At 35.2% G+C, this 144179-nt stretch overlaps 1 pseudogene; it reads right to left on the bottom strand.

Moving 5' to 3' along the window:
* Positions 1-45661: 45661 nt before the first annotated feature.
* Positions 45662-46563, bottom strand: LOC124086580 (heterogeneous nuclear ribonucleoproteins C1/C2-like; annotated as a pseudogene).
* Positions 46564-144179: the final 97616 nt, after the last annotated feature.

Below are 144179 nucleotides of genomic sequence, written 5' to 3' on the forward strand. Positions count from 1 at the left end.
GGCCAGTGTTTCGAGAACTATGTTGAACAGAAGTGGTGAGAGAGGGCATCCCTGTCTTGTTCCAGATTTTAGAGGGAATGCCTTCAATTTTTCTCCATTCAGAATGATGCTAGCCTGAGGCTTAGCATAGATTGCTTTTACAATATTGAGGTATGTTCCTGTTATCCCTAGTTTTTCCAGAGTTTTGAACATAAAGGGATGCTGTACTTTGTCGAATGCTTTTTCCGCATCTATCGAGATGATCATATGGTTCTTATTTTTAAGTCTATTGATGTGGTGAATAACATTTATTGATTTCCGTATATTGAACCAGCCTTGCATCCCAGGGATGAATCCTACTTGATCATGGTGCACAATTTTTTTGATAAGTTTTTGTATCCAAGTGGCCAGAATTTTATTGAGGATTTTTGCATCTAGGTTCATTAGAGATATTGGTCTGTAGTTTTCTTTCTTTGAAGTGTCTTTGTCTGGTTTAGGTATCAGGGTGATGTTGGCCTCGTAGAATGAATTTGGAAGTTCTCCCTCTTTTTCTATTTCCCGAAGTAGCTTGAAAAGTATTGGTATTAGTTCCTCTTTAAAGGTTTTGTAAAACTCTGCTGTATACCCATCCGGTCCTGGGCTTTTCTTAGTTGGTAGTCTTTTGATGGTTTCTTCTATTTCCTCAATTGATATTGGTCTGTTTAGGTTGTCTATATCCTCCTGACTCAATCTGGGCAGATCATATGACTTAAGAAATTTATCTATGCCTTCACTATCTTCTAATTTATTGGAGTATAAGGATTCAAAATAATTTTTGATTATCTTCTGTATTTCTGAAGTGTCTGTTGTGATATTGCCTCTTTCATCCCGTATGTTAGTAATTTGAGTTCTCTCTCTTCTTCTCTTCGCTAGCATGGCTAAGGGTCTGTTGATTTTGTTTATTTTTTCAAAGAACCAACTTTTAGTTTTGTCAATTTTTTCAATTGTTTCTTTTGTTTCGATTTCATTAATTTCAGCTCTGATTTTAATTATTTCTTGCCTTCTACTTCTTTTGCTGTTGTTTTGCTCTTCTTTTTCTAGGATTTTGAGATGAAGTATGAGATCATTTATTTGTTGGTTTTTTCTTTTTTTAAGGAATGAACTCCAAGCAATGAATTTTCCTCTTAGAACTGCTTTCAATGTGTCCCATAGATTCCGATATGTTGTGTCTGTGTTTTCATTAATCTCTAAGAATTTTTTAATTTCTTCCTTGATATCTTCTATAACCCATTGATCGTTCAGTAACCTATTGTTCATTCTCCAAGTGATGTATTCTTTTCCCTTCCTTCTTTTATCATTGATTTTCAGTTCCATTCCATTATGATCAGATAGGATGCATGGTATTATCTCTACTCCTTTATATTGTCTAAGAGTTGTCCTGTGACATAATATATGATCTATTTTTGAGAAGGATCCATGTGCTGCTGAGAAAAAAGTGTAACTGCTTGATGTTGGGTGGTATATTCTATATATGTCAATTAAGTCTAGGTTATTAATTGTGTTAATGAGTTCTATAGTTTCCTTATTCAACTTTTGTTTGGAAGATCTGTCCAGTGGTGATAGAGGTGTGTTGAAGTCTCCCATGATTATTGTATGGTGGTCTATTAGACTCTTGAACTTGAGAAGAGTTTGTTTGATGAACATAGCTGCACCATTGTTTGGGGCATATATATTTATGATTGTTATGTCTTGTTGGTGTATGGTTCCCTTGAGCAGTATGTAGTGTCCCTCTTTATCCCTTTTGATTAAATTTGGCTTGAAATCTATTTTATTTGATATGAGTATGGATACTCCTGCTTGTTTCCGAAGTCCATGTGAGTGATATGATTTTTCCCAACCTTTCACCTTCAGCCTATGTATGTCTTTTCCTATCAAATGCGTCTCCTGTAGGCAGCATATTGTTGGGTCTTGTTTTGTGATCCATTCTACTAGCCTGTGTCTCTTGATTGGTGAGTTTAAGCCATTAACATTTAGGGTTATTATTGAGATATGGGTTGTTCTTCCAGCCATATTTGTTTATTTATGTTACTAAACATGGTTTGTTTTCCTCTTTGATTATTTTCCCCCCTTTAGTGTCCTCCCTCCCACTGTTGGTTTTCATTGTTATTTTCCATTTCCTCTTCCTGTAATGTTTTGCCAAGGATGTTTTGAAGAGATGGTTTTCTAGCTGCAAATTCTTTTAACTTTTGTTTATCGTGGAAGGTTTTAATTTCATCTTCCATCCTGAAGCTTAATTTCGCTGGAAACACAATTCTTGGTTGGAACCCATTTTCTTTCAGTGTTTGAAATATGTTATTCCAGGATCTTCTAGCTTTCAGAGTCTGTGTTGAAAGATCAGCTGTTATCCTGATTGGCTTACCCCTAAATGTGATCTGCTTCCTTTCTCTTGTAGCTTTTAAAATTCTCTCCTTATTCTGTATGTTGGGCATCTTCATTATAATGTGTCTAGGTGTGGGTCTCTTATGATTTTGCACATTCGGCGTCCTGTAGGCTTCTAGGATTTGGGGTTCTGTCTCATTCTTCAAGTCTGGGAAGTTTTCTCGTATTATTTCATTGAATAGATTGCTCATTCCTTTGGTTTGAAACTCTGTCCCTTCCTGTATCCCAATGACTCTTAAATTTGGTCTCTTGATGTTATCCCATATTTCTTGGATGTTCTGCTCATGGTTTCTTAACAGTCTTGCTGAGCTGTCTATGTTCTTTTCAAGTTGAAATACTTTATCTTCATTGTCTGATGTTCTGTCTTCTAAGTGTTCTACTCTGCTGGTAGTATTCTCAATTGAGTTTTTAATTTGGCTTATTGCTTCCTGCATTTCTAGGATTTCTGTTTGTTTGTTTTTTATAACCTCTATTTCCCTGTATAGTTGATCTTTTGCTTCTTGGATTTGTTTATGTAATTCATTGTTGAAGTGATCTTTCATTGTCTGATTTTGCTGTCTGATGTCTTCCTTGAGACTCCAGATCATCTGAAGCATGTATATCCTGAATTCTTTATCTGACATTCCATCTGCTGCAGCTATTACCTCTTCTAACGTTGAGTTGACCTGCAATGCTTGTGGTCCTTTCTTTCCTTGTCTCTTCATACTGTTCGCGTTCCTTTCTACTTGGTGAAACTGTTGTGCTATTGAATTTTCCCCCTATATATTTATATTGGTCTTGTATAGTTGCAAAGTCTCCCTCGCAGGCGCGGGCGGCGGCTCTGTCCCTCTGCGGGCCGCTAGGCTTGTTCTGTCGGTGGTCACAGTTCTGTCTACTTTGCAGGCGCAGGCAGCGGCACTGCCCCTCTGCAGGCGCCTGGGGCTGTACTGCCAGTGGGTCGCGAGTCCGCCTACCTTGCAGGCCTGGGGGGGGGCGGCTCTACCCTTCCTCAGGCCACTGGGCCTGTTCTGTCTCTCGGTTGCAGGTCTGGCCTGTTCTGATGGTGGTCACAGTTCCGTCTACCTTGCAGGCGCTGGGGGGAGGGGGCGGCTCTGCCTCTCAGCAGGCCGCTGCTCCTCTTCTGCAGGTGGGTCGCAGGCCTGCCTACCTTGCAGGAGTGATTGGAAGCTCTGCCACTCCGCGGGCCACTGGGCCTTTTCTGTCAGTGGTCACAGTTCCGCCTACCTGACAGGCGTGGGGGGGTGGGGGGCGGCTCTGCCCCTCAGCAGGCCGCTGGGCCTGCTCTGTGCGTGGTCACAGTTCCGTCTACCTTGCCGGTGCAGGGGGAGGGGGCGGCTCTGCCTCTCAGCAGTTCGCTGCTCCTCTTCTGCCGGTGGGTCGCAGGCCCACCTACCTCGCAGGAGTGATTGGAAGCTCTGTCCCGCCGCGGGCCACTGGGCCTTTTCTGTCCGTGGTCACAGTTCCACCTACCTGGCAGGCGCGGGGGGTGGGGGGTGGCTCTGCCCCTCAGCAGGCCGCTGGGCCTGCTCTGTGCGTGGTCACAGTTCCCTCTACTTTGCCGGCGCAGGGGGAGGGGGCGGCTCAGCCTCTCAGCAGGCCGCTGCTCCTCTTCTGCTGGTGGCCTGAGGAGCGTTTTTAAAAAAATTCTTTGTAATTGTTTTTGTAGCTATTCTTTTCTGTAAATTATAATTTATATCAGAATATTTCCAGAAAGGTATTGTTTGGAGAAGTTTTAGGATCCTTAAAATTTTTTTCCCCCACAATTCATAGACGAGTGGCTTATTATTCTTTTGGATTCAGTCACTTACTTCCAATTCAAATTTTACTGGTTTCTAAATGATATATTTAGTTCCATCCAAATATCCCATACATGTGATGGCATATTAACTGTGCACATGTGTATTTGTGTGTGTGTGTGTGTGTGTGTCTGTGTGTACACTATATGCCAGGCTTTCTAGTAGTGTGCTGGGTTCTGAATATAAAAGTATCCATTATTTTAACATAAAATTTTAGAAGACTGCATTTCAAAGTTTAATTGAAACATTCTTCAGGATTGAACACCTGTATTCTTTCAAATTTGGTTTTGATATCAAAATGCCAGAAAGAAATATGTTTTGAATGGATTGAGGTTATATATATAGTCCACAAACTGCAATATTAATATAGAACAAGAAGGAAGAAAAGCTGGTGACAAATACTTCAATTGCAAGTTTTACTGAGTTTCTATTTATTTTTAGACAAGAGTTCAAATCACAAAGAATCAACTCTGAGATGAACTCATGATACTGTAAATACGCAGCTCATCTGGCTGGCATGACACTCAAATTCTATCCCACACATTTTAATAGAAACTTATTTCATCTCTATTTAAAAAGGTTCTAAAATTTTAACGTCCTTATAAATCAAGATTTCATTAAAAAGAATAGACCTATCAAATTGCCTTAACTTCTAGGATACATATTGAAAATACAAAGTGTATAGAAATTATAGGACCAATATAATAACAAGAGTAGCAATAACTTCAATAAAAATAAGCTAACGTTTGTCAAGAACTCACTCACTACAGGTACTGTTTCATTTTTTTTTTTCCATATGGAGTGACTATTTAGTTTACAATCCTAGGTGGGTTACCTTTAAGAGAGAACAGTAGTAGAATTTAGAATCCAAGACTGCGCTGTGCAGGTGGGATATGCGATCTGTATGTTAGGTCTAATTGAATCCTTACACAGTCCTTATAGGTACTATCCTCTGTCCTCTTTTATGGCTGCAGAAACATATCCAGAAATAGCTGTATAACTTGTATAAGTTTCCAAAGGTTCATGGATACAACTGAGTCACTCTCTCTCTGAACATGGGCTTGCAACCTTGTGATCCTGGTTCCCGATGACCCTTATCCACAAGTTGCTCACTTGCTCCAGTTCTGTAGGAGTACTCTATGCTTTTTTCTTTTTTTTTTTTTTAATATTTAACAGATTTGTCACATCCACGGGCGCACTGTCCCTCTATTTGTTTTTTAGTTTGAATGAGCAGAGCTGAAAAGCACATAGCTGCTGTGCTTCACCTACACCACTGTATTTTCTAAAACAATGTGAGCTCTAACACTAAGCTGCTTTATGCTGTCAATCTAATTAGGTGGGTTTTCTGGTTTGGGGTTTTTGTTTTTGTTTTAACAAACAAATAAATCTGTATTGAACGTTCATGTCCTCAGTATTGAAGTTGGACCAGACGTTCAAAGATCATGGTGCTATCCATTAATCATCATAATCATCATTTCCCATTTGGCAAATGTTCACAGATAACCCTATGGTCATGTTAAAATGTGATTTTACATTTAAATGCTACTTAATTTACCTCTCTTAATTGCCATAAGCACATACAATTCTGTTCTTGCATTTTCGACTCATAGACTCTATATTTTTGTTTTCTTACAAATGTTATGAATATTTTTTATTAATTTTTATATTTTATTATATATCACATCCATAAATTTATCAAGAGACAGATTTTATATATTGAAAATGAATACGTAAATACTGTTTAGAGACTCAATATGTTCAATTATAATTTTTCAATTATTTTGAGATAGATGTTAAAAATAACGGTGGAAAGGAAGTCTTGAGAATTAGGTTCTGTTCTCTTTTATAAAGAGGCATGACTTCAGAGTCCAACTCTGCCCCTTCTTAGTTGCTGAAGCTAGAGAAAAGTCACTCAGAAGTAATCTCAGAGCCATCTTTCCATCATCTGTTTCAAACGAATAATGTGAGAAATCCACTTCACAGGATTGTAGCAAACATTAAATGAGTCTTTCTTTTAAATGGAAGGACATGCCACCTCTGCAGGGACCATGGTGCTCAGTTTGTGTCTGCTCAGCACTTGCACCCTCGTGTTAGCCAAGCTATCTTCCAGTTTCTGAGGATGTAAGGGCCTGAAAGCTAACACCCAGGGATCATCCCTAAGCCACTGACAGAAGGGAATCCCTGGGTAAATAATTGCAAAATTTCTCAGGAGGAATACCACAGAGGAATATTCCATAAGAACTAGCAGAGGTCAGTAGTGGAGCTACTGAGATCCAATTTCCCATGGAGGTCCCCTGCACATTAACACACATTCCCTTTCTTAACACCTCTATCTATTACCCTTACTCTCTTACTAGCTTCCAGAGATCGTTTAGCAAATCAATGACTGGCAATCAATATGTATTTCAGGATCTATATCTGTAGGAACACATCTTAAAATAATACTGTAGATATATAACCAAACAATGAATCTTAGACAAGCGTTCATAAGAACCAGTAAGTGGCTCTTTAGGAATCTAATGTGCAGGCACCAAAATACTCAAATGTCAGTAGTTGGTGCTCATGCATTGTTCAATCTTTATAAAAAACTCTGTGGGGACAAAATATTATTTATTCCCATTTTCAAATAAGGAGGCAAGTGCAAAAAAGGGTTGGTTAAATTGCCAGTATATATACCAAGTTAGGGTTGAAATTCAGTTTATTCCAAAGTTCATTCTCTTACACTTATGCCAGAACCTCTTCCACGGCCGCTCATGTTGCTGTTCTATGTAATTAGCACCTATCTAGCCTAAGCAACCTATTCATCAGATATCAGACATCTGTGGCAGATAGAGTTAAGGCTATCCTCACCTGTTCCTCTTATTCATGGGTAATGTGAATCTCCTCCACATAAAAATTGAAATGATGACGCAGGAGAGAAAAGGAGCCTCATTTTCATTCCTCACAACTCTAGGTAAGTCACGATCATATCTCCTATGCTTTGTTCTCCCTTTAAATCTCTCAGCATGGCTAACTCAATAATTAGAGAGCTGGCATTATAAATAAGAAAAAGAGACTGTCCATAAGAAATCAGGATGTTCTCTTAGGCAGTAAATATTTCTATATGGACTCAAATGTAATCAGTGGAGAAGGTAGGCTATATTATTATTTCCTTTATATTTCACTCCATGTAGTAAACAATAGTAATTAAGAAATCAGAAATAACTAGTAAAAAGATTCTATTTATGATATAATGAAAATAATGGCTTACAATTATTTTTCATTGTATTTCTACATATTAGTTTTAGGGCACCAAAGAATACAGCCTTTAGTATTATAAAAACTATAGATAATTGGCTACAATTCTTTAAAAGTAAGATTTTGGAACAGAGATCACACTGGAGAAATCAGTTTTAACATAATTATGAAGCTAAGTGTGTCAATGTATTTCTTAGGATGATGCATAGAGCTTATCAAACCCCTCAGACTTTCTGGAAGAGTTTACCCACCACAAAGTCAAACAGACGCAGAAAAGAAATCCTTCTGGTAAGCACAGAAGATGAAGAAAATCATAGTTTTGGAAGAGAAAAATGAAGGCACAGAGAAGTTGTATGACCTCCTCAAGGTCACCAAGGGAGTCAGTAATGGATCCAGGAACAGTGGCCAAATCTTTTGGATTCATTGTCCAATGCTCAATCCACCATACTTCACTCTCTCCATGGTGTACAATTTGCTTCTGCGATCAAGTCACTCAGATGTGCTCTTTGGCAGAGTGGACTGTTCAAGGAAGCGGGAGCCTCCTTTCCAATCAAAGTCTTCCCTGCATCGGGCCCAGCGGGGTTGCCGCGTCCTTGTCATTCTGCCACAGTCTACCCACAGAGATGCTCCACCAGGTGGGGCTCTGAGTGCCCACTGAGCATGTTAAACCTTAACTTACACAGTTTTTTGGTATGGAACATCTGTGGATTCCAAGAGTGAACAGATGGCTCTGAGCTCTGCCAGACTCAGCCCCTCTCTCCAAACTACACTCTTCCCATAGTATTGACAAATCACGGACCCCATTCATCTGCAAGGCAAGGGGGCACAACGGTGGAAAATGCCATCCTTGAAAAGGAAAATGTCTTACCTACCTCCTCTCCTCTCTGGTATTAACTTTTGCTCAACTTTTCCTGTTTTTGATTTTCTATAGTCATCTAACTGGGGGAGCATATGGGCATTTGAAGAAAGACTCATTTTATTGGACAAGTCACTTTAACCACATAGATATTCTTTTAATTATATTTTCAATACGTGCTGCTTGGAAACTTACAGGTCTATGTACCAAGAATGATTGCTAGCAGGCATGTTTAAAATGTGAATGTCATTATTTCACGCTTCTGAATCTCAGTTTGGGTAAGATAAAACTCAATCCAATATTTGTTAATGAGGTGGGAATCTTTGTCTTAGTTGATACAAAATAAAGACCAATACTTTGAGAAATATTTTATGCAGTGTCTGATATATGTCTGTGTAGGGAAAGGGGTTAACAAAAGGGACATTTTTTTTTCTCACTTTTAAAAAGCTGTTATTTCATTTTGGCTTGAAGGAAAATTAAAATATGAAACTAAATTTAATGTTTACTTTTTAGCATTAACATTGACCTCTAAAATAATGAATAAAATGCAAGTCTCACACTCTTGTTAGCTAGGAAAAATCATGGAAGAGCTTTAGGAACTTTACTTGGAGAGTTAGAAAATCATGGTTCTTCATTACTGGGCCCAAGGTAACCATCCAGCCTTCTCCCATCCCATTACCTCATTGTTTATTGAACATTCTTTCCAAACCTGGTGCTGTGTTAGGTAATGAGAATGGAGTTGAGAACAAGACAGCTGAGACTCTTGCCCCCATGGAAACTACATCTTAGTGGCAAGAGAAATAAATAATAGATAATCAGAAACCATCCAGAGAGTTGATTAAAGATAATAGTACCTACAGGATAGAGAGAAACCAAGAAAGCAATCAATTATGTAGAGTGGTAATGAAGCAATACATCCAGTGCTCTTCAATTTTAACATTCTTGTCATGAGAAAGAAAAATAGGAAGGTGGCAATAAGCTAAATGTTTTCATGGATGAGAAAGAAGTCTGGGGGGCAGGAGTGCATGAGGGAGGAAGACAGCATAGTTATTAGGAAAAGGGAGCCCTAGATAATAAGCCATCAAAATTTGAAATCATTATCATTTAAACAGGCACACACACACACACACTCACACAATGAAAACACACACACAAATGCACATGTATATGCACACACATACGTCCTGATATTAATGTGAATATGTACATATTATTCACCCATCACTTTGACACAAACATCCATACATCAAAAATACTGGTCTTGAATAACAGTCATGAATTGAATTGCATGTGTGTGTAACCAACACACAAAACTCAGATCCAGAAGCCTGGGGTTACCTTATGTTCCCTTGTGCCAAAAGGTAAGAATTCAGGTATGCTGACTTCTGTCACCATAGATAATTGGCATCTGGTCAGCTCTGTACAGGCTGTCACAACCGTGGGGCTTAAGCAGAAGGCATTTAAATCTCACAGGTCTGGAAACTAGAAGTCCACCATCAAGGTGCTACCATACTTGCTTTCTGGGGAAGGCTTTTCCTGGCTTGTATCTATTATTTATTTCTCTTGCCATTAGGATGTAGTTTCCATGGGGGCAAGAGTCTCAGCTGTCTTGTTCTCAACTCCATTCTCATTACCTAACACAGCACCAGGTTTGGAAAGAATGTTCAATAAACAATGAGGTAATGAGGTAATGGGATGGGAGAAGGTTGGATGGTTACCTTGGTCCCAGTAATGAAGGCTCCTCCTTAGTGTGTTCTCAAATGACATTTTCTTTCTGTGTAGGTAGAGAAAGAGCAAACTCGGCTGTTTCTTCTTCTAAAACTGACTCTAGTTCTATCACATTAGGGCCTCTCCTTTTGAAATCATCTAATCTAGATTATCTCCTTACAACTCTTACCTCCAAATATGGAGCGTTAGTGGTTAGATGCCTTTCCATGAATTTTGGAGGGCAAAATTCAGTCCATAACAGTATCTTAAATATTCTTTTGTCCCTGTTTCTTTCACTTAACATTATGTCCACAAATTTTTATACTGGTTTTTACTTTTTTCCTCGTAATGTAGTGCTGTATTATGTAAATGTGCTGATATATATTTCTGCATGCTTTAAAAACAATTTTAATAGTTTCTCAATTTTTGACTTTTAGAAATACTGCAATTATGAGGACTGTAGTGGATATTTTAGTAAAAAATATCAGCATATCTATTGGGGAGGATTAGAATTACTAGGTTTTAGGAATTACATATTATCAACTTTCGTAGACACTGCCAAACAATTTTCCAAAATAGTGGTTCTATTTTATATTCATAACAGCAGTGTATGAGTATTCCTTATAAACACAATATTTCCACCTTTTTCATTTTATCTGTTCTGATGAGCGTATTGTGATTTAATTTGCATTTTCCTGAAGAGAAATGAATATAATTTTAAAAGACAATTCTGTCTGTGGAGTAGATAATCAGGGTTCACTGACGGTCATTAATATAATGGGCATTCTCCCCAGGCATACCAGTACCAAGATAAACAAAGTGGTACAGAAAGAAGCAATTAGCATTTCCACTTACAATGATGTTTCTTTGAAAAAGAAAGTAAGTTTTACTATTACTTACCATCTTGATTGACACTACTGTCTACAGGTCAGACTCACAAGTATTATATTTATATATTATCCTCAACACACAAGGATGCCCTCATTGCTTCTTTATTTGCTTCAGTTTCTTGCTATTAGTACAATTTATATGCTGAAGAAAATATTTTTATATATGTCTTATATAAGGTTATATATGTCTTATATAAGGTTTCCATTATATTTAGACTTTTTGCATTATGTAATAATGAGATTAGTTGGGACATGAACATACTACACCCTCCATGAAGCTCACTTATTATTTTGTGTCCAACTATTTAAAGAGAGTTGTATAATGTGAAGATTATTTTTACAAAAGACAAGCATATCACATAATATCACTTTCATGTAACAAATGAATAATTTTTTTAAGGAAAAGGATTCACTTGGTCTTTCAAATTATGTTTTATAATGAGTAAGGAAGTAACAGTTTTAAAATATGTGTTGGAGAGATAGCATTTTGGAAATGGTTATTAAAGTTGTTTCTACTAATGGGTTTTTGTTATAGAAGCCATGTTAAATATGTCACAAAAATTTATTTACCTGTACCACTTAAAATTCTGAAGATTAGAATTTTTCAACGAGAATTACAAAGCTTCTAAAATTTGTCTGCCTTGAATTGTTGTGTTAAAATATCTTCTTATTAGTGTTGAAGGATAATTGAATTAGCAAGGAAGGTTGACATTTAACATCTAAATTTCAGTAAAATCTAATGAATATAATGGAGGCAGCTTAATATAAAATACATTTTCACAATTTGAATCATTTTTTTAAAATTAATTTTGGAAAGTGGGGTCAGGCACTAAAAATAAAATAACATTTTATATGGGCAAAGTCTCATTTGAATCTCAAATTCTAAACCAAGATTTTCAAAAGTAATGAAACCTTTTTGAATGAAATGCTGTGAGTAAAATATGAATAACCTTTTACTGTCAGCAAGAATTTTTCTACACTACTTGAATAAAAATTCTTAAAATATTTTGCAATTCCATTCACTTCATTATCGATATAAAATATTAAAAATAGTCCTAAAATTCATTTGGAAACATAAAAGACCCAGAATAGTCTAAGCAATCTTGAGCAAGAAGAGTGATGCTGGAGGCATCACAATATCAGATCTCGAATTACACTACAGAGTTATACTAACAAAACTGTATGATATTGGCATAAAAATTGACATGAAGACCAATGGAGGAGAGTAGAAGCCATAGAGACAAGTCCACATAAATTCAGTCACCTTACATTCAACAAAGGTACTAAAATATGCATTGTAGAAAAGACAGGTTTTTAAACAAATGTTGTTAAGAAAACTGGATATGCATATGTAGAAGAATGAAACTGGATCCCTGTCTCTCACCCTGCACAGAAGTAATGCAGCCTCATCAGTGTTTATAGAGCACAATTCGCAATAGTTAAACTGTAGAACCAACCTAGATGAACTGATAAAGAAACTGTGGTGCATATATACACAATGGAGTATTACTCAGCATTAAAAGAGAATAACATTATGGCATTTGCAGTTAAATGGATGAAGTCCAAGAGTATCATGATATATCATGGTATAAGCAAAGTAAGCTAATCCCAAAAAACCAAAGGCTGAACGTTTTCTTTGATAAATGGATGCTAATCCATAATGGGGGTTGGGGAGAGGAGTGGAGGAACTTTGGATTGGGCAATGGGGAGAGAGTGTCGGAAGGGAAATGGGGGTAGGAAAGATGGTGGAATGAGATGGACATCATCACCCTAGGTGTGTATGTGATTTCATGAATGATGTGACTCTACTTAGTGTACAACCAGAGAAGTGAAAAATTGTGTTCCATTTTTGAACAATGAATCAAAGAACATTCTGCTGTCATGAATAACTGATTAGAACAAATTTTTAAAAAAACAACTGAAAAAAAGAAATATGAAGTCCATATTGAAAACAGTTGTTGTAACTTATGGACTTTTCACTGACTTTATTAGTGGGGAAAAAAGAAAATTGCTTCTCAATCCCCTTCTTTTGGATATTTATCATTAAAAAATATTAATGATGTACAAAAAAAAAAAATCAAAGACGTAGGAATTAGACCAGAAACTTTGCAACTATTAGAAGAAAGCATAGGCTCAATCATTTAATGTATGGATGCAGACACTAACTTCCTTAACAAGATCCCAAAGCTAAAAAACTGAAACCAAGAATAAACAAATGGAAAGACATAAAATTAAAAAGATTTCTGCAGAGCAAAGGAAACAAAGTGTGAAGAGAGAGTTTACAGAATGGGAGTAAATCTTGCAGTTGTTCCTCTGACACAGGATTAATACTCAGAATAAAAGGAGAACTCAAAAAAGTTAACACCAAAAAAAAAAAAAACAAAACAAAACAAATAACTGTGCAAAAGAACTAAACAGACATTTCTCAAAAGAAGAAATACAAAATAAAAACAAATTCATGAAAAAATGCAATCATGGAAATGCAAATCAAAACTACTTTGAGATTTCATCCGATTCTGGCTAGAATGACAATCATGAAGAATAATGCTTATGAGAATGTGAGGAAAAAGTTACACTCACACACTGTTGGTGGGAATACAAATTAGGACAATTATTCTGGAAAGCAATTTGGAGATTTACAAAAAAAATTATGAATTGAACTATCACCTGACCCACCTATTTCACTCCTTAGTATTTATCCCAAATAAATAAAATAAGCATACTATAATGATAAGTGTATTCCAATGTTTATAACAGCACAATTTATAATAGCCAAGTTATGGAATCACCAAATGAATAAATAAAGAAATTGCTGAATAAATACACAACATAATTTTACTCAGCCATAAAGAAGAATGAAATTATGTCATTTGCTGGTAAATGGATAAAACTGAAGAACATCATGCTAAGTGAAATGACTAGTCAATGGTTGAATGTTTTCTCTCATATGTAGAAGTCAGACCAAATTAAGGGGAAAAAAGGGGTATGGGATTCCAAAAAATAGAAGATCAGTGGAGTAGAGAAAGTGAATTGAGAATTATGGAGGAGAGACAGGAAAAGAGAAGAATGATTGAATTAAATTGACCAAATTATGCTCTCTCTCTTTCTATATATATATGTGTACACACACACACACACACACACACCCCACAGTGAATTTTACCTTTATGTATATCTATAAAGCACCAATTAAAAATAGTTTTAAATAATAGCCACAAATAAATAGTTTGGAAGAATGGAAACATGGGAAGAGAGGGGTAGAGAGAATGGAAAGTACTGGGGACTAAAGTGGAACAAACTATATCCCATATGCGCGTTACTATGTCAAAATGAATCAAAATATTATGTATAGGCATATTGAACTAATAAAAACACAAAATTAAAATATTTTAACATGCTGTTCACTTCATTATCAATACATAAATATATTAATTACATGCAATTAGAAATTAATAAACATTTATGGGGTACAGAATATACTGGGATACTTGAGGTTTTCTGATGTATATATTTTTTAATAATAAAATGACTAGATTGGTAACAGTGGAGACCTTGAGAAATTGTCTGGATAATGTTAATTGATTCCAAGTAAAGTATGAAGTCAAGGGTGACTTCCAGGAATCATTCTTGACCAACTTCCGTTTACTAACACTGCTAAAATTGATATAGGAATATAGTGTTGACCGGCAAGGTAGAGGGAACTGTGACCACGCACAGAGCAGGCCCAGCAGCCTGCTGAGGGGCAGAGCCACCCCCCACCCCCCGCGCCTCCCAGGTAGGTGGAACGGTGACCACCGACAGAAAAGGCACAGTGGCCCGCGGCGGGACAGAGCTTCCAATCACTCCTGCAAGGTAGGCGGGCCTGTGACCCACTGGCAGAAGAGGAGCAGCGACCTGCTGAGAGGCAGAGCCGCCCCTTCCCCCCAGCGCCTGCAAGGTGGACGGAACTGTGACCACCATCAGAACAGGCCAGACCTGCAACCGAGAGACAGAACAGGCCCAGTGGCCTGAGGAAGGGTAGAGCCGCCCCCCCCTGCGCCTGCAAGGTAGGCGCACCTGCGACCCATTGGCAGTACAGCCCCAGAGGCCTGCAGAGGGGCAGTGCCGCTGCCTGTGCCTGCAAAGTAGACAGAACTGTGACCACCGACAGAACAAGCCTAGCGGCCCGCAGAGGAACAGAGCCGCCGCCCGCGCCTGCGAGGGAGACTTTGCAACTATACAAGACCAATATAAATATATAGGGGGAAAATTCAATAGCACAACAGTTTCACCAAGTAGAAAGGAACGCGAACAGTATGAAGAGACAAGGAAAGAAAGGACCACAAGCATTGCAGGTCAACTCAACGTTAGAAGAGGTAATAGCTGCAGCAGATGGAATGTCAGATAAAGAATTCAGGATATACATGCTTCAGATGATCTGGAGTCTCAAGGAAGACATCAGACAGCAAAATCAGACAATGAAAGATCACTTCAACAATGAATTACATAAACAAATCCAAGAAGCAAAAGATCAACTATACAGGGAAATAGAGGTTATAAAAAACAAACAAACAGAAATCCTAGAAATGCAGGAAGCAATAAGCCAAATTAAAAACTCAATTGAGAATACTACCAGCAGAGTAGAACACTTAGAAGACAGAACATCAGACAATGAAGATAAAGTATTTCAACTTGAAAAGAACATAGACAGCTCAGCAAGACTGTTAAGAAACCATGAGCAGAACATCCAAGAAATATGGGATAACATCAAGAGACCAAATTTAAGAGTCATTGGGATACAGGAAGGGACAGAGTTTCAAACCAAAGGAATGAGCAATCTATTCAATGAAATAATACGAGAAAACTTCCCAGACTTGAAGAATGAGACAGAACCCCAAATCCTAGAAGCCTACAGGACGCCGAATGTGCAAAATCATAAGAGACCCACACCTAGACACATTATAATGAAGATGCCCAACATACAGAATAAGGAGAGAATTTTAAAAGCTACAAGAGAAAGGAAGCAGATCACATTTAGGGGTAAGCCAATCAGGATAACAGCTGATCTTTCAACACAGACTCTGAAAGCTAGAAGATCCTGGAATAACATATTTCAAACACTGAAAGAAAATGGGTTCCAACCAAGAATTGTGTTTCCAGCGAAATTAAGCTTCAGGATGGAAGATGAAATTAAAACCTTCCACGATAAACAAAAGTTAAAAGAATTTGCAGCTAGAAAACCATCTCTTCAAAACATCCTTGGCAAAACATTACAGGAAGAGGAAATGGAAAATAACAATGAAAACCAACAGTGGGAGGGAGGACACTAAAGGGGGGAAAATAATCAAAGAGGAAAACAAACCATGTTTAGTAACATAAATAAACAAATATGGCTGGAAGAACAACCCATATCTCAATAATAACCCTAAATGTTAATGGCTTAAACTCACCAATCAAGAGACACAGGCTAGTAGAATGGATCACAAAACAAGACCCAACAATATGCTGCCTACAGGAGACGCATTTGATAGGAAAAGACATACATAGGCTGAAGGTGAAAGGTTGGGAAAAATCATATCACTCACATGGACTTCGGAAACAAGCAGGAGTATCCATACTCATATCAAATAAAATAGATTTCAAGCCAAAGTTAATCAAAAGGGATAAAGAGGGACACTACATACTGCTCAAGGGAACCATACACCAACAAGACATAACAATCATAAATATATATGCCCCAAACAATGGTGCAGCTATGTTCATCAAACAAACTCTTCTCAAGTTCAAGAGTCTAATAGACCACCATACAATAATCATGGGAGACTTCAACACACCTCTATCACCACTGGACAGATCTTCCAAACAAAAGTTGAATAAGGAAACTATAGAACTCATTAACACAATTAATAACCTAGACTTAATTGACATATATAGAATATACCACCCAACATCAAGCAGTTACACTTTTTTCTCAGCAGCACATGGATCCTTCTCAAAAATAGATCATATATTATGTCACAGGACAACTCTTAGACAATATAAAGGAGTAGAGATAATACCATGCATCCTATCTGATCATAATGGAATGGAACTGAAAATCAATGATAAAAGAAGGAAGGGAAAAGAATACATCACTTGGAGAATGAACAATAGGTTACTGAACGATCAATGGGTTATAGAAGATATCAAGGAAGAAATTAAAAAATTCTTAGAGATTAATGAAAACACAGACACAACATATCGGAATCTATGGGACACATTGAAAGCAGTTCTAAGAGGAAAATTCATTGCTTGGAGTTCATTCCTTAAAAAAAGAAAAAACCAACAAATAAATGATCTCATACTTCATCTCAAAATCCTAGAAAAAGAAGAGCAAAACAACAGCAAAAGAAGTAGAAGGCAAGAAATAATTAAAATCAGAGCTGAAATTAATGAAATCGAAACAAAAGAAACAATTGAAAAAATTGACAAAACTAAAAGTTGGTTCTTTGAAAAAATAAACAAAATCAACAGACCCTTAGCCATGCTAGCGAAGAGAAGAAGAGAGAGAACTCAAATTACTAACATACGGGATGAAAGAGGCAATATCACAACAGACACTTCAGAAATACAGAAGATAATCAAAAATTATTTTGAATCCTTATACTCCAATAAATTAGAAGATAGTGAAGGCATAGATAAATTTCTTAAGTCATATGATCTGCCCAGATTGAGTCAGGAGGATATAGACAACCTAAACAGACCAATATCAATTGAGGAAATAGAAGAAACCATCAAAAGACTACCAACTAAGAAAAGCCCAGGACCGGATGGGTATACAGCAGAGTTTTACAAAACCTTTAAAGAGGAACTAATACCAATACTTTTCAAGCTACTTCGGGAAATAGAAAAAGAGGGAGAACTTCCAAATTCATTCTACGAGGCCAACATCACCCTGATACCTAAACCAGACAAAGACACTTCAAAGAAAGAAAACTACAGACCAATATCTCTAATGAACCTAGATGCAAAAATCCTCAATAAAATTCTGGCCACTTGGATACAAAAACTTATCAAAAAAATTGTGCACCATGATCAAGTAGGATTCATCCCTGGGATGCAAGGCTGGTTCAATATACGGAAATCAATAAATGTTATTCACCACATCAATAGACTTAAAAATAAGAACCATATGATCATCTCGATAGATGCGGAAAAAGCATTCGACAAAGTACAGCATCCCTTTATGTTCAAAACTCTGGAAAAACTAGGGATAACAGGAACATACCTCAATATTGTAAAAGCAATCTATGCTAAGCCTCAGGCTAGCATCATTCTGAATGGAGAAAAATTGAAGGCATTCCCTCTAAAATCTGGAACAAGACAGGGATGCCCTCTCTCACCACTTCTGTTCAACATAGTTCTCGAAACACTGGCCAGAGCAATTAGACAGACGAAAGAAATTAAAGGCATCAAAATAGGAAAAGAAGAACTTAAATTATCACTATTTGCAGATGACATGATTCTATACCTAGCAGACCCAAAAGGGTCTACAAAGAAACTATTAGAGCTAATAAATGAATTCAGCAAAGTGGCAGGATATAAAATCAACACGCATAAATCAAAGGCATTCCTGTATATCAGCGACAAAGCCTCTGAAATGGAAATGAGGACAACCACTCCATTCACAATATCTTCAAAAAAAATAAAATGCTTGGGAATCAACCTAACAAAAGAGGTGAAAGACTTATACAATGAAAACTACAGAACCCTAAAGAGAGAAATAGAAGAAGATCTTAGAAGATGGAAAAATATACCCTGTTCATGGATAGGCAGAACTAACATCATCAAAATGGCGATATTACCAAAAGTTCTCTATAGGTTTAATGCAATGCCAATCAAAATCCCAACGGCATTTCTTGTAGAAATAGAGAAAGCAATCATGAAATTCATATGGAAAAACAAAAGACCCAGAATAGCAAAAACAATGCTAAGCAGGAAGTGTGAATCAGGTGGTATAGCGATACCAGACTTCAAACTATACTACAGAGCAATAGTAACAAAAACAGCATGGTACTGGTACCAAAACAGGCGGGTGGACCAATGGTACAGAATAGAGGACACAGAAACCAATCCACAAAACTACAACTATCTTATATTTGATAAAGGGGCTAAAAGCATGCAATGGAGGAAGGATAGCATCTTCAACAAATGGTGCTGGGAAAACTGGAAATCCATATGCAACAAAATGAAACTGAATCCCTTTCTCTCGCCATGCACAAAAGTTAATTCAAAATGGATCAAGGAGCTTGATATCAAATCAGAGACGCGCCGTCTGATAGAAGAAAAAGTTGGCTACGATCTACATACTGTGGGGTCGGGCTCCAAATTCCTCAATAGGACACCCGTAGCACAAAAGTTAATAACTAGAATCAACAAATGGGACTTACTCAAACTAAAAAGTTTTTTTCTCAGCAAAAGAAACAATAAGAGAGGTAAATAGAGAGCCTACATCCTGGGAACAAATCACACTTCAGATAGAGCCCTAATATCCAGAGTATACAAAGAACTCAAAAAATTAGACAATAAGAGAACAAACAACCCAATCAACAAATGGGCCAAGGACCTGAACAGACACTTCTCAGAGGAGGACATACAATCAATCAACAAGTACATGAAAAAATGCTCACCATCTCTAGCAGTCAGAGAAATGCAAATCAAAACCACCCTAAGATACCATCTCACTCCAGTTAGATTGGCAGCCATTATGAAGTCAAACAACAACAAGTGCTGGCGAGGATGTGGGGAAAAGGGTACACTTGTACATTGCTGGTGGGACTGCAGATTGGTGCAGCCAATTTGGAAAGCAGTATGGAGATTTCTTGGAAAGCTGGGAATGGAGCCACCATTTGACCCAGCTATTCCCCTTCTCGGTCTATTCCCTAAAGACCTAAAAAGAGCATGCTACAGGGACACTGCTACATCGATGTTCATAGCAGCACAATTCACAATAGCTAGACTGTGGAACCAACCTAGATGCCCTTCAATGGATGAATGGATAAAAAAAATGTGGCATTTATACACAATGGAGTATTACTCTGCATTAAAAAATGACAAAATCATAGAATTTACAGGGAAATGGATGGCATTAGAGCAGATTATGCTAAGTGAAGCTAGCCAATCCCTAAAAAACAAATGCCAAATGTCTTCTTTGATATAAGGAGAGTAACTAAGAACAGAGTAGGGTCGAAGAGCATGAGAAGAAGATTAACATTAAACAGGGATGAGAGGTGGGAGGGAAAGGGAGACAGAAGGGAAAATGCATGGAAATGGAAGGAGACCCTCAGAGTTATACAAAAGTACATACAAGAGGAAGTGAGGGGAAGGGGAAAAATAATATAAGGGGGACAAACGAATGTCAGTAGAGGGAGCAGAGAGAGAAGAGGGGAGGGGAGGGGAGGGGAGGGGGTATAGTAGAGGATAGGAAAGGCAGCAGAATACAACAGACACTAGTATGGCAATATGTAAATCAATGGATGTGTAACTGATGTGATTCTGCAATCTGTATATGGGGTAAAAATGGGAGCTCATAACCCACTTGAATCAAATTGTGAAATATGATATATCAAGAACTATGTAATGTTTTGAACAGCCAACAATAAAAAAATTAAAAAAAAAAAAAAAAAAAAAAACGCTCCTCAGAAGGAAGAAGAGGAAACTGTAAGGTAATGAAAATTGTATGTGTGAGATATAAGTTTTATGAAGACCCAGTAAAATATTGTAACAGATTCATGGGGGTTGCAAGTTCTTTGGTACTCATCCCACTGAGAGGCAGAGTGTAATACTCTTCCCCTTGAACCTAGAGTAAATGAGAACTTTGGGGATACTAAGTAATCTACAGTCATATGTCAAGGCTTTGGGTACAGTGAGTTAAGGCTGAAAGGATCTGGGAGAGACTATTTAAGATAGTTAAAAAGACAGAAAATGGTTACACAAGGACTTCTATGTTCACCCTACTTCACCTTTTGGGAACAGTGTATCTGCTGCCATTTTGCAATTATCCTACACCTACCTGACTCCATGTTGGGTATATAAAAGGCAAATTAATGACTTGTTTCTGTTTCCCAAGTCTATAAGTCTATCAAGGACATACCAAGGAAATGTACTTGAGGAGCTTTCTCAATATTTAGATAATCGCATCCTGAACTTTGTGTCTGAGCTGACACCAGAATAGGATGAACCTTTTATTTACCTTATAAGGAGGGAGCATATTTTTCAGTGGTAGAAATTTAAATAATTTGTGTATAGACAGAAGACTGAAGTGGATTAAGATAGGTACCATTTTATTTTATAACTCACTGCAGTTGCTCTTGAAACTGAGTTGTTCCTGCATCTTGCTTGACCAATACCTTATGGCACAAGAAACACTGCAGAACTTCCTAGCCTTGGTCATTGAAATGCCTACCAACTTCTCTCTAGATTTCTTAAACTATTGTTTCTAGATTACTGAGAATTTATGCTAAAGAAACTATGCAGAGGCCCTAAGATTATGTGAACTGGAGTCTAGATGAATCTAGATTCAAGTGATGACTGCCAGTTTGCAGTATGTCACAGAAATAGTCTTGGACTCTCCAGACTATCCATTTGTTTTCTTGAGTGACCCCAATTGATGCAACATGGAGATAAAGCATCACCTTCCTCATCACAAATGGATTATTGAAAATTAGATATAATATATTCCACCAAGTTTCATAGTAGTATGTTAGCTTCGACCAATAATAGGAATAATCATCCATTTTTCATTCTTCATTGCCAACTCCTTCAGGCTAATGAGGAACAGCAATTCTTTTTCTGAAGTCTCTGATATGAGAAGGAACACAATGTTGCATAGGCATAACATAGTGAGTGTCATTGAATGTTGTGGGTAGAACTGGTTTTGGACCAAATTAAAATATCTGAACTTGGTGTCAGATGAGACTGAAATAGACACAGGAATTTATTTGAACTTCTAGTTTGGAACAAAAACAAGGGGCCATGTATGCATCCAAATGGCACCTGAGCAAGCTCTCATTGTATTCTTGATTCAGATTTATTTGGATTGGACAAACAGGGAATGTAACTAAGCAACCATAGAAAAATCAAAGAAATCACATTTAGGATCTGATAAGAAGTGGAATGAATTTTAATGCTTTTTTTTACTGCTACAGCTGTAATTGTAGGTTTTAACTACTGACTGGAGAATACAAAGGTAAAAGTGTATGGAATGGGTCCAGGATGTGTCAAAAATTTATCATTGAGTGGTATGCCAGAAAATGTTTATTTAAGAAATAACCATTTGTATTAACTTTTGTCTGAACTAATTTAATAATTGATCTAAAAATACAAATAGCAAAATAATGAGTGTACTCCTGAAGGCAGACTCCCTTTAACATCTGTGGTATTCATTATCAGGAAAACATATGCATCTTAACTCATCCCTTCTATGCACTGCCTTAGAGAAAATCAGGGACCTGCAGACATTGCAAGAGAACACTGTTTGGTCAGAACAAATTTTCTGAAATTAAGCCAGCAAGATACATAGGTGAGAGTCACTTAAGGGTGGGGTGATGAGATTATAAATAAAGATTCTTAGACTTCAGTAAAGATGCAGTACATCAAAGTACCCAGAATCTTCAGTTTTAATAAGCACTCCAGATGTTTTCCTTTAGTTCAGTAACATTTGAGAATAAAACTAGTAAGATGTGTTTTTCTAAAGTCATCAAGAAATTTTTATTTCATTATAGTATTTTGAGCATAATTTGGGGTGTCAAATAGTTACATCCAATGAATCAAGATTCTTCCCTTTAAGTTAAATGGAGTGTGTCTCTGCTACAAAATAGTCTTTAAGGTTTGAGAACATAAATCTGTTTTCTCAGCACAAGAAAGGGAGTATAGACACAGGAGATTGGGACTGAAAGTACTCAAAACAAACTTGAAGATCTACTAGACATGAGCAAAGTGCTGCATCAGTCCCATTGAAGTATAAAGGTATTAGGGGTAATTGTCAATAATGATCAAGTTTACTTACCCCAGCAACTGAATCAGAGCTCTGTTTCACTCTCAATTCCTAAATCCAGATGAGAAATTAATGAGGTTCCTTAGGCATAAAAAGGAAATTTTATTTTATATTAACATGGTAGAAAATTATTATATAATTTATGTACTATACAAATAATCTCTTTTGTCTCTTTACTGGATAGGAAATCCTAGAAATTCTGGAAAGGAAAGTGTGAATAAAAGTTTATTTTCCTTTTTCCATTTGTAAGGACATTAGTTTTTTGTGTCTTGAATGGAGAGCATCATGATTATATTACTTAAGGAAGGCAACTGATGTAAGTAGCAGGATTGTATTTTAAAAATGGAGAAGGAGGAATCGGATGGGTGGACTGAAGTTACTGGAAGGTGGAATTTTTTTTACTCTATGAACAAAATAAATGTCCACAGTGTAAGATGACAAACTTTGGGAAAGACTCTCAGTTACTAATATTTATAGTTCATTAAGAAGAACCAAGGAAAAAAAGCAGATAGTGTCTGCTCCCCCAAAAGTTGAAGAAGATGACATGGCTGATTTGGTGAAAAACTAAGAGAATCCTTGTCTTTTTGTTCCTTTAACTACTTATTATCACTTATTTTGCTCTATATTTGTATGAATTCTGCATTTTTCTTGCTACATTCATTTTATTTTGGACTAACTGTTGTTTAAAGGGTAAGTTTCAGAGACACGATGAACATATTGGGACCAAAGCAAAAATAAAATATTAGCAAATGATATGCAACAACACATTAAGAAGACTGTATATCATAACCAAGTTGGTTTCAGTCCAGAGATGGGAGAATGGGCAAAAAGTTTTTTATTTTATTTCCCAAAAGGTTATGCATTGTTCACAAGCTGTTGCAGATTAATCTACCTTAATCTCCCTGCAGTGTGTCATTAGTTTCCCAAATAATTAGACTGTCCTTAAAACTAAAGGCAAACACATGTGAAATGGATGTAATTATGACAGAATGTCATACTTACATCAGTGCCAATCAAACTTATCTTGCCACAAATAAGCTGAAATAAATGCATAAAATTTACAGTTGTTTAGGACTTACATGTTATCGTTTTGGGGAAAAAAACATTAAAAACAACTTAAGTAAGGAGCTTGATTCTGTTCTAACAAGAAGAATGAAGCTGAACAAACTGAAAAAGCAACAATTCTTTGATTGCCTAATTGCTGGAGGCTTAGAATGGACAAGTCTGAGAGGTAAAAAACTCTCATGGAGTCCAATCATAAGTGGCCCCCAGAATTGCATGATTTACCACCAGGAGTCTAGCCATGTTCTTTCAGTTATTAGAGAAAAATCTCCTTGTGTTTCCTGCAGAAGGAGGGGAGAAGGGACCATTTAGAAACACACAAGGCTCTTTATTCATAACAGGGTGACAACAGTCTAACCTTCTGGGGTATTGCTAGGGCATAACTGATCTAGGGGAAGGGAAATACCCAATTCTAGCCATTCTGACTCACTTAAGTGGGGAAACAAGCCTAAGAAACACTTGCGTAGTTTATACTCTAGAGACATAGGCTCACTAAAAGATGGAAACCTAATCTTAGGAGCACTGAACACTTCTCCTTCCCTGTATCCTACCATCATATTAATAAAGGCCCAGTGATGGTGGTCACTTCCACATGACATCACCTATCTTGTTATGAAAAAAAAATACTGTGAAGCATAGTGAAGATAGAAAAACACAATTTGAAGAGACAAAGAAAGCATCAGGACCAAACATGGCAAACAATGCTATAATTATGATTTAGAATCATCTATTGTTAATATATCAGTGACATGCAAATACATGCAAATACGGATGTTCAATATAAGCAGAGAGATAGAAATTCTAAGAAAGAAGAAGATGAACAACAAGGAACTAGAAATCAAAATATTGTTAACAACTGTAAATTGCCTTTGATGGGCTTCTTAGGAAACTAGACATAAATGAGGAAAAAATTTATGAGCTTAAGGATATCTCAATGCAACCTTCTTAATTCATAAAGACAAGAGGAATAAAAAATCTGTTAAAAACGTAAGAGGGAAGCCAAGGAAGTTGGAATAATTGCAATTGCTTTAACATGCATAGTGGGAAAATTAAAAGAAAGCAGAGAAAAAGGAACAGAATATAGGCAAAAAAATGATATTTTTACATATTGGCAGACATGGAACCATAGGTCCAAGAAGCTAAAAGAACACAAAGTAGGATAAATACCATAATAATAGTAGTTTAAAAGGAAAAAGGAAAGAAAAGATATATCAAAATAATTTCTTCAGAAAGAAATAAAATAGAGCTGGGGATGTAGCTCAAGTGCTTGTTTAACATATGGAAGGCCCTTGCTTTTTAATCCCTAACACTTTTAACAGAAAAAAATAAAATAAAATAGGTGAGAAATACGAAGCTAAAGGAAAGGAAGAACACTAGGCAGTAAATAAGTAAAGGCAAAAATTTAAAACCTTTTGTTCAAATTATGAATTGATGTAACGTAACTCTTCAAACTAATGGCAGCAATTAATTTTTTAATTATATATGGTTATAGAGTGTGTGTATATACTTATGCATGTTTGAGTGCCAGTGAAATGAATGACAGTAATGACACAAGGGACAAGAGGGAGAAGTTAAGGTTATTAACTCAAGATGCTACTAAAACTGTCCATAAACAGGCATTCTGCTATTTGAAAGAGGGTTTGATTTAGTTGTAAAGGTATATTGCAAAATTAACTGCAACCATTATAACAACTAAAAACAACAAAGATTATAACTGAAATGTCACAAAAGCAAAGAAAACCATATGAAACTTTTAATTTACCTATAAGACACAGCAAAAGAGTGGAAGACAAATATAGGAACAAAAAAATGAGGGCCATGTATAAAAACAATATCAAATGTGATAGCTCTATAACTGTACCAATAATCTCTTTGAATATTAGTGATATAGATGCCCCAATTAAAAAAAGGAGATTACTGAAGTGGTTCTGAAACAAGAACCCAATAATATGTTGTTGACAATAAACTTACTTTAAACTAAAAATACATATTCATTAAAAGTGAAATCATGAAGAAGAATATACCATGTAACACTAGTTAAAAAAAAAGCAGGAGTAGCTATATTAATTTCAGACAGAACAGTCCTTAACATGTGTGCCTAACAATAGAGCATCAACCTATGTGCGCAAAAGACTGATGGAAGTGTGAAGAGAAACAGATGAATCTACTATCATATTTTGTAAATTTAACACCTATCTAACAGAAGTAATAGGCAGTAAATCAATAAGAATATAATTGATCTCAACAATCCCATCAGTCAACTGTTATAATTGACATCTACAGGTTACTTCTATGAGCAAAAGCAGAATACACATTGCTCTCAAGCTCACTTGGAACATTCACCAAAATTGAATGCACTCTGGGTCATAGTACCTGCCTGCTGTAACAAATTTAAAATAATAAATATCACATAATTTCGGCTCTCAGAATACAATGGAATTAAATTAGAAATCAATACCAAAAATAATTCAAAAATTCAAAAATACGTGGAGATTTAGCAACTCATTGTTAAATAACACATAATCGAAAAGCAATCTCAAGAAAAATTTAAAAATAAACGAATATTAAAACACAGCTTGCCAAAATTATGTGCTGCAGCAAACATAGAAAAAGTTTACAAACATTGTAGGAGTCTTATAGGTTAATTATAGCATCAAATGTATATAATACTAAGAAGAAAGATCTAAAATTAATGATCTATGTTTCTAACTTGGGGAATTAGAAAAATATGAACAAATTAGATCCAAATTAGGTTGAAATCCATGAAATTGAAAATAAGAATCAATAGTGAAAACTAAAAGAAAAATCTGATTCTTTCAAAATATCAATAAAGTCAGTAGCTCTCCAGTCAAGCTAAGTAAGAAAGAGATGACAAACATTACTAATATTTAGAAATGAAAAAAGAACATCCTTACAAAGTACAAAGAAATAAAAATAAAAATAAAAATATATTATGAACAACTCTAGGCCTGCAAATTTGATAAACTCATTTCAACAAACTAGTTCTTTGAAAGACATAAATGTGTCAAAACTCACACAAGAAGTAATAGATAATCTAAATAGTCCTATGTTTATAAGTGAATAGAATTAATAATTAACACTGTGCCAAAACAGAAACCACTAGTCCCAGATGAATTCATATTGAATTCTACCAAACCTCAATAATAAAGGAAGAAATTAATACCAGTACTCTACAGTCTCATTCAGGGGATGGCAGCAGAGGACTTCTTCCCAACTCACTCCATGAGATCATCACTAATGTAAAATCAAAACTGGAAGAAGACATTATAAGGAAAGAAAAATAAATGGCAATATCTCTCATGAACACAGATGCAAACATTCTCAAAAAATTATGAGCAGATTAAATTAAATAACACTTAAAATAGCATATAAAACAATCAAGTGGGATTTATCCCAAGTATACAAGACTATTTCAACATTTGAAAATTAGTAAATGTAATCCATCATGTCAACAGGCTAAAAATAAACATCATATAATTATATCATTATATGCAGAAAAGGCATTTGACAGAGTACAACACCCCTTCATGATGAAAACTCTGAGTAAAACCTTGGTATAAAGAAAAACTTCATTAAATTGATGAAGAACATCTACAAAAAAATTTACAGCTAACCCATACTTAATGGTGAAAATATAGAAACTTTCCCTCTGAGATCAGGAACAGGGCAAGGATGGTCTCTCTAACCGACCTTTGCAACATCATACCAGAAATCCTAGGAAATACAAAGAAAGGAACAAACAGAATCCCCCAAACAAATGAAGTTCTGATTGGGAAAGAAGAAATAAAATTATCTTTGTTCACAAGTGCCACAAATATTTATGTAGAAAATATGAACAATCCTACAAGAAAAACTCCTGGGTCTAATAAGTCATTATAATAAGGTGGTATTGTCCAGAGTTAATATACTCAGACAATTACTTTATTACATGCCAGCAATGAAAAAGTAGAATTTGAATTCAATGCCATTTACATTAGTATTCAGTAAGATGAAATACTTGGTTATAGTCTTACAAAAAATACAAAATATATATGAAGGAAATTATAAATCTCTGACAAAGAAAGTCACGGTGCTAAATAAATAGAGAGATAGCCCATGTCTGTGATAAGACCCAATATAGTGAGATGTTATTTCTTCCCAAAATAATCCATAGATTCGATTCAGTACCAATTAAAATCCTAGCAAGTTACTTTTGGGATACTTCAAAAGTTATTCTCTAATTTTTTAGGGAAGTAAAAGACTCAGAATAGCCAACTTGTACAGAAGGGAAAGAAAAATTGAATGATGCTACCCAACTTCACGACATGCCATAAAGCTACAGAAATCAGAACAGTGCAATTGTGATGAAAAAAATAGACCAATTGATCAGTAGGATAGAACAAAGATCCCAGAAACAGACCCACGTAAATATAGCCAACTGATCTTTGATCTTTGACAAAGGAGAAAATATAATATAGTCAAGATGTTCTTTTCAACAAATTGTGGTGAATTCCTTTGAAATCTACTGGTTAAAAAAAAAAAACATAAAAAGGAATCTAGATACAGACCTCATAACCTGCATGTGCATGTGCATGTGGACTTGCGTGCGCACGCACACACACACATGTACACACACTCTAAAAATTGCATGATAGACCTAAATGTAAAAGACAAAATATCAAACTCCTAAAAGATGAGAAGAGAAAACATAGAACCTAGGCAATCTTGGGTATGGTGATTACATTTTAGCTACAATAACCAAAACACTTCTGATAAAGATAAATAAATTGATAACCTGGATTTCATTAATATTAAAAGTTCTGCTTTGTAAGTGTCAGTATTGAGAGGATGAAAAGACAAGCCAAACTGGGAGAGCAAATTTGCAAAAAGCATATCTGACAAAGGACTGGCATATATAATATACAAAGAACTCCTATAACTGAAAATAAGAAAACAAGCTAATTGATTAAAACAATGTGAAAAATGCCTCAATAGTTATCTCATTAAAAATGACATACAGAAGGAAAATAATGATATGAAAATATGTTGTCAGGGACATGCATTTTAAAAAAGCAGGGATACTACTACATATCTATTAGAATGGCAAAATCCAGTACACTGAGAACACCAAAGGCTGGCGAGGGTATGGAGAAATGTGAATTCATTTTCACTGCCAGCAGTAATAAAACGAGTTAAACTACTTTCAAAGACAGTGTAGCAATTTTTAATATAATTAAATATGATCTAGCAATTGTATTCCTTTTTTATAGAAAAGTATTGAAAACTTATACTCACCCAAGAATATGCATGTGAATGTTTATATTAGTTACATCTATAATTTCACAACTTGTAAGTAACTGAGAGGTTCTTCTGTAGCTGAGGTGATAAAATGTGGCTCCTCCAGACAATGGGATATAATTCAGCCTTGAAAAGAAAGGAAGTACCCAGCTGTTAAAGACATGAAGAACCGTAAATCTGATAAAGTTACGTGCTGTATGAACGCAATTAATGGTTGCCAGGGATCTCAGTGGGAAGAGATGAACCAGCAGAACACAGAGGTTTTCAGGGAAATAATAACATTCTGTATGATACTGTAATGATGGACATATATTATCATATAATTGTCCAAATTCATAGAATTTTCAAGACCAAGAATGAACCTTAATGTAAATTAGAGATGCTATATGATACCAATGGAAGCCTTCCCAGCAGGATAGTATGAGGGGTGTTTTTTTAACAGTTGTCCTCTGGACTTTTCCTGATTGTGATGTATCATTGGAGGTTCATACATTTTCATAATAGCACCATTCTGTAAGAAATGATAATGGAGAAGTAAATACTTACGTATTAAAAAAATCAAAAATGTAATTGATGAAATTTTCCAGAAATGATTTAAATTAATTAAAGATACCTAAAATCATACTTCAAAATATAAACAGGAATTCAGAGAAATTTTATTTTTGAAAATAATTTGACGTGTAATTTGTTTACCTGGTAGTATTTAATTTTTGACTGTTAAATCAGTGCATGATATGTGTAAATATATTATTATTATAGAATAATAATGAAATACAGACCTTTAAATACCAACCTAAAATGAAGTGTTGCTTGTTTATGTTATTTCAGTAACAATTCTGTTATACATTACGGAATCAATGACCTTCCAATGGCAGCATTATATCTTCCAACTAAGCTATGGCTGAATTACTGCTTACGCCAGTCTCAGGGTCCTGAGACCTCAGACACCATTTCTTCTCATAAAAGTTGACTCACTCTAGTTTCTCCTGAATATTAAAAATGGGAATACATATATTTTGCCACATACTACATAATTTTACCAATTAATTTAAATGAATTTATCCCCATTGATGAATCCGTGTCATATTAAAGCCCCCAATCTATTTTTCCTAAGTGCATTGTGCAGTGGTCATATTTGGTTGTGTCTAGCCCACACCTGATGCTACTTCAAAGATTCATTTTGGGTGGCAATAGACTCAACTACACAATCACATTCACAAGACTGAAATAGGCCCCTTTTGGCAATGACTTCACTCGGAAAAATGTAAGGTCAGAGATGCTGTATGATAACAATGGAAGCCCTCCTGGCAGGATAGTATGAGGGGAGTTTCAACAGTGGTCCTCTGGAGTTAAAGCCATTTTCCAGGGACTATTCTCCCTGCCCCCTGCTAAGTAACAGCAGGGATCAAAAGGGACAAGTGGCATCAATGGAAGGAAGAGTTACTGGCTCAGAAGTCCCGTGTTCAAAATCAGAGACATTTTTATTGTAAGTCATTCGTGTATAGCCTTAATGGGACCATAAGAGAGAACATGCCCTGTCACAAGATTGACCTTATTCTGGGAATATTGAAGCCTCTCCCTAGGTATTTAGAGTTCATTTATAGTTTTCTAATCAAGATAATGACTCTTAGTTATTCCTTTTGCAAGGATAAAACTTTATACCCATGGAACAGCATCTCATATCTCCCCCTCCACCAGCCCCTAGTCACCACTATTCTCTGTTTCTAAGAGTTTGATGTAGTATGTACCTTGTATAAATGAAATCAAGCAGCATTCATTCTTCTGTAATTAGTTTATTTACCATAATAACTTCTGGGTCTACCCAGGTTGTCACATATGACTATCTTCTTTTATTAAGACTGAATAATATTTCATGTATATATGGACCCCTTTGTCCATCTATCAAGGAACACAAGTTGTCTCTGTATCTTTACCTATTTTGAGTAATGCTGCAATGATCAAGATAGTACAGATATGTCTTTGCCATCCTAAATCCAATTCTTTTGGATATGTATCTAGGATATATAATTATATCTAGGATATATATATATATATATATATATATATATACATCTATGTTAATGAATTTATATTTAGAATATATAGTAGGATTGATGGATCAGAAATTAGTTCTATTTTTTATTTGATAAGGGATTTTCATACTGTTTATCAAAGCAGCTGTGTCATTTTGCATTCCCATCAATAGTGGTGTGAGGTGGTATCTATAGTGATGCTGAGTTGTATTTCCCTGATTATTATTGAATATCCTCATATACCTGTTGGCTGTAGGTCTTTGGAAAACTCTATACTCTCTGCTACTATTTGCCAATTTTAAACAAGTTACTTTTTTTCCAGCTATTTAATTTTAAAAATTTCTTAACAATTTTTTACATTAACTCTTTATGAGGTATACTGTTGGAAAAGAATTTCTACAACTCCCTAGGTTGTTGTTTTACCCTATAGATTGATTATTATTTTTTTGTGCAGAAGCTTTTTAGTTTGATATAGTCACATTTGTCTGTTTTTGATTTGTTTTCCTGTTTTTCATGTCATTACAAGAATTATTTGCCCAGACCAACGTCAGGAAACTTTACTCCCATTTTATTCCAAAAGTTTTATATTTTTAGCTCTTATTTTTAAGCTTACATATCATCCACTTGGAGTTTATTTTTGTATACAGTGTGAGATAAGGTTCAAATTTAATTCTTTTGTATGCAGATATCCTGTTTTTCCAAAACTGTTTGTTAAATAAAGTATTCATCCTACATTGCGCATGATGGCACCTTTGTCCAAGAACAGTGGAGTATGAATGCAAATGTTTATCTTTGGGCTTTCTATTCTTTTCCATTGGTCTATATATCTCTTTTATGGCAGTATCCTACTATTTTTAGTTACTATAGTCTTGTAATAAATTTTGAAATCAGGAAATGTTATGCCTCTAGCTTTGTTTTACTTTGTTAAGATTGCTTCTGCTATCTAGAGTCTTTTGTAGTTTCTTTTGAATTTTAAGAAATATTTTATTCATATAAAATGATTTTGTGGTTTTGAGAGGGTATTGTACTGAATCTAGATTGCTTAGGACAGTGTGGATACCTTAACAATATTAAGTGTTCTATTCGTGAACACAAGATGTCTTTTCATTTATTGGTTTCTTTTTTGATTTTTTATCTATATTTCGTAATTTCCAATATATGACCTTTTTGCCTTCTTAACTTTATCCCCCTATATTCTGTTCTTTTGATGCCATTGTAAATAGGATATTTTCTTAATGTTTTAGGTATTTCATTGTTACTCTACACACACACACAAAAAAAAACTAATTTGTGTTAATTTTATATACTCTGATTTTAGTGAATTTGTTTATTAATTTGAACAGTTTTTTATGATGCAGTCTTCAGGTGTTTCTACATATATGATCATATCATCTGCACATAGAAAAAATAATTATTTCTTTCCTATTTTAATGACTCTTAATTTTCTTTTTAATTACTCTGGCTAGAACTTCCACTACTATGCTGAATACAAGTGGTGAAATTGGGCATTCTTGCCTTGTTTCTGATTCTAGAGAAAAGGCTTTTGATTTTTCACCATTGTGTATGATTTTAGTGGTGGGCTTTCGTATAAAGCTTTTATTATATTGAGATAAATTCCTTCTATACCTAATTTGTTGAGAAGTTATATCATAAAATGGTGTTGAACATTTTGAAATTATTTTTCTGCACCTATTGAGATGATCATGTGATTTTTAATATGTAATTCTGCTAAGGTTATGTTTCATGTTAATTGGTTGAGTATGTTGAACCATCTTTGTATCACTTGGATAAGTCCCTCTTGCTAATGTTTCATGACAATTTTAATGTGCCATTGAATTCTGTTTGCTAGTATTTTGTTGAGGTTTCTTGCCTCTGTGTTCATAAAAGACATTGAACTACAGTTTCAATTCTCACAGAATTAAGCCTGACTTTGATCTCAAGGAAAACCTTACCCCATAAAGAGTTGAGATTGTTTCTACCTGTTCAATATTTTGGAAGATATTAAGAGAAATAGTTGGTATTAATTCTTCTTTACATGGTGGGTAGAAATCACCACTGAAACCACCAGTTCATAGATATTTCTTTATGGTGACTTTGTTGTTGTTTTGTTTTATTCCCAGGGATTGCACCCAGGATACTGAGCCGCATCCCCAACCCTTTTTATTTTTTTAGTTTGAGTCAGGGTCTTGCTAAGTTTCAGAGAGGCTGGCCTTGAACTTTCAATTCTCCTGCCTCAGCTTCCCAAGTTGCTGGAATTACTTGTGCCATGGCAATTAGTTTGTTACTGTTTCTGATTCAATTCATTTACTTTTTAATTGGTCTATTCAGATGTTTTCTTTCTTCATGACTCAGTTCTGATAGATTATAAGTTTCTAAGAATTTATCAAGGGCTTCTTATAATCTGTTTTGCAGTATCACTTGTAAGTTTTCCCCTTTCATATCTAATTTTATCTATTTGAGCATTCTTTCTTTTTTCTCAATTACTTCCAGAAAGGTTTATCAATTTTATCTTTACAAAAAACAAACCTTATTAATTTCATTCATGTCTTCTATTGCTGTTTTTGTACATGTTTTGTTTAATTTTTATATAATATTTATTATTTATTTCTGCTAAATGTGGGCTTGATTTGTTCAATTTCTTTGAGGTATAATGTGTGTTCATTCATTAAAAATATTTTTTCCTTAATATAGGTGTGTATTCCTGTAAGGTTTTTTCTACTGAAATTAGCATCTCATACTTTTGGTATATTGCACTTTTAAAAGATATTTTCTATATTCCCTTTTGATTTCCTCTTTGATATACTTGTTGAAGATAATATTTTTCAATTTCCTCATATTTGAGAGTATTTCTGTTTTCTTCCTTTCTTTCTTCCTTTTTTTTACAGTGTACTTCACTGTGGCCAGAAAAGATATTTCATATAATATCTGAAATTTGTCAAGACATGGTCTCATTAAAATAGGTCTCATTATGACCTAATGAGACCTCTATGGGAGAACATTGTGTGTGTGTTGGAGAAGAATGTATGTTCTGCTGCTGTTGGCTCTCATGTTCTGTATGTGTCTGCTTGGTTCATTTTTTCTATAGTTTTATTCAAGTTCATTGTTTGCTGATCTGTCTGAATATAGGGTCATCCACTGTTAAAACTGGGGATTAAAGATTCCTTCTATCATTGTATTGTTGTCTAATACTTCCTGTATTTCTTTAATTTTTTTGTTTGTATGTTTACTCTTTTGTTGCATTAAAATTACACATATCCACTGCTATTATACATATTCACATAAATATACACTGCTGTGTATTCTTACCTGCACAATACGTATTTGTTCATTTGATGAACACCACCTTCTCTCCCTTTATCTTTTCCATCATCCCCTATCTTTAGTCTGGTCTCTCTTATATTTTCATAAGTCCCATTTTCTTTCTTTCTTTTTTTTCTCTTTAGCTTCCACATATTAGAGGAAATAAACACGTATGTGATCCTTGACTTTCTGAGTCTGACTAATCTCAGCATCATGTTCCCCAATCCCATCCATTTTCTCACCAATGACAGTTGCATTCTTCTTTATGGCTGAATAAAAATCCACTTTGTATATACACCACAACCCAAAGAACTAGTCAGCATACTCTAGTCCTACTGCATATTCATGTTTATAACAGCATAATTCACAATAGCCTAGATATGGAATCAACCTAGGTGTCTGTCAGCAAATGACTCGGTAAATTTCTGAGAATTTTTGTTTATATGATATTTAAGCATTCTGATGTTGGGTGGGTATGTATTTTTATAATTATTGAATCTTCCTCATCAGTTTACCCTTTCCTCATCTGTAATGACACTCTTTGTCTCTTTTGATAATGTTTTTTGTCCCTTCACTTTCATCTATGTGTGTCCTTAAATTTAGAGTGAGTCGCCTTTACAAAGTATATAGTTGTGTTTTTTATCTTTTCTTCTTCATCATCAATTTAGCCATGCCATGTGATTTTTTGGGGGAATCTAATCTATTTTGGAAGTAATTATTCATAAGAAAAGATTAACATTTTAGTAATTTTTTTTGTAGATCTTAGTTATTTTTTTCTCTTTTCCTCTCTTACTGCCTGTCTTCATGATTCCTTGATTTTTTTTCTTTATTTTTTTAACTGATGTACTTTGATTCATTAATTTTCTTTTCCTTGTGTGAGTATTTTATGGATATTAAATTTGTGGTTACTATGAAGCTTACATAAAACATCTTCAAGTTATAATAGTCTATTGTAAGGGGATCATTTAACTTTAATCATGTCTACAGACTCAACACTCTTACCTCCCTACACAGACACACACATGCACACACATACACATTTAATGTTGTTGGGATCACAATTTACATTCTTTTATGCTGTGCACCATCATCTTTTGGAGGGTATAACAATTTGTAATACTGTTGATTTTTATGCTAGAATTGAAGTGCTTTACAAGCATCCTTACAATTTTGCAGTATTCAGTATTTGCATGTATTTTTACTTCCACCAGTGATTTTCATGCTTTCATTGCCTTTCATATTGTTGCTAATTATTCTTTATTTAAACATCTACAACTTCAATTACAATCGTTTTGATCAGGTATGTCTCGGTGATAAGTTCCTTTGGTATTATTTCCTGGTTATGTCTTGTTTCTTCTTCAAATTTAAAAGACAGTTGTTCTGGGGATAATATTAGCAGCATTTAGCAGCATTTTCTGTTTGCTTCATTTTATGTTCTTTCTTTTTTTTCAGTATTTTGGATAAATAATCCACCTTTTTCTTACCTGTTGAATTTCTACTGAGAAACCTGCTGATTGTCTTGTAAGGGCTGTCTTGTGCATGACAAGTTCTTTCCTCTTTGACTCTCAAAATTCTTTCTTTGTCTTTGATTTGATAATATGACCCTAAAGTGTTTCAGTGTAGACAACTTTAGGTTTATTCTCTTTGGGTTCACTGGGCTTCCATAAGTCTGGATGTCCAATTCTTCAGTATGGGAGCTTTAGACATAATTTCTTTAAATATGGGTTCTTCCCTATTTTTCTCTCTCTTCTCCTGTGACTTGGATATTAAATAAAATGGTTTGCTTTAGAGGGTCTCATAAGTACCTCAGGATTATACTTTGTTTCATGACTTTGACCCCGGCCTTCATCCCTGAGTGATTTCAAGTGACCTAGCTTCAAAGTAGCTGATCTTTTCTTATGCTTTGCCAAGTCTCATATTGAACACTCCTGTTGAATTTTTTCAGTTTTATTATTGTACTCTACTTCTCAATATCTGTTTCCCATTTTTTATAGCTTGTAACTATTTGTCACTATTTTTTTTATAATTCATTTGATATTTTTCCGATTTAATTTGTCCATCAGTATTCTTTTGTAACTAACCGAAGTTTTAAGGAGATTATTTTCAATTCTTTGCTAAGTAATTTCTAGATTTTCATTCATTTATGGTAATTTATTGGATATTTATTTTTATCAGTTGAGTGGGTCATACACTCCTAATCTTTTTTTTTTTTTTTAATATCATAAAATTAACATCAGTGTGTTTGGAGAAATAGTCACTTCTCCTAGTCTTTCTAGACTGAATTTGACAGAGAAAGAACTTTACCAATCAGTCTAGCTAGAGATTCCAGAAGCTTCTCAAACCTTTTATATAGATCTGATGTCTCAGGATTTCTACCTGTATGTTCCTAATTAGAGGGTCTTTATCATCACTGGTTTTGCATTTTCAAAGCTTGTAATCTCTTGCACTTTCTGGTGTCTGACTGCTATCCTGCAGGCCAGGATGTTGAAGGAGTGCTCCACACTTCTAACCCTTCCTAGAGAGATGTCTTGAGTTATGTGTCTCCTTCCAATCTCATAGAGCCTTTCTGGATACAGGAAGCTGCTTACCCCTCTTCTTGTTTCTAACTGCCCTTGAGAATCCAAACAACTCAGGTTTCATCAGTGTTTCAAATGAGGTGAGACAGAAGGGTCCCTTGGGCAGCACACCTGATGTTCAGGGATGTTGGACACACACTCCGTTTTCTCACCCCCAAGGAATAAGTCACAGGCAAACTGATCTCTCACAGTCTTGAGATTTTCATGCTTGGCTGAGGAGTTGACAAAGGGGAAGTAAATTTGTTCTTCTTGCCCATTTCAGTGTGGTTTTATGCTCATCGGCAGTACTAAAACTTTTTAACTGGATTCTTGACTTCTCATAAAAATATTTTAGTCTGTTACTGAAGCTTCTTAACTGGATTCTTGATTTCTCAAAAAATAATATTTTAGTCTGTATTGTTATTAAATTGGTATTTCCGATGAGTAATTAGGCATGGGGCTTCCTATTCTTCCATCTTGATGGCATTACTTTTAAGTGTTTTTAATGAGATTTTTAAAATACATCATTTCATTAGAGTTCTTTATCTTCCTATGAATTTTATCCCTTGGCACTCTTATCTACTTCCATAGTTTAAATTTCCACCATTATGTTAATGGTTTTCGTTTGCATTTCTATCTTTTCCCCTATAGGACCAGGAATACACTACACAGAGAATTATATCCCTCTATAGAAATGTTCCCAAAATATACTTTCCACACAGGTCTAAAATAGAACTATGATCCTCTCTCACAAACTTTCTAATCTTCTGGTACATTCTATCACATAAATTAAGCTACCATCCACTTTCTTATTACTTTTAATCCTCATAGTGTGATTATGAATATCTTGCCCACTAATTAGGGTGCTTGCTACTTTTACGAAGAAACACTTATTCACACACTATGTATTATAATCAAAGGATGTAACCAAAAAAGTTGCATTTTAGATTAAGCGAGTATATGGTGGATTTGTATTTATTTATTAAAGACAAATTTAGTATAATCATAGTACCATATTTTTTAAATATCTCGTGAATACAGAAAAGATACACAAAGGAAATGAGATGAACTTCTTATAATAAAGAAAAGCAATATTTAAAGAAGAAAAGCTTACATTTTCCTTCTTCAAAGGAAAGAAAAACACAATTATGCTTCTATCTGTCTATAAACAATGATTTATAACTTTTCCTTCATTCTTTCCTTGTATATCTATGCTAAAATCCTGAAGTGCAAAAGAAAAAAAACTTTTATTTCACATCTTTAATTTATTATGTGATCATATAGATCATAGTCATAAGTGTAAAGAAAGCTATTTTAACTTACTAAGCTACTCAGTTCATAAAATTGAAATGAAGACAAGATATGCCACAACAAATAGAGCCTGAAAACAGACTAAATAAATGCTAAATGAAATGCCAAATTAAGAATCCAAAAAAGTTGAAGTTTTATTACATATAGCATTATTATTTAGAAAAACATCTGGTATTTTATTTTGCTGATTGATCCTTGCCTTCTTATACATAGTATTGTACTCAATAAGTTAGTTCAATTTTTTTCCAACTTTTGTAGTTCAAGGAGAAAATGTGCTTCAAGATTTTCAGATGTACCAAATCACAAGTAGTATTACTTCATATGTGGTAACAACAATAAAAGGATTAGCCTTGATTGGAAAGTTTGGTGTGTGATTTTTAAGAGAATAGTAAAATTTGAACAATATAAGATAACTAAATATTTTAGGAATGCTGTGATTTTTCTTTTGGGTCTAATACATGTGGTTTGAAAAGATTTGCCAAATCCCACCTTTTGTTTATTTGAGGATTCTCACAAACACAATTGTGACCAGTGCTAACTGTGTTTCTTCAGTAAATTTAAATAACATTTTGTGTGAACGTATTGTTGTCAGAGACAAAAAGGAAATCATAACCATATAAAAAATGCCAACTGAGTTTTTAAAACTGGGTTGTTATTTATAAAAATGACAGAAAAGAATAACAAATGTTAACTGCAAAATATAAGAAGCTATGAAGATTTTTCTCAAATCCTTTTCTCCTTTTTCTTCTCCTATAGTGTCCTCTTCTGCCATGAGTTGAATTTTTCCTCTTCAACATTGTGGTGTTGCCAGTGTGACAATGTTAAGAGGTGGGATCTATAAAAGGTGATCAGGGATTTTCCTGGTGAGTGGGATTAAGGCCTTTTAAAACAGTTTTCATAGACTTCAGTTTGTTTTCCCTTCCACTTTTCTGCCGGATAGGGACATAGCATTCCTACCCTCTGGAAATTCAGCAACAGGGCGCCATCTTGAAAGCAGAGAGGAGTTGTTACCAGAAAACTGAAACTGCTAGTGCCTTGATCTCAGACTTCCCAGTACTTAGAATTATGAAAAAATAAATAAATTTCTGTTTTTATAAATCATCCAGTCTCAGCTATTTTTATAGGGGTGTAAAAAAATAAAACTATTCTAATTTTATTTTCCTTTCTTCAAATATAAGTACACTGAGTTCTGTCTTAAAGACAACAAAAGTGTAAACAATATGATTATTATTTTTCTCTATTGTTCATACTGACCTGTTTGAGAGTAAATTTCCTGTTAAATTTTCCAATGGAATAACATCTGACACACAGCAAATTATATCTTTAGGTTTTAAAATTTCATTGAAATTAAATTAGAAGCATTCAAGATTCCTTCTTTTAGGCAGTTGGTTGTATACGCTATTATTTCATTTTTTTTTAGTGTGTAAGTTAGTTTATAACTATTAAAATATATTTTAGCTTTGTCTTCTACTATGTTATACAATTCAAACTTAGGCAGCTATTTCATTCCCACCAGACACTTCTCTGTTTTAGGGGCTTTATATTTATTACAATGATAAATTATTTTACCATTCAATTTTATTTTATAGGTTGCAAATATGAGATCCAGAGAGATATTATAACTTTCTAAAGGCCACACAATTTTATTAACAAAGCTAGTTTATAATCTTTCATTTTCCCTCACATCTCCCACACTAATTAATGTCACATTTTAATTATAATTCTTGCTTCCTAAGTATGTCAACTGATTATTAGAATGATTTGTATTTTTAAATTATTAAGAGTATTTAGCTGATCCATTATATTGTCCCAGTTATTTGTGTTGCAGTGTAATAAGGTTAATTAGTGTTCTGGTGTTTAGGAGAAAAAAGAAAATTTTCACTAGGAAGAGTGTAGTTGGAAAGAGGGCCACATTTAAGCTTAAATCCCAATTCATCATTGATGTTAATCTTGCACTTCATTTTAAAGTTCCTTTTATCCACTTCACATAAATTCTGAAATTAAATGCTGAAGTAATAATTAATATAATGAAGGCCACTGTGTTTCCTACTTATTAGTAAGTGTTCGTTGATACAATCTGTTGATTTAAAATATTTACTTTTTTTAAGCATATAATAAATGGCAGATTCCTTAATAGCTCCCACCACATAAACCACATTGTGCTGCTTGGCTTTGACCACCTGCCACTTCTTATGGGAACACTGGCAGTATCTTATAAAAAATTACTTTTAACAACATGTTAGGCTAAAAAAAATCTAATAGAGGGGATAGATTTTTGGATGTCCAAATCAGATACTATTGAAATGAAGGAAAGAAAATTCATACCATATATCAGGTTTTTTTTAACCTCTAAAAATTAAACACAAAGTTTCAATATTTTTTCCCTAACATGAAGGTGTTCTTGCAAAGAATTATTATAAGTGTTCTTCCATATTGCTTTTAAATAATCCATTGTCTCTTAAAGTGAAGAGCAAATTCCTTGTAATAACTTGAAAATGTACCTTATATAATATACAATTTTTCACCAATGTGTCAATTAGCAATTTTTCGTTTAAGAGAAACTCACCACATAAGTAATGGAATTTATTTATCAAGTACACGTGTATTTTATTTGTTGCTATGAAACTTCATATAATGGATGTTCCATAATCAAGAAATAAATAATTTTAAAAATAAATCAATGTTCCTTGGGTAAGATAGGCAAACTCTCATATTTAACCCAGAGTTTCCTGATGTCAAAGTTCATTTAGACAAATTAATTTTGTTATTAGTGAGAATGAAACATAACATTACTTTAGATTAAGCAATACCATTCTTAAAATAATACAATTACAAAGTGAAAACTGGATTTGTGGTTGGTAAACATAGGCACAGAGTGGAACGAAGAAGTTGGTAAGGAATGTGTGGTGACAAAGAGTTTCTAGAGAAACTGGTCCTCATTGTGACGAGATTGTTCACAGCTTAACTCTTCTGGTAGATACACAAAAATACCCATGTGATAAAATTTCATAGAGTTACACATACATACATGCACACACACACACACACAAATGAGTACAAGTAAATCTGGAAAAGTCTGAATACATTGATCAATTGTGTCAATGTTTGCATCAGTGTTATGATATTGTAGCATAGTTTTCAAGTTAGCACCATTTTAAGATTTTAAGGAGTCCCTTTGTGTGATTTCTCATATCTGTACACCAATGGAAAATGATCTTAAAGTTTAATTAAAAAATTCTATCTAGCTTAAAAAATAAAAGTTAAGGAGGACATGATTTACTGCACCCTAACAGTAATGCATGGAGGATAGAAGGTGAGAATCCTGATTATCAGAAATGGGAGTTCATTGTCAATAGAGAATTTTAAAATAATAATGATGATGATTTAAAAATCAGAAGAGGTATTTAGCATGGCAGTGATAAAATAGTTTTCCAAAAAATAAGGTTTTGTTGGTGCGATACTACACAAGTGTTATAGTTTCTATAGAGTTTAAGTTCATAAGACAATATAAATAAACATGCTTATCTATCTTCATACACACAGAAGCTGCCTAACTTACAATGGATTTACATCCTGATAAATGCACCATAAGTTGAAAATATAGCATTAAAATGCATTTAATGGACCTAACCTACTGAATGTGATAACTTAGCAACGAAGTGATCCCTGTAGGTTATTGGTTATTTGCCCTCATGGTCATTTAGCTAGCAGGGAATTGTAGCTCATTGCTGTTACTCTGTACCATGGAAAATATTGTTTTGCATATATCTAGCCCAGGAAAAGACCAAAGTTCAAAATTTGAAGTACACTTTTACGGGGATGCGGCTTGACTTCACTGAAGCCATGTTGTCATAACTGTCATGATTGACCTGAGTAACCCTGACCCAATTTCCCTTCATAGTTCCACAGTGTATGCTAAGTAAACAAAACAATGATCGTGGTATGTGGGGCTTTACTGCTAGACTGTGTGCTGTCAGTGCCAGGAGTGTGAGCCTGCCATCCTTGATATTAGCTTGACTTAAGCCAGGTATATTCTGACCTGGACAAAGTCACTATTGTATGCACTGTTTGTAAGCCCCCTCCTTTCAACTCAAATCACAGGGATCTACTGATTTTGCAGATGCCCAGGACCATGCTTCTGTGAGTAAGTCCCCAATACATTGTACTCTGAACTTCTAGAGCTGCTTGCTTCTTTCTTTGATCTCAGGGAGATCTTGTTGCTGGTTCTCATACACCGGGAGTACAATGTTCTGAAACGTGCTTCTTCTGGATGGCTTCTGCTTTTGCACCATTCCAAAGTCTAAAATCATTAGTAGAGCCATTGTAATCTGGGGACTACATAGATATATCATTAGAACAACCTTTGATTTCTCACTGAGTAAATGTTACATACTACAAAGACAGTATTCTAGAAAATTACCGAATATTTAGTTTTTCTAAAACACCCAGGATTCCACTACATACATTTCTTTTCAGGATGAATTTTAATGTTTCAGATTCTCAGATCTCCTTTTGTGTATAGTTCATATCTCCAACCTCCATATATGCCTGACTTCAGCATAAACTTTATCTTTTGAGTTGCCTTCTTTCTGATAAAAAGTTTTAAATGAGAATAATCAAACAAAAAGTATGTGAAAAGAGCCAGAATCAGCCTTAAATAACACATACATGATTGTACTAGAAACTTTGTAATACTTTCTTTAAGCTCAGCTTAAATTAATAATTTAAAAGGTCAATAACTGTGTAAAAATAAAACATAAGGCAAAGGACATTAACATAGCAAAAAAGAATTAAATTTTTAATAAAAAAAAAGTCAGGAGAAATGATGGAAGATGTTGGTCTTAAATTGCCAGAAGTAATCAAAAGGGCAATGTTTGAAAGACTCTGTTTTCACAGTGAACAGGCACTTTTTCCATAACAACTAATCAAATTGTGTCTGTGGTCACTAACATGTAATCATTAGCTCTGATTTTTTCTGAAGAAAAGCTTAGGAAATTCCTAACAAATGAAATTGAAATCAATGATAAATTTTTTTGGTGAAGATACTTTAGCAAAAATGTTTGACTGTGGAGAAATTTGAAAGTCACAAGAATCGATGCTAAAGGAAAAAAATCATGAACAGTATGGCAATTTTTGTAATTTATTGTAAAGTGGAAATCATTTGTATGTGTTTGCCTGTGTGTTTGTAGTGTATGAATGTGTATGCATTGCTTTATGCTAAAAGCACTTTTGGTAGAGAGAATTAAACAGTATTCTTCAGTTTATGACAAGGTAGCTTAACAAATTTGGCTTCCCCATCTATAAGAAAACAAAGAAAAAATCATAATTTGGGTTATATACTTACCGATTTGCAGAAATTAACACTTGGTGGAAAAAGAAAGTAACATCATTATAAATTTCTGCAAAAAAATACACATGCATAATTGGATCCCTTTTACAGACATGCATTAACCCTTTTTCTTTTTGTCAAAGTAACATTCATTTCTACAATTTATTTATTATACATGTGTTTTATTTGTATGCAATAATTTAAAGACAATAAGCCTCAATTTCTGTGCTTCTTTCTGGAAATTGTCATTATTCATGTCATTTCATCAGTTTTATTGTTAATAGTGGTGTCATGTAAAGAAGGGGTGATGAAAAGCAATCTCCTCCCAGTGTTGAATGTCCTAGGAGTACAGGCAGTTTCATAACTTTCCATACATAGACCTACGTGCGGGCAGAATCCACATAACAATGTTACTGTGTCCACTGATCCTTTTGTGAATTTGCACCACATAACGTCATTTTCACAAATGGACTCCTCCTACTCCTACTTTTGCCCAGGTTTCCATGCAGCTTTGCACAGTGACTGTATATCTCATGCCATCTTCAGCAAAGCTATAGTTTTCTGGAAATGACAGGATGCTTTCAGCCTTGGACGAAGGGAAAGCAAACTATCGGTTTTATACACACACACACACACACACACACAAAATAGCACAATTACACTATGATCAACTAAAACAGATCAAGCACAAGTCACCAGAAGATGGGCTAGCAAAGAGGTCATGTATGAAGACATGTGGACACAGGAACAAACTGCTGGGGAATTATATTCCCAGTTTAGCTTTTTTACTCTCTACCATGGCTGCTTCTACTGACCTACATGATCTGTGGGAGCAAAGACTATGCCTGTCTTTCAGGATATATAATCTTCAGCAAGTGTCCCTTTCCTAGTTTGTGATCAATATTTCATTCTTTAATATTCTCCCATTTCCCTTAGTGTCTAGAAGTCTGGTCAACTGTCCTGTTCACCCTGTTTTCATCACCTCCGTATTGGGGCAGTGGATGCCTGCCTCAGGGCAAGAGGGTTAGAATCTCGCTGAGGGATAAACTGTAAACTCATTGGTACCCATTCTGAAGATATGATACTAGCCTAAAGACACAGCTTCTGATATTTAATGGCCTACTTCCTAACTTCTCTGAAACACAGTTATTCATTTCTTTCAGTCTAGAAAATGTTCACAATCTCCAGGTCACTTTATCTTTTTTTTTTCCCTCTCCTGTCCCCCCCCCCCTTTCTTCCTCTCTCTCTCTCTCTCCCTCCCTCCCTCCCTCCCTCACCCTCTCCCTCTCTCTCTCTCCCCTGCAGAGTTGATTTCTATTCCTTCCAGCTCAAAAATTGTGATCAATGTACACATCAATTAGCACAGATCTTGGAACATGGATATATTCACCAAGCATTTTCTGGATGAATGAATATCTTAGTGAAGGCTACTATAACAAAAATGCCATAGGCCACAAGGTTTAAACAACAGAATTGCACTTCTTAAAATTCTAGAGTCTGAGAAGTTCACTATGAAGGTGGAGGCCAGTTCAGGTCCCAGAGGGAGTCTTCTTCCCAGTTATATCCACCCATGGCAGAGAGCTCACAAGTGTCTTTAAAATAAAAATCATTTTTATTGTTAAGTAATAAAGAGGAATAAAAATTAAAAGCAAAAATTACAGATTAAGACTTAACAAAACTACTAGGAGCATCAAAGGAAGTGAAAATAGGACTAGGCGCAGGGCCATATGAATTCATGAACACAGGAGGGACAAAGATAGGGAGAACAGTGAGCATGCGCTGAAGATGCTAGGGGAGAGGATCTGGTGAAATTTTGATCTTAGACAAGCGTCTAGGTGAGGAAATAATGGGATAAGATTTCTAAACTCCACTATGTGCTAAGAGTCATCCTCACCATTGGTGCTGTCTCTGTCCCCCTCTCTTTCCTCTCCTCTTTTTCATTATCCTTGATCAACTCCAGCTGGTCCTTCCCCTGGTCAGCATTATCATCACCCTCCAGTATGTCCCGGTCCTCAGCAGAGTCCTCTGCACACCCCTCAGACTCCATCTACACACTAGTTTCATCTGTCTTCAGGGAGAGGCTGCTTTCCTCCTCTTCCGACTCATCATTCTTTTTCTCTACTGCCTGTGTGCCCTGCTCCTTTTCAGTTTTCTCCAGGCTTTCCAGAAGAGAATCCATGTTTTGTTTTATTTGGACCAGCTCCTTCTTATTGCCTGAAGGTCATCTCCTTTCAAATTTCCAGACCTGGAACAAGATCCCTGCTGTCCACTCTTAGAATTGAAGCCACTTTTGCCCCTTCCAGAGGTGTTTTCTGATACAGGCTGGTATTTAGTGGGCACTAAAGCCGGGGGAGGAGGGGGAGGGGGAGGAGGAGGAGGAGGAGGAGGAACACGTGCTCCGTAACTGTACATCTTGTCACAATAATCACGTTGAAAGTCATAGTCCAAATCAAAAGAGGAGCCATACATCTACGCTGCAGATTGTTTCACACCTGCTTTTCCTCTGATCCCTTTTAGCTCTGCAGCCAGATTAAGATCTAAAACCTGGCCAGCAATCATCCTCTCCTGCTACAGCAGCCCTGGTATTTCTCTCATTAACATACTGGATGAAGGGAAAGCCCTTCTGGACAGAGCAACCCAGAATTTTGCCATACTTAGAGAAGATCGCTTCCATATCAGACTTCTTCACCACCAGATTGTTGAGATGCCCAGTGGATACATGGGAGTTCATGGAGCATGGATCTGTCTTGTTGGCAAGGTTGCCAGCCATCATGTTTGATAAGGTTCCTCACAAAGGCCAAAGAATGTAGGTGAACATCAAAAAACTCACTCATTAAGTTCCACTAACACATATTTCAATTGAGTTGTAACCAGGAGAGGGAAGGGAAAAGAGATTCGGTTCTGAATCTCCTAGTCCCAGATAGTATGTGAAGAAGCCAACTTCTGCTTGAGGTCAGCAAGGCCACAAATGTAAACTTTTCTTATAAGGACACTGATCTCAAAATCCTGGCTCCACCCACTGAACTCAGCTCAACCTACTTACCCAAATTCTTCAACTCTTAATACTTCCTAATACCATCTCATTGAAAGTTAAATGTTCAACACATGATGATTGAGGGGACAGAAACAGAATATAAAAGAAAGAATGAACAATGATTTGTCTCATAATCAGTGAGCACACTGTGCTGAAGAAGGACTGTGACTTCTAGCAAACACAATTGTGAAAATTCAAACTCCCCATCATCACCAAGAGGAATACACCAAGATTCCTGGTAGAGAAGCCAGGAATAACTTTCTGCCTGAATGGACCTTGTTTTCATAAGGTAACATAAAGTAATCACCAGACAAATGTTTATAAATATGATATAAGGCATTCCTTATGTAAATGCCATGTCAGGTTCACTGAGAACTTGGCAAGTGTATGCCATACCATTTACAGTTACTGCTATGAGCTGAGCTAGATGTCCTAGCCATGTGAAAATATGGTGCTTTCTTAATAACCTGTCATTTCAACATATTATTTAAAAATTTTTAGAGATATACACTGTTGTGTAACTTGGAGTGAAACTATAGCATAAGAGTAAAAGTGGCATGTATATTACTTATATTGTTTAAGGAACTTGTTCTCACCAAAATTATTCTCTACTTGACTATTAGCAATATTGCTGAGATTAAATGAATAGCACTTCACTTATAAATTCATGTTCCTCCAGTAACAGTATGTTTTAACATGCTTAATAGTCAGTGAAAACATCCAAAGAATTTTTATGCCATGGCCGTTATGAGGAAATATATTTAAAGTTTGCAGTGTATTATGTTTCTTTAAATAATGACCCAATTTTGAAAGTATAACTATATATCTAAAAAATATAAGTATTCACTATTCAGTGACTAGTGTTACATAAAATGTAAATACAAAATATTTCTAAATGCAGTTATTAACATAAATATGATTCATTGTAGTATGTATTGGGAGAAAAACATATAAAGAAGTCAATTTACATTTGATTGACTCAGAGGTACCTCTTGTAATGCGTAACAATTCAAAAGCATTTCCCCTATAATTCAAGTGTGCTGAATATGGTTAGGTGCAATACAATTAATGTAATGTACATGGCATTTTCATTTCATTTCAAAGTGGCATTATATACTGTTGAATTGCCAGTAAAACAATCAGACTCAAATTTTGTTGTAGTTTCTAAAAAGAGTCAATATTACTGAATTCTTAGGCTTTAAATTATTTTTCCCAAATTATGAAACTAAAAAAAAGTTAAAAAATAAAAACTAATATAAGTTCAGACAGGTTGGTGAAATTTTTTGTGTTCTGATACAAATCAAGACACTCAGGAAGTTATTAGCAAATATTTACCTCTGCTGATCAAAATGTGAGCTGGAGATTGTACTCATCTAATGATTAGAGACAAAGAAGCATGTTATAGATAATTTCAGTCAGTGAATCTCAGACTTAGGGAACAGAAAAGAGACAAGTGGACATAGACAGGGCTTGATTGTGTATTCTACCTGAAATGGGCGAAGCCCTGGCAATGTGTCTTACTTGTGATTAGAGAGCACTGTCTCCATGTATATCACAGCAATTCTCCTTTTTCTCTCACATTCCTTCTTACCTTTATTAATTGTTTCTTCTTCTCTCCCTCTTAGAATTTTTCTCAGTTTCTCTCTGTCTTTTTCTCTCTTTCTGTCACCTGAAAACTTATCAAAGGATCTGGTAGGCTTCAGTATGACATATTTGTGTGTGTGTGTGTGTTCTTGTTTGGTTTAGGTATGAGGGTAATGCTGACCTTGTGGCATGAGTTTCAAAGAATTTTTCTCCCCTTCAACTTTTTGGAATAGTCTGAGAAGAATTAGAACCAGTTCTTCTTTAAAGTTTGGTGGAATTCAGTGGTGCAGCCTCCTGATCCTGAACTCCACTTTCGTAGGGGAATTTTTATGACTGATTCTGCTGATTCTGTCTCACTACTCATTGCTCTGTGTACATTTTCTGGTTTTTTTTTTTTTTTTTTTTTTTTTTTGTGACTCAGTCTTGGTAGATTGTGTGTGTGTCCAATAATGTATTAATTTCTTCTAGATTTTACAATTTGTTGATTTTAGTTGTTTACCATAGCCTTTAATGATTGAGTTTCTGAGATACTATGTTCATGTCTCCTTTTAGTTTCTGATTTTATTTGGGTTTTCTTTTTTTCTTAGTTCAGATAAAGGTTGCCAATTGTTTTTTGAAAATCAACTTTTGTGTTGTTAATCTTGTCTATGCTTTTTCTTAATTTCATTTATTTCTTATCTGATATTTATTATTTATTACCTTCTACTGATTTGGGGTTGTTTTTTTTTTTTTTTTTGCTTCTGGTTCTTTTTTGTGCATTGTTGGGATGTTCATTTGAAAGCTTTCTATTCTTTTGAGGAAGGGGTTTATTGCAATCAACTTCCTTCTTAGTACATTTGCTGGCTCCTACAGGTTTTGATATGTTGTACTTTCATGGTCATTTATTTCATGAAAATCTAAAATTTCTTCTGAATTCATCATTAACCCACTCAGGAGAATTTGTTGTAATCTAAATGTATGTATAGATTCCAGTGTTCCTCATTTTACTGATTTCTAGTTTTATTCCTTTGTGGCCAGAAATGATACTTGATATAATTTCAACATTTTGAGATATGCTGAAAGCTATTGTGTGCCTTAAAATATGTTCTGTTCCAGAGAACGTTGTCTGTGTTGATTACAATAATGTGTATTCTACAGCTGTTGGATATTCTGTAAATATCTGTTGCATCTATTTGATACAGAGAGTAGCTCAATATTTCTGTGTTGATTTTCAGTTTAAATGATGTCTGTGTTCCTGAACACAGGGGTTTCCATTTCCTACCATTATTGTTCGCAGTCTATTTCTATTTTAGATTTATTAATACTTCACACACACACACACACACACACACACATACACACACACACTAGTGTTAAGTACACATATATTTACAGTTGCTATATCCTCTAGCTGAATTGACACTTTTATTATTATGGATTGACCCCCTGTCTTTTTTCATAATTTTTTTGCCATTTTTTAAAAGTCTAAGTAAGCTGCACCTGTTCTCTTTTGGTTTCCATTTCCATTGAGTACCACTTTCCCATTCTCCACTTTCAAAGTACTTTTGTCCTTACAACTGAGGCGAATCTTCTGTAGTCTATATATAGTTGGGTCTTGTTTCTTTATTCATTTGGCCACTCCATGGCATATATCAATAGATAGAGACTCCTATTGCTCTAATTGTTTTCTAGTTGTCTTGAAAAGCCTTTGTTCCTTTTTCCTCTCCTGATTTCCTCTTTTTTGGTGTGCTGGTTTTCCATAGTAGTATGTTTTAGTTAATGTCTTCTTATCTTTTGAATATCTCTTATAGGCTTTCTATATGGTTATTCTGAGGCTTATGTAAAACATACATAGAGTAGATTAATTTAATCTGATAACAACTTAATCTTGATCACATACATAAACTTTCTACTTATACTCTCTCTTCCTACAAATATTTTTAATGTATTTTACATAGTTTTAGAACATGTATTCCTTAGCAAATTTTGTAGTTTTCTATTTTTTATTTTGTACATGGATTTAATTCAGGGACACTTTACCACTGAGCTACCCCCACAGCATATTTTTTTTTCATTTTTGAGATAAGACCTTGCTAATTTGCTGTGGTTCTAAGTTCAGAGGCTGGCCTTGAACTTGTAAACCTCCTTTCTCAACTTCCCCAGTGACTGAGATGAGAGGGATGTACCACCAGCCTGGTTTATTATAGCTTGTTTTTTTTTTTTTAAAGTAGTTTTCCATTTTGCCTTTATACTAGAAATATAATTTATCTATCCTCTACTGTTATGAGTATTGATAAGTTTTAGATTTGACACTTAAATTTAACTTACAATTAAATGAAGCAAGCTTCATCTTTCCTATATTTATACATTAATAAGTAGTGTCTTCTTTCTTAAGCTTGAAGGTTTTTTTTTCTGTAATGCAAGTCTACTGGTGATAAACTCTCAGCTTTTCTTCATTGATAAAATTTTTATTGTACTTCGTTTAAAAAAATAATATTTCTGGGTGTAGTAAGTTTTACTGGCAGTTTTTTTTTTTTCTTTCATGACTTGATATATTACCTCATTTCCTTCTTGTTTGCAAGATTTCCTCTAAGAAGTCTACTGATATGTTTATGGGCATTTCCTATGACTCCTAATTATCTTTTCTCTTGCTAATATCTTTAACTTTTGACAATTTGAATATGATGTGCTATAATGTGAACCTCTTTGCATTCATCTTTTTTCTTGTCTTATGGACCTCATAGATCTGGATTTATATTTTCTCCTCAGTCTTGGAAAGTTTTCTGCCAGTATCTCTGTGAACATGTTTTTTAGCCCCTATCTTTCTTTCTTCTCCTTCTGATGTTCAAATAATGCAATTTTATTTTTCTGCGTGATTGTTGTATGGTTTGGATATGAGGTGTCTCCCAAAAGCTCACATGTGAGACAATGCAAGAAGGTTCAGAGAAGAAAAGATTGGATTGTGAGAGTCTTAAACCAATCAGTGAATTAACCCCCTGATAGGGACTAACTGAGTGGTAACTGAAGTGGTAGGGTGTGGCTGGAGGAGGGGAGAATTGGGGGGCACTGCTTTGGGGTATATATTTGTATGTGGCAAGTGGAGATCTCTCTCTGCTTCCTGATCATCATGTGAGCTGCTTCCCTCCACTACACTCTTCTGCCTCAAATTAAGCCCCTTGAGCCCAGAGGAATCTCTGGAACTGGCCTTCTATGGAATAAGCCCTCTGAAACCATGAGCCCTCTAGTTAACTTTTCCTTCTTTACAATTTTTCTAGTTGGGTCTTTCAGTTACAGCAGTGAAAAATCTGACTAAAACAATGGTGTCAAAAAAAATCTATTAAAATATCTTCACCCTCTGTGCATTCTCTTTCCTTTTTGCTCCTAACATTGAATAATTTCCAACTATCTGTCTTCAAGTCCTTCATCTAGTTTCAATTCAGTTAATGGTATTCTTTAGATGTATGAGTTCTGCTCAGTTATTTTTTTATACTTTCTGTGTCACTGTAGAAGTTCCTTGCGTATACTTATTGTCTTGAGGTCTGTAATAATCTTTCTGACAATTATTTAAAATTCTCTGGGTAATTCACAAAATTCCACTTCATCTAGGTCAGTATCTGGAGATTTATCTTGTTCCTTTGTTTGGAATATTGCTCCATGTTTCTTTGTTTACCTTACTTCTCTGTGTCAGTTTCTATACACTAGATAAGACATTTGCCTCTCTCCCACCTGTTAGAGTAGCATAGTGCAGGAGAAGCTATTTGGCAATTTGACTGACCAGAGATTTTAAGGGGTCTTTCAAATCTGTGTTCTTGTCCATGCTGCTAACTCCTTTTTTGGAGGCCCCTGAAAGCATACAGTGTACCACATCTTGTCATTACCCCCAGACCAATATCATAGAAATACAGACTCTTTGTTTAATAACTGTAAAGGCTGGAATGTTGGCTGTTTATTCTGTTTATATTTTTAGAGGATAAATGTAGATATTTATCTTCCAATCTCCAGGCATTAAATCAGGGAGAGACCATTATACATACATTATACATCCACCTGTTTATTTTTTGCGGGGTGGATCCTTAATCACTCAAGAAAATAAAGTCCCTTTAATCTCCCAAGCCAGGATGTTAAAGAGAGAGTCCATTAGGTGGGAGCTGTGGAAGTTGTGATTCATTATCCCTGTATAGCCAAACTCTTTCCAGAAAGAATGGTTTGACCTGAATTAATCTCTGGGATGACTGTGAGAGGGGCCAATGAAGTGCCAAGTTCTAGCTCTGTCTCTGGCTACTGAAGGTCTATTGTTTGTTTATTAGAGACATGACTGTCAAGTAACCACTGGGAATGTATTCTGCACATTTTTGAGGGAAAATGAGAGCTGCACATTCCTGCCACTTTCTTGCACAGTTCCAAGAGGGTGTATCTCCTGTTATTGTGTAGATGTCCAGTTAAAACCACTTCTTTCTTATGAGATCAGGGGAGACTCACATAGGCCTAGTTTCTTTTCCCATAGCTAATATTTTTCAGATGGAGAACTTTGAGAACTATCTTTAAAAATTGGGGCTCTCAATAGATATCCAAAAATTCTCCTGAGGAGAAAGTGGTTTTAAAAGCACATTCTTTGCACATTTCAAGGGAATACACTTTCTGGAGGTCTTGCACACCTATATAAAACATGCTATTGGGTTTGGGTGGTCTGGAGAGATGTATAAGTGATTTTCTTCTCTTCCTATACCTAAGAGATATAGAATGCTGTCAATTCAATGGATGATACAAATATTGGGACTTGATGTGAATGCACATTCTTCCCAGGGTTGTAGCAGATTCATCATTGACTGGCCTTTCAACTCCGTAATGCACGATAGGTAGAAATTAGGCTGCTAAGTATAGTTGGTAGGAATGATAGGTAAGCCCTTTCCAGAGGAAAATAGAGGATTATGTTTTTAAGTTCTATCTCTGTACTACTGTGAGGGGAATAAAATCCATTGAGGTGTTTGTGTTCCTATATAAAAGCAACTTCCCCCACCGTTTTGTCTAGAGATACACAAATTCCAGACTCCTATTTTTCTCTCATTGATTATTGATCCATTGGAAGATGTTTACTTAGTGCATCTACACATGAAAAGAGAATTAGGAACTTCCTATTCCACCATATAGCTAATACCACTCCATATAAAAATTTTAACTGTTTAAGAATCTATGTGTGTTGTTGAATTTTTGGAAAATGGTTCCATTGAAATTCTCTAAGATCAATTTGATTATTATTTTGTTTTCTTACTGAGAATGGTGACTTATCATCTCTCGCTCCTGAGTAAAAGCATCTCATATTCCACTCCAACTAAAGATGAAGGTCATTGGTGTCTTGACTTCAAGTACTTATTTTTTTTTTTTTTTTAGCAAACAGTCAAAGACTTTTATATAATTAAACATTAAAGTGTATGAGTCAAAATTGTTTGATGCTAGGAGTATTCTTTTTTTATTTTAAAACTGAGAAAACTAAGTATCAGAGAAGATAAATGTATTGCTTAACTTAAAAGTGTGGCTATTATATCCCAAACCTCTGCACTAAGAATAAAAATAAATAAATATGACAGATTTATCAAATTTCCATGAATTTCAAACATGAGGAAATTAATATTGTTTTTAATAACACTTTAATATATGTCCCAATTTCAATATTCATGTTTCCCTTAGCCAATTTAACTTCAACATTTGTTTCTTTTTAATTCAGTAATAAACATGATTGAATTTACTATACTATATGGATTGTCATAAAACATGCAATATAGTCAAATTAATGTGACAAGAATGAAAAAGAGACTACCAAATAAAATCAAAATATGCCATAATATTTCATCATGTTCTAGCTATTACACGTTGCAAATGTATTAGTGTTAGAATTCAATATTTCAATATCAGTGTCATATAACATATTTCTTTGAAATATTTCAACATATTCTTCATTGAATCTAGGGCAGAGATAAAATTTCATAATTAAAATATCTCAATTATAGAAAAAAGAGATTGCTAATAAATTCAAATTATATTCATATTTTTGGCAACATAAATAGCCAATAAGGGAAGAACTATACAGAGAGAATTATGATAACCTAATTTATGCTTATTAATATTATTTAGGAAAGGTATTTTCTTGTCTACTTGTCTATATATACAAACACACACACATATCAAATTCTTAATGTTTAAATTTATGTCATGAAATTGAGACCTTTGCTTTACAGCATTTATATACCTTGGTGCACTAAGATATCAAAATCACTTTGCTTCTGATTTCATATGTTTTTAAAAATTCATGTTTTTAAACAGTAAATTTTTAAATTTGGAATTCTTTTGTTATAGATAAGTAACAAGAATAAGAGATGACATTACTTTGGTTCAATAACATTTAGTGTCAAGGGAATACATATAAATACTACAAAAGAGACTATCCATGTAAAATAATTATAAATATACATATAATATTTTCATTTCTAATGACTGGCTTCTACATGGAGTAACGTTTTACTATAATATCAGAATTTGACAATTAGCCCCAGGCAGTTGAGTATGATTAAAGTAATATAGTGATGTTTTACTTAAAAATTTCCCTACAGTTCTCCTTAGAGGGAACAAACATCTTGACATAACGTTATGGGCTGATTTAAAAGTTAAGTCGGGCTGACCCCATTCTGCTCAGACAAAATCTCACCCTGCTTGGAGTTGGCCTCCCTTCCTCTAAGAGGCCACTTGCACCCTGAGCAGCTGGTGCTAACTTACTTTCTGAGTGGGCACAGAGGTGCCAATTTTGAGAATGTAAATCTTGGTGACACTTCTATAAAATGTGTCTTATGATTGTACTTGCCTCACCCCCTCCTTTTTTTTTTAAGGCTTACTGTCCACCTGCACTTGGGCTACAGAACTGTCTGCTTTTTTCTGCTCCCTTGGTTCTGGCCAGAATAAATCCTTTGTCATTACTTCAAAAACACTTGCAGTTTTATTTGGGATTTTGGAATAGTGCTTTAACAATAATATGAGCTTTTGGATAAATTTACAAAACAGAAAAAATGCTTTATTTTTATTTTCTCATTTCTATGTTTTCCCTTTACTTCCAATGTCATCTTCAGTAACAATATCTTCCTATTTTCTTTCTTCTCTTTCTTCTCTTAAGAACTTCTCCTTCACATGTGATAAAAATAAATTATTGAAAGCAAAAATTAAAACAAATAGAACTATCTTTATAATTTTTCTATAAATAGAAAATATTTTTAGAATTAAAAATTCAAAAAATGCCTATAGAAGAGTTATGTCAAGAAAGTACTTTCAAACTTTTATCCACTTATAGGCACATCAAGAAAAACAAGTAACTCTCAATACCAACTAAAACCTTCTCTGGGTTTCACACAAGCATGGCTGAATGTTGAAATGTCCTCACTCAGAAACTAAATGAAGAAACATTTCTTTTCTATTGTTTGTTTTCTTTTGAACCCCTTACTTTCAAGGAAATTTTTGTGAAAACAATAACTGAACATAAGGTAAGTAAAAGAATTTAGAAACCACAAAGGAGAAAGAACGTATCTTTTGCAAAAAATTAGTTTAGAAAAATCAGTCAACTCAGGAACTATCATACTCTCAGTAATAAAATAAGCAAATAAACAACAACAACAACAAAATATAGGAGAAAAAGGAGAAAAAGCTGATTCTCAAACTTTATCACATTGTAATATCTAGTTGTACAGTTTTCAACAACAAACTCACAGGATGAAAAAACACAGAAACATATAACATTTTCAAAGGAAATAATAAGTGGTCAGATAAGATACTATCTTGAGTATGCTCAAATGTTATACTTTCTAAACAAAGACTGCAAAACAACTATTTTAAGTCTTCTCAAATGGATAAATATGGATGAAGAACTAAAGGAAATTAAGGATACAAAGAATAAATAAAATTAAAATATAAATAAAGAGGAAGAATATACAAAAAGAATAAGAAGAGTAACTATGGAACTAAAAAGTATAACAACTTAAAGTTTTTTAAAAATCACAAGAAGGGCACAAAAGCAAGTTTGAGTAGGTAGAAGAATCACAGAACTTTAAGTAAGACATAGAAACTGAAATTATTATTATTAGAAACAAAAACAACAACAAAAAAGAAAATTCATTAGGCCCCGAAGGACATGTGACACATCATCAAATGAAACTATATGTGAATCATACCCAGGCAGAGAAAAGAAAGTAGAGAATAATATTTGAAAAGATCATTATTTGGCCAGTTTAAAGAAATTTTGGCCACAAAATTGATGAATGCCATAAATATACAAATCCAAGAAATCTAGCAAGTTATACGATATGCACAAGGTAAACTCAAAGATATATACACCAAGACATATTATAATTGTTGAAAGTCATATACAATAGGTAAACACTGAAAGCAGAAAGAAAAAAAAAACAGCTCACCATGTACAAAGAAATCTTAGCAGGATTAAGAGATGATTTAAAATCCAAAATTATGAAGAACATAATGGAGTGGTATAGCATATTTAATATACGGAGAAAGTTCAACTAAGAATTCTATATCTGAAAATAATATGTAGAAAAGAATTGTTTACCTTTTTAAAAGGATACCCCATAATTTTAAAAAAATAAATGTTGATGGAGTTTTGTTCACATGCTTTTTTTTTGATAAGAAGTATCAAAAGGAGTTCTTTAGATTCAGATGAAAGAAAAGTAGACAATATAAATGTAAATACGTTGGAAAGTAAAACAAATAGTATTTGTTCATTTTTAAACAAAATTCAACTTTTTATTAACTATATGATTAAAAAACAAAAGATAAATTCTATGTTATATGGTACACAATATGTAAACATATAATTTCTGACAATAGCAATATTAAGGATGATGGTAGGTAGCTTTATAGAAGCATAGTTTTTGTATGCAATGAAAGTAAATTGCTATTGATTTACTATAGATTGTTTTCTCTTTAGCATGTGTGTTAGTTAGCTTGCTATCATTGTGACCAAAATACCTGACAAAACAACTTAGAGGAAGAAAAGTTTAATTGGCTCCTGGTTTCAGAGATCACAGTCCATGATCAGCCAACTGTATTTCTTTGGTCCTAAGGTAAGGGAGAACATCATGAAGGAAGGACATGGTAGTGGAAAGCTGCTTAGTTCATCAGAGGTAGGGAGGGGGAGGTGGGGTGGAAAGGTTGAGAGAAATCCCTTACAGGTATATTTATGATGACATATTTCCTCCATCTGGTCCCTTTTGGCCCTCAGTGGGTTAATCTACAATGAATGAGGTCAGAGCCCTCATGGTTCATTCATTGACTGAAAGCCCAACCTCTGTACATAGCAGCATTGGGGACCATGTTTTCAAGACATGAGATTTAGGGAAACATTTCAGACCAAAACCATAACTGAGTGTTGAATGTAATTACTATAGTAATTAAAGAAAAATATATAAATGATTACCTAAGCTGAATAAAGAAGAGAAAATAATAGTACACTATATAATAAAAAATAAATAAACACACAAAATTGGGTAGAAATTCAGGAAACCATACAAAAAATGTTTAAGATATGTAGAAAGAAAAAAAGCAAAATTTCAAAAGTAAGTGCCTACTCATTATTAATTACTGTAGGTGTACATGAATTAAAATACTTATCAAAAGTCAGAGAGTGGCAGAAGAGATAAACCAACCTGATAGAAATGCATGCTATCTATAGAGACCTTGGTTTCAATCCAAAGATGCAAATTGATTGAAAGCAAAATAACGGAAATGGGCATATCATGTAAATAGTAGCCAAAACAGATGTGGTGACCATATTAATATCGCACAAGATGCACTTTAAGTAAAATAGGTTTTTAATTCATGAAAAAGATAAAATGATTATAAATACATATGTGCCCAAAATAAAGATCCAAAATATATGAAACAAACATTCATAGCACTCTACAAATAAATGGATACTTCTACAGTAATGGCCAGGTTTTTCAATGCACCACTTTCAGTAATGGATGGAATTATTAGAAGATGGAAAGGAAACTGAGAACTTGAACAATACTATAAATCAACTGGATCTAACAGACTCAATATAAATTATAAAGTCTCAGCATACCTGTATGGAGTAAAGAATCAATCACTAAATTGATTTAGTGAATCAATCACTAAAATCTCACAAGAAAATAAATAAAAATTCATATGTAGATGAATTTATTGTTAAATTAACTCTACCAGCCATTTAAAGAAGAGTCAATGTCCATTCTTCTCAAAAATCTTTCCAAATTACAAGAAGAGGGCATACTTTGTAACTTGTATTATGAGGACAGCATTACTGATACCAAAGCTAGACTGATATAACAAAGGAAAAAAAAGAACTTAGACTCAATAGCTTTAATGAATATACATGCAAAAACAAAATACTTGCAAACTAAATCCAACTGTACTTTAAAAGAAAAATATACCATGACCAGCTAGAATTAATTCCAGGAAAGCAAGGGCAGGTCAGCATAAGAAAACAATTCAATGTAATACATCACGTTAATAGATGGGGAATAAAATCTACAGTCATCTTAATTGATGCGGAAAAAGCGTTTGACAAAAATCTAATACATTTTCATGATAGAAACATTTGAAAGTTCAGGAATGTAAGGGAACTTCTTCAATATGATAAAGTGTATTTATAGAAACCCACAGTTAGTATACTCAGTGGTGAAAGATTAAAAGCTTTCTCCCTGAGATCAGGAAAAAAAACAAGATGTCAATTTTCACAACTGCCATTCAATATCTGATGAAATACATCTAGGCTGTTTACTGAGTAATTGAAAATTCTTTGTGGAAATGATTTTATATCTTGGACTTTAGTGATGTTATTTCAATTTTTAGGGATATGGAGTAAAATAAATGGGTTGGCTTTATCCTGTTCTACATGCTTTCATAAAATGATTGCAATAAAAGGCTTTGTGAATAAACTTCAAAGAGGTCTGTAATGTGGCAAAATCCTCCTGGTTTTCTTAGTGTTTTTCCTCATGGACAAACTAATTGAATATCTTTACCCTTGATTATGTATTCAGCTTCATAGTTACATGCATTTTAAAGTGTACTTTTGTAGAATAAAGAAATACCTTTATTTGTAAATTAATTTTCATAACATAGTTGAAATCTCAAAAACATCAGAAATAAATGCCATGTCAATTATAACTATACAAACACAAATATATTTTTACCAGTGGCCTTATATACAATGAGATTATTGAGAACAAAACTAAAATATGAAAGGAGATATTATAAACTCTTATTATCTTAAACTGCATATTAGTTATTTATCGTGGTATTTTAAATTCATCTATCATCTAATTCATTCAATAAATACTCGGCCAGTTATACATGTTGCTCACTATGCATCACCGACTGATTCAACTGTGACTAAGATTCATAAAACCACTTGCCTTAAAAATTTTCAAGGTAATAAATCACTATTTTTAACCTCACTGGACAACCTTTCCTTTCCACAAATTACAGAGAAAATGTAGAATATTAACTGCCAAGAAACCATATTTTAACATATGTTCTTTAAATAGCTAGGATGAAGTTAATACAAAGTACTTAAGAAAGCTTAGCTCTGTTGTAGATATTATATTAAGCATTTTATACATTATCTTATTTAATTCTTTCAACAGCCTTATAAGATTTTACTGATGCTTTAACCAGACAATTTGCAATTTGTTAATAAAAATTACTGATGGCTATTAAAGAGGAAAGGTAAGAAAAAAAATTAAGAAAACTCTACTTCAAGAATCTGATATTCCTAAGCCAAACCTGAAATAAGCTAATTTCTAAATGAATTTTAAAAGTATGACTTGAGTTGCTGTTCACTCTACCACTCTTTTGATGACTTATTCAGCTATTGATGTAGGATGTTAGTTTCTAGTTCTCAATTATCTATGTCTGTCTTAGTCAGCTTTTCATTGCTGTGACCAACAGTCAAGAACAATTTTAGAGAAGTATTTGTTAATCACAGTTTCAAAGGTCTCATCCTTAGATGGCAGACTCCATTTCTCTGCTCCCTAGGTAAGGCAGAGGGTGTGGTAGAAGAAAGCAGCTGGGAAAATGGCACCAGGCAATAGAGCAAGAGACAGAGAGAGCTGCTCTCACACAGACAAAATATATACCTCAAAGGCAAGAACTCAGTGACCCACCTCCTCCAGCCACACCCTACCTGCCTATAGTCACCTCCCAGTTAATCTCAATTAGAGGATTAATACACTGATTAGGTTAAGGCTCTCTGAACCCAATCCTTTCACCTCTAAACGTTCTTGCATTTTCTTACACATGAAGTTTTTTGGGGGGCCCTCATATCTAAACCATAACAAGGTCTTACATATCTAAGCAATCTGATTCACTCATTAATACAGTTGGAATCTCAGTAGTTATAACCCACATGGACAATGATCATATATTCTTAACTGTCTCCCAGAATGATCTTTAAGGAACTCAAATAAGGGCTGGCTGGGGTTGTAGCTCAGTGGTAGAGCTCTTGCCTCGCACATGTGAGGCACTGTGTTCTATCCTCAGCACCACACTACTGTGTCCATCTACAACTAAATATATATTAAAGAAACTCAAATTAAAAACCTGTGGATCTTCAATTTAAAAATTTTCAGTGATTCCTCATCACCTTCAAGATAAAATCCCACTTCTTCAAACACCTGTGGTTGTCACTCTTGAGATCCTGCCCAACCCTTCATGTTTTTAATCTAATCATTCTCCCACCTGAACTTGATATTTGAACATTACTAATATGTAAACTCCCTAGGGCACATACTTCCTCCCTTGCTTCTGGTACCTATGAACATGCCTTTTCCTATTCCTTAACTGTTTGATTGTTTTTTTCTTTTTAATCTTCTGTCCATTATGCTTTGATTCCATCCTGAACCTCCTTTGTCCAACTCTCCATCATTCTTCCACAACAATATGGGTTAAATATGACCTTCATTCCTTCCTCCTAATAGCAGTCAGTCTAGCACTCTGTTTACCACAGGGTTTATTGCACAGTGTTGATTTTCATTTTGACTCTGCTTGTTAGAGGGCTGATTTATAACTCTTAGCCTAAAACAGTTGTAGAATTAGGATTTTTAAAGCTTGAAGTCTGGATGATTGTTTTTGCTCTATTAGGCTTCATCTAGAGAGGCTTTAATTTTCTTTTGAGACAGGGTCTCAGTAAGTTACTTAGGGCCTCCCTAAGTTGCTGAGGCTTGATTTGAATTTGCAATTCTCCTACCTCAGCCTCCCTGGACACTGGGATTATAGATGTGTGCCACCGTGTCTTACTGAAGAGGTGAATTTCATTAAGTAGTATATAGTGTAACTTCTTTGAAGGCTAGAACAATAATTAGTTGATCATATTACCTCCTTAGCAAACAGTTGCTTCCCTGACTATAAAAAAAGGATGCTATTAAATGATGACATTTTTTGCGTTATAGCAGATAAGTGTGTAGGACTCACTATCTCCATCAGTTTAAACAAGGAACGTTTTTCATGTGGCTAGGATCAAAGGAGTTTACTTAAGATCAACACATCCCTCAGTTAAATACAAAATTTAAAGTTTTGTAGCACACATGCCTTCTGTAAATAACCAGAATTCCAATTAAGTTTTTTGTTTGTTTACTTCTTTGTTTTAGTTCTAAGCAGCAACTCTTCAGCCAGAGTTGGCTGGTTGAAGCACAAAAGGTATTCCTTTAAGGAAACTGGTGGCTCTCAGCATTGTAGGGAAGACTGCTCATTGGTTGAGGGTTGTAGAGCCAGTAGCAGCTTGATGAGAGGTAGACAGGACAACGTATAATGTCCAAACAAGGGTGGTTTGTATGTCACCATCAGGTGCTTTCTGCTGCCTAGCTTTTCTACTTCCTGGCTCCACGTTTGGCCAAATAATACTGAGTGTCTTCATGTAGGTTTTGGGCTCTTATGCAAAATCCGAAGACACTTGGAACATAATCCTTTATAATTTTCAGATTTGGTTTTGGGGGGTGAGCTAGGTGGAGTCCACCCCTCCTGAGATTCTTGAAATCTAAAATTTTCAAAGGGAAAATAAGATTTGAGGTGTGGCCTGATCAAAAAAACAGTAAATGTTTGCTATCATTCTTTTCACTGTCATTAAGGAATAAAGTAAAAAAAAAAAAAATAGAATCGGTTATTCACACACAAAAAATTATTTTTCATCAATCCCTGTGAAATAAAACGTAGACACTATCATTACCACCACCACCACCACCCCCCATTCCAAAACAACTCTACATTGTTGGTGAAGTTATATCCATTTTATTGATTTTATAAATGAAGATTGAGAGACTTGACAAAGTCAAATCTGTCCAAAGTCACAGAACACATGATTGATGGAGTTTGACTGCCCCCGTCCAGTGTTTGGCTTACTACACTATTAGTCTCCTGAAACAGTGGATCTGTTAGGAAGAGAATCCAGTCTTTGAAGAATTCCTTGCATGTTTCAAAAAGTAAAGTACTCCTTCTACCAAAGCCTATGGTTGAAGTAAAAGGAGAGAGAAACTCAGATGTAACACTGGGATTTTATTTCTCTCCTACCTATCTTATCAACTGTAATAATGAGTTCATATATTTTTCAGTACTGAGGTGGAGTCTCTCCTGCTCTGCAAGGGGATTTGTGGCAAAAGACTTGAAAATCTATTTGCCATTATTCCATTCTTCCCGAAATAAATCTCTTTTCTTGTTTTCTTTGTAATGAAGAAAAATACAATACCCTTTCCTAATAAAAATAGACGTATAAAGCCATTATATAGTTTTTCTCTATCTAAAAACATACAGCATTTGGTTTCTGCCAAATATAATAAAAGGTGAATGAAATAAATATAAGTTGCTCTGGTCAAAAATCTTGGAGACCTTGTATATTGATGTCCTTTTTTCACATTGACCATCCAGTCTATTACAGATCCTGTCATGTCTACCTTTAGAGTATATCCAGATTGTGCCCAGTTGTCCTTACCCCGTCTGTAGCCAGTCTGGTTCAAGCCCACAGATCTGAATTATTCAAAAAGCATATAATCTGGTTTCTGTAATTTTTTGGCTCCCCTGTGTACATTCTGAACAGACAAGATAGAGTAATGCCACTAAACTATAAGAAACATGCCATTCCTCTATTCAGAATCTTTAGAATAAAAGACAAAATCACATCTGACATATAAAACATTGTCACATCTGAAACTCTGCTGCCTGCAACCTTTTCTCCTACTGAATTGTTCTTATATCTCTAATTCATGTTGGCCATCCTGCTGTAGCTCAGCACACTCCCAACACAGGGCCTTGGCACTCATTCTGCTTTTCAAAATTCTCTTCCCCGATATACTTACTTGGTTCACTTATTTTTTTCAGTGGTTCATTCAAAAATCACCTTCTAAGGGAGAAGCAAACTTGCAATGTTATTTTACTAAAAAAAACTCAACTTCTAGTCGAGTTGTCCCATTTAGCAAATAATAAACAGCACGCAGAGTTGAATTTATTTTCAGATAAATAGTGAATAATGTTTTAATATAAGTATGTCTCAATATTTCATGGGGAAGATTGCATAAGACATGCTTGTATGATTTTTAAAAATGTGATGTTTACCTGAAATTCAAATTCAGTTTTATTGTGTTTTTTACCTGGTTCCAAACCTCAAATTTAATATTACCCTTCCCTGCTTTGAAATTTCTTCTTAATCCTTATCACTATCTAGCACATTATATGTTTTACATAATTCATGTTATTCTTCATTTTTCTCGTCTCTAGAATAGAAACACTTTGATAACGAATTTTAAACAGTTTCTGTACTACAGTATCCCCAGTGTCTACAACAGTGCCTGTTCATGGTAGACTTGATAAGTATTTATTGAATACATGAATTTAAGATGATTAAATGAACATAAGAGGTATCTACTCTGTGTAAGGTACTAGAGAAAATGTTTAACGTACATCTAAAAGCAACTGCTTTTAGAGAATAACGATTATATTCCCATTTCTAAACTTCAGATTCTGAGTTTCAGAGAGTATAGTTCTCTTATTGTTGCTGTTTTGTTTTGTCAAATTTAAATGATAAAATTGGGACTCAAAACATATCTAATATCTGATAAAATATTTTATTTATCAAATACAATATGAAAATTATTCATTTTCAGAGATATAATAATAAAATTCACCTGAAATATTTAGGTTATTTTTTTTCTTTTAGAGGTAGAGAATAAAAAATTCCATGTATTTTCTGAAATAGCTTTTTGATATTTTAAGAACATTATCTGAATTTGAACATGTTTGTCTAATAAATCCCTCTGTATATTTAATCATGCTAATTAAGAATTTCACATTCTGACTTAAAAAAAGATTTTTAGAATATCTAAAACTAATTTAAATAAAATCACTATTCAATTAATAACTTAATTGGCAAATTACAAGAAATTCCCTTGTTTATTATATAGATTTCCAAATAAAGACATTTTTTTTTCTCTGAAATTCTCAAATTCCTAATGAAATTTAAGATAGTGCAGTACAGTTTGATATTGTGACATAGCAATAGCAGCATTCTTGTATGTGACATCTGGACTCTTCCCTGAACGTACTTTCCCTGTGTAATGATGTGTGGTAGGGCCAAAACTAAAATCCTAGCTCACAACTATCACATGTGTGAAATCAGAAGTAAAGGAAGGAGAGAGAGACAGAGGAGAGGTCAAATCATGTCCCAAATTCTTGAGTGTAGTGCACCATATCATTCTGCCAATTCTGTACTATTTAAAAAATAATAATCAATACATCTTTAACTATCCTCACAACTACATAATATGTTTAGAAAGTGTTCAGTACCTTTTCATCATATATTATCAAATATACATATTCACATATATCCACACACACATTTATATACATTTTTTCTTGAGATGCGATTGACTATTAACATCTACCTGTGTTTGCTTTATATCATTTTGATGAAAAATGGCAATTGAAATGTGAAAGAAGGCATAGATTTTTTCATGCTACCTCATAAAGAAGCAAGGGCTGTTGTGATAGCACTTCTGAAAGAATACAAAGCAAGCCACAGTAACCAAGGCATTCTCTACTACCTGTCAGAAGATGTCTTGGCAGTTATAAACACTCTCCATGCTGTCTGGAGTACTTGCCCTTCATGAAAGTAACTGCGGTAACGTGTTATTAATAAAACAATGAATTGCCGAGAGGGTTTGTTAAAAATAAAAGCAAACAAAACAAGAACAAAAGAAAAAAACTGCTAGTGCCTCCCAAACCTTCCTGAAGTCCAAAAATTATGCAAGGCAATTCTGTACAAAGTATTACTGGGTTTGGGGTTTGGATGTAAGCTTTCCTTAGTCAGATATTCTCCTCTAATTACCTGGGACCTTTCACACATCCAGAGCCCCTCCCTTCCAATCGGAAGAGTGACCAATATTCTTTCATCCCTATCTTCTGTCTTTTCTTGTCTTTTTTTTCCACCTTACAGTTTCTTGACACTTTTGAACATTTTGCTCATTTTGCAGCACACAAGTTTTTTCTCTGTTTCTCTTAAGTGTCTGACAAAGATATTTCAGGCACTCAGTTTATTAAATGTTCCTATGTGCAGCTGCAGGAATAGGGGACTCAAAAGTGTGTGAATTAGTCAGAAATGATGAGGCAATCTTTCCGTGTTCCTTTCTTTCATTTCAAAAAGTAAGAGAATAAGTCCAGAAAAGACACTAGAGGAAATTTTTAAATGTGTATTTCTATATGAAAGAAGCCAATTTGAAAAGAATGTGTACTATGAACTTCCACTAATATGATATTCTAAAGATGGGGAATATTTTAAGCATGTCAGTGTCTTCGAGGGATTTAAATTGAGGGTTTAATAGCAGAAGCACAGTGTGTGTGTGTGTGTGTGTGTGTGTGTGTTTAATGCAAAACTACTCTCTATGACCCCATAATGGAGAATAAATCACATCATGCTTTTGTCAAAATTCAGAATTTATAAAGAACAAAACTTAATTGATATAAAAATTTTAAAAGTCATTTTATATGGGTAATCCCAGGATGAAATGCAGACTGTTATCACTGAATCTGTGTTTCCATGCAATGAACAATCTCTCAAGTTTGTGTGGGAGAATGTGTTGATGTGGGTGTGGATGATGTCTGCAAGACTCGTGACAAGAGGATCCATGTGGCAGGGTTCTACTGTAGCTACTGAGGGTTCTCCCAGTGGAGGTAGAGTCCACGACTCTGAAACTCAACATGCTAACAGGTGTAGTGAAATGAAACAATTAGGTAAACAGATATCATATGACACCAGTCAGGGTTCTCACTACTTGAGTGAAAGGTTAAAGAAAAGCAAAGAAGGCTGGAATACCCAATGTGGTGCTGGAGCAGAGGGCCCACTAAGTTTATGGCTAACTCAATATAGATTCCCCTGGTTACATATAGGTACACCGACAGGTAGGTTTGTGCCTGGGTTAGTATTCACACATACAGATTCTTGTTCTGTTTGCTGAGAGGGTCTAGAAGAAACATGACTCTTAAACCAATATCAGTGTATTACAAGGCTTACCACTTTTCCAGACAGGTTCCCATCCCATTCTCTGTTCACATAGCATAAGGTTCCTTCTAGTCCTTTCGAGCACTTTCCCTAGATTTGAATAAATCTTCATTTATGTGTGTTCTCATACTTTTCTTGATGAATTCCTGAGTGGCTACCCTGTGTCTGTCCCCAGGCCTGTCTTTTCAGATCTTTCCTCTCCAACATTCTGCCTAGCACATACTTGCTATCTCCTCACATTCAAATGTGATTCTTAAATTCACATACACTATTTTTCCTAACTAATTAACACAGTGCCTTACATAAATGAATTAATTTGTTCATAGGACACCAGACACAGAATAGAGAACAGAGTAAAAGCATACTCTGAAAGGAAAAGCACTCTTATATTTTGCTGTCCTTAGGTATGTCACCTACCCTTTGATATTAGTTGGGTCCTAAAAACTGCTCACTGTAAGGGTAAATATTCCTTTTGATTGTCTCAGCAGGCAATCTCCATGGTCATATTTTAACGCCTCCTCCTTGCAGACGGAAACCTTTGAGTAGCTTCCTCATTTTAGATTAAACTGTAGGGGAAATCCTGTTATGTGAAAGAATCAACAAAAGTATCACTTCTATTTCTATCTGTTTTGTGTCCTTCTGGTCTAGAATGGCTCAGGACAATTGGGGCAGCATTTATGGGTACCCATAATAGAGTCTGGAGAAGTAGGCACACTGTTACATTTTCCAAATAATTTTTAGTAGGAATTTAATTCTATATTTAGTTATATTTTAAAAAGCAACAAACAACTCTGCTTTAGGCCCATCATCTAATATTATTTTATCTTATCCTCAATATTTACAAGATTTTGGTTTGGGATTTCATACGTATCATGTTCCCCACAGGGAGATTTGAAGCAGATTTACCAAGTCTGTCTTCCTTCGACTATGGTCTTACTATTTCACAGTGAGAAACACAATAGTAACATTTTACAGAAGGAGTTCTTGAAATCCCTTAAGAGAAAGATGGGTGATAATACTTCTTTCCTTGTCCTTTTTCTTTCCCCTTGAGATTTCAGGAAGTAATTTGCTTAAAGTCCCAGAACAGTTGACAATTGAGGTAAGAGCTGAACTCAAGCCCCAATTTCAGTTTCCGCGCTTTGTCTTTGAAGGTTTCTGACAGCTCATAAATGGGCTTGATGCTAAGACTCTCCTTAGAGGCTTAAAAAAAAAAAAAAAAAAGAAGCAATTGTGGATGTTTGATGAATTCTTATTACTGTGGCTTCCTTTTTCCCCAATGTGTTGTACAGTCATGCAGTCAACAGTAAAATGTATAAGTGCACATAAATGATCCCTGTATTGTGAAAATTGCAGCAGAAGACAAGCAATTATGTGGGGGAGTACATTAGGCAATAGCATTTCGCTTAGTTTTGGAGCCTCAGCTTTATTCTGAGTGTTGAACTCAATTTCCATATTACTCAGAAGACATTGATCATTACTAGCCTAAGTAAATATTCCTTTTGATTGTCTCAGCAGGCAATCTCCATGGTCATATTTTAACGCCTCCTCCTTGCAGACGGAAACCTTTGATAGATATTTTGGCTGGTGTCTGCCATTACAAAATACACCCAAGCAGGTGTGGAATAATAATAGCCGAGAAGAAAAGGCCTTGTAAACACTAAATTGCACTGCAGAAGTGATGCACTGGCTTTATTTCCTATTACCATCCAAAGAATACATTGAAATTAAAATGTTAAGCCCACCCAGGGGTGAGTACACCATAGAACAGACAGTGGGAGGCACATCTATATCTCGTGGCTAATAAAAGGTGAACAGGAAACAGGATGCGGAATTGATGTGATTACTTCAGTGTTGATCCAAATATGAGTGAGGTAGCATGGACTTGTTCTGTCTCCCATCTCTCTCTTCCTCTCTTAGCCCTGGACTATTCCTCCTCCTCCTCCTCCTCCTCCTCCTCTTTCTCTTTCTCCTCTCTCCTCTTTCTCTCCTCCTCCTCCTCCTCCTTCTCTCTCTCTGTCTTTCTCTCTCTCCCTCTCAATCAACAGACAAAATAAAGGTACAGACAACACAAAAACAAAAATCCCCTCTACGAGGTCTTTAATACCTGTTTCAACCTATTAGGCAAAGTGATGTACCCTGTAATCCCAGCTACTCTGGAGTCTGAGGAAGGATCACAAATTTGAGGCTAGCCTGGCAAGTCTGTGAGACCCTAGCTGGAAATAAAATTGAAAAAGTGCTGGTTCCAATTCTCAGTATCACAAAAACAACCCAAAAAGCCTCAAAGCCAGCTTCAACCTATCCTCAGTCTCAATACCACACCCATGTGCCTACCTTATCTCAAATGCCCTTCCAGCTAACTTTCTAAGCTCTCCAGAACATGGAGGGATCTCCCCTGGGGCTGTAAACTTGTGTACATCATTCTTCTTTGGAGCTCTCTATATTCCACTCTCTGCTTTGAAACTACGTCATGTTTTATTGTACCTACATCCACAGACTTCTGAATGTTTCCATAGCTCTTTGTTCATGAATAATCTTTCTAATTGCACTGGGTTATACAGCATCTTCTAGGAAAGGTTGAGATCCTACATGCCAGACACAGAATCTTGGAATATTTTTTTCCTCCCCATCATCTGATCTATTTATAAAGCATCTGTTGAATCCAAGAGGTAGATTTCCCACCCATGAACTTCCCACAGGAAAGCTGAAAATCCTTTTTTCACTCAGGATTACTGAAGAATTTTAAAATAAGGAAGAGATATTTATAATGGAAATAGAATGTGAATCAATCACTTCACACACAAACAAAATTAGTATCTGGAAACAGTATACCCATTGTTCAGATGGGGAAGTTCAGCTTTAGAGTCACTTACACAGCTAATGCTTAGTGAAAAAGAAAGAGTCGGCTGAATGGGCTGCTGTATATGTTCCAATGTGCACACTTTTAATCATTATGCATAGTCATCTTCCACGCAGACTCTAACCTTCATACAGCTTTTTTAAGCAGAAGCGTATGAGCCACTTTACTCTGTTATTCCCACTTTTACAAATTAAGACCAGAGAAGTGAAGTAGCTTGCTCAAGGCCACTCTCTTTTTGAGCAGTGGTGGAAGCATAATTTGAATTTTTAGCCTCTCTGAATACAAGGCTTCTGCATATAGGATACCCTCAGTGGGAAGCATATTATTATTCAAAGCATCATGATAAATAGAAATATGAATATAATACAACACTCAGTCTTACAGTAAACAGTGTTGTACATCTGTATACAATCACATGTCTTGTAAATATGATGAATCTCTGCATGCACATGATCATTTGCAGTGGTGATTATTTTCTTTCATACAGGAAGTTGATGCATTTAATGTGCTTACATTGAAAGGATAGCAAATTGTTACCTCTGTCTTTTCAAATGATTTCCTTTTTCTTTTCCTTGCCTGTTTCCAGATGGTTTCTGATTCCTATCAGAGTCAATGTCCGTTGATGGAACAGCATTCTCTTGGTGATTCTGCTCTATGAGTTATTATTCCTAGCGGCCATCCAAACAATTCCACCAAGTGTCACATTTTGCCTAAATTGATACTAAAGCCGTTTAGCATAAGCTAATTAAAATTTGGATGTCCTTCCTGAATACGCCACATGACTGATGGCAATGAGCTCTATCATCATTACCGAGCACATTACTTTTGTAGATGTGCCTTATAAAGCGTTCCAGAGCTATTTATTATGTTTTCATGAGCATGTAGGCTCATACATTTCTTCTGTTTAAGAGGAATAGTGGTTTTAATAATATTAGAGGAACAGGATCTCGATCTCCTTTCTACATCTCTCTATCACATTTATCTTCTTCCCCTTCATCTCCCAATCTACTTATTCTCACAGGCAGGTGTGGAAAACATGAAACATTTCCTGAGAATAAAATCATAACAACTGTCAAATCAAATTCACTCTGTCTGCAAAACCAAATACAGTTTTTTTGAGGTCCATTTCAAATCATCATGTTCTAATTTTTAAGGAAAATTATATTCATTATAATAATCTTTGTTAAAGACATCACAAATTACTGAAATAAGCTGTTGTTTGCTTGTGATGTTGGTTGGAACTCTTGGCTGGAGAGTTCATTTAAAGTAGATTCTCTTCCTGCAATAATAGTTTTCCATCCGCCCACATCTCTGCAAATACATAATTGATCAAGTGGGTTGAAAAGAAACTTGGGTTTTCATTTAATGTAACAGGTGTTCTCAGAATTAGTTGACTCCCAGAGCAAGTGAATCATTTGCTGTCTTAGATGACAATGTAATGAGTGAAAGAAAAATTAGGATATGATATCAAAATTGACTTTAGTTTACTCATTCATAAAATGAAGACAATATTATGATCAACTCCTAGGAATGGTGTGAGGAATCTGTGACAACATGTAAGAAAGGCTTAGCCTGATTCCTGGAACTTTGGGTTAACTAAGCGAAGGGGACTACTTTGGAGATGAGAGAGGAGGTCAGCACAATTACATGACATATTTCCTATACTTTTTGGCTTTTGCAAATGTTTAATCAGCTTTCTCGCCACTGTGACCTGACAAGAGCCATTTCAGAGGAGGAAAAGTTTTTTTTGGCGCTGAGGGGGTTTCAGACGTCTGAAGTCCATAGATGACTGAATTCATTGCTTTTGGCCCGAGTTGAGCAAAACATCACGACCAAAGCACAATGGAGGAGAAAAACAGTGTGGGACATGGCAATTAGGAAGCAGGAAGTGGAAAAGTCTGCTCACCAGGGACAAAATATAAATACCAAAGGCATGCCCCTGTGACCTACCTTCTCTAGCCACACCCTATTTGCTTACAGTTACCACCCAGTTAATCCATCAGAGGATTAATCCATAGATTAGAGTATAGCTTTCATAATCTAATCTTTTCACCTCAAAACTTTCTTGCATTGTCTCACTTATGAGCTTTTGGGTGACATCACATATACAAACCATGATAGCTTTTATGCTACCTCCTAGGGCCAAGAACAGAATGGTTAATCTTTACTAATGGATGGTCTCATTTGTGCACAGCTGCAAATGTTAGAGCAAATTTTCTCTGGGTTTCTGCAAAGTCCTTGTGGATACAAACACTTGCTTACTTCTCATTTGAGAGCCTATTTCCTGAAGCACCATTGCCTAGAGAATAGGTGCATTGGCTACAAATCTGTCCATCAAGTCTTTAAGAACTAACCGGATGCATTTGCATCAGTTAGGCAGTGGAAGTTTCGGTGGTGGATCAAATACTTAGCCTTATTAGTTTCTAGTGTTGCTCTGTAATGACGTGGCACTTTAAGTCTTTAGCAGTCACAATATGATAAAGTTGGTTGGTTTTCCATCTATTTATTTATTGACTTATCTATCCTTCTTTTAGCTATACATTGGCATAAGCATTGCTATGCGCAGTTAATAAGCTTCCCCACAAGTTAGCTTTTAATTTTCCAGTGAAGCCTCTCGTTTTGTGTATGCACCATTCTTGCTACCAAGGAACATGTTAATTAGAATCTGTTTGGAGGAGATACACATGGAGCACATAGAGACGAAACATACAATTGCAGGCCCTGGCATCCTTTACATATGCTCCTGTTAAATGTACGGGAAAGTAAATGAACAAGATTAGTAAAATTGCCTGTAATTTTGCTTGCTCTGTATACACTGTATTGATGTCACCATGTCACCTGGTATATTTTACTTTAACTATGTCTCACATCTGTACCTTGTTCTTCACAGCCACTGTTTTATAGTGAACTCTCACTGCTATGGTTTAGACATGGTTTGAGTGTGTCTTTCAAGCATTCGGGGGGTAGAAGCTTCCTCGCCAATGTACCAAAATTTGGAGGTCATGTATACTTTTAAAAGTGGGGCCCAGAGCCAGGTAATTAGGTAATTGGGGTGCTGCTGTCACAGGTGATTTATATTAGTGTGAGGGAGTGTGTTACTTCTCATGAGAGTGAGTTGTTATGAAAGAACCATTGAATCTCTCTGGCTTCCTATCTCTACATGTGATTTTTTAATCCCATGCCTCTACTTTTTGGTGACATTCTCCATGAAGCTCTCAGCAGAGCAAAATGATGAAGCAGTTTACTCTTAGACTTTCAGCCTCTTAAACCCTGAGTTCAATAAAACTCTTTTCCTTTTATAGTACCCAACCTTGGGGTATTTTTTTTATAGCAACGAATATGGGGTAATATTCTCATTACAGGCCCATAGATAGAGATAATAATATTTTCATTAAGGAAAAAAGAATTTAAACAAAAGCTGTCTGTTGCTCCAAAAGTAAAGACAATCTGAAAGCAAAGCAGGGAAAGTTATAAGGCAGAACGATGATCTTCCAAGAGCAGTCACTAATTGCTGAAGCTACCACCATTGTCTAGATAATTCTGCAACAGGTCAGGTGAGATCCTGTGGACCCTTTGACTTTAGGTGTCTCATTTATTTCAGACTCAAACTCTGGGTGGAAGTACACCAATATTTGTGCTTAAGTAGGGGTTGATTTCTGGTTGCATGAGACAAAAATTAGGAATATTTCTCTACCTTTTCAGATTGCAAATCAGGAGGTGTGAAATGTGCACAGAGTGGGAATGTTCCTAACATGGGTGGAGGAATGGATTTAGATACTGGAAAGTCTATAAAAATAAAAATATCTACTCCTGCTGCCTATTTTGTCATTCTGCTTCCTCTTTCTCCCCCCAATGAAATTTCCATTCTGTCGTCAGAGTGAACTTATAAATGCACACAAGCTGTCGGCTCTTTTTGTTCGGTTTAAATTGTACCCTATTGGCATACAAACCCTTAAGGTTGGCTTGCAAAATATTTTTCTGTATGACCCTGATAAAGGACTCCTCCCAGTCTCCCACTATGGCAGGCTCTAAAGGACATTGTCCAAATGTGAATTAAAAATTTCACTCTTTCTCAAACACACGGCTCCCTTCACCAATTTGGTGCTTTGCTCTCTGGAGTCGTTTCTCTGATTAATGGGATTTAAAAATCATCCTTATTTCAAACCCAGCTCAGAGATATCTTTCATATTGGTCCATTTCTTGACTTACAGAGATTTGCAACCGGCATTCCTTTCTCAGGAGTTTCAAACAGATATGAACGAGTGCCTGTGGCTAAAAGGATCAATTAATGGATTGTGAAATACAGAGGCAGAGAAATAATTTAGGAAACAGTCAACCGATCCCATAATGAGTAGTAGCAATGGAAATGGAAATGAAAGAATGGTTGACAGAGAAATTGGGTTGAGAGGACTGAAAGGAGTCTGAGTTGAGTTTAAATCTAATATCCAAACTCATTACATCCCAGAGTCATTTAGGTCAACTGTTAAAATATGGGCTTGTGGTTGGATTTGTTAATGGAAACACCCCACCTCTATCCCAGATTCCCCCCATTCCCTCAGGTGAGCTGTGAAGATCAGGAAGATACAGAATGTGGTATGAGAACCAGCATCTATTTCAACACACAAGAAGATTTGAAGACCTTTGGATGATACACATGATAGGGCTATGGCTCAGACATATCAATTGCTAAATCTTATTTCCAAGTCATTCTAAGCTGGGGGTTTTGAGCAATAAGATTCATCCTGGAGATAATTGCTGTGAACGAAAGTTATACCTTAAAAGGTAAGATCTTATCATCAGAACAGTGATTGACAGTAAATTATAGTGGTGTTGATGACAGATCTATAATTACATTACAAATATTTATCTCTCAGAAATCCTCCCTGAATTGCTTCTCATATAATATGACTTATTTCCCCCTCCTTTCCTTTGTTGAGATCAATGGAAGTTGACATCAAATTTCTAGTCTGAAAAAATAAAATAAAATAAAAAGGAAAAGGAAAAGCTAATTTGATTAAAACATGGATAATATATTGTCTTCTAAGCAGAAGGCAGTTCTTCCTGGGTTTATGAGGTTCCCTTCTAAAACAAAAGTGACAATATAAGTAGAAATGTAATATTGCTGAAATCCATCCATACTGAAAACAAGTACTTAGAATGTTCTAAAACTAAACACCTAACTCTCTGAACATCTGAAGACCACTATCACAGTTTAAGGTGATTTGGAGTTTCTAGTACCCTATACTGGGCACCAGGGGAGCTCCTGAGGACTTAATCATATATTGAAATTAATTTTTAAGTTCCTTTGATTCTATGAGATAGTTTATCAAATTCTAGCAAATAACCTTTTAAATGTAGTATATATAAATAAATATAAAGGTAGCCTGTGTAACCATGACCTTAACACACTTACCTGGATTAGTGTAATTGCCCTTTGACTGACCTTATGCCTCCACTGACACATTTTGCTATCCAACTGTTATATCCAATTGTGGGTATTTTGGCTGAAATACCTGTGTTTAGAAGGTCAGACAGCTTTTTCATGGCCTCCTGGGTGAAACCAAAACTTCCCACTTGCCTTGTATCAAACATGTAATATGGCACTATGTGTCAATTAAGTTGCTAATAATACAGAGTATGAATACGACACAAGGTAATTGTTTTTAATCCCAAAGTGAAAGAAAAAATTGTTTATAATTTATACTTATTGCCTCTTATTACATCTTAACAAGTTTATACTCTGTCCACAATTATTATGGTCTGATTACAGAGAAGATAAATGAGATAAAAACAAACAAACAAACAAAAAATCCAAATCATATTCTTATCACTAGCACAATTGTTATTCAAATGGGTGCTTGGGTGTTGCTAAATACAGTTGCAATTTATTTCAGACATCAGAACTTAGTGCAGAGATATTCCTGATCCAGGAGCAAGCAAAAGTTGTTTATCTTTCCTTCTCTTTTTTTTTTTTTTAATGAAGATTTAGGATACAAACCCTTTTTTGTTTGTCTGTTATTTGAAAGAGATGTGAACAACAACAACAACAAAATCCAAATAAATATCTTTTTGTATAAAGCATTTATGGTCTTGTGAATACCTAAGGGATGTGACAAGAAAGAAGTTACTGATAATAAGTAACAGGGGCTGTGATGCAGCTGGGCATGTTATGTTACAGCAAAATATCTCCTCAACCACTTTTCTTTGGTTTTTGTCATTTCTTCCAAGAAATCAGTGCTACTGGAGACAGAACACAGCAGTGACCTGGTAGGTATGATTGCACTGTGAATGGCAAGATCTTTCCCTATATGTGCTTTTTAAAACAGTAATTTCCTCTCTGAGAACAAAGGTCATGAAATTCTCTGAATTGCCAGGCAAGAGCCAGGGCAAAGCCTGATGCTGCCCCTCCTACTCACTTAAAAAAATTAGGGCTTTGCGGGGACAGGTGTTATTACAGTTTTCATAATAACTCTGCTAGACTAAATCCCTTTAGATTAGAAACCATGTGATTCCTTCAGCAATGGTATTTGGGAGTTATCTGCAGGTGGAGGAAGATGGGCCATAAAAGGAATTTGATTTTGCTTATCATTATTTTTTAATTTGCTTTAATGTCACCTTTAAAATCTTTTCATCGCTTTTGTAAATTGTCCTTGTTTAGAGGAAACTTTCTTCCTTTATTATCAGTGCAACAATAAAAGTAACAATTTATTACACATATATCAGTTCTGGCATGCTTTATGCAGACTTGAAGACTTTTTCAGTGGATCTGCAAGGAGAAATCTGTTTCCTGCCTTCTAACCTGAAAATGGAGATTGTTTCCAGCATGCAATAAAAATTCAACCCAAGGGCCATGGCTTTTCCCTGGATTGTTCCTTTAAGATATGACATAGGGAATATATGGATCAGACTCAGAAAAAGCTACACAGCCAGATCTATCTGGCCTGCCAAAGTTACTTACTATTTTCACTTGCCTCTTTCCCACTCCTTATGGTACTTCACTAATTCCAGCCTTTATCAAAGTTCTATTATAACAGCTTCCAAACTGGACTCTTGCTTTTGGTTTACTATATGCCAATCATTTCTGCACATCTCAACTGGAGTGGTGCTTTTAAAAACATGTGCTACTTATCTGCTGATATTGAGAATTTCTGTGTAGTTACAGGTTGTGTTTCACATTCATAAGGATTATCCTCTGGCCCTGGGCCATCTCTCTAATTGTGTCTCTAAATATTATCTCCCACACTATAGCCATTGTGTGTATTGTGGCCCTTTCTAGGGCATAATGTCATCTTTGGCCAATTTTGTGTGTATTCATAGTACATACTTCTTTTGTTACATTGTAAATATTTAAATTAGCCAGTTTAAAGAAACAGACACTGTCACGAGAAAAGATTATTAGAGTTTCTTGCTGAACTGAAGGTTCATTAACCAAACTATACAAAGGACAAAGTATTAGAGTCCAGAGCGGAAAATCCTGCCAGGTCTCTCCCTGGCAGGCATCTCTGCCTCCCACTGTCTGTTGGCATCTTCCTCTCTCACTGAACACTGGCTTCTCCCATGTGGCGTGTTGAGTAGCAGAGCTGCCAATACATGCAGACCCTCACAGCCTTTAGCTTCTGTCACTGGAAATAGTCATTCTCTTTGATAGTTTTGCTGGAGTTTTGTGTGTTAAAAAAAAAAAAAGCACAGAAAGAACTCAAATGTACCCACTTGTATCATGTGTCCATTACCTGATGAACTTATTTAACTGTAGGATGGAGTGCAAGGTCTTATAAAAATCCGAAAACAAGCAGGAAGCTATGGTTGAAATGAGTGACAGACAGTTTACAAAGAAGACAGAGTGGAAGCTGGGGAAGAGAGAAAGGTATAAACCCCAAATAAATAAATCCCATTTACCTGTTAGGACCCTCCCTAGGCATCATCCCTTAGAATATGATTTTTATATTTAAAAATATAAAAATTTGCACAATATTTAAGACATTGTGCAAAACCTGCACAATAATCTTAAACATCTCCTTTTCTATACTCTGATAATTCTATTTTATCACCACTTGGTAACTTGCTTATTAGTAGCTTCTATTTTCTAGCAATTTTTTGAGTGATTTTTTTTTTTTTTTTGGAATGGACAGAGGAAATGAAACTGGGCTTTCTTTTTTTATTCTCAAATATTATCTATATCTCAAATATTTTAACTATAAATGTATATAAATATATATTTATCAGTTTATATCTCTAAAATATTTTTAAATTATGAGTGCACATATTCAAGGAACATGTATAGCAACTGGTCTGAGGGGTGGATGTCCCCTAATTTTTAGAAATTTAGTGGTGAACGTTTCATTTTTGGATTTTTTTTCATAAAATGTACTATCAATGCATATAATTTCACTATTATAATGTCTCACCTTGCCTTGTTCCACTTGGTAGCATAAGTTAGGCATTCTATGCTATCAAAAATATTTTGTGAATATTTCTAATGGCCACATAGCATTGCCTCATCTAGTCTACTTAATAATACCCCTATTGCTAAATATCCATTTATAGCTAATCATATTTTTAAGGCATTGGGTAAACATTTTTTATGTCAAGGATTTACAGTGTTTAAGCTTTTCCTCTGAACATAAATTACTAGATCCAGAATTATGAGGTGAATATGCATACATTTTACTGACATTAATTTGTGTGTATAAATTATTTTCTAATTTAGAATTTTGAGTATGGTACATAAAATTATTTGTTTTGCAATAGACTTGATGAATTTTGTATTAGTGTTTTTAGCAAAAATCTGGTACAGAAAAATAAATATGTTGTTATTTTTACTTGATTTGCTTATAAGATTACACAGTATTATTATAAGCTTATCTTCTAAATTCTATACTCAATTACCATTTTAAATGGGATTTCTATAGATTTTTTATACAAATCATTAGTACAAATATTATTAATATTTTTTACATATTATATTAAATCACATATTATACATTATTTGCATAATAATTTACATATTATTAGTACAAATAATGTGAGTATTATTATGAAATTATTGCTTTATAAATTTATTAACAGTTTTAGTAGTCATCTAATTTTATTTTTTTTAATATAAATATTTCATGATTTCTGAAAATCCAAAAGACCTCTTCCATTCAAAAATGCTCTTATTTAAAAACAAAATTGTCAGATTTATCCTTGAAATCATCACCATCAAATCTAGGAATCATCTTACATATTTGGAGGATGAGATAGTGTAATGCTATAGTTAGATTCTGCCAGGAATTTCCATTTTAAGAACTGAAAGGATAATAGAGTTTAAAGGAAAAAACCTGATGAAGGAAGGAACCCAGGCCCTGGAGAAGGAACTGGGATCTCTTCCTCACCCCAACCCTGAGTTGTAACTTTCTCCTTATCACTAAAAGCTATTATAGTGACTCTGGTGTTCCTTCTAGTTCAAACACCATGTGATTTTATGGAAAGGGCATTCCTCAAATTAAGGACAGCAGTGAAAGTCTCAAGGAGACATGGAACATATATTGCAGTCACCTGAAGTGGTCACTACCTGGGATCCATGTTAAAGTCGTTATTTTCTCTAAGAAATTTTCGAGAGCTCTGGTATTGATTTTCTAGGTTTGTTTTAATAATGATGCACAAAGCAAGAGGCTTACAACAACCATTATTCATAATCTCACAGTTTTCCAGGGGACAAGTTCAAAATCAAGGTGTCCAAAGGTCATGCTTCTTCTAGGGCTTTGGGCTAAATACTTTCTTGCCTCTTTATACCTTGTGGTGATGACTATTGGTCATTAGCATTCCTTGGCTTGCGGCTGCAGCAATTCAATATGGGCCTCTCTTATCACATTATATTCTCTCTGTGCCTCTACATTTACATAGCCTTCTCCTCTTTTTTAAGAATACCAGTCATATTGGATTAAGACTCACTCTAATGACCTTTAAACTTGGTTGCATTTACAAAGACCTTATTCCTAAAATAAAGTTACATTAACAAGTGTCAGTGTTCGGGACTTCCATGTATCTTTTGGAGAGACACAATTCAACCCAAATACCTTCAGCTGCTCATGCCCATATAGTTTTTTAGTTAAAGATGCCCTAGTGTCTCAGCTTCAGAAGAAATAATAGGAACTGTGAACAATAATTGCTCTTGGCCCAGTCCAAAACCATCCACGGCACACATGTCAACCTTGGTCAAGGGAAGATGCACAGAGAAACCTATAACTGATATAGTAATGAGGAAGAAGATAGACCTATGAAAACATGTCCAGAAGGAAATTGAGAAATTAATGATTGACCCAAATTCTGTGCCTGTCATTGTTGAGGAAAACCAGCTTAATTTCAATATGAAAATTAACTGGCTAATGTTTTACAGCTCATAAAAAATAAAGAAGAATTTGTATTTACTCAGATGTATACTGTGAGGTCAACATTGTTAATTTCAGTCTTTGCTACTGTTACTATCTCTGAGGCTTGCTTGCCTTGACTTATATTTTAATATAAAATCACAATCTTTAGCTTCGGCGAATAGTTGGAAAAGAATGGGATTCTTCCTTGAGATACGATGGAAAGCTGCAGGGATACAATTTTCTCTTTGAAATTCTTGTGCTATTTTCCCAAAGTGATTTTTGTTTGTTTGTTTGTTTTTGGTACTAGGGATTGGACACAGGGGTGTCTAACCATGGAGCACCATCCCCGAAATATATATATATTTTTTATTTTGAGATAGGGTCTTGCTAAGTTGCCTAGATTGGCCTTGTCCTTGCCATCCTCCTGTCTCAGCCTCACAAGATGCTGGGATTACAGGTGTGTACCACCATACCCAGCTCCAAAGGTGACTTCTTTATTCTTCTGCAATTAGATTGTGACTTCCTGGGGACAGGACCTTTTAATTCCTATACCTGACACACAGCTCAGTGCCTGAAACATAGACAACACTGAGTTGGCATTAACTGTATGACTAAAAGAACAAACAAATCATTAAATTATCTCTAAAGTTTTATCATGATTGAAAACAGATTGAGAGCCACAGTCAGGATGTTTCTCATGTTCCTATTCTTCCTATTATGGCTGTTCCCGGAATGGTCAGAATGTAATAGACAATAAAAAAAAATGATCTAATAAGGGATATAGTTGCCATAAAATATAAAAGTAGTACAATCATTCCTCTGTATTCATTGAAAATTTGTTAGCAGACCTCTTATGGATCCCCAACTTGCTGAATGCTCAAACTCCTTTTACAAAAATGGTGTAGTGTTTGCCTATAACCTATTTGCATTTTCTCTTGTACTTTAAATGATCTCTAGATTCCTTACAATATCTGATGCAATGTAAGTGTCGTATGTATAGTTGTTATACTGCATTTTTTTAGGGAATAATGTTGAGGCACAAAAAAGTCTGTACACATCTTGTAGAGACACATTTATTTTCAAGTATTTCCCATCCGCTGTTGGTAGAAGCTGCAAATATGGAACTGGGGTACAGAGGACTGAGTCATGAGCTACAGAGAGGAAGAGCAAGGCCTTGGAGACACAAATTGAATGTATTTGTTTCAAAGGGCACGAGTGGGCTAGAAGCAGTTACCTCCATTGTGAAGCTCAACTAGACACAACGCCACGTTTCTCACACTTATTTGACCCACTTGTGTATTCATGATGCTACTTGCTCTTCCTTCACCAATTCCAGTGCAGGTGAACTAACTATGAAGAGGCACTGCCAGGTTGTTAAGCGTTTCAGTGTTTCATTCTCTATCCCCAAAGCTCAAGCTTGGAACCGAAATATGAGGATTTGACAGTTATTAAACTGCAGAAGAGGCTGTGCTGGCAGGGCACTGGAGGTCAGCTGCCCAGTGGACCTGGCATAGGGGCTCCAGAGTAGGAAAATCGATACACTTAAGAACAAGTGAAGTTAAATGGTTTGCTGTGACCTAGTCTAATACTCCACCAAGCTTTGCTCAAAAGATCATTTTTTCCCTTTCACCTGTCTTCTCTACTTATTTTTTAAAGTCAGTATCTGATATCAGCTTTCTTGGATGTTCATATAAGAAAGTTATACTTCTGGATCAGAGTCAGAGTCAGAATCATTGATATACTAGGAATATATTTTTCCATTTCTGTCTTCTGAAAGAACAGGTAAAAGAAGAAAAAGACATTACATGACGGAGGAAAGCCTGGGTTACCTGTCAGAGCTTGGAAGGGCAACTGATATTCATTAAATTGCATTAAAGTTGTTACTGCAATCAATTTTCACATCAGCTCCACAATGTAGATTTTGTGGTCTCCTATTTGAAAGCACATGCTCTGCCACAAAATGAGATATGTTTGAGCCTCCTTTTGATCTTGGTTTATTCACTCTGTGCCACGTCTAATGATCCATAGAAAAGCAGAAAGATTTGTGTGCTAAAATAAAAAAAATAGTATTTGGTAACTCCTATGTGCATGCTAATTGTGGCTTGTGGGTAGCCTGAGAATATAAACACATAATCTTTGAGAGGGATATTAGTCAGCTTTCCATTACTGTAATAAAATACCTGAGCAGACTATTTTATCAACAAAAGAGGTTTATTTAGCTTGCAGGTTAGGAGGCTAGAAATGCAAAAAGCATGGTGCAGGCTTTGGTCAGGGTTTCCTTTGATCATATCACTTCATGGTGGGAGTGTGTATATTTTGCATCTCTACAGTCTCTCCTCTTGTCCTTATAAAGCCACCAGGACTCAATTATGGAGGCTCTATACTAATGACCAAATCTCTTTACTTCACCAGAGGTTCCAACTCTAAACAATATAGAAGAATTAAGTTTCCACCCTCTTAATACTATTAGCATAACACTTTGGGGATATGCATTCAGAGGAAAAAAAATCATACTTCAACCACAGTAAATGGCTTTTTTACTTATTCTGGTACCTTCTATTGCTAGTAGAGTACCTGATACCCAATAGACACCTCATGTCAGGTAAACTTCTTGAAATAAAATAAATTTTATTTATAAATTAAAATTTATAAATAACATTTGTGAAAGCCCCAAAGAAACCCTTACAGCTTATTATCCAAATAGGGATAGCATATCTAAATTACAATATTAATAAAGATTTGTCTTTTGAAAGAAAAAACAGTATAAACTAGAGGTTCATGGAAAGCAGTTTCTTCTGAATGAATGTAGGGAATGCTTCATGGAAAAAATGGAAATTAAACTGGCTTTGAAAGGTAAACATGCAATAGACAGAGTTAAAAGATTTGAGGGTAAATGTCTTCTAGACTTTCAACAATGAGGGGCTCATGGGTTTATATTTCCTATGATTCTCGCTGTATGATTGGAGTTGCAGATGTATATAATAAAGTATATCATAAAGTATATAACATATTATATATGTATATAGTAATGAATGTAATGCTTTTCCAAGGGATCTGATTTCCTAAGTCTACTGTAAAAAAGTAATACACATTGGGTGGTTTGAAACAATAGAAATGTATTTTCTCACAATTCTGGAGGCTGGAAGTCCAAAGTCAAGTTGATTGTAGGACCCTCCTCTCTCTGAAGTTTACACGGAGTAATCTTTTCCAGCTTCTTCCCAGGTTATATTTGTTGCCAGGAATCTTGGCATGACTTGGATTATAGATACATCACGCCAGTCTTTGCCTCCATGTTTGCATTTTTGCCTGGCTTTCCCTGCTGTGTGTCTGTCCCCAGTTTTCTTTTCTTATAAGGATGCTAGTCATTGGATTAGGGCTCGCCATAATCTAGTATAAAATCACTTTAACTTTATTACAGGTACAAAGACCCTATTTCCAAATTGCATGCACAGGTGCCAGATAAAGAGGAATTGGCAATATCCAAGCTAGTACAATCTCCATAGTCATTGGGATAGTAATAGAGAAAGGGTTGAAAGGAAGTCAGTGAGTACTTTTCATGGGGCCTATATGAATTGGGATGCCCGTGTACTAAATAATTGCAATTTAAGGTCTGTTAAAACATGGCAATATTTTAGTTTTAGTCCTGTTGCTGTTTGGAAGTCACCTCAGCAGACATCTAGATGATCCTCTCTCCCAGTCTACCCTCCTGCTGTTCAGTTGCTCACAGGCTGCTTTAATGGATACTAAATCCTCCCTGCCCTGCAGTCACTAAATTGGGTTCTTAATAGCATCCTATTAATTGTACGAAATAAGAATTTGAAGCACACCAGATAGTTTTTTTTTTTTTTTGCATTTTAATTAAATTCACATTGATTTGGAAAAAACAGATTTATTGAGACCTTAACAACCACACAACACACATAACTGAGTTGTTAAGTCTCAATAAATATTTTTGGAAAATCAATTGGCTTTTGATTAACAACATATATCTGTTTTCATAAATCTCAATGAAACAAGCTGTCCAGTATAGATGGACATTTTAATTAAGCTGGGATTCCTTATCCTTATGTCTGGCTGCTTTGACCCAGAATTGCTTACTGCAGCATTTTTATTTGGGAAAAAGGGGGGGGACAATGTCTATTCATTTGTTTGACAAGAATGAGTGAAGAAAGACATTGTTATTTTTGAATCTTCATGAAGACTGAATAGAAACCTCTTCTCTCTTCAGTCTGTTATGATGGTTGTCTTTTCAATGAAGCCTTCCATGACTACCCAGTGTAAAATACTTTATCATTTTAACCTATGTGATTTCTTCACATATTTCAAGCAATTTAAAATCCTGTCATTTAATTGCATGCTTTCATGTTTGATTCCAGACCACACCTCCAATTGTAAACTCAATCACTGAACCACATCCCCAGACCTTTTGATTTTTGACTTTGCGACAGGGTTTTGCTAAGTTGCTTAGGGCCTCACTAAGTTACTGAGGCTGGCATTGAACTTGCGATCTTCCTACCTCAGCCTCCCGAGCCACTGGGATTACAGGCATGCACCGCTGTGCCCAGCTAGCGAGCACCATGAATGTACCATCTTTGTATTTCTAGAACCAATAAACAGCACCTATCATGTAACTGCCCTTCTTCATCTGCTTTTTATAATATTGTCCTCTATTTAGCATTCAGTGCTGAAATTATTACCAGCTTCCAAGTTTATCTGATTCACTAAAGTATGAGTTAAGTGGTATTTGAATCATCCTGTATTCTATGCTATAGTTCAAGCCTTTAACAGTAGGTCTTGTGCCCAAGGCCAGGTAGGCATCAGTACATATTTGATGAATGGTATAACATGAGTATGAAACAATGGAGCAAAATCTTTAGTCATAGATTCCCCCAGCTTCTGCCATTCAATCAGAAGGAGGTTCCTCTATCCTCTTGAAACCTGTTATACATACCCAAGTCCACCTTAAGAATACACAGTTATATTTCCTAAAAGCTTGATCTATATCCTTTTGTCTAATATTGATAAACTGTTGACACCTTGCTTTATTGGACATCTAAAAATAAATTGTGTCCAGCACACCATAAATTACTACCTTGGAGTCATTTGTACAATGTCAACACTCTGCAATATGCTGCAGCAATATCCATGAGAGAAGGGAAAAAAAAAGTTTAAAAGGGTTGAAGCCACTATATCTGCAAATCTCTTCTAGGAGACACTAGGCAGATATGAAGAGGAGGTTTGTTTTCATCCAATTTAATAGAGTATAATGTTTTCACTTACAGGGAGTGACTATGAGTTCTTATTTCAAAAGAGCAGAACTGCTCAATCTATAATCTGGTGACAACCTGAGCATGGATTACACTTCAGTTGTTATACTTGGAAACAATTTTATAGTATCTCATTATTTGTGTATAAAACTCTGGAATTAAATATTGTTAGCTTTCATTTACATTGAGCAAACTAAGATTCAAAGAGACAATAGTTCCTGTCTAAAATCACTCAAGGAGCAATGTCTTCAAGCATCCAGATTTGGGACATAGACCTTCTGGTTCTAAATAAAATTCCTTTTACTTTAAATCCTTCTGATGAATGTGATGATATAGTCTGGATTTGCAAATAGATCCTGAAACTGTTAGATATTTATACAGGTTGGTGAAGGTCAGTGCAGGAAGGACAAAGGTCTAGGCCAAGTAGTTGACATCTAGAAATTAATAGATCAAAAAAGAAAATCCTCTGAGCTGAATTTATACCCTGTCAAGTAATGTCTGGTCCTCATTAAATAACTGGTATCCCAAGTGGTTAAGTGGATTGCTCAAGTTCATATAACTAATATACGGAAGACCTGGGGTCCAGTCTGGGAAAGACTATTTAGAATTATCTCATAAGTGCTAGTCATTCATACCAAGAGGAATAGCCCATTTAGCTGAAATTCCAGTCTCCAGTCTCAGTCTCCTTTGGGTTGATAACTGGGCTTGTCATTTGGTTACACTTTTTCCTCTGACATTTCTTTCCCTCATTCCCTTATCTCCATCATCTTGTGATTGACAACCCTGAAAAGATTGTGGAAACGTCTCCCCTTGAGTTTGCTAGCACAATCTACTGCCTGCCTGATATATGTGTCTGTTCAAAATGTGGCACAAATGTTTGGTTAAAGATAATGACCCAGTCTGAAAATGACTGTGATAAAAATGTCATGTAATTTTCCAGGGTGACTTTGAAGTAAGGCTTGCCATATAAATGTGGGAGATTGAGAGACCCAGCTATTATTTTCTTCCTTGATGAGCACTAAATTATTGTCTTCCTCAGTGCCAATGTAGTGGGCAGTCTCCATGTTGCTAATTTCTTTCCTCTTCTCCTGTGGCTGGGCTGAAGCAATGAGCAAGACCCTACCAAGGTAGCAATTCTCTGGAGCACAGATTTTTTTCATACCCCACTGCTTCAAATACCTGAAAGGACGGAGTTTCAAGTCAAGCAGAACTGTAGTGGAATAACAACTCTAGGCATCCTCATAAGAACTATTACAGCCCATTTGCTTTCCTATAAAAGAGATTCTATTGTAAGGATTACCTAAAACAGAATTTACAAAATACCTACAGTATACAATAGTGCTTCTCAATTTAGTTTAAAGCACGATATTTGCAAAAACACGCATTGGGGCCTTGTCCACTGAGATTCTAATTTATTAAATCTGGATTGGTACCCAGGAGTCTATATTTCTAATAAATACTGTAGGTAATTCTATTATGGAGCTGGGATTTTCCGAGAAACTGAAGCAGTAGGAAGACCACCCCCCCCCTTCAACCCTATCCTTGTGATCAAGGCAGACATGTCTCTCAAAGTAACAGGAATGAGCTTATTGAAGAGCGACAATGTGCCCCCCGCACTCCAGTTTTGTTGGGGATCCCAAAAGTTTACAGAGAGTATCACTAAGGTCCACCTCTTAACTTTTGACTGACAGCAGGATGACATCAGACTTTCAAATCCTCACTGTCATGGCAACTCTAGATCACCTTGGTCCGTGCTAACAAGTTCTAACTGGATTCTTAACTATACTTTTTTTTTTATTTTTCATATTTTTTGGTTAGGGTAACTATCCTTATCTCCCAGAGTTTCAGGATCTGGTCACAAAAATCTCCTCCTTTGGGGTAGTGGGTTTCTCTTATCAACATTATTTTGAGCCTGCACTGGACATGTATTTTGCAGAAGAATGTGACATATCCTTACCTCTGAGGCCAGGCGGAGTTGCAGGTAAATTGTTTCTTGGAAAAGAAAGCCTGAGGGGGTCAGCACAGTGGCCCAATTTTGTAGAATTATTCTCAGGTTCCCACCATTCCCATTGATCTGCCCTCTAACAATTCTAGTGCAGGTTAAATAGGACCATACTTCTAAAAACAGAAACATTGAAGGACATAATTATTATAGTGATGCAATGTTATCTGTTGTACGCTATGTGCAAGATGCTGTATGCTCCTGTACTCTGCTGTTGTCATCAGATGTGATACCATGTCCACTAGATGCTCCAGTTTTTCAATTCCCTGATCTTCCTTTCATTGGGCGTTTTCTGAATGTAGTAGAATCCCAGGAGAAAGGCAAGAAGGCCATGTGGGTCAGTGGGAGGAAGGAGAGCCGGCAGGTTTGAATTCATCATCCCACTGGAGATGAATCTTTTATTCTGGGCATTCCAGTAGCAGTTTTCCTCCCAAACTGTGCCTGGTCTTTAGAAGTTGCCTGAACTGTCCACCTCAACTGTTAAACAGCTGTTGCCAGGCAGCTCCAATACCAGCCCCGGGAGGAAGATGCTAGGCTGGAACTCTTCCTTGGTCCGGAAATCTTTTGGAGCCCCAAGTGGTTATAAATAATCCATTTTAGGTTTTATTCAAAAGCCAACTTTGAAGGAAGATAGAAGAAACTTACTGTTTCAAATTTCCTATCTTTAAAATCTCTGAAGGTGAGCAGAGATTTTGAAGAAGAGACAGAGAAGTCAGCCAATAGGCAGGAAGTGTGCACATGTAGATATAGTTAGCCTGTGCCACACAGGAATCAGGAGAGGGGCAAACTTCTCTCTCAGCTTCCTGCCAGCCTGTCATGTGGGGAGCTGTAGCCTGTCATGTGGGGGGCCATAGCTCTTCAGCTTCCATTCTCAATGGTGTTCTTAATTCAAAGGGGACTGCCAAATTCAGTCTGTTTTATAGCCTAACCCCCAGGAACCTGTCATGGCTTGTCCAATGTCTGATGTATTGCTCCCAACTACAGGATACCCACTGTCCTGGAAAAAAAGCTAACATTTTCTCCATGCCAGTCATACCCCTCTTATTTGGGCATCATACAAAACAGCTTCAACATTCTTCTGCTTGGGGTCACGTCTTATACAGGTTTCTGCTTTTTCTTAAACTTTCTGTAGCATTGCAACATTTGAGACCCCGTGTTTTCTTCTTTCCACACCTCAATTCTCTCATTTTCTAAAAAGATTGGTTGGTTTTGCTTAATATTGTTTTGGAAATCACAATGCAAAATTTAAAAACCAGAAAAAATGCCCATTAATATTAATATACTATTATAAACATGATGATTGTTATTTTTCTATCCTATTTGGACAAACAGGCCCAAATGAGTCAAGAATATTCACAGGTCACATTCTCTATATGAGCCTTTTGCTTTTCTTTCCTCGGATCTAATATTTGGTGGGAAATATGCATGGTCTGTTGAAGACAGTAACAATGTTCTCTCTGAAGGTCAAAACTTCTGACTAGTGGCTCAGTCTAATTAGGTTAAGCTTAAGGTGATAATGTGTGGATTGTCAGCAGTGAGAGCAGTCATTCTTATTATTTTTTTTTTCCCAAACTAGTGTCCTTGGAAACAGGCAATTAACATGCTGCAGAAAAGAGCATCCAGATAACTTGAGATTGAATTGAAAGGCTTTCCTTCCCCTGACAGAGCAGAAAGAGAGGTTGAGTACCTGACTTTCCCCTCAAAGTCAGTGATCCATGTAGCACTTCTGATTGGAAAGATGTGAACCTTTCCAATTCTTCATGTACATATAAATGGAGATGCTAAGGAAATTAGTCAGTCTAGCCAAGAAGAACTGAAGGAGAGAGAAATCTTAGCTGCTGTCCAAGGTACCCAGTTGTCTCTGAAGTGTTATAATTTTCACTTTGCTTACTTAGAATCCTGTTTAAAGCACTCAGCAAGATAATATCTAAAAATCAATGCTCTGTTGGTAAAAATTAAAAACTGAAATAATTCCTATTTATTTCATTTAAAATATGTAAGTCAATCTTTAACATGGGCATCAAGAAACTTTGTCTACATTAAAAATTAATTGGGTCCCACATTCCTTATTTTTATATTTTTTAGTTAAATGATCACAGAAAGGCAAAAACATGGTAAGAATTTGTTAGGAATCAATAGCTATCCTAAAATACATAAGAAGTTTAAGGACTTAAAGTAAAAGAACTAAGCAAACATCATTGGACTTGGCAGCCTGGATTGGACTTTCTGACAAATCTCTCTACATCTCTGGACTTTGATTCTCTTATCAGTAAAACAAAGATGTGAACTAGAAGAATCTTAGATCCTTTATTGGAGTAGACTGAACATTCCCACACACCCCTCAAATTCTTTTTTTTTTAATATTTTTTATTGGTTGTTCAAAACATTACAAAGCTCATGATATATCATCTTTCATACATTTGACTCAATTGGGTTATGAACTCCCATTTTTACCCCAAATACAAATTGCAGAATCACATCTGTTACACACTCACATTTTTACATAATGGCATATTAGTGACTGTTGTATTCTGCTACCTTTCCTTTCCCCTACTATCCCCCCTCCCCACCCCTCCCATCATCCCTCTCTACCTCATCTGCTGTTGTTCAATTCTCTCCCTTGTTTCCCCCCGTTTCCCCTCACATCCTCTTCTGTGTAATTTTTTGTAACATTGCACCCCTCAAATTCTTATGCTGAAACCTAATCTCCTATATGATTATTTTTAGAGATGGGGGCCCTTTGAGAAGTGATTAGGTCATGAGAATAGAACCCTCATCAATGGTATGCATACCCTTATTATTAAAGAGATCATAGAGAGCTACCTTACCCTACTTTCCTTGTGAACACCAAGAATTAGAAACTTAGCAGACACTGAATCAGCAGAAACTTTGATCTTAAACCTCTCAGCTTACAGAACTGTGAGAAATAAATTTCTGTTGTTTATAAACCATCCCATTTTTGTGTACTGAAGTGGCAACCCAAATGGACTAAGATACTGTGCACTTTATATGATTTAATAATTCAAAATGGCGCCAAATGAATGAATGTTGAGTGTTTAGTATGTCAGACCAATTAAAAGTATTGTCAGTATACTGATGGAATTTGGAGTCTACATGGGAAACCAGCAGAAAATTACAATATAATTATAAATGAGACAAACTGCCAAGAAAGAAAGGAACTAGTTCTGTGGAAGTATAAAACACAGTGGTCTATCCTATGTCTTAGGATACTGAGAAATTGGCAAAGGAAATGACATGTGAATATACTCAGGAGGTAACTGGGAAAGGCATAGAGGCAGCTGTGTATTTCAGGCAGAGTGAGTGCATTTTCAGGTAGGAAGACAGTGTAGTTGATCACTGGTCAGAAGGCTGGAGTAGATGAATCACAAAGCACAACATAGGAAATGGTTGAAGGATGCATAAGCAGAATTTTAGACTATATCTGTGAAGCATTAAAAAGGCATTAAAATGTTTCAAACTTGATGACCACAGCCATGATCACATTTGTATTTTGTGCAAATCGAGGGAGCTGATGTTTGGAGAATGTATTGGGGTAGGTCATATTGGACATGGAGGGTCCAGTAGGAGCTTATTGCGGTCATCCTGGTAAGAGGGGATGAAAGTTTAATCCCCAAATGATGAGTTCCTTGCTTCTTCTTTGCTTGAAAGAAAGATCTCAGTCTGGAGACACAGAATAAGAATTCATTTAGCAAAGTGAAAGTACACTCCAGAGAACATGGAGTGTTCCACCCCAAGAGAGAGGCAGTCTGGGATTTTCCACATGGCAGTATTTTACATTTTGTCTGAAAACCTCCCTCCTCTTGTACTATGTAATTGGGGAGATTGCCACATTTTCCACTATGAGTTAGCATAACTGTACTGATTTCACCATGTTGAAAAATTTCCCAGTGGTATCTAAGCAAAAAAAGATGGCAGGGGTAGTATCCAAACTGCAATGTGATTGATATTAAAATGAATCCAGAGTCGCCTAGAAGGTGCTCAGTGCTCTGCACATGCTCCAGAGTTGCAAACATCCTTAAGCTGGTTACACGGGATTCTTTCTGGTTTTAAGAAAGTAGTGTCTGGCTCTCCAGGAGGAGGTTTATGGGTAGTTTATGAGTCACCTGAAGTGGAGTGATCCTTCCTCCCTCCAGATAGAGAGAGTTCTAATTTCCCCTGTTTAATTACATACCTGCTCTAACAGTTTGAGAAGGAGGGTAAAAACAAATATAAAGAAAATTGTACAGAATAGAAACATATATAAGTAAAATCATGAGAGAAAGTGGGAATCTCTGATGAGATTTAATTAATTTCCTGGGAATCTTTGAAAGCAACTATTAAGAAGACAATGCTAAATGTTTGATAATACCTCCTCAACATAAAATTTAATGAAAAAGAAATGATAATTTATTGAGCCTCTATCCCTTTAATAGGTATTTTGTGAAGGTCTTCTATGTTCATTTTCATGAGTAGATATTACTCAGTAGCAAATATTCTTCAATACATACAACAAATGAGAAACGAGACTTTTCATATACACTCTTAAACATACAAATACTTTGACATTCATAACAGAACCTTTGTTAAAAAGCAAAATTTAATTATTTGTCTGATATTACATAAATATTGTATTTTCTTTGAGCTCACTTTCTTTATTGGACGAGGAGTGAAATAAACTAAATATTTGACTTTCCTGCCGCTACATCTCTGCTTTTAAGAATTTTGCCAGTTTTCCTTCAAACTCCGCACTTGGCCTCTGATTGTTGACCTAGTATAATCACATATCATAGTAATTATCCATGTGCTTACAACCATCTCTTTTACATTCTGTAGTATTTCTGACTGATAGGCTCTGATCTCTCCAATCACTGAGTACTGAGGAGAGACCTTGATCTCCCTTAGATCCAGAGAAAACCAAAGCTGTTAAAGCGCATGGGCTTCATCTTTCTTTACCAAAGATCTGATTTTCTGAGACAAGCCTGGATCTGCATTTCAATCGGAAGCACACACACACCCATTAATCAGCCAACACAGGAGAATGAGCGCTGGGCTCAGACCATCTCTCTCTCTCTTTAGCACACATTACAGTATACCCTCAGATTTATTTTTATCATTATTCTTTTGTAAAGGAACGTCAAAGCCTAATTTCTCTGTTAATATTGATGTGTTCAAGTTCTTGAAGCCAATTACTTTAGACAGTTAAAGTATTTAACCAATGCTTAGAAAATCTAACATTAGGCTCTGAAAGAGCCTGATGCATGGTGTAAGGCAACCTTTTCATTTAACAATTTTAAGGAGATGTATCATAAATTGTTATTGCAACACTTTGAATAAATTAATTCAGAAACTACCACTCGAGTTTTTATTGAATGAATACTGACAAACAGTTAAATATTATGTTTTCCTTTTCAAAGCAAGGAAATGGGATTAGGTCTATTTTGGTCCTGTGCAGCTCAGCTTCAAGTGTTATTCTAAATGTAACCTATTACTGAGTCCTTCTGACTTTACTTGATAACTATATCTTGGATCCATGCAACTCTTCCATCTCAATTGCCACAATCTTGATTCAACCTGGCATTACTTTCCACCTGACTCCAACAATAACCTTGTAATTTATCTTTTTACTTTCAGTCTTGAACCTTCCTAACCATTCTCTACATAAAATCAAATCCTTTTCAACGTGCAAGCTTCCCTTGCCTAGAATCTTCCGCTAGCTCTCCATTTTTACTAGGATAAAATCTGAGTTTGCCTGGGATCCATTATTTCATTCTCATCATGACATTGCCCACTGTGCATTCACTGTTCTATAGGACTCTGTTGTGCATAAATCCCAACACACAATGTGCCTCCTTGTACCAACAAATCTTTATATGAACTGCTCTATTTACATTTTGTGCAATGTAATAGTTTAAGTATAATGCAAAGCTATAGGGGTACGTTTCAGGCTTAGGAAGGAACTTGGATTCCTAAATAGCAGAACATCTTTAGTTCACAAGTAGAACCTTTGTGATGTTAAAGAATCATGATAGAAAACATGGGGAGTGAAACCAGAAACATGAATATGGACAGATAATAAATACTTTTAGAAGCCATATGAAGGAATAGGCAACAGACACTGGGATCACTGAAATGATTTACCTGAATTAACAACCCAGCTCAATACACCAGCTCCAAGAGAAGTCATATCATTATCAGAAATCTTCATGGTGTGCCTGACATCAGAAGAAGAGTGTCAGGTGTATGTGGCTCTCAGAACTCTACCTTGAATCTCTGCAATAGAGGCAGACAGGCAAACTGAGCTATGCAATTTATACCTATGGAACTTGCCTTCATCTGTTGAACCACTCTTTCCTTAAATATAGTGATATAATTCATGCAATAGTATCATTTATCAAATCAATTCAACTAAACTTCCCTTGGAAAATCTTTAAAATCATCCACTGTATGGGGTAATTTTTCATATTTTTTCCTAAAAATATTACCAGATATATGTGATCTGATATAATATTAAAGAAAATCCTTTAGCATGCATAACCTTTTACCCACATGCAATATGTGATCCAGCTTTGATACCCCAAAAGGATAGTTAGATTACACCCAATGATTGGGGGCGGGAGGAAATACAATCATTCTGAAGAAAATAGTAGGAATAGGTGTCATCAAGCAGCTCCCGAAAAAATTACCATGTGAGGAGCAGAGACAATAATTACAATAGGATTCAGAGAAGGGTCAGAGAAGGCTTTTAAGGGGATATGAAATTGGATCTGGACCTGAAAAAAACAAGAAAGACTTGAGTGGATGGAGAGCAAGAATCATTCTTGGAACGTGGGTTTGTGTACTGCAATTACCTTCTTAAGTAGATGATAAATTGTCTCTAATGCACAATGAGATTCTCTCTCAGACGAATTATGCAGCCAGCCCTACAGATGGGACTTGTGTAGCTGTCAGGGGGATTTCACAGTCTGAACAAATGATGGGCAGATTAGAATAGGCAGCAGTGAAAAATCTGTTTTCTTGCTAAACTCAAGAAAGGTATCAGACTGGAAAGCTTCGAAGGGAAGTTGAGATTAGAGTGGGAGCAAGTTGTACAGATGTTGTCTGCCCGATATTGATCATTTTACCCCCACATTCCTTCAGTATCCAGGAAAAACACTCTTGAGTAACCAACGTGTACCAAACATCCCCAGCCCTTTTTATTTTATTTTCGAGACAACCTCTTGCTAAGTTGTAGGTGCTAGCCTCAAACTTGTGATCCTCCTGCCTCAGTCTTCCTCGTCCTGGGTCCCTTGCTGCTCTTTCTATTATTTGTCCCCACAGTTTTTTAAAGTAGTGCACTATAGTTGTACATACTGACAGGGTTTTTTGTTAACATATTCACACAGTCATGAAATACACAATATCATATTTGGTCAATATAACTTCCAAGTACTTTCTCCCCTCCCTCCTATCCTTCCACCTTTTGGTCCCTTTCCCCTACTGATATCCCTTTGACTTTCATAAGATTTTCCCCACCGCCATCTTTCCTTCCCTTTTTCCATTTTAGCTTCCATATTTCTACCTGTGAGAGAAAACATACAAAAGCTGAGCATTCTGAGTTTGACTTATTTCACTTAACATAATGCTCTCTAGTCCCCTGGTATTCTTGATGCTGATCTTAGAGAATTTTCTTTTCATCACTTTTACAATGCAGGTTTTACCTCATGGTTAGCTGGTTACCGTGGGATGATGAATAGAGGCAAAGTCAGTTAATAAACCTCCACTTGAATCCGAGCCTCATCTCTTATTATCTACAACATCTCTTTCTATTTCCCTATCACCTCTGTGAATTTCAGTCTTCTCATCTGCAACATAGAAATAAGAAAATGTCTTCTGTCCATCACACCAGAAGTCAGGCTTCAAACCTTGAGAGTGCATTGAAGAACCTGGAAAGGTCTTGTAGACTTGCCGTCTGTGCCTTATTTCCAGAGATTCTGAATCAATTCAGCCAATCAGCACTTTCCTCCTACTCCAGTAGTTGTAATTTGCTGCCAATTTGGTGGTTCCTCTCACTTTTTCTCCAGTTTTGATATGGTGACTGGGAAATAAGAGGTATTTCAAAATATTTGTCCCTCAAAGAATCATATAAACAACTTCCAAAACTCAGTAAGACAAACAACCCAAACAAAAAATGGTTGGAATATTTGAACAGATGTATAAATATGAAAAAGAGAATGCATGAATGGAAAAGAAACATATGAAGAGACACATGATGTAAGTTTTCATGAGATAAATATAAATAAAAACCAGTATGCACAACCTGAGGTGGCTATGGTTTTAAAACAGTGACCATCCATACCAACTGTTGATGAGATTGTGGAAAAACTAGCCTTCCCACACATTGCTGGTTGGAATGTAAAATGGTACAACCACTTTGGGAAACATATTGTCTGTGTCTCAAATAGTTCAGTATTTTTCTACCATGTGACTCAGATATTTCAATACAAGGATTTACCCACGAGAGGAGAATATATGTGTTCTCATAGAGATTTTTATAGAGATGGTCAAAACAAATTTATCTATACTAGACAAACTTGAAGCAAGGTGTATTTCATTCACCAGGTGAATAAATAAACAAATTGTGGTATAGCCTTATAATAGGATCCGGCTCACCAATTAAAGGAATTATTAACATACACAACAGTACAAATGGATCTAGAAATAATAATGCTAAATGAAAGATGAAAAAAGTACTATATAATCCCACATATAGGAAACCATATATAACATAAGTTAATATCAATGGAATTTTAGTAGGCCATAAGGAAATTTGAGGGGAATAATTTATATGTTCCTTAGTAATTATGGTGATGGCTTTGCAGAAGTATTCATATGATGAGGGTGATCAAATTTTATAATTTAAATGCATAACACATTTGTATAGTAAGCAAACCTCAATCAACCTAGATTTTTTTTTACAAGACAATGACAAAAATACATTTGTGAATGGAGAAATAGAGTCAAAATATAGGTGAAAAGGCTCATACATACCTGCTTATTACAAAGGTTTTCAAACAATTTTTTGAGCCTATCATTTTATCTTTATAAAGATATTATGCATAGGATGGTTTATTGAAGCAGGTATGAGTTGTCTATCACCTAGAAAATAACCTAAAATTTAAGTACAGAAAATGATAATATTAATTATCTCAGCTGAATAGTTGAGTCTGGAATCTTCACACCATGATAGTCCTGGAGTGCAAGGGGTCCTGCTCATTGAAGCTCTTGCTTGTAGAGATTGCTTAGACATATTTCTTAGAGACAAAGGGAAGTGCCCAGAGAGCCTGGCTGTTCCAGTTTGGGTCATCTGAGTCATTCTGGACTAGTAGCACACATATTGGTGAGCACGTCTTCTGAGGATTCTATCTCCAACCTTTGAGTTGCCCCAGTCCATGTCTAATGCAGCAAAAAAAGAGCTCTCTCTATCAATTCTTGTCCAAGTAATAGATTCTTAAGAAAAATAAATGTTGCTTTAAGCCACCACATCTTGTAGTGATGTGTTACACAACATAGATTACAAAAAGATATTTTGGTAACTGGAAGCAGAATGCTGTCATGAAAAAAATCCTAAAGTATATGGTTTGATAACTGGGTGTTCTATAGAAGCTGGAAGAACCTTAGGGACGCAGTTAGTAGAATGGCACAGGGCCTTTGATATGGTGACTGGGAAATAAGAGGTATCTCAAAATATTTATCCCTTAAAGAGTCATATAAACAACTTCCAACACTCAATAAGACAAACAACCCAAACAAAAAAAAAATGGTTGGAATATTTGAACAGATGTATAAATATGAAAAAGAGAATGCATGAATGGAAAAGAAACATATGAAGAGACACATGATATAATTTTTCATGAGAGAAATATAAATAAAAACCAGTATGCACAACCTGAAGTGGCTATGGTTTTAAAACAGTGACCGTCCATACTAACTGTTGATGATATTGTTATATATTAGCAAAATCCTGTTATCAAAATCCTGAGGATCTTCTAGGGATGGTACAAAGGTGTACCCACTAGATAGAGTGCTGTCTGCTAGGTGGCAAGTCATGTGTCCTTTGATTTCAGATCAGATGAAATCAATAGGGCTTCATTAGCAATAGAAATTCTATTCTATGTACAATGTAAAGCCAAAAGCATGTTCAAACAATGGAGTGGAATGCTATAATTTGTGACTGAGGATGATTACTCTCTCTTATTGTGGTGGAGAAGGTTAGTTGTGATGATGCATTGATCTAAGGCATTATCAATGGGGACAGAGAGTATGGATAGGAGAATAGAGATAAAAGGAACAGTTAGGACTTGATGATAAGATGATTGTGTAGCAAAGATAAAAAGTTTCCACTTTTATCTGAGGGATCTTGGGAGACCCAAATAAAATGGTGGGTCTGTAAGTGCTATATAAATAACAAAGCTTTTAAAAAATCATCATGACATTTCATGTCTGCCAACATATCAAGAATTTGAAGCGGGTTTGCTTGACTCTGCTTCCAACTCTGTCCTCTACAGCACAATGCATCTTGTTCAATAGTCTTAATGCATACGTGAATACCCTTCACTGCAGTGCCTGCTTTATGGATGAATGCTGACTATATCTAAATGGTATCTATATTTCCTTTGAATACTGCAAACTGGTATTTGATCATTTCATTTTCCTACAGAAGATGAAACATTATGATTTTCAATAATCCATAAAGGCAGGCATTTGTTTCCTTTGTGAAACTGTACCCTTCAATGATTATTCTTCACATTAATCATCGTAAAAGCAATTCTTAAGGTAATCTCTTTCTTCCTGCAGATAATAAATGTCTGCTGTTGACAGAGAAAGTGTGGAGAGGTGAAATCCAGGGTGAGCTCTGTGTGTTTGTGAGATAAACAACTGTCATGTTCCTAAGAGTGCTATGATCATGCAAGGCCAAAGTTGCCTCTTTACCTAATGATGAAAATAAAACTAATTTTTCTCCAACTGATGATTCAAAAGATTTTGCTGAAGATATCTACCTAGTAATTTATGTTATGAAGCCTAACTTTATTAAATGCCCATGAATTCATAGTTCATGTTGTTAAACACTGAAAAAAGTAGCATCTGAAGTAGCATTGACAGATACTCGACTCTTTAAAATCATCAGTCACTTATTGAGGTATAAAATAGCCTACCTAGTTCTTTCCTATTCAGCAATTACTAGGCACAAAACCAAATGTGAATCTTAAGGCTGAGTCTAATCTAGGATGTAAAACAAAAAATGCAATTGAACTGTAGATATAGTGAAGAAAAACAACTAACAGTATTACTCATTTTCTAGTACCATTGCCGGGGACATGCTGCAATGGGTGCCCAGCCCACTTGGCAAAGGCATCACAGGTGGCAAATGAGTCTCACTTAGCATTAGTTTTAAACAAAAAGGACAAAGGGGATGCCATATTATAATTTAATGCTCATTTTGATATTGACTTTATCAATGGTTTCTGTAGATTGCTTCATCTAATTCTGATGAAATCTAAGCTAGTTAGGGATCACTATAAATCCTTTTGTCAGAATTTTTAAAACTGAGGTTTAAATGGGATAAATGTGATTCATACATGTCATAAAATTTTCTCATTTTTATAAATATTTCCATCATAGAAGGCAGTTGTGTTTAGTTCCAAGCTCATGTTTTCTCTCTTATACCCAGCTAGAGCATGCATAATGATTTCAGTGAGTTTTTAAATGATATCTCAAGAAGGATTTTTTAGCAATTTTAATGCTAATGTTTTCTTCACAGTACCACACATGCCCCACAAAATTTCTAAGCTCCATGGCCATTTATGTATAATCCTTTTTTAAGAATATATTCCCTGTCTGAAAAACTCACACATTTGAGAAGCAGATTCCACGGCCTAGATCTTCTGGAAAAATTTCCCTAATCTCCAGTAGAAGTTTATTGCTGTCCTACGCATATGCCCAGCACACACATGCTAAACACACTGCATCAAATTAACTAATTTTATGAAAAATTGTGTTTCTTCCCAAGCTTTTTTTGGAGATAATTCACAGAAGTGGCCATGTATTGTTTGACTTTGAATTATTAGTATTTAGTAGGATGTTTGGTACATAGTTGTCATTAAATTAGTATGCACTTAATTAATAAATGGATGAGCACAAATATATATAAATTATTAAATTATTTGTTATGTTTTTATGTAAACATATTTGTACATTTTTTTATATTTATATCTTCAGATTTATAGTAGACAAAGAAGATGACTCAACTACACAGAGAAAATGCTAATTTCCAAATAATTAACATAGTCAATAAGAAGTTCAGATACATTCTCCCTTTTATTAAAGTGGGATCATTAATATTGTGACTTAGAACATAATCTGGAAGTCAATACATGCATGCTGTACAAAGACATGAATGCATTTTGACGAAAATATGAGTAGATACATAGATAGGTGCATGAATAAATTAATAAAATTCTTTCATAAGGTAAGATATGCAAGTTCTTATTAATCATTACAGATTTCAAACTTATTACACAAATTAATTCACTTTTTCCTTTTAAGAAGCTGAATAATATATAAGGGTCAATGTAGATGAAGAATTAAAATGTTCTTGAGTATTGATAGCAAGGAAATAGCCATGTTTCTTTTCCAACCTGTGGAATATTAAAACTGAAATATTCCAAAATTTGAGGTTCTTTTAGAAAATATGACAAATTAAATAAATACCACTCTGATAGTAAACTAAGTTTCATGGGAGACCTAGATTAATTTAATGATTAATCATACATTCATCAAAATGTCACACTCCCTAAAAAGTGATCATTCCATTCTATCGACACCTTATTGGTAATTTACTGTATGGTCTATGGTTTTTACATGAGATAAGAATATTTTGTTATGTATTGTGGCACCTGAATATGAAGAAACAATTTGAGAGAAATTAAAAGATGGGCCTGTGGCTGCAGAACTTGTAGATATAACAATAGATTCAAAAAGAGGTAAAGGAACAAGAGGGAGGCAGAATGTAACATGCATTATGAGGGTGTTCATAGTAGGCAGGGATTATTATGGCATGAACCTAGAGCATGGAATGAAGGTACCAGGCAAGACTGGGAGGGACATCAAGGCACAAGACTCAACCTATACAAAGCCATGGAGGGATGCACACAAGGGAGAGCTAAGAAACTTCTGGTGTTCTGTTATCTTGAGCACAGGGTGGGCTCATAAATGATCTGAGATGAAGATGGAGAGGTACTGGAGACCAGGATTCAGAGCACCTTTTATACCATGGGAGACTTTCATGTTTTACTTTCTTATCAGGAGAAGTCATTGAAAGGCTGTGATCAAATCATATTGGATTTTTAGAAAGATTACTTTGATCGAATTGGTTTCCTGGGAGAAGGAGTAGTGGTAAATTAGACTGTAAGGGAATTGGCTACAAGATATTGTAAAAGGGCAGGTTTAAAAAAGAAAAAAAGAAAGCAGCCTGCCAGGAGTAAATATTAAAGACCTGGACTAGGACAGTGGATGAAGGGAGGACAGATGGGACCTAGCTTTAGGAGGTAACTAATATATGAATTAAAATTTTCTTGCATGTTTTTGCAGGAAAAAAGAACTCTAGTATATACCATGGATGGCCACATAAATGGTAGTGAGAACTCTTATTTTAGTGCAAGAAAGGTGAGGGTCAAAAGATAAAGTATCCTACCATTCATTTCAAGATTATAAACATAAATTTATCCTTTTAAATTAAAAACAATTAGACTATTTCAAAATATTTCTCAATAGTAATCAGATATCTCTGACTCTCCCAAAGGGAGATGAGAAATCAAGAAATCTTCCTGTCTTATCTAGTCTTTAATTCTGAAACTCAAATATAATAATGCTTTTGGTATCATTTTTTTTTCTAGGTGAATTTTTATGTTCCATGTTTACGAACTGGCCGTTTAAATTATGCACAAGACAGAGATGCCGTCTGTCTTCCATTATTGTTCTGGTGACTGTGCCATCCATTTCTAATCCACTCACTATCATCCTTTTCTCCTAATTTATCCCATCTTAATTTTTGAAACATTGTTTTCCTTCTATCAATTCCAGAAATGGATTCAAGTTCAGATACTAAGTACATATTTTTCAAAATAAATTTTAGTATTGAAAAGAAAACATTATGATTATCATTGAATACTTTGTAATGACAGCAGGAGATATGAAAATAAAAATCTTGGCCTCCATAATTTCACAAAATAGCTACCAGCATGTTTTACCACATACATCAGTAGCTTTCTAATGTGACCTTACATTCTTTATTATATATCCACCAATAATCATTGACTTGGAAACAGTCACATTTGAGCACAATTATTTCCTTTTCTTCATATATGTGTGTATTTTCAATACTTTCAAGTGAACACAACCAGTTGCTTGATCAGAGTTTTTAGTAGAATTATTGCTTTGGATTTAGGGTGTTTGGCTTGTGTCCCTGCAATGAACAATTTGCTTGCAGAAGGACACCCTAAATTGTTAAGTTCTGTGCAACTTGATGGATAAAGATATGCAAGATAGCTTTAAACTGCCACACTTTATGTCATGTTTTATGAAACAGGCTAGGGCAGTAATTGAAAATCTAACTCATTACACTTCATTTTTTATAAAATGTACAAATGTTCTTTACAACTTTGACATTTTAGTAATCACTTAGGGAAAAAAAATCCTGGGCAAATCATACAGGAAGATAGTTATCTTCCATCCTTAACAAATCTGACTGCTTTGGAAATAATCAACTCATAAATATTTAGCTAATATACACCCAGAGCAATGGATTGTGCAAAATTAAATGCCTCATTGAAACAATTAATTTCAAATGCTATGATTTATTGAGCATACTTTACTGGAAATTTAATAGAAATATGGACTCAATGTAATTTGAGCAGAGGATGTTGCACTGTCTTTGATTTCTGGCCAACATATATTCTTTTCTTACCCTGCAGGTGAACCTCAAGAAAGAGCAAATTTCCAGGAAAGCTCTCTAATTGAATTTGTGGGTCAGAGTTTGATGAGAGGAGGTGATGACCACAGATTTTAAAAAGACTAAATAAATAAATAAACAAAATGAAGTAATCCTTTCATATTTCACAGACCTCCTGCAGTTATGCCCTCAGGGAAGAAAATACCACTTCAGTATAAAAGCTGTTGTCAACCTCAGTCCATTTCAAAAGAATACAGCTCATGCTTCTCAGAGCATCAATAACCAAACAGATCCTCCAGGCATTTCTGAAACATTCAGTTCCAGCAATTTCCCATAAGCGGGCTTGGGCCTGGGCTTGGGTTTTAAGCACAAGTTACATACAGCAGAGGAAGGCAGAATGAGTAGTAGTGAAGACTTGGGAGGGAAAGCTGATGATGGGAATCAAGGAGCAGGAAATGGTGTTGGAGAAGTGCCTACTGAGTGCCTTGGGTTAATCCAATCTATTTGGATTTGCAGTAGAAAGAACACTCAAGGGGGATTCTGCAGACCTGGATTCTAGTTCCAATCAAACTGTTATTGACCTCAGGAAAGTCATTTTGGAGTTTTTTAAGACTCAATTTTCTCATCTATGAAATGAAATGGGACAGATGGGCAAGATAAACTCTTAAGAGTTCTTCCAATTCAGACACTCATTAACTCTAAATTTTTCTTTCTTCATTAAAAAAAAAAAGTCATATAGCTTCTAAAAAATTCAGACTTAAATACAGCTGACTTTTAATTTCCAAATACTTACTAATGATCAATGAAAAACCAGGTGCATCTTGTTTTGGGTATTTTTTTTTCTTTTGTTTTCCTGATTCAAACACTTTTAAATCAAACCAAGCCCTCTGTCTGATTATAATTTCTGAAACATATTCATCAAAATTCTGAAAGAGTTTCATGTATCCAAAATCTTTTAAATCATACTTTCAATCCTTAACCTTCCATCTCTGGTGAATTTAGATTTTGTGGATATTTAGTATATTTTCCTCCCAATGATGCTCTATATGTGTAATACAAACCCTTTCCTGTCTCTAGAGACTGATAGTCTAAGCATGAGGTGCAATCAGTGCCGATTGTATTCCAGAAAGATGCAAAATCCTGAATGTCATAATCCTAAATATTGACTTCCCAAAAGATCAAAATCCCCAGTCTAAAATCCTAAAGTCTGAGTTATCAATCTCGAAAGATTACATCCCATCTATTGAAATCTTAGGAATTCAAGACCCCCAAACCACAATTCTAACTGAAAAAAAAAAAGCAAGCAAGCAAGAGAGCTAATATATAAAAGGGGTAGAAAGCTAAATTATGGGACAAGGATGAGTGTGTTTTCAGTTGTACATAGGATTGTTGTATTATGTTAGGAAGAAAAAAATCCTATAAATCTGGTGAAGCATTATTTGGGGGGTGTCTGTGAGGTGATTGCAGAACAGTTCATGCTTGGGGCAGATTCAGGCACCATCCTATCTACCACAGCTTCCAGAGAAAAAAATATGGAAGATGAGTTGGTGTGTCACTAAGAGGTGGGAGAGAGTTTTCTTTTGCTGTCTTGGACATCAGAACTCCAGGTTTGCTGGCATTTGGGCTCAAGATCTTAAAACAAAGCCTCCATGATCCTCAGGCTTTCAGACTTGGACTGAGAGCAATAGCATCAACTCCCCTAGTTGTATGTTCTTATTACCTATTTTATTGTGAAATGTGGTCTCTGAGGTAGCTTACGCCACCAGGTCTGAATTCTAATGTGGTAGAAAGAAAAGAGCACTGCTTTCTTAGGCTGTTGGGTATTTTGGTTTTGGCTTTGGGCTTTGGGCTTTGCTGTCATTGTTGTTGTTTTGGTTTGGTTTGTTTTTGCAAAATAAGTCATCTGAGCTTAAGAGTTTGGTTCAGTTAGACTATTATTTAAAAATTAGTTTGAAGGGACAACTGTGCAGGAAAAGTTAAACCCAGTCCAAATGCATATTATGATGAGGTCTACACTGTAGAGAAAGAGGGCTTAGATTTGAAGTGGAACCTCTGAGCTGCTGAGCAGAATATACCTCAGAATTGTTGGCCCAAAAGATGGAATTCAGGAATTTTACTCAGCAGTTGTTACTCATATCATTCAAAGGTTGTCTAAGGGCTATTTAAGTCTTTTGCATTTTCAGATTGCACAACAGCTCACAAAAGCCAAACTGGAACTAAAATTTCAGAGAGAGGATTTGAGGCAGGTGTATTACGTGTTCTATACACTGGATACATTAAATGGATTAAAGTAAGTGCTTAATAAGTATTTGGTTATTTTTATGTGCCAGAAATTACGCTATGAATTTTAGTGAAGCTCTGAGGACTGAATGTTCTCATTTAGTAGATAATGATCATGTGACATATAGAGAAGGAGGGCTAAGAAGAAGAGGAAAGAGGTTAGATGACTTGTCAATGTCAGAAAACTGGTAAGTAGTAGAGTCTGATGTAAGCAAACTCACTTAATAACTCAACTGCTTGAACTATTTAGTGTTGTGATTTAAGAGAGGTGGACTAAAGTAATGGAAAATAGCATAACTATTATTGTGTAAGGGGTGTGTGTGTGTGTGTGTTTGTGTGTGTGTGTGCGCGCGCCTGCACATATATTTTCATGCTCTATCATGGATAAGGCCAAAGTGTTAAGCTAGAATGCATGTTCAGATTATTAATGCAGAACTTTTCTGTGGGTGTTTGATCAAGTCATATGAACTCTCTAAATATTAATCTCTTCATATGTCATATTCTTATCAAACCATCTTCTTCTGTTCTCAAAATATTCAATAAATATTGCCTTTATATTTATTTTGTGTAACATTTTATATTAGATCAAAGTTTCTCATATTCAGAACCAATGACATACTGAGACATCTAACCTCTTTCCTCTTCTTCTTCTTGTGGGGATGAGGGAATGTCCTGTGTATTGTAAGATGTTTCTCAACATCCCTGACTTCTACATACCACATGCCAATAGAACATGACTTTCCAATGTGAAAATCCAATGTATCTCTAGACATTGTCATATATCCACTTATCATGACCCTTTCATCACACTCAAGAACCACCAACATCGAGATAGATGATATTAAGACATCATTATGACTTACATGTGTTCTATGAAGCGTGCACTAAAGAAGTTAGTAGAGCTCTTTTGCTCTTAGGAAGTTAGTACAATTTTTTTTTTTATAGTTTATAGCCAAAGTTATGGACAAAAGGTTGTTTTGTAAAATATCAAAAATTAGATGGAGTCTCAAGAGGTTTCTTAATACTGAATATTTTTCTGCAAAGGTATTAAAACTTTCTCTAATGCATTCAGATCTTTGCCCCTTCATTATTTAATTTTTCCATCTAAAGTTGAATTAACTTGAATCTGTTGTTTCATTTCCATTATTGAGCAAATATGAAAATAATAACAGTTTTTTCAATGAACCATCATAATAAAACCCTGCAAATAAATGACTTCTGTGTTTAGCACACTCCTTAATAAATGGTGGCTATTATCACTCATAATCATTACATCTCTTGAGAGAACAAAATATGATTTTAAAAGCAAGGTCTTCGGCATAGGATTTTAGGTGTTTTCTATTTCTTTTTTTAACTGATGAGTTAGTTGCAGTGTGCTTTTATTCCAGACCAAACTCCAGGGAATTCAATTTGATTCAATACAACAAGTTATCATTAGTTACGTTCTGTTGTAAAGATTAAATGAGCTTGTGTCAGGCACAGTACTAAAGCTTTACATTCACTAAGTAAATCTTGACAAAATGGCAATCATCCTTTGCCTGCTCTTTTTTCTCATTCTGCTTCTATTACAGGCCAGATACTTTGGTAAGTGTTTTTGGAAATTCACAACTATATAAAACCTGGATTTTTACCCAGGGGAGCAACATCATACAAAAGCAATATTTCTCAAATTCTAAGTGGCATATGCATCTACTGAGATTGTGATAAAATGCAGATCCTGGTTTTGTAGGTCTGAGGTCATAGCTGATACTTAGCATTTCCATCAAGATTCATGTGATTCTGTGTCAAGAATGATCCTTGGGGGCTGGAGATGTGGTTCAAGCGGTAGTGCGCTTGCTTGACATGCGCCGGGCGCTGGGTTGGATTCTCAGCACCACATAAAAAAAAGTAAAATAAAGATGTTGTGTCCACCGAAAACTAAATAATAAATATTTTAAAAATTCTCTCTCTCTCAAAAAAAAAAAAAAAAAAAGATCCTTGGAGTTGCAAGGGAGTAGGAGACAGTAGGTTTGCCGTGAGGGAGAGGGTAGCAGCTTCTCTAGTTGGAGAGACCAAGAATGGTTTTATAATCTAATCTTCCTGAGGACATAGACCAAATTCAGCTTCTGAAATTTAGTAGGAACTCAATAAATATTCATCTAGTGTACAGATGAGTAAAAGCATTTTACTGGGTTGAAATTGTGGATAAGGGGTTCAAAAGTATTTCAGATGGAGAGTCAGGGAGGTAACAGATATCAAGGTTCTCAGCATGAGGTCCTCTATATCACCAGCATCTTTTGGAAAAAAAAATGTTGGAAATGCAAATTCATCAATCCCACCCAAACCTCCTGAATAACAATTTCAGGGGAGATTGGGCCCAGGGATCTGTGTTTGTACAAGCTCTTCAGTTAAATTTGAGAACCATTGGCTTTTTAAAAAAATATATGACAGCAAAATAAATTACAATTCTTATTACATGTATAGAGCACATTTTTTTTATATCTCTGGCTGTATAGAAAGTCTATTCACACCAATTCATATCTTTATACATGTACTTTGGACAATAATGATCATCATATTCCACCATCAAGAGAACCATTGGCTTTAAAGAGCAGATACTAATTCATATTATCTGGAGCCTAGAATGTATGAAGAAGAATAAAGAAGATCTAAATGATCTCAGAGATGTGATTAATATTGCCAGCAGTCTATTGATTCTTATCATAGGGCTGACAAGACAAAAGGTTATAACCATCCACCCCTGTTTTCAATATACAAAGGAATTTATGTATCCCACATAGATACACTGTTGCCTCAACACATGTGACCAAAATAAAGATACCTATTGAAATCCTGGGAATTTAGATTAGGGATAATTTAGACTTGAAAGCTGAGTACAGCAATATATAGACACTCAAGGCAAATGCTATAAACCAGACATGGCTGAGAGGTTGAAATACTGAATAAAGTTAAAAAAAATGTTTCTTTCAGGGATAAATTAAAACATGAAAATATTAGCTCAAATCTTAAAAAGCTGGAAGAGAAATAAAGACGTATTGAAATAGGAGACACTGAAATTCTATAATTGTTGGAGTGGCCAGAGAGGATGCTTCCTGATCTTAAGTAGAACTTAAGTTAATGAGGAACACATTGAGCACTGTTCTTCCCCACTCAGATGCCAGGGTTTCCTCTTTATGACAAAGTTGTAAGCAAAGCACACAGTGGATCCTGTAGTAAGGGTCAACTAAGCACTAGCTGTCTCCTTATTAAGTATACGTAGGATTTTGCGGTTTTCTTGAGTTACGAATTCCTTTTTAAATCAAAGCTAAAACAGAATCAGTATTTACATTTCTAAAAATAAAATGTTTCTCAGACTCACAATATGGCTGGAATAGGTACTTTCCAAAGCAACTGGGAATGAGCAAGGGTGGGGTGGAAAACTCTCATATTAAGTCACGAACATCCAGAGTTGTAGTTTCAGTGGGGCTACTGTGTGCTGTAGAATGTCCCCCCCAAGGCCCATGTGTTCAAAACCTGTTCCCCAGCCTCAGGTACTATTTGGTGGTGGTGAAATATTTTAAGAGGTATGGTCTCATAGAAAGAAGTTAGGTCATCACGGGTGTGCCTTTGGAGGGGATATCAAGACCCCGGCCTCTTCCTGTCTTTATTTTTTCTTCTCAGCTATCATGAAGTGAGCAGCTTTCTCCACCACATATTCCAGTCATGATGTACTTCCTTGCCACAGACCCAAAGGCCACAAGGCCTGCCAACTATAGCTTGAAACCTCCAAAACTCTTAAAAGAAACCTTTCCTCTTTCTAAGGTATCTTGTTCCTATAAGGGAAAGCTGAGTAACACAGTTCGTGATTTTTGTTGAGAGTTGTTTTCCTTCACTGTTAGCTTGAAATTCCTTACCTTCCTTTGAAGCATCAATGTCAAACATGATAATCCATAAGAAAGTTATTTAAGAGTGTAAATTGCAGTAATATGGCAGGATTATGTTGAGAAAATTAGTCTAAAACCAATCTTGCCCTTTTCTTCTCTCCTAGACCTCCAGGACTCTGATCCCCTGAATTTTTGCAAAGATTCATAATTCATCCATATAAATATACATACTATAAAACATTACCATTGCTTTTGCAGCTATTTCCCTTGAAATATCTAACTATAAATTTCTTTAAAATGTTCAGGCTATCCGAAACACTAATATCATCCAATAAAAAATAAGTTCTCCATCAACCTGGGAGAAATGTATGATTTATTGATGAAATTGCAGGCTCTCAATTATTTACTTTTTTCTTGTTTATTTACATCTCCTATGCATTTGTTATTTATTGATGAGTAAATGAAAGAACCTGCAGAGTTAACTTTGTCATACACTGTTTGCCTTGGATGAAGACACTGAGCCTTTGTTTCATCGTCAACAATGCAAACAAATTATTTATCTTAATGAAAACTAATAACTATGAATGCCTACTGTGTGCAAGTATTCAAGTTTATTAAAATAGAATGTTTTCCAAGCTCATCCTAGGTTAAGATAGGCACTTTTTAAAAAGCTTGTATAGCAGATCATCCAGGCACTTTAACTAAATTACTGGTTTGTTCCTCAATAGCACTGCTAAGTACTCTCCGCTCCCACTTTTGATACAGAGTTTAAGTTCAGAGCTATTGAGTAACTTGTCCAACATTATGCCTTTAGAGTCTTTATTTTTAACCACTACCCTGTGGTTTGCATGGAAATAATGTTATCAGGACACTTTTCATTTGTAGCTTTCTATTTCATGATGTATGTTTTCTCCAGCATAGAGCACACATAGTAGTAACTCAGTAAATGATTATTGAATGAATGTGTTAAACACATATGAGGCCGCCGTCTCTGGGTCCTAGGGGAATGCCAAATTAGGAAACGATTACTCCTGTGATAGAGGGGATTTTCCTAGGAGCACATTGAAGGGAAAAATGAAACCCCAGAGAGGAAGTGAAAGCATTCCATAATTTTTACAACCTATGTGCTGACAGTTACCTCCCCAAATAAAATGGAGTTTGTTCTTTATAACTCAAGATAACACAGATATATGCCCCTTCATTCAATCAACACACCCTTGGGTTGCGAAAGATGGATCAGAGTCAGCCAGGACAGGGAGGAGAAGTCTAAGCAGAGGTTCGGGTTCGGAAGCATCAGTGAATTCAAACTTTCTTATCAAAGTCTGGTTTTGCAAGTGATGAAAAGAAACTTGAAGGATAAGATGACAGATATAATCAAGAAGACGTTATTTGTGATTGGTCAAGAATTTGGAATATACTCTGAAGATACGGCATTCCAAGACAGAGATGACAACCTCCTGAGTCAGATAGGTGAATAATCACTAAGACCAGAAGAAGTGTAAAGAGTCTATTAAAATGCTTTGAATGAGAGATGATAGGCTCAGGATAAAGGCAGCATCATCATTAGGAATGGATGGAAATGGTGAGTGTAAAAGACATGAATATATGTTTCATTTTTTTAAAAATGTCTTATGCATAGAGGTGGAGAATAAGGAAATGGCTGATCAAACAGCAAGCTATGCCCCCCAAGATGAAGAGGAATCATGGTTTAATAGCAGACTACTTGGCGTGGTTCCAAATTTAATTTTGTATTCTTTCCTACTGCCTTATGAATCGTCCCTACTTTTTTTCTTGGCAGCATAAGGCAACATGAATTTCAAGCACTAAAATTCAAAACTCAGAAAGGTGGAAGAAATATCACTAAAACTTCCATAAGTTTTAAACTCCTTATAAACATATTTAATTTAGTATTAATAAGATGGTGGTATGGAAATTAAATCCCCCATGATTGTCAGGGAAAAGCACCTACTGAGGTCTAAATATATGAAAGATAAATCTACTTGCAATGTAATTAATTCAAATTTGCAGAACCAATAAGTGTGTGACGACGTTCCTATTATTACATTCCACTCGTGAGGAATGCTCAGGAATTTAATTAGCATTTGCCCATATGACTAAAGAAAATGAGATATTAAGCATGCTATCTAATTAACTAGCTATAGATTTCTTGTTAAACAAATATTAAATGTATAAACACTTGAAACAGACTGGAAATGTGGTCCTAACTAGATATCCATTTACTCATGAGTCTTTAAAAAATAGTAGTTAATTTCAAGAACTAAAAATACAGAGAGGTTTTCAGTGGAATCTTTATACTTTATCCATGTGATCATTTTATTTTTTTTTTAAGTTCACTTAGACCTTTGCCTCCATCTCTCTGTCCAAAACTAGTCTAGATTTTGAACTATGAGATTACATGCACTACCCAAGCAAATCATCACTGTGCTCTGATCAGGTATATTAGGGTGGAAATATCCCCACTTAACAGATATGGCCACTGAAATGTGGACATGTCAATTTGCATAGTGCTACACAGAAAGAAAATGTAATTTGCTTTATCATTGGACCATTGTTAGATAGCTTGTGCCCCTACAAAGTAGCCATAATCCATTGATGTAAATTGTATGTTGTTCCTCTATTCAAAACGCCCCAGTGTTTTCCTATACCAAGAAAAGCAAACACTTTAGTTTTTAAAGCTCTTCATTATGTGCCTATGTTAACCTTCCGGTCAATCTCAGAACCATTGCATGTCTTACCTCATCTCCTGCAACCCTCCATTTTATTTGATCTACCTCTGCTCCTGGTGATTTTACTGTTACGGGTTCTTTCTAGGTAAGCTCCACCATCAGAGATTTTGTATATGTTGATTTTCCTCATTCTTCAGTTACTATCTATCTCTGCTCAAATATTTTCTTATCAGTGAAGACTTCCTTAATCCAGCTCCAATATAAAGCCCCCAAGGCCAGGTCTTCAGACTGTTTATTACTAGTTCTGTAGCATACAAACTAATGGTGCCTAGCACATTGAAAGGTGCTGGATGAACCTTCAACGAATGAATAAAAGAATATTCTGTCAAAATAGCACCTATTTTATGTATAACATAAACATATCACAGTGAATTCCTCCTTTATGTATATCTATAAAGAACTAATTTAAAAATAAATAAGTAAATAGAAGGAAGACCAGTAGAAGAAGGAGAACTATGAGACAGAAGAGGGAACAGAAAGTGGAAGTACTGGGGATTAAGATGGAAAACATTATATTCCATGAATAGATGAATGTGTCAAAATGAACTCCACTGTTATGGATAACTATAATGTATTAATGAAAATATAAAAGTAGCATTTCTGCCACCCTAGAAGGTCCCACTTTACCACAATAATACCAATTTGTGCATTTTTCTAACTGGATGTGTTGGTACATAACTATAATCCCAGCAACTCAGGAAGCTGAGGCAGGAGAATTATCAGTTTGAGGCCAGTCTCATAACTTAGCAAGACCCTACATTTTTTTCAAATTTTATGTTGATCAGTATGATATAACACAAAGTTAGAAATAGATCTTCTCTTTGCTTAAATTTTCATTTGTTCATAGCATAACACTTGATGCATATTAATGATAAAATAAATGTCTTGAATCAAGTTACTGTATACTCTCCAAAAATATCTTAACCACATACTATACCTGTCATCTAATTTCCTTTTAAAATTTTTATAACACATTTCTCTAGTTCAAGAGAATTCCAACTTATCAATTTAGTTCAAATATTATCTGACATTATTTAAAAAGAAATTTAGTGAGTCTAAGAATCATTTCTCTATATATCACTAAGTTTTCCATCTGGAAATCAATACCATCCTTTTAGGATAGACTTCTGCATGTTTCATCAAAATGGGGAATCGAGATGTGTAATTACTTAAGACACTTCCAAGGAATGGGTAGGGGCTTCATGAACAATTATGTAGCTCCGCAGATGGTTCTAGAATATTGTCCATTATTTTTTTTTACCCGTTATCATATTAATACTTTTTTCTTTCTTATAGAATGAAGGTGATTGATTCTCTATTAAAAAGAATGCCAATGTTATGGGAATACAATTTTTTTCTTTTGTATCTCATTGCTTTGCTAATTATCTTGGTATGATAAGGGTGGATAGCAGCTGAGTGGTAGAGAGGGCCAAGGAAAGGGTATCCTGGATGTTAAGAAAGTGAAATCATTGTCATAAAAGGAATTCCTGATGTAAACTCATGGAAAGAGGACATAGTAGGGACAATGTCTGTCACATCATCTGAAAGACTGTCTTGGTTAAGAAAGTTGGTTTTTTGTCTTACTTAAGTAAAATAACCCTGCATGTTGTTATATAATGTTTTAAATATAAAAACAGATGATGCTAGTAAGAACTTACATAATAGAGATAACAAGAAAAAATAAAACAGAATTATAGGTCTAACATCTTCTGAGAGCATAGGAAAACACACAGATGGAAACATAAAAAATAATAAAAATAATTTGTAATCACATTGGAGAGTGAGCCATGAGAAAGTAAATCAAAATGTGAATATAAAGTTCATTTTAAGTAATTGTAACATGTAGGACCACAAGGCAGATAAAATGGAAGACAAAACATGTTTTAGTGAGCTTCACATATTCAAGTGAATAATGGATGATATTTCCTTGGGAGACTTTGAAAATGTCTGAAACAAAAGTGAAATAGAATCCTTGCAAATTTCCACTGAGCCCTGTTATTCAAGGATACTATAAGAATAATTAATTTGGAGAAATGATGAGTACTTGATATTTATTCTCTAAAGTTTAGTAATCAAATTTGAGTTATGAACACATGCACAGAAAGAGATAAATCAGACACAGAATGATGAGATGACAAAATTTTAATTAACATACATAGGTGAGAGTATATGAAAATTCACTACTTTATTCTCCCAAATTTTCTCTTGCAAAAGTTTCTTTAGAATTCATTCAAAATAACAAATGCATAATAAAAGAGTGGGTTCAAAGATGGTCTTCCTAACTAGTTAGAGAAGAGGACAAGCATTTGTTAATTGTCAATATATTTAATAAAAGTAAATCTAGTTTGGTAATTAATCTCTTTTGCTCTTAGAAATCATCAGGCAAATTTATTTTTCTTCTCTCAAAAATAGGGGATTTTTGCTTTAGTTCCACATGTATATTTTCCAAACTCTTTGAAATATCTATAATTCAGAATATTAGCAACAACCATATTTCCTTTTTTAGCTCATATTTAAATAATGAGCCATGTCAATATTGGTTGAAAAAACATAAAAATTTGATCAACTCAGAGTTTTGTCCTTGAAAACAAAACTATGGCAAAGAAAAGATAAATGACATAATTTGTTCTAACCACACATTGGGGGAGAGTTGGTTAGAACTTACTATAATTCCAGTGGGAATCAGCAAATTCTCTGAGCAATTAAACTACAAACAACAACAACAACAAACATACACACACACACATACACACACACACACAAAAAACCCACAGGCAAAGACAGCAAAGGAGGATATTAAATCCAGATTTTTGATAGATGTCTTCTTTCCTTATCCCCTTGATCACCGATTCTATGTGTTTTAAGATTGGGCAAAAGAGAAACCTATATGAATTTTTTTTCTTATTTTTTTAAATAAACTTTTTATTTTTGAATATTTTTAGACATAGATAAACTACAAAGATATTATAGAAAATTTCTTTGCAGTTCTCACCTGAATTTCCCTAACATTATCATCTTATGTAATGGTACACATGTCAAAACTAAGAATGAATATTTGGTGCAATACTTTGAAGTAACTTTAAAACTATTTTTCCCATTATAGCTTTTTTTTTCCCCTTACCAGGATCTCGTCTTCACATCCAACATGCCATATTATACTTAATTGTGTCTCCTTAATCTCCCCCAGTCTGTGATGGTTTCTCAATGTTTCTTGTTTTTCATGAATTTAGCAGTTTTGTGGACCTGTAGTCAGGTGTTTTGGACAAAGTCTCTCATTATTCACCATTATTTCATCATTTTATCATTATTTGATTGGGATTGGGATTTTTAGCCTAAGAACCACTGAGGCAGGGTTCTTTTTTTACCATATTACAACAAGGTATATGCTGTTCATATGATTTACCGCTGATGTCCTCAGCCTTTGCAATTTGTTTAAGGGGGTTTGACAGGCTTTTTGCAATACTAAGTCATTCTTTTCCCCTTTTGATACTCTATACTTCATAAGTCACTGATCCCACACCACATTTAAAAGAGGAGGTAAATTAAAGCTCTACTTACCAGAAGGGAAAACATCTCAACATTTTTATCTGGAATTTTTTGGTAAGGATGACTTGCCTATTTCTCTAATTTATTAACTTATTTATTTAGTTAATTATTATCTGTATTCAAGCACAAGTATATATTTAATTTTGGAAGTCATAATACAATAGTACCATGACTTATTTAATTTGTTGAAGTCTTCAAAAATTCACCATGGCCAATGTGTTTAGGTATTGTTCCTCTATCTTTTTGAAAAGTATCAATCTTTCTTGTGGTGGTGGTTTTTTTTTTTTTTTTTTTTTTGACATTCATTGCTTTCTAGTTGTACAAGACTTTCCAGATTTATCCTACATCTTTCTTGTTGTCATTATAGAATCAGTCATTTTTCTAAGGACCACTTACTTGTTCTTTTTATTTCAGCATAGTTCACTTAGTTTTGAAGGCTAAAATGAATCAGTGGCCATTATTCACTGAAGTTCATTTAGTCATATGCAATGATGGACAGGTAGAGGTGGCAGAGAGTTATAGCTTATCTTTGCTCTCCTCTGCTCTGATTTCCTTTCGGATGCAGTATCCTGTTGAATAGTAGTGGCAGCAGGTCAAGTGCCAGATACTTGTTTGTAGACTCACAGAGCCAACAAGTTCCAACAAATCTTCCAATAAGCTTTCCCTTTGCTATCCCAGAATCTCGACATAGCTAACAAGGGCTTCTCTGAGACTTTAAGTCTCCTTCTGGATGTTCACCTTCTCAGTTTCTTTCAAAATTGTAATGTCCCATTCCTATAGTACCCCCCTTACTCCATAATACACATACCGATTCTTTACCTTTGAGCAGTTTTTCTTTTTCTTTATTTTTATTTTATTTTATTTTATTTTTTTACCAGAAATGGCTCAGGATGGTGAGAAAAACTGGCCAGAAAGAATAACTGGAAATACTGCCACTGAATTGGCTGCATGAATCCAGTGAGGGTGATGGAGACCCAGAGAGGCAAGGCCTGAGTGGTGACCCCTACCTGTCAGAAACAAGGTGAATGTGATAATCATAATGAGTAGCAGACCAGCTCAAAGACTGGTGAACAGAAGTTTGAATTCAGTGACTGACATCCACCATCACAACTTCCCAAATAATTTCAAGATTTTAACCAGTTCACAAAACCAGAGACCTTTGATAGAAGAAGGGGAAGATGTATTATTTTACCACCAAAATATATATACTGAAAGTGTTACTTCTAGTTTTAACAAAAGTGTCTTATGACTAATTCCAAAGTTGAGTGTTCATTAGGGAAAGAAAAATAACATGATTTTTCAGAGATTTTTGTTATTTTTAATTATTACTCAATATAGAAACACAAAATGACACTGTAGTCTTATTTCAGTTCCTTTCCATGGACAGAGAAGATGGAGGGACCGTACAAGATGACATGTCTGTTGTGTTCCAGAACTCCTTCCATAGGTATTATTATTATTATTATTATTATTATTATTATTAGCTCTGAATGGATGGTTGAATATAGCTGGCATAATCTCCATATTAATGTCTCTGGAATGCAGGATACCATGGTTAGAAAATAGAAAGTGAAAGCCTCAGAGCTACTTTTTTATACCTTCATAGTAAAGTAGAAGCAGACCTACTTTTCTGAAGTGATTGAAGAGATTGGAAACCCAATTAAAAAAAAAATTCAAGAGTACACGGAATGTGATTCCAACTGCATCTATTCAATGTTCACATTTGACTCATCCAGAACACAGAGGAATCTGAGACACTAACAATGGATGATCTTAAACCTTATCAGATGGTTACTTCAATTGCAGCTGTGGATTCTTTGCTGGAGTTCTTGTCACTCTACCTCTTAATATTTTGACCACGGTGCTGCTCTTTGTCTTTATGTTACCAACTTCTCATTTCATATTTTTTTTTACTACCTGTTTACTACTTATAGAATGCTATACCTTCACTTGCTATATCGTTCTCAGCACAAAAGCTCTTCCCAGTTATACTTCTTTGTACCATCCAATATAACATCGTGACCTGTTTTTCACTCAGGACTGATTATTGAGTAACTATTAGAAAATAGTTGGAGTGCTAGGTTTTCTTACTCATTGTTGCACATACTCTTCCTCACTCTTCTTATCACTGAATTTCTGTTTCTGAACTTACCTATAAAACTGGTGTTGGTCATTAATTTAGCAACAAAATAAATGTAAGATACTTGTTGACACTGAATTCGGTCACAGACAAGGCCATGTAATATCATCTCAATCTCAGACCAACCCTTTGGGGGGTAAGCATCACTAGTACCCCTCAATTGGCAAGGATACTGTGGAGCCAGGAACTTAAATGACTTGAACAAAAGTGACAGATGCAGATGAGTCTGACCCCAGGGGCTTGCACCCCTGCCTCATTTCCTCTTTAGTAATTTTGGTAAGTTATCCAGCCTTTGGATTCATAAAATACTTCTCGCAAACATTTTCACCTTGGGTTATCACATTTTAGTCTGAAAATTAGGCTGAATACTGAAGAGATTAAATAAATCCTCCTTTAAAGCACACCAACAGGATGGAAAAAAAAAAGAAGGAATAGAATTTCAATTTTTCTCACTGCTGAAACCATCATTTTTGAAGAGGGAATAAATCTATATATAAGAATTGTAGAAAAAGTAGACTAGATATTTAATCCATGTATCCTTGGCCACCACAATCTGGTCAAAACCCTGAATCATACTGAGTCAGGACTCTTGACTCTTCCGGTCTTACAGCTTGGAATCCAGCAGGACCTGGGGAAGTGAGGGCTCTTAAGAACTGCCTCTTTCCTGCCAGCAAGAGAACACCACCAACTCCTTCCCCATCTGAAGGCAGGATTAAAAGAAAAATATACTTTGTCAGAAAGACAGTTCTGAAATATGAAATTTAAAAATTTTTCTACAGTGGAAGATATCTCCTCATGATGGATTCATGAAAAAAAAAAAATCACATAGGATACACCCAGCCACCCTCCATCCACCTCTATCACCCCCTGCCCTGCCCACTTTAAAATTTTAATTACTTTCTTTGGAGTAATAATCTCCCAACACACACACACACACACACACACACACACACAGATCTCTTGTGTCATGGGGGTGAGGTCTTTTGTTTTGGGTTAATGGCCAACATGGTGGAGCTACTGAAAAGTCAAAGAGGGAAGGCTTTCCCATCGCTATTAATTATTACGGACCCTTAATTGCATTCAGTTTGAACCCACTGATGTTTGTGCCCTTACTTGGTCAATGTGTCTTGGAACCATCCACGCTGCACCAAAATTACTGATGGTATATTCATTTTTCATGGATATATGTCCCCCTTTGTTCAATATGGATGGAGCATCTACTATGTAAGGCTTTAGTTGTGCTATGTGTTTGCCATTCCTAATCTCACTTAACTATGGCCTTTAATCCCCAGAATATACAGGTTAGTTTAATTATCACCATTTTGATTATGTTTGTACTTTGGGCCAAACATACTGAACACCTCACTCAGGACTGATTATTGAGTAACTATTAGAAAATTCCAGCCTGACCTGTTTGTGCTTATAATTATTGCCCTCCTTTCCTGTGACTATACTTGATCCCCTGAGGAATAATTGCTAATTCCCTCCTCACAGCTGCCTTAATTCTTTTATACACATCTGTCTTAACAATGTTATTATGAAGATCCCCTACTAGACTGAGAGTTGAAGCAGATTATTTGCTCACTCCTGTATATTCTGCACCTAGTGAAATGTCTGAAACAGTGAATAGAGTGAGTAGTAAAAGCTTCTATTTATTTGGAAGAATTACATATAAAGAATACCTAGTGCTCAGATGTCTAGAGATGACATAAGAGTGATTAATCTTCACTTGTTGCTGGACAAACTGAGGAAAGCTTTTTAAAGCTGGTGGCATTGGAAATTAGCCTTGAAGAATGGATAATGGCAACAACAACCATCTGTAATACTCAGGAAGGTGAGGAAATAAAATAGAGGTAGCCTGTCTTTGAAAGGGCATTTCAGTGCCCTTGTAAAGCAAAAATAAATAAATAAATATTTTTTTTTTTTCCACAATGCTGAATTTACCAGTGTGTTTGTCCTTGACTTCAGGACTTTGCACATTAGTGTTTATAAAGTGAAATGTTGAAAATCAGAGAGCTGTCAGGAGTGAGGTAGAGAAACAGTGACACCTCTCCTGACCCAGCCTAAACTAGAACACACAGATGGAGAAAAGGACATGCCGATTGTTGGCTCGAATGGTGTGCAATGAACCAGAGAAGATGATCTGGTGCGACAGCTTGGAATGTGTCTGAGTGGATTAGGGACAGAGGTCAAAGGTGGCCACAGAGTGCTTTACCAGCTGACAGTTCCAGAGAGTAGGTCTCCAGCAGAGAGTCCCAGAAGATGCAGGGAAAGGCCATGGGCTCTGCGGGGTAGCCTGTGCCTGCCTCAGGCAGATGGGAAGCCAGGCAGTGGAATCCCAAATATGCTTAATATCTTTGCCTTAGGGCATAATACTTTCAAGTCAAGGCTTTTCTATGGAGAGAAGGGGAGATATCACACCTTTAAATTAGCTAAAGGTATTTACATTTCCACACTATGAAGTAAGAATCTTTATAAAGAAAGCCTAGTGTTATTCAGTTGCATTTTAAAAAGATGTTGATCTTTTCAAATACTAATCATCTTACCTTCTACAACCTAAGGAACTTATATAAAAAAAATGCTAGTGGAGGAGGACATGAATTTTTAGCAAATTCTGGGGGCAGCAAGTGGTGAATACTTCTATTTGAATGCTATCACAGCAACCTGTCTACTTTTGGCTCCTGTTCAATGATTTATCTTCAACTTTGTGCTTGCACTGAAGTGAAAAATGCTTCCTTCCTTCTCTCCAGTATCCATAGGAACTGTGATTGTTCCATCTCATGCAAATGCTTCAGGATTTAGGAATACATTCCTTTCCATGTGAATAAGTGAAAAAAGTGAAGAAAAAATAAACAAGCAAAAACACACAAACAATAAAAAAACAGGAACAGAGCAACAAACAAACAAAAACACAAAAGTAGAGTAGAGTGGATCATGCATCCTCACACAAGAGGCCTGACGCAGATGCAGGCAAAAAGTCAGGGGCTGCCATTCCTTTTCAATTCAGTAGACTCACAGTAGCAGCCACTTCAGAAGAATTTGTATTGGTAGTTTGTATTTTTGTAAAGTGTATATTTTTTGCTTGCCTCACTGTTTAAAAGAGGGAGAAAAGAAAACAGTCAATCTGAAGATTAACTCTTGAATTCCTATTAATTGTTATGGAAATGCTCTGAAAGCCATTTGAATTCAGTCTTCTGTAATATAACACAGGAGAGTCATCTAGTGCCTCTCTGCTGATTAATTAGTATTGTAAACTGCAATATAGAACATTTATGGGTTTGTGAAGGGACTCAATACATATATGTGTGCTTTAATTTAAAGTTATAGATAACTTTACAAAGTTTGGTGAGCTAACTTTTTCACCCTTCATGTCAGGCATTTGGTTCATTTGCTTTACTAATCATCTGTTTTAGGATTAAAATAGAATGTAGAAGTTTTCTTTAAGCAATTACTATGTTGAATCCAAGATACTTTTGTGAACTAATAGCCTTAAATTAAAAATTCGAAGCTTTCAAAGCATGGATTTGGGATTTATCATGATGTGTAGCTAAAAAAAAAAAAAAAATGATCCCAAGATTAGTATTTGTGGAAGCCGGAAGAGAGACAGGGAAGAGGAGGGTAGAGCATCATTCAATTCTCTCATTTGATTGATGTCTCCTGTGCTCTCACCATGTTACCTCCTCTTCATGTTCACAATGCCTCCTTTTTAATATATTTCTTATATACAAGGATTCTGGACCATGGCAGTTCAAAACACTGGCGGAGGAAGAACACTTAATTATACAGCAAAACAAACAACAAAAACACAGGAGTAGTGTGGAATATGCATCCTCACACAGTAGAACTTAACCCTGAGTTAGGAGGCTATGTTCTTCAAGCTCACACTGATTCTAAATTACTGGTGCAGACAGTAATTTGCTAGTGATCACACACAGAGTTTTCAGGTAACTGGAATTCAAATCCCCCCTTTTATGGTCCCATCAGCAATCATGTGATGTTTAATTTCTGCCATTTTTGTAATCTTGGAAAGTACTTGGGATGGAGAATTGGTTCCCATTCTCAAGTATCTCTATATTTAGCAGAAGTGAAAAAGCAGCATGATGTTAACAGCATGTGTTCGCACACACCTTTATTTTTCAATGAAAAATCAGATAATATAATAATTTCGTTGAGAGAAGAAGTACAGAAAGAGGAAATGGAACTGGGAAGGAAGGACGTGAAAAGAAAGCATTGCCAAGGACAGAAATGAGAGTCTTCTGCCTTGGCTGCGGAATAAATATTTGTATGAATTTTCGAGCCCCGAAGAGATGGCTACAGAGTTCTTTTTCTCTCACTTCTGTTGGCAACTCTTCTTTCTCATTCTGCCAAACTCTAACATAGTAATTAAGCCCACAGAGCCCTTCCGTGTGTTACATATGCACCCCTTCCAATAGAGAGTAAAGAAAGCTGTATACCAGGGAGCCCTAGTTCATAACTCAAGGAAACATGTCTCTGTTGTGTTGTCTTGTGCTGGGCATTTCCTTTTTTTTTTTTTTTTTTTTTTTTTGACATTTGCTGGAACAGAGTAAGCCCTGGTGTATAATGGATTTTGTTACATATATCAAATTATGAAATGCACAATTCTTTTTAAATTTCTCTAAAGGGTGCCCTCTCATCATTTTTTATGCATTCTAGGGTTATCATTTGAAATTCAAATGGTTATAGTTACAAAGCTGCTGACTCGTAAAAACAGGAAATCTAGCATATATCAGGAACTGAACGCAATGCATGATTTGCTGAACTTTTATGATAATTTCAATAAATTATTGAATTAGCTGTATAGTTTTACAAATATGCTCGAAAAATGTTGAAATGGATATAGCAACGAATAACACTTGTTTTTGGTCTTTTGCCCTACTTGAAAAATAAATTTTTGCTGACAAGCAAGTTTGAGGCAAAGATAGTCATCAAAGAACAATAAAATTTGATTATTTAAATTTTTGCAAGGTCTGCTAGAAAAACTAACTTATACTCTTGTTACCAATCTGGCTTTCACTCCTTTTCAATATTTGAAATGTGTATTGACCAGCATTTTTTCCATGAGAAATCTTTAAGATTAAATCTAAATTATATGCAAAGTAGTTCAGATTGATAGCCTTTTAAAGGATTTCATTTGAACATTAGAAATTGGAATTGGAATAAGACCCAAGATTATCCAATTAGAACTGAGATAGAAATGCATATCAAAGACTATTTAATATTTTGCTGACATCTGCACCATCATTGATTCTATTTATGTAAATATGGACTAATTGAATCATCAAACAAAATTGAGTTGAATCTATCTGTTCCTTCTCATCTAGATATCTGAGCAATTTGCTAGGGGTTGCTATCAATTTGAAGTGTAGATTACTCAGGATCTCAGATTGAGTTTCTTCTCTCCACCTTATCATTTCTCCCCCAACAGGTTTTAAAAGAGACAAAGAGTTAATTTAGCATTATCAGGATAGGGAACCACATTTTCCCTTGGTCTGTAGTCTTGAACTTAATAGACAACTTCTAATACCCACACCCACACCATTGAATAGGAATCTTCCCCTGTATCTTTTAGTTAATGCAGTTCTTCTTTCACCAATATAATACCTCCCAAAATAAACCCAAGACAGCCCCTCTTCTATGCAAGGAACTTTATTCAGTAGTGGAGGTACTTAGAAAAAAACAGAACCACACCTTACCCCAACTAGAATTTGCCATGCATGAAGGGTGAGCATCCTTCTAATCCAACGTATATCTTCATAAATGCAGCTAATCATAATAGGTAAGTGAGCAATACAGAAACATTTATCTAAATTAAGTGGAAGGTTATGTTATATCAGAAGGAAAAAGAATGTCAGAGTCAAGGGTAATAATTATTTAAAGTATTATTTAATGTTATATAATAATAGATTTATTTAAATAAGATCAAATTTGTTGACAGAGCCCTTGACACAAATGGAAGCAGTTGATACAGCTTTTCCATTCATTTTCTTAGGCAATTCTCTCAACAAGTCTGTGAGTTAGACAAGGAATTATTATTTAGCTACATTTAGTTGAAAATATTTGGGGTCAGGAATTATTCCAAACTCACCTTTAGCAAATGAAAATGGAGGAGCCTATTTAAATTTGAAATTAAAATTAAAAAAAATGAAAAATAACTTCACATAAGCATGTCCCATGCCATATTTTATATAAATATAAAATATGATTCAATTTTGATTTCAAACCCAGAATACTTTCTACCAGGCCACACCGGCTTAAAATGATGACCTTAGACTGTACCAAAGTCTAGCCACAAGGTTATAACAAATCAATATGCATAATTTATATAATTAGCAAAGCAAAAGCCATTTTTAAAGTTTGAAAACCAGTGCTCTCTATGTCCAGTGCAGAATTAAAGGTACAGAATAGACCATCTTTCAAAGTGCTCTCTTCAAATCATGATTTCATTACGTGTTTCACTTCTAGTTATGTCAGGTGTTTATGCTCCCCTGCTGTTAACAGTTGATTGAAGTAATATAGAATTCGACTGGACGGTATATTAATCACATTTCACACATTTTATTTTTTAAAAGCTTATTTTCAGGAAAACTGAAAATGCTGTTCATAGCACACATTTTGAGTATGTAATACAGGCTCGTATTCACATTTGATACAAGTTTCTCGTCTTTCCTATGTCATTTGCTTTAACATAAAGATCTACATATTGTATCTTACATATTGTACCTTGATGAGAAAGATAAGCTTTGGAGAAAGCAGTATTGTTTAGTGATTGGGATTATAACCAAGGAGTCAGATTAATTACCAAGCCTGACTCCCTCTGATTTCTTATTATGTGCTTTTGGTTTTTCTTTTTCTTTTTCTTTTTTTTTTTTTTTTAGCTTCTCTAAGCCTTATATGTTTTGAGTATAAAATAGACATAAAGACAATACTTAGTACAGATTATTTCTTAAAATCCTGTAACAATCCTAAAGGCAAAGTCCCTGGTACACAGGGAGCACTTGAATATGATTACAACTGCCTCTATTTGGTGGAGTAGGTATATTCTTTTTTCTGGAACTTCTCTGTTAAATTCATTCTGCAACATTTTATGTATTTATTTATCCTTTCACTTTACTGGAGTATTTTCCTCCTGGATTCAAGTATTCATTAAATTTTTGGAATACTTCCTCCATTCTGAATTCTCCTTATTTTTAATGCTATTGATAATAGCCAGATAGACTAAAGAGAGCTTTGTGTTTGGGAGCAGGAAACAATAACATTTTTTTTATGTCCTAAGTTTACTACTGATTATGCATGGCCTTGGGACATTTATCTAAGTCCTCATTTTCATTTTACAGACTGAGAAACTGCACATGCTATCTTGAAGAACTGATGTGAGTATAAAGGGTAAATTATCTCAGATATGAAGAGTGCCCCATAACAGCAGGTAATATACAACTGAAAGAGAAGAAAGGAAAGGCTAGGGAATGCAACCCTTCCACTAATTTTTCTTGGCCCTCACCATCACTAACAGTCATTTACAAGCTTTGTCTGATAGGAATCAAATAAGCTAACTAATGTATCCTAAGTACCAAATACATAAAAGACACATCTGAATGCCAGTTCTAGCCTTACCCTTTCCTTTCAACTATGGATGCTTTCTCAAAACTTACCTAGCTCAATCTGCATGGCATTACTTCCCCCTGAAGAGTGCACACATCTCAATCTAGGAAAAGGGTTCACTTTTAGAATGTGTCATAGCACATTGTGTTTTCAGTAAGCAGAGGCAAAGCACAGAAGTACTGTGGATGCCTAAGGTGTGGCTGTGACAACAACAATCACTCCAGCAGTGGCATTCAGACCAAGAAAGTGCTTGTCAAGATCAAAATGCTAATCACAGCTTGCTGGGAAAGTTAGCTGTTTCCAGCTGCAGCCAAAGCAGCAGGTTGCTGGAAACAGTGCCACCATATATTAACACCTACTTTTAACCAGATTTTCTGTGCAAGAGATCAGAAAATGGTCAGAAATAAAATCCAGGAAGCAGACTTTGCCTAAATGTGGGAATTGCCACAATTAGCCTTCGAAAATCAATTCTTAGAAGATACTCAAGTGTAATGGAAAGAATTAGGAAAGAGCCAGGCAGAATGGAGTTCAAGCTTCAATAACAGTTTTGCCTCAGTGGGTCTCAGTAACTTCTGTTAAATGAGGATCTTAATATCTGTAACAAATATTTAAAACAAGCTAAGGCATGCATATTGAAGAATTTACTGCTACATAACAAATTGTTTGGATATTAGCACTTTAAAACTACAACCATTTGTTCTTTCATATACTCAGCTCCAATGACGCTGCTTTTTCTTGAAATAAATAACAACATGAAGAGCATTGTCAAGGTACAGATCCCCGGTACTGCCCTCTGGAGAGGCTCTTTTCCAATCCCATAACTTTCACAATGGAAAACATGTTGTATAGACTCTTCCATTTAGGTTTAAATCTTAAAATTGCAGCGTTTAATAAATGTCACTATTTGTATGGATAAAAGAACCTGTGTTGGGAGCTGAAAATTTACTTGTAGATTAAAAACAATAAATAAATGCCCCAAACACTAAATTAAAAGGGGAATTATTAAGGTTAAGAGATGTAGGTAATCTATAGATATAATTTAGTAAATAAGTATTTGTAGAATATATACTTTCAATTGGAAATCTCAATGGAGATTAATGGAATACCCAAAAATATTATGTGTATGTGTGTATTTGCATGCATGTATGTACAAGTTTATTGGCATGTGAGAGGTATTTAGCAAAGAATTCTATAGCTACATGAAAGTCATATTTAAGAGGATATAGTGGATGATCAATATGAAGCATAATTTATTTTTCTTTAAAAACACAAGAAGATGAGGAAATTATTTCCTTTCAGATGACTTAATTGCAAACATCATTTTTGGAGACCAATGTAAAAAGAAATTTGAAGTCATTTCAGTGCTTTCTAAGAATTTGTATAGCAATCACATGATATGCTTCTTTGGAATGCTCATTTTATGAACTTCAAATATCTATTATCTTTACAGTGTCTTTATTGAAAATTCCACAGATATTCTGATGTTCTTCAATGTATGCTAATGACTTCTCTATAGAGAATTAGTCAATACCAAACTGACAAATCATGCAGATTGTTTATTTGATAAACATTCTGCTTCTAATATATTTGTGGAATGGCATTAGAAGCCATGGGCAACACCAAAAAAAAAAAATTATATGTCTCTCTGACCTTTAGAAGCTTGTAAGCTCCTGTAGGTAAAGTAGATTACTCACTAGTGTCGTAAGGCTTAATATTATATTAAACAGAGGCTTTCATTAACTTCCATATGTTAATGAAGTACTAGAATAGAACTGTCATCATGCTACTATAGAAAACTAGAGAAAATTTTCCTACTTTAAATATTGTGAACAGAAAACTTATCTGTATCTATAGCTATAGTAATTCCTATATACAACTATATTTACAAATAAATCTACATATGAAATATAGCTAAAGTCTTTGTATTTGTATCTTTTCCATTCAGGAACCTGGAGACATATAGTCCGGTAAATCAAGCTACTAGAAAGTAACCTAATCTTGTCATATGGATGGGAAAATTTATTCTGTAAAGAAGGTGGCCTTAGAACTATGCCCTCTTGTCTAATCAAGCCATTAACCTGCTCATCCATCCATAAACTGTCTGGCAAACACTATCACCTCCCTCTCTCACTTCCTGAGGAGACTCTCATGCGGATCAAAGTCCTCCCGAAGACCTCAGCCCCTCCTACCCCACAGCAATGCCCAATTTTGGCCAGGTACTGAAATCAATTTGCCTTTGCCTAAACCTCCAGGGGAGATGTCACACAGTGAGTCATTTTCCTGATGCCTGAAATTTTTCCAAATGTGTGACACAGATTCAATATTTCCAAAAACAAAGCATGTGTTTTGGCCATAGTTTTCAGTGAGTTTGAGCTATACAATTTTTGTCAAGAAGTGCCCTTGGGTCCCTTCAGGCTGAAGAATCACTTTGAAGCTGATGGATCATGTTTTCGTTTATTCAATAAACATCGAGTTCCTAAGATGTTTGTGGAATGGCACTTAGAAGCTGTGGGCAACAACACCAAAAAATGTTGTGTAAGATCTGCTCTATAACCTTAAGAAGCTTATAACTCCCATGGGTAAAATAGGTTCCCTACTAGTATTATGAGGCTTAATAGCATATTAACCTAGCAGAGAGTAGGCATTCAATAACTATTGCAAACATTAATGAAGTACTAGAAGAGAACTGTCATTGCAGTACTATAGAAAGCTAGAGAGAAAGGCATAATAACTTAAATGTTGTGAACAGAAAATATCCTTCTTTTCCATTTCTCTAGTTATTGAAATTCAACAGACCTTCAAGGCTCACCTTAACCGTAAATGTGCAAATGATAAATTCAAGCAGAAGATTCTTTTGCTTGAGTAAAGTAGAAAAGTGGAAAAGGGTGTGATATTTTGGGGACATGATGAACAGATTGTGGGATTAGGGGTGTGGGGGATATCAGGCTGTGTTGGGCCAAATATAGAATTATGAGATAAAGACAGATTGAGAGGCTAGTGTGTGACAATTAAATAACACATTTTCTAACTAAAAAAAAATCATTGAAAACATAGAATGTTATTTCCTTTTGATGACAGTACACTATCAGAGAGAGAGGGAGAGTAGAGATTAAAAGAAATGGAAGCAATCCAGTCTCTTAATTCTCTAAAGGATGGAGTCTAAGGCAGCCCTAGGAGATCTGTCATCATAGTCGTCATGGATTTTCTTCATCTGCACTTGGTCCTCTGTTTGAATAGTTAGGTGGATATTGTCCTTAAAAAATGTATGCCTAATTGAAAAATAAAATACTAGTCTGTAATTGAAATCATTTTATGCAGGTTTTCTTTTCACTTTGTAATTGCTGTGCTTAACAAAAAATTTTTAAAAGCTCTGGGCTCTATCTCTGAGACAGGAGTCCAATCTAAGATCTACCACCTAATATTTCTATGACTTGAGGGAGATCACTTTCGTTAGCTGAGATTCCTTTTTAGGTGAAAGTTGGTGAACTGACATCCAAAGTTTCCTTGGAATATATCTTCTATTCATCTATGATGAATCATTTGATACATTTATCAATTTCTAAAGGAAAAAAAAAACAAAGACCAGTCTCTTAATTTCTTTTCTCGTATGTTTTTCTCACAATCACTGTTGACTTACATATTTCACAGTCTGTGGGTCTTATGTATTTTATAGAGTTTGAGGAACTATCTGGTAATCTTATACAGTTAATGCTCCTCTAGGAGTATATAGAGTATGTAATGGTTAGTGTAAATTGTCAAATTGATTGGATTAAGAGATGCCAATGATTAAGGGGCTTATGGGTGTGTCAATGAGGGTGTGTCTGAACATGACTGGCATGTGGGATGGCCAACTGACATAGAGACCCTCCCTAAGCATGGGCAGCAGTGTCCAATAGGATGATGGCTTGGATGGAATAAAAGTATGAGCTTGCTTCTTCTTGAATGCATTCATGATTGCTGCTGCAATGGTGTGAGGATATCAGACTCTTCTTTCTTCACTCTTCCAAAGTGGACTCTTCATTCTTCCAGAAGCCTTTGGTCTCAGACTAAGGTTACAGGGTTCATTGATCCTTCTTGTTCTGGGGCTTCAGCCCATTGGACTGTGCAGCCACTGGTTCTTCTAGCTCTCCAGCCTGCAGATGGCCATTGTGGACTACCCAGCTTCTGGTTGGGTAAACCAACCTAATAAATTCCCTTTTTATAATTATACTTCCTGTTGATTCAGTTATTCTAGAGAACCCTAATACAGACAAAAGTTAGATCCATCACTCATTAATCTTCAGTATAGTATGTCTTGCTCTTAGACTTTCTGGGTTCTTCTTGCTGCTTTCCATACATGAAGAGTCAAACATGGAGCATTTTGGTATTGAAAATACTCATTTGTTTCCCATAGACTGTAGGAGGGTTTTGGCTACCTCGTAGTTATGCACACAAGTTAATGCCCACACTGATTTTAATGGATCAAAGAGTTAAAGTAAAATACTTACTCTGATATAGTGATCTAGTAATCACAGTATATAGGTCTAATTGCACAGCATTGGAAGCTTATAAGAAGAGATTCCTTTGTAGAATTTAATCCAACTTCTTGCCTCTTGCTGTTATTCCTGTAGAGTTATCTGTTAGATAGCACTGATTTAAACTTAAATTTGCAATTTTCTCTTGTGAATTGGCCCCAAGATCAACTTAGCTGGTCCTGAACTTTAAAACCCTGGTCCAATCTGGGGCAGATATATGACCTTAGGACATATCTGTATAGATAAAGATGTAAATATAGATATATCGATAGACATCTAACTATATGAGATGAGTCAGAAGAGTGATCAATTCATAGTATGGAGATGTTAATAATGTAACTTCTAACATTCATTGTATTTCTGCCTCCTTATCAGCTGCCAGACCTAGTTTCACAAAGTTTCTTATAGCTATATTAGATTAATTGTCCAGGCAAATTTTTATGTGCTGCCATTAATTAAAATTATAAGTGCTCAGTAGTAGTATTGATGAGTATGGATCATACCGTATCTATTTTTAGTTTCTTGAAGATCATCCATCCTATTTTCCATAATGGCTGTACAACTTTATATCCCCCCCCCATCAGTGTGTAAGGGTTCCCTTTCACTCACAACCTCTCTTCATTTGAACATTACACAATGTATTCATGTATTGACATATCACATAGTACCCCATAAATCTGTACAATAATTATGTCCATTAGATACTTAAAAACCTAAAACTTTGGAAAAAATCATAAATGGTGCTAAGTGTTGCCTAAATATTTCCCATACTTAGAAAATAAATATTTTTTATTAGTATTTTTTTCAGAAAAAAATTATGAAGATTAAATAAACTAATGCATCTGAATTTTCAGTGGTTCTATAGGCAAAAATCATGCCCAGTTTTGTCTCTCCAGTTTAAAATTATGTAATGTGCTTCTGCCTTTGTCAGGCAATTTGTGAAGCACTGAAAGTACAGTTCAACATAAAAATAAAAGACACAATAAACCTACTTTCATGAATGTTATAATATTGTAGATAAAGATAATAAATAAGAAAACATGTAAGCAACCAAAATTAACAGGTAATAGTAATAGTTAAATAAACTAACATGATAGAATATAGACAAGTGGTCATACAAGATCTTCCAGGGGAAATAGAACTTAGTTTGAGATTTGATTGAACTGAAGAGGTAATTCATATGATAATAAAATATAAATACATTTCAAGTAATAGATAGTTTCCCCAAATCATAAGGGAAAACTACACTTGGAGCATTCAAAGACAATAAAGGAGCCATTGTGGCCTAAAAGTAGTAAGAGAAGATAGGGGCTGTGGATAAGATATGGAGTGGTAGAATATGAGGTAAGAAAGAGAGGAGGTATTTATGTAAAGTATTTTGGGCAATAATAATAATCCTGGATTTTACTCTAACATGTAAAAAGTAGTGATGAATGAAGATGTCACAGTCTGATTATATTTTAAAAAGGTGTCAATGGTTCCTAAGAGAAATTACAGGAGATCAAAAACAGAAGAAAGGTGGCTTTTGCTCTAGCACTGGTGGCTTATGGAGATGAATGGAGCTAGAATGTCTGCCATGGAAATGAGAATGACTACCCCAGAACAGCACTATTCAGTAGAACTTGCTGTGAGGATGGAAACTTTCTATATCTGAGGACTCGAAATGTAACCAGCGTGACTGTGGAATTCACTTTTTAAATTTAATTTGATTTTAATTAACTTAAATTTAATCATGCATGACCAGTGCTTTCCCCATTGATCCGTGCAGCTCTAGAAAGTGACAGATTGAATCCAACTGACATGTCTTCAAAAGTCCATGTTTTTAACGGTAGCCCTGAAGTGCATCACTTAAAAGATGTGAAAGGGTAACTTTTGAGAGGTTTCCTTTATAACTCGTCCCAGCTCCCTGTTCCACTTCAGACACAGAAGAGGTAATCAGCAACACAGAGGGTTCAAATATTACCCCCACAACACTTGCCCACTGTTCATGTTCTTAAGAAGCTCAGGCTGTTTGGCAATTCCTCTCTTGACCATAACATGTAGTATGAAGTGAGAAGGAGGAACATTTTTTCTTTTTAGGGAAAAAAAAAACAAAAACACTTAGCTGTCCTGGTAATAGGTTTAGTACCAAAGATCTGCTTTAAATTGTGAGGATGTTGCATTGTAAACTGTCTCCTTCCAGTTGATTGATAATTTATGGCATCATTCTAAGTGATAACAAATAGCTTCTCTGGAACAGTAGAAATGCAATTAATTTGTTATAGACTGTCAGTAGTTGTATTGGGGTGTAATCTTTAATGCACTCTTCACGTAAGCCTCTACTGCTAATAATAATAATACAATAGGAACGGAACTTATCCTTTTTCTCTTAAGGAACAGAATTCATTTGAGTTACATTCTCCTATACTCAGAGTGGGAGTCACTGCAAGGAAGGCACAGTAAATATCATGGACCTCAAGATTTTCTTTGCTTAGTGCCTGCATCTAGTAAGAACTCAATAAATACTTTAAGAGAAAAATAAAGAAAGAAAGAACAAAATAAGCCCTTTAAAAATAAAACTTCAGAGTGAATATATTAAAGAGGAGCCTTTTTGTCAAGTCATCTTATTGGTTATTGGATAATCATTCCCATATTTTTCTTAAACATGTTTAAAACACATTTTGAAAAATTTCTACTCTCTCCTAGATGGTTAGTTAATCAGCAATGCAGAGGGTATGAATATTGCCCCCCAACACTTGCCCAATCTTGGTGTTCCTGAGCAACTTAGGCTGTTTGGCAATTCCTCTCTTAACCATAACATGTAGTATGAAGTGAGAAGTAGACACAGTTGGTGGCTCAGGGTAGGTTTTTAGAAGCTGTGCAAACTTAGAATATTAGTACGGAAAGAGTGAATGTCCATGTGGGACAAACCTCTCCCCTGTACAAGTAAACAAATTGAGTGTAACAGTTTTGCATGCAACATTGAACCTTTGACTTATTTGAATAATTATTTCTCATGACCAAAAGTTACCTTCATGATCTTTGGAAAAGAGCAAAATTCCAGTTGCAGTATATAGGCAAGAAGCATGATCATTGATCAATTTGGGAGATATCTTTCTTTGATAAAAAATGCAAAATAACTCTAAACATATACAACAAGCTCATAAAATGGATTGCAAAGGAAATTTTCCAACCTACTCCGAGACTATTTAGTACCATTGGACTAAGTCAAAAATCTTATTTTGAGGGAGCCACACAAAAGGCAGAAAAGACATCTTAAACATTGCTTTCTGAAGACTAATCAAATTAAGAAAGCCGAATATCCTGGGGATTCTTGGGAACAGCCATGGATACTAGAGTTCTTCTGAAGGGACACCAAAAGAAAACATGAGTCATTTGGGCTATGTTCTTCCTAGCAATGTTCAGAAAACCTCTAATTTGCCAGTCCAACCACAAACTGAACCTCTGAAACCGTGTACCAGAATAAGGTTTTCCTCATCTAAGTTGTTCTTATCAGATGTTCTGGTCAAAGTGATGCAAAAAACTGACGGAAACAAACTACTTCTCTTGTAAACATGACTAATATTCAAGTCTGTGATGACTGTCTTCTTTGCTGAGCTCTAAACTTCCTGTTCCAGTGAAACATAAATGAAGCATAAAATAGTTTTCTCAAAATGAGTGTCTAAAGCAGTAGTTGATTTCTATTTTCCAAGCATCTTCTTTCCTCAGTCTTCACTCAAAAGAAGGATCATTTACTTAATTGCTTAAGTAACCATTTACATAATTGCTCATATCACAATACCTATTTTTCTTTTTTTCTTTTCTTCACCTCCCTGTATCTTATTGCTCATTTGATTGTTTCAACCACCTTTTGAAATCATCCACTCTGCTCAGCTTTGCTACTACCCAGTTCATGCTGCCACTGTTACCAATCTGAACCACTATAGTCATCATAATTTTTATGCCTCTTTCCCTTTAACTTTTTCCGAACCATAAACCATTCCACACATAGTTGATAGAAGGATGATAACAATTGCATTTTTCCTGAAAACAATGTAATCAACTTGTATTGGGCTTTTATTTAAAGTTCAGACTCTACTCCCTGAACACAATGATTGTTTATCACCTGATCATCAAAGACACAAAACTTTTTCTCACTTCAGTTAACTTGGGGATGCCCTGCTGCTAACACTCACCAGAGGTCTGCAATTTGGCTGTCTGATTTCTTTATAGATCTTTATAGATCTTCTCGATAAAACTGCAATTGATAAATCCAATAAAAATGTGAATTCTCCTACATTATATTAGAACATCACCTGTTTATATTTCCTTCTTTGCATTTCTCATACTTGAAAATTATTTTATTCATTTCAATCCCTCTTAGACTATGTATGTAAATTCCATGGGAATAAGGGAATAATATATCTTGATTTTGCTCTATTTCCAGAACCTAGAACACAGACTGGCACATAATAGGTGCACATTAAATATGTATTTAAAAATTGAAGACGTCTTTGACTATGGAGGTCACTTTAGAATTGCTTTTTCATCTATAATTGACCTTTTTCATTATGACTCAGGAATCCTCTTGTTTGTCCTCTTCCCAGTGGAATTCTACAAGGACACAGTCCTCACCTCAGAGATAGATTTATGTTGCTGCTGAGGTTTTGGAGACCCAACACATGTTCTAAACACTGTTCCTTGTGCTCAGTGATTTCACAGTAGCTCTCCAGAGGATGTTTAAAGACTTTCATTCAAACAAATCACCTCACAAATTAATTTGCTAGTCTTAAACTTTATTAATGCTAATTGACTGTATACTGTAAACATGTACAGATGAGTGCTCAGGTTTCTCCCTTGTTCTCTTTATCCACTGAAGCAGTTTTGAAAACCAGCTCTGCAAACATATACACATTCAATAAAGAGCATGGTAGAGCTATCTTTTTCCAGCTGATTGTTTTTTCTTGATACCAACCAATTAAAAAATCAAAACTCAATGAAAAACTTACACCTACCTAAAATGATGACATTAAAATTCTCTTCACCAGGGAGATGGAGCTCAGAGGTAAAGACTTGCCTGGCATGTTTTGGTCCTGGTTCATCCTTAGCACTGAAAAAAAAAAAAATCCCTGCAGATAGTTTTCTCCCAATGAGATCAAGTGAGATACCCAGAAGGACCCAGAAAGACAGCAGTTGACATGATATTTTGGTAATCAGAAATTTTTTGAATAATTACGCCTTATCACGGATCAGCTTGAGCAAAAATGTGGTTCAGCCAAATTGTCTAGTGTCGTCTACTATAAAGTGCAAAACTTATTCAGGGAAAATGCACTTACTTTCTCATTGCTCTCTTTGGCTGAAACATGCACATTTCCTTCAAGTTCAGGGTGCCCGATGGAAGGAAAACTAAGAATAAGGTTAGAAGGTTGAAGAGAATTCTTCATCTCTTAATGGCAGAACAGATTTTCACAAAGATAAACCTCCCATTTTCTCAACATTAGGCATGTCTTAAGAAAGTCTTCTCTTGCAACCTCTCACCAAATCCTCATATGGAATAGCACCCAGCTCTGTTTCAGGACAATGCTATATTTTTGTTATTGTTGTTAATTAAAGTAGAGATAAAAGAAATGAGAAATGTTCTCCAAATTTAAGAAAATAATGTTACCTTTTCATCCACTGATGGGCATTTAGGCATATTCCACATCCGGGCCATTGTGAAGGGTGCTGCAACGAACATGAGAGGACAAATGTCTCTCTGATGTATTGATTTCACTTCCTTTGAAAACATACCTAGTTGGAGGATTGTTCACCTTCATGGGCAATCAGAGTAGAAGTCAAATGGCAAGAAGAGAAGGGGACATAAAGCATCCTCTCCAAGTGTCTTCAGAAGATCTCTTTAATGGGAAGACAACCAAACTACAGCTACCAAGAAAGCCTCGGTAGTGCCTGCGGTGGTCAAGGCAGGAAGTCTGGAGCTGTTCGGCAGTATAGTGCTTGTTGGGGGCCATGTGTGCGCATCATGATCAGACAGCTGGCTCCAGGAATAGCATTCAACAGATGCAGTCTGTATGCTCTGATTGTAATGGAGCAGCAGAGTTAATTAATGAAAAGGACTGCTATAAAAAAATGTGAAGGGAAGAGGTGATTAAAGAAGTCAAGATTCTTGAAGTTTGTGTAGGACAAAAGCATGAAACACAGACAGAGAATTACATTCACTGGGGAAGCAGACCAGGCCTCAGGACTGGAGCCAGGAGACATTGTTCTTTTGCTACAGGAGAAAGAACATGAGATATTCCAGATAAATTGGAATGATTGACACATTAAGATAGGACCTGCTGAAGTTCTATGTGGGTTTCAATGCCCATTTAAGCATCTTGATGGATGTCAAATTATTATGAAATACCATCCTGGAACGAACCAGGACTGGTTCGAATTGAACCAGGGTGTGTTCATGTAGTTGGAGGTGAAGGAATGCCACAGTATAATCCCTTTGAAAAAGTTGATCTTTATATAAAATTGGATGTGCATTTTCCTGAAAACAACTGGATCAACCCAAACCAGCTTTCTAAACTAGAAGATATTCTGTCATCTAGACCAGAAGTCACTCACATAATAGGAAAAACAGAGGAGGTAAAGCTTCAGGCAACTGATAACACTTGAGGCTCAGGAGGTGGTCAGAGGTGTGAAGCATATAATGATGGCTCTGATGAACAAAGCAGCAGCCATCTTGGACCTAGAGTACAGTGTGCCCATCAGTAACCCTGCAAACAAATCGCACAGATGGATTTTCTTTCCACATTTGCCTGATTTGTTCTCAGTGATCTAGCTGGAGGGTCTGATCAATCCAGGTGTACTGATGGACATCTGTTGGTCTATGTCTAACTTTTTAAAATTGGTATAGTATCTACAGAGTGCACAATATGAACTCACCTCAAAGCTTTACATCCTCATTTTAACTGTTCTGTAGCAGAATAAAGCACTCAAAAGGAAGCCAGACTCCTCACACATGGGTTATAAGTTTCAGTATCAATAACTGGCCTGGATTTTGATCCGTTTTATGAAGATTTTATGTTTCGTATTTTAAATTCAAATCCCACGTTGTAAAGTTTGTACGATTTGTCCTGAAGCTTTGTGTTTGGCTGCACCTGCATAAGCTGCTACCAATAGAATAAAAAATTTCATACCCTTTATGAAACAACTTAGATGCATGGAAAATGGACTTTATGCAAAATGGGCTTGGGACTCACTGGGAACAATGGAAAAATTTACATTAGCAGTGGTTGTAAAGATTTCTTTTTTCTCCCTTTTTTCTTTCTTTTTTTTTTACCATCTTGTGGAAAGTTTCTGAAACTTGATAATAAAAGAGGAGTTGGTATAATTTATCCATTATGTCACATTTTTAGAAGGAAGGACACATTTTGAACTGCAAAATGCATCCTTAAACTGAAGAATGTATCCTTAATTCTGGTTTTTAAATAACCCTTAAAAATCTATTGGCCTGAAACTTTGACCTTATGCACCTGCACATTTTATAGACAAAGGTTGGTAGAAACAGACTTCATTGACTTCAATTGATGCTTCATAGAGTCAAGGATTTCTAAGTTATGTAATTTCTAAGTCATGATCCTGAGCACTGAGGCTAGACCAGGCCTCGGTATCTCTCCAACACCACCCTCTTTTAAAAATAAGGTAGCAGCAAATCAATAGTAGAACCATGTTTGCATAGAACTTGTTAAAATGCTCTGGTTTCATTAAACGTTAAGCCAATAAATAAATAAATTTTTACTTAATTAATAAAGCCACCTGCAAAGACAAATATCACATGATTTCACGTCTATGTAAAATCTACAACAGATGTTTTCCTTGAAATGGAGAGTTGCATAGTGGTTACCAGAGGCTGGAGAGTGTAGTCTGCAGAAGGAGATGGGAAAAGTTTGATCACCGATACAATGTTATGCTGGGTGTAGTGGTGCATGCCTGCAATCCCCACAGTTCTGGAGGCTGAGGCACAAGGATTGGGAGTTCAAAGCCAGCCTCAGTAAAAATGTCTCTAAATAAAATACAAAATAGGACTGGGATGTGATTCAGTGGTTAAGTTCCCCCGAGTTCAAACCCTGGTCCCCCCGCCCACACACAAAACAGCTTTTATACACAATGGAATATCACTCAGCACTAAAAAAGGACAAAATCATGGCATTTGCAGGTAAATGGATGGTGCTAGAGAAGATAATGCTAAGTGAAGTTTGCCAATCCCAAAAAACAAATTCTGAATGTTTTTTCTAATCTAAGTGGGGTGACTCAAAGTGGGGTAGGGAGGGAGAACATGGGAGGAAGACTATTTCTAGATATGGAAGAGGGGCAGGAGGGCAAGGGAGGGGGAAGGGTATTAGCAGGGATGCTGCAATGTGATGGTCATCATTATACAAAATACATGTATGAAGATTTGAATTTGGTGTCAACATACCTTATATACAAACAGAGATATGAAAAATTGTGGTATATATGTGTATTAAGAATTGTAATGCAAAAAAAGAGTACATGTATAATGCCATAATTTGGTGTGAATACACTTTATATACAGAGTTACAAAAAATGTGCTGTAAATGGGTAATAATGAGTGTCATGCATTCCACTATTGTCATGTATAAAAAAAAACAGTATAAAGTTACATTTAGATAGGATACATATGTTCAGCTGTCCTACTCCACAGGAGTGTGACTATAGCAAACAAAATTGTACATTTTAGGATACCAAGGACAGAGAATTTTGAATGTTATTCACCACAAAGAAATGATAAATACTTGAGATGATGGATATGATAATTATTCTGCTTAGATCATGTATATATGCATCAAAACATCACACTGTATTTCATAAATCTGTGTAATTATTTTTTGGTTTTTTAAAATAAATAAATAAAACCTGAATAAATGAAAATAATGGACACAAATGGGGGATTTTGAATTGAGTTTTTAAACTTTAATCAATATGTTAATAGTCATTGAGTAAAGAGTCAGGTTATATATACCCAAAATGATTATTTCAAGATTGTGATAACCTCACATTACAGAGAAAGAAAGTGAAGCTGAGTGAAATGTAAACATTTATATCACAAATGAGCATAGATATGTCTGTTTTATGTACTTTTGCTCAGTCGCCTAGTCTAATACACAGTAACAAACTGAATCTATAAGTGTGAAAAATGGAGACGAGAAAAAATGCAGAGGACTGAATAACACTATATCTTGAGTTTTTAAACTTTTTAAGCATATGATAAAATTAGTCCCTATAGCTTAATTTTTTTCTGAATTGTTTTTTTCTTTCTTCTCCTTAATTAAAAAAAATCATAACCCTTCTTCTCCTCCACTTTCAATCTTTACTTTAGCAAATTGCAGTAAAAAAAAAATCATAGACCACCAGAGATATTTAATGTTTATTTACTTTTTACATCTTGGTTTTGGTAAAGATATAAACATATCTTCCACAATTCGTGGTGATGAATAGGTTATCTTTGAAATTAATATTTTGGCATTTTACCTCAAGAAGCTGTGTGTGATTTTAATAATATAACATACTTGTTAAATAAAGCAGTGGTCTGCATTTTGCATAATTATAATTTCTTTCAAATATCTAAAAAAAGTAATATAAAAAACAAAAAGCCATATTAGATATTTATATGTTAAAGATAAGTTATTTTGTCAAACTTTATGAAGCTGAATTAGAACATCCTTACATCACTATCAGTTGGTATATGCGACAATTAAAATTATATATTAGAAAGAACTATTCTTAAGAAAAAATGCTCTAGAAACATCAAAATGTGTTTCACTCCTCAAACTTTAGATTTTGTTTTTGAAATTGAAGATCTTTTTTTTCTTCATTAGGTTGTTTTTCCCCTTCAAAAATGTTTATATATGCATTTTCCAATTTACAGTCAACAGCCACATGAATCTAATCGCACTTGAACTGTGGCTAGTCCAAATTGACATGTGTTATAAGATATAATACCACTGGTTTTCAAACACCTAGTACAAATACTACTTAATTAACAATGTTTATATTGATTATATTCTGAAACAATAGGATTTTACATACTTTGGTTTATATATTTTTAAGATAAAATTTTCTATTATGTATGTGTACTAAGATACATTTAGAGAATCTTATGTGGCTCATACAGAAAGTGCTCATTTAAACACTCATTTAGAATTGTACTTGGAAGCTACAAAAGTATAATTGCATGTACATATCATATAACAAAACCACCTTCATCTGACAAAAGTAGAATATTAATCTTCATTGTATTCCTACAATATATAATCTGCAGTGTCCACAAGGTATCTTTTGTATATTATTTATTTGAACATTTGTGGAAAAAATGTCCCCAAGATAAAGAGCTATTTTTTTCTTTCTTAGAATTCTAATGGATATAAACATAATGGGGAAACAATTTCTAAATTGAATAAATAATTAGGTTAAAAGTAAATGGTCATGGGCTGGGGTTGTGGCTCACTGGTAGAGTGCTTGCCTAGCATGCATGAGGCACTGGGTTCAATTCTTAGCACCATATACAAATAAATAAAAATAAAGTCCATTGACAACTAAAAAATTATTTTAAAAAAGGAAATGGTCAGAGGTAGATGAAGAGTAGGGACATCAGACATTAGTCCATTTTGAGACAGAATTTTTTTTGCTTTACAATTCTGTGAGATATTTGATATAAATCACAAGATAGACCCCCCCCACCCCCACCACCAAAGAGAGAGAGAGAGAGAGAGAGAGAGAGAGAGAGAGAGAGAGAATGTCAATACACTATAGTTTGCGGGGAGGAAGGAAATGCACCTTTTTATTGAAAAATATATTGGTGTTTTGATGTGATTTGTAATCCATGTGGACAGATTATGGTGGCTTTTATTTTCTGCTTATGATTTATATTCCTAAGTAAGTGTATATTTGTGTTTTGTGGTGTTTATGATGAGAGTGCATTAAACTTATTCTCAAATATTTCCTTTAATAATTGTCTTAATCCTAATCAGCAGCTAGTACAGGAATTTACAGGTTCATTTCCCAAATCTGAAACTCATCAAGGGAATATTGTTTCCCTGTAAGCATAGTCCAGACTGTACATCAGAGACTCTGAGAAGGAGACTGAGATGGTATCCACACACTCTAGCTCCCAGATAATTTCTCAATTGTTTCTCCATTGTCATGTATATACACGTCAATGTGGATCCTGACTGTGGGTTCCCATGGGTAAACTGTAATAGAATCTTTGTTGTCTGGATCATGATGGTTTAGGGTACTGCTTCCAGGTAAGAGTGAACCCAAACCTTCTAAGCTATGATGCAAAAGAGTTGTCCAGCTAAATTTCAACAAAAACAGACCTCAGAAGGGTTAAGATTGTCCTTCTCCAAGCAAGATAAAATGAACCCCTGTAGTGTTTTCGATGAAAGGATTCAAGGCCAACGGGGGAATAAAAAGGTTCAAAAGCAGAATAAAAAGAAATGTGGTGATTTCTATGAGAAATTTGGAAAGGAACTTGTATCTAAATAGGTAAATATATTTTCAAGTAGAAAATATAGATTTCCATGATCATTTGTGTAAGAAAATTGAAAGGGTAAATAAGGAGTCAAAATCATCACAAATAAGACATTTCACTTAGGAATTGTTAATGGAGGTGAAATGCATGGAAAATATCAGAATTGGTTTGCAGTCAGACAAGCAGAGCTCACCAATTATAGGCAGATGCCCCCAAAGGTGCCAAATGTATGAAGTGCTAGAAAAAAGTACCTATCAGAGAACCAAGATGGCTATAAGTGACTTGAAAATGAAAGCTTCTGAGTGGCACTTACAATTCAAAATGTTTTTTTAGATATTGTCACACAGTGGAAAAAATTGTATCAATACAGATAGAATTTGCTTGTGATATTGGGTTTACAATTTTCAAGCAGTCTTAAGATCCTATGGGCTTAGCTTTCTCAAATCAAGAGTTGGAGTAATTTTCTTCTATCAATTATTGGGATTATTTTAGGACATTCCTAATAAACAGTTAATCTACCTCTCTTCATTTATCCATTAACACATCAATGTTTATAAGATAACCACTATGTGTCAGGTATATTGGCTCTAAAAATATAATATTAAATGAAATCATTTCTGACTTCATGTCAGAACTTGTAAGAAAAAAAAAACTAATGTTAAATTAGCATTATTATTTTGTGATTGCTGCTGTGGTGATATCAAGAGGGTATGATTGATGCAGTCTTCAAGCTTAGGGAGGACTTCCCTAAGGAAGTGAGTTGCTAGTTCAGATTGAAAATAGAGATTAACCATGGAAAGAGAAATGGTGGTTGGAGGGGCTCCTCTAGGCTGAAAGCAGAGTAACTGTGAAGATCCTAAATCAGGAAGGGGAGAGGTACTGCAAATAGTCAAAGAAATGCAATTTGAATAGAAAGAAGACAGAAAGAAAGGGAGGCTCAGGGAAATGGGAAAGGAGATGAAGCAATAGACAGAGAAATGAGGAATATTTTGTGTTATGTACAATGAAATCAGAAAGATTAAACATATTTTTGAAAGATAAAAATCTAAAATTCACCATACAATAATCATCAAAGGCACTGAGCACTTACCAAATTATTTTTCATCTCTTTTAATGAGTTGATGGCCTATGAAGCTGGGGAAAAAAAATCTGGGTTAATGTCTGTGGAGTACAAGACAGGAAGAGTTAGTTCTACCAAGCTCCAAATAATGCACCGTACGGACGAAGCATATGTCAACTCTATTCTTGAAAATTCATAAGGTATATCATTGTATTAAAGATTTTAAAATTTTACATACAGAAATACTTTAGAATTTGTGCATCTCATGTCTCCCAAGTATTACATGTATTGTAAATTTTGTGTAACGTTCTCTCTTGAAATGATGAGCTTAGGAATTTGTGAAAACTCTTAAAATGTGTCCATATGATGTTGGGTAGAATATCATAGGGTCTGTGGTTCATAAGGAGACTTTTACTGTATTGAGAGGATGAGTTTTGGATGAGAATATTCAGGATCAGCAATAATACAATGTGCCATATTCTGAAATCCAAGGTTTTGGGGCTGGGGATATAGTTCAGTTGGTGGAGTGCTTCCTAGCATGCACAAAGCCCTGGGTTCAATCCCCAGTAACACACACACACACACACACACAAGCCAAGGTTTTAGAAGCACCATCATTCCCTAGCCATAAATGCTAGAATAAGAAGTTTTAAACAAGGCTCTGGTTTCCACAAGACATATTTTGATGACAACGAGTTTATCCATTTAAACTTGCATGGAGTTGGGACTAATTTGGGGGCATGAGAATCAAGTTGAAATCCTTGTGAAACACAGCAGAGCTAAGATGAGTTTGGTGTCTGAAGACACTTGCCACGAACAGAGGGATAACCTCTGCCATTATTTTGGCCACAGGTTTCAGATCCTTTGTAGTCTTGAGGTTCACGAACCTGCTGATTCTAGTTCCAGAGTCTCTTGAGAAATCCGATCCGTTTTGCCAAAATGTATCTGCACTGGGAATTTGAAAGCATACATGGCTACCAGCTTCATTTTCATGTTGGACCCATTTGAGGAGTGAAATTCATTGCTCCTCATGGAATTCGCAAGAGCACTAACTCACTGTGGTTCCTCAAGCTCTTGGCACAACCCAGATTCTCATGAGTGATCACTTTAAATTATGTTGTGAAGGGACTTGTGATTAAATGAATGAGCACCAGAGTTTGACAACAGTAAATCAGCAAATAATCACAGGCATGGAAAAATATATGAGTGCAATTTCACAATGCCTCATATATCTGCATTCGCCTTGGCAGGCTTCAATACTCCCTGCATCAAACTAGTAGTCATCTTTTATACCTAAGTCACAGGGACAAGAATATTCAACTTTGTTTATTCTTGTACCCACTTAAACCATAGTTGTCACAAATTCTCCATTCAGATGCCTGAGATGTGATGCCAAAGCCCTTCATATAAAACAAATTGTACAAAGTTCTGTTCCATGAAATTTTGCCTGAATTTTTAATATTATGATAATATTTTTTTCAGGTGCTATTAAAAACATGTAATATTTTTGATATGTATGCATTTCTTTCAGAAAGATTCATTTATTCCTTAGACAGGCTAATTACATTGTATACAATGTTAGAGATAAATTATATGTGTAGAATGCCATTTCCATGGGGGTGGTTTCTACAGATGACACCATTTCCCTTTTACATGACTATATTTAATTACTTCACTTTATTTTATGGATGAAAAATGTTTAAAACACGTACTAACATGAAAACTATGAACTTGTTCACTGATAATCACCAGTTGCCATTTGAAAAATCTGTGGATATCCTCAAGTTTCATTAACAACATAGGAATAAATAGAATGCAAAACTGACTCGAAATTAAGATTGTGTCTTTTCTTAAAAGTTATTTGAGAATATTGCCAAGATGTATTTCTCATTTCTGTGTTGAAGGATGGGCAAAGAAGGCTCTGGAGCTTCCTGATATTTCCTCCTAGCTCAATGTCATTGACACAAATGAATTAAAAAAAAAACAAACCATTATTTTAGTCATGCTAGGATTTTTATAAACTACTTAAATACTTCAGAAATTCCTTAGAACTGCACTTATTCTTCAAAATGAGAGATATGCTATGCATATTTTCAAGTACATATTTGCAGTTTATGAATATACATTCCTTTTTCTCTGAAACACCACTACTGTAAACACAAATTTTCTTATACCTCAAAATACTTTATTCTGTTTCAGACAAGTGTTGGCCCTGCGATCACCTTAAGAAAGTTAATATTTAACTTGCTCATATATCAAAGGGTTTAAAATTTTTAAACATTCTAAAAGTTATTTTATAACTCGAATATGGGCATTTGGCTAGCAAATTCATAGCTAGAAACCCTCTGGATATTGTTTACCTCAATTTTTTATTTCATTGCTGCCTCTTAATTTCATTGGACATATATTTAATATCTGGCATTACATATAATGTCAAATTCACAATTAAATTTAGAAAAAGTATAATTTTATTCTATA

Source organism: Marmota monax, unplaced genomic scaffold, assembly GCF_021218885.2.
Source record: "Marmota monax isolate L192 unplaced genomic scaffold, Marmota_monax_Labrador192_F-V1.1 WCK01_AAM20220418_F8-fsc00024, whole genome shotgun sequence".
Taxonomy (NCBI): Eukaryota; Metazoa; Chordata; class Mammalia; order Rodentia; family Sciuridae; genus Marmota; species Marmota monax.